General features: G+C 55.9%; 3 protein-coding genes across 17 annotated transcripts; all 3 read left to right on the top strand.

The window, feature by feature from the left end:
- The first annotated feature begins 22,948 nt into the window (after nt 1-22,948).
- TCF3 (transcription factor 3) lies at nt 22,949-96,749 on the top strand. 14 transcript variants are annotated; one of them, XM_035569672.2, is made up of 20 exons: nt 22,949-23,211; nt 25,734-25,838; nt 32,546-32,618; nt 61,178-61,251; nt 62,357-62,453; nt 69,572-69,639; nt 72,801-72,930; nt 74,357-74,406; nt 79,321-79,423; nt 79,679-79,818; nt 79,927-80,053; nt 80,872-80,930; nt 81,619-81,697; nt 82,817-82,890; nt 83,358-83,561; nt 84,404-84,527; nt 84,875-85,022; nt 88,994-89,220; nt 89,755-89,899; nt 90,635-96,749. In XM_035569672.2, the coding sequence occupies exons 2-19, from the start codon at nt 25,761-25,763 to the stop codon at nt 89,895-89,897; spliced, it is 1,998 nt and encodes a 665-aa protein (XP_035425565.1). In that variant the 5' UTR covers nt 22,949-23,211; nt 25,734-25,760; the 3' UTR covers nt 89,898-89,899; nt 90,635-96,749. The 14 variants fall into 14 exon arrangements, with proteins under 14 accessions (XP_035425565.1, XP_035425562.1, XP_035425567.1 ...); XM_035569669.2 differs by lacking the exon at nt 88,994-89,220 and adding an exon at nt 85,965-86,203 and having other exon boundaries at nt 22,956-23,211; nt 62,360-62,453; XM_035569674.2 differs by having other exon boundaries at nt 22,963-23,211; nt 62,360-62,453.
- A 3,856-nt stretch (nt 96,750-100,605) lies between these two features.
- On the top strand, nt 100,606-103,916 carry LOC118259846 (cytochrome b-c1 complex subunit 10). 2 transcript variants are annotated; one of them, XR_004782123.2, is made up of 4 exons: nt 100,648-100,725; nt 102,085-102,219; nt 103,161-103,293; nt 103,652-103,916. XR_004782123.2 is itself a non-coding variant. In XM_035569676.2 (3 exons), the coding sequence occupies exons 1-2, from the start codon at nt 100,676-100,678 to the stop codon at nt 102,203-102,205; spliced, it is 171 nt and encodes a 56-aa protein (XP_035425569.1). In that variant the 5' UTR covers nt 100,606-100,675; the 3' UTR covers nt 102,206-102,219; nt 103,652-103,916. The 2 variants fall into 2 exon arrangements, 1 of the variants encoding a protein (XP_035425569.1); XM_035569676.2 differs by lacking the exon at nt 103,161-103,293 and having other exon boundaries at nt 100,606-100,725.
- Nucleotides 103,917-111,237: 7,321 nt separating this feature from the next.
- MBD3 (methyl-CpG binding domain protein 3) lies at nt 111,238-128,264 on the top strand. Its single transcript, XM_035569677.2, has 8 exons — nt 111,238-111,412; nt 112,641-112,763; nt 117,921-118,080; nt 119,706-119,843; nt 122,183-122,273; nt 122,748-122,925; nt 124,139-124,336; nt 125,957-128,264. The coding sequence occupies exons 1-7, from the start codon at nt 111,399-111,401 to the stop codon at nt 124,329-124,331; spliced, it is 897 nt and encodes a 298-aa protein (XP_035425570.1). The 5' UTR covers nt 111,238-111,398; the 3' UTR covers nt 124,332-124,336; nt 125,957-128,264.
- Nucleotides 128,265-137,413: the final 9,149 nt, after the last annotated feature.

Here is a 137,413-nt window from a genome sequence, read left to right as displayed (position 1 = left end):
GTGTGTGGGAGGGCAGGGAGGCACGTCCTCGGCTTGCTGTGATGCTCTGAGCATCACCGCTTGTGGCTGGGATGTGCACCCAGGTGCCCACACCTTCTCCTCCCTGCTTGAGGCATGGAGAGATGCTTCAGAGAGGGGAAAAGTGCACAGCCCTGCCCAAAACGGGGCCCTGGGCTTGATGGGTCCCACACAAGCCCAAGTCGGTGTTCCTGCCTCCTTCCCCCAGCAGGGGCTCGGGGACACCAGCGCGGTGCAGAGAGCTGGGAGATGGCACCGGCCACCAGGGACAGGGGTGCTGCGGGCACTGCGGCTGCTGGAATTTCGGGCAGCCCTGATGGCCCCAGCCTTCTGCCTCCCATCGCACGCATGCTCGGAGCGCCTGGCTGAGCGATCAATATGTTTTTATGTTACACTGGGAGACCAAAAAAAAAAAAAAAAGATGGGAAGGAAAGGGAGGAGAAGACGACGTATTTAGCACCGGAACAGTCGCTGATAATTGCCTCCAAGAGATATGTCTCAATACCTGGTGGCTGCTGGACCCAGAGATCTTTGCTGTAGCACTGAATTGCCAGCTGCAAACACCAGTGCCAGACAAAAGCAGCCATGCAAAATACAAGAGATATCCTTGTTTTTCCCAAATAAAATCCCTTGTCACACTTCCAGCAAGCCTCCTGCAGCCCCAGCAACATGCGTGCCCACAGACATCACCTCCTCCCAAGGTCCTGTCCCCTTCCCTCCATCCCTGCCCCTCTGCATCCCAGGACCTGACTGGGTTTGCAGGAGCAGTCGGCGTCCCCACACCGCCGGGGTCCCCCACGGGACAGCTGCTCCCTGCTCTCAGCCGGCAGCACGGGGAGCCCAGGGCCCTTCCCCTCCCTCCTTGCTTTTAAAGGATTTCAAAGCCTCTCATTTTCCAAGCCCAATTACTCCAGCACAATACCCCCAACCGGGCTCGGTGCACGCTCCGCTGCCTCCCCACTGCCCCGTGCCCAGCACCAAAAGGTGACGGTGCGAGGCCAGCGCCGGCGGGATCGATACGGCGCCTTCAGCCCCTGCACTGCCCTGCAAACCTCAGGCTCCTTTTGGAAAGTCCTTTCCAGCAGAAGCAGGATGAGTCGGGAACTGGTACTCAGTGGTTTGGGGCATTTGGAGGTGCTTTGTGTGCTGTGGAGTTCCAGCAGCATTGGTGAGGTGGGGCCGGCATGGTGACAGCCGGCACACGTGCACAGAGGGAGGCTTCGCTGAGCTCCCAGGCACTCCAACTCTCTGCTGCAGGATTTCCAGGCACCATCGCACAGCTGCAGCCCGAGCAGATTTCCCTGAGCAGCCCAAAACCTGCCTGCTGCCATGGAAGAAGCCCTCCCTGCCCCGTCAAGCCAAAAGCGCATCCGAGACGTGGAGCTGGGGGGGTTTGGGCTCAACACGGAGCCCACGCTGTGGGAAGCCACCAGCAGGTGAAGTTCTTACACCTGCCTGGTCAACCCGCCTCCCTTGCAGCCTGCTTGCCCTGCTTCTGCCAGGGCAATTAAACCAAAATTGGGCTTTGCCAGCTCTCTCAACTACAGCCAAGCCAAAGCCCTGGCAGGATGTCCGGAGAGGCTGGGACTTGCCTTTATCCAGGTGTTGTGAATGCTGAAAGGCCCTTCCTGAGTCTGGGATGCTGCTGGGCACTCCCATCCACCTGGTAATGCCCTTTTGAACAAAAATCTCCTCTGCCTCCACCACTCTGCCCCAGGGATGCCCCCAGCCACACGTGCCTCGAGGTGTGCCTGGTCTCAGCCCCGCAGAGCCGGCACGCCGCAGACCCTTCGCACCCCAGCCCCTCAGCGGGGAGCTGGTTTACAAGAAGAAGAGTGCTGGCTTCCCAAACAAGCCTCCCAGTCCACAACACATTTCCAGCCATACATAATCTAATATACGTTACCATAGCGCCAATCAATAACTCAGTAGGCCAGCTCCGAAATTATTCTCTTAAAGGGCCAGCACACCTCGCGCTCCCCCCACCCTGGTCCCTCTGCCTCGCGGTGCCCGGAGGTCTCACGTGCTGGGCAGGCGGAGGGGTGGCACCTTCTGCACCCATCGTGTGCCCGACACGTGGGTGCCCGCCTGCCTTCACCACTCGGCAGCATCTTCCTGCTCTGCATCCCCCGATTTCCTCTCCGACACCACCGCAGCACCCCAGGAGCAGCACCCTCGCGTGCACGCACATGGCAGCCACAGGCGAAGCGCGTGCAAAAATCAGACCTTGCTCTGCCAACCCGCCTGCTAAGTGCGACTTCCCCTTGCTCCGATTCCCAGTAGCTCACATCAAAGCTCTGATGTGAGCAGAGGACCAGGCAGCATCTGGATCTCCTGCTCCATGGCCCCCGGCTCCTTGCACCCATCACCGGGGGTTTTAGGATGGGCACGTGTCCCCTCGGGGACCCCAACACCCTGCCAGCCCTTTCCTTTCAGCACAGCCTCGTGGTGCTGCCCCTGCTGCCTCCCCTGGCACGTTGTCAGAGCTTTCATGTCCCCAGGCGTCAGGGGCTCTGCAGCCTCCGAGAGAGGAGGGTGTTTGGGAGCAATTCTAGCATTTTGGGTTTTCCAGGAGCTACCTGCCCCTGCGTGCTTCCAGCCTTGCTCACGGAGCAAGAAGGAGCACGTGCACGGTGGCACTGCCCAACAAACCCCCACGCATCCCAAATGTCCAGACTTGATGCTGCCTTCAAGGCACCATCCTCTTCCTCAAGTGCCTGCAATCCTCTACAGACTGAGGTTGGCAAACGGGCCTTGCTGATACTTCACCGATCCCAACTGAGCTGCTTCCCCCCGTTATATAGGGGAAAATGGAAAATAGAAATCACAAACCAGAACCCACCAGCAAAGAGCCAAACAACAGCTACCTCTCAGTGACCACAGTAGCTCCCCAAGCCCCTCTCTCTACATTACAAGCAAGCTCATCAAGATGATTCCTTTCTCTAGTCATGTTAACTCTGAAACCTACCAATGCAAGCTATGCTTGCCTTCTTTATCTCTCATTCTCAGCAAAGATATGAGAGGAAGAGTAATTATGTGAGACCATAACGAGCCTCAGCAACCAGCGATGGTCGTAAATTGTCTCATCTCGGGTGGAGTTCGGGAGGTTTCTGCACGGACCACGTGCTTGGCAGGTGGTTCTGTTTAACTTGCATTAGCAGTAATGGGAATCGCCCACCTGCGCCGAGGGCAGGGTGGCAAGCGGCCAAGAGACTTGAAAGGGAAATGCCTCTGCTCCTGGCCCCTCGGTGCTGTGGGGAGCAGGCAGCAGCGCAGTGCTTTTAGCGTGCGTTTTTGAGGCTTTTCTGTTTTTATTTTTATTTTATTTTTTTTATTTTATTCCGAGCTTGCCACCCAATGCTCTGCAAAGGCAAACGAGATGTCGGGAATGTTTGTACTTGCTCAAAGCTGGTTGTAGGCAGGGTCCTGTTTACATCCAGCTTCCCCGGGCATGGAAAGAGAACACAACAGAATGGAAGAAAAGATGACAAAGGAGGGATTTTTCTCTCCATCTTTTATCTTCACCTCCCCCCTGAAAAAAAAAACGTTTTAATGAAAATCCTGATCAGAAACCATCTATGAGAGTTTTTTGTTTGCTGCAAGGAAAAAAAATATATATATATATTTTAGACCCAAGGTGCCTGGCTTTTGGGAAAGTGGCTGCAGCTGCTCCTGCGGAGCCAGGCATCCTCTGGGCTTGGAGGACGCTGTCCCAGTGGCCTCCGACCGGGAGCCTCTGTCCGAGCCAGCGCCAACTCAGAGACCCGAGGTCCCCGATCTCTCCCGGGGGGGCTCAGCAGCCACCGTGCGCCCGTGCCTGACCGTGCCGGCGTCCCCCAGCCCCGCTCCCCCCCATTGTAGGCACGGAGCCATCGCCGGGCCCCCGGCAGCATCACCAGCTGCCTCCCCGCGGTCCCCGAAGGGCAGCCCGGCCTCGGCAGCGCTGTCAGCCAGCCTCTACGTCTTCCATTAATTCACTTCACACTGTCCATATTGATCGGCTCTGCTCTCTCCCGGCTCCCCCCTTCCTCGGCCGCCCTCCCCCCCGCCGGCTGCTGCACCGATGGGCAGCCCGGGCTGCATGCTGCATGATCCATACAAACTCACTTACTCAGGGAAATCAATGGGCTCGAAAGAGCACACGCAGCAAGGCGAGGAGCCTGTCTGGGGATCGACCGCCCAGCAAGGAGACACAGAGAGCAGCATCCTGCAGCCCGCCTGCGCCCGGCAGCCCCCACTGCCACCCTTGCGGTCCCCCCGTGGTGGCACCCTCTGGGTGATGGTGATCAGGGAGTGAAGGGGTGCAAAGGACAGGGGCTGGTATCAGGGATTTTTCCCCCTTTCCCAATAAAATGGGGGGTCTGAGAGGTGGTGGGGGATGCTTGTCGCCAGGACACCTGCATCCCACTCCCAAATGTAAGAGGGCGCACGTCCCCTCCTGCCCTTTGCTGCTGTGCCCTCTCTTCGGCTCTCTCTGCCTTCAGGCAAAGTCGCGCTACACCCGTGCCTCAGTTTCCCCGTGTTTAACCCAGCAAATTGCAGGGCAAGGGTGAGGATTAGGGTTAAGGACAGGTTGCTCTGGTTTTCAGCACCACAGCAAGAATAAATGTTACTGGGCTGAAATCGAAGCTTTCAGCTTGCAGAAGCCTCCAAGCAGCCGACATCGCAGCTCATGGAGGAGTGAGCTCTGCCTTGCCATGGCTCCAGCCTTTTCGGGGGGGGACCACAGCTTGGGGGGGCCTGTGCCCTTCCCCCCCCCCCCCCCCGAGTCCCTCCAGAACCCCCCAGGAAATCGTTGCTGCTGCACAAGCAGCACACCAGCGTGATTAATAAATCCTGCCAGAGGAGCTGCTGCTGCTCTGAGTTCCCCCATCAAGGAAGGAAATCTTTATTTCTATATATTCTATAAACTAATTTTTGCATCGTTGCAATAAATCCATCTCCCAGCCGTCAGCTGTGATCTGCCTTCATTCCCAATCTCAGGATAGCTGGGGGGCAGGCTCAGGAGCACCCCCAGAACACCAGTACGGGGACGGGTCAGAGTGGTGTCCCTAGGTTGGAGCCCAAAATGGGAACCTGGGATGATGTTATAGGGACAGAAGCTGATGCTGGCACCCAGCTCCCATCCTGCGTGGTGCCTGGTGCCTTGGGATGGAGCCGGGAGCCTCGAATCCCTGCTGTGACCGAGATGTCACCGCACTGAAGTGACAAAAAGGGCCCAAACCCGGTGCCCCCTGAGCACCTCCAGCACGGGGGGGGGGGGGACCCGAAGGAAGCAGGAAGGCCCTGAAATGGCGCTGGTGGTGCACGGCCCCAGCCTTACCAGTAAATCCTGGAAATGCCCCCGTCTGCGGGCGACCCGGCGGAGGGGGGGGGGAGCCTTTTCCCAGCAGACCCCATCTCCGAGATGAGTGTGGTTGTGCGCTGGAGACAACGTGTCTGTGCGCCGCAGGCTCCAGCCCCCGGCCGGAGCAATGGGGAGTGGGGGTGGGGGGGTCTGTGGGCAGCGATAGCACGGTGGGGGGGCTGGTGCCCCCCTGCTGCCCTGTCCCCAGAGCCACCCCCCATGGCTCCAGGATGTCCCTTTGGGGGTCAGTTTGTGGAATTAGAGTGGGCCCTCGGGACCCGTCCACGCTGAGCATCCTCTGCTGGGACTTTTGGCTGGGAGCTCATCCCGCTGCGGGGCTGCGTCTCTGCAACCCGAGCATCGGGGCTTGCACAAGAAGTTGGGTTCCTACCCCATCTGCCTCCTGGACACCTTCTGGGGACGTCCCCATCTGCCCTGACCAGTTGGGCTGCTCCTGAGGTCCTGCACCCCAGTTTGGGGGGGATTTCAGTGCCCCATCATCCCACCCCATCCCATCCCGCCCCATTGTAACCCATCCCATCCCACCCCATCCCACCCCACCCTACCTCACCCCACCCCATCCCCCTGCCCACAATGGGGTTCTGCCACCCAGACCCATCTCAGCACAGCCCGGAGACAGCGGCCGATCGAAGCCCGCCGGGCAGGGCAGGCGGGCGTCCCACCGGGGAGATGAGTCTGCTGGGTCTCAGCCAGCCCAGGAGGGCCCCGAGCCGCAGCTCCAGCGCTCACCGAGCCCAGCTCTGCACCTCCATCACCGGGCGGCGAGGAAGACGCAGAGCACCAGGGATGGAGGAAGGCTGCTGTCACCTCTCCTCTCCACCCCGAGCCCTCCCCAGGGTGACTTCCCCCATTACTGGGGCGAAGCCCCCCTGCCCTTTCCCGCAACTGGCGGAGAGTCTCTTGAAACAAAATTCTCCAAGCAGCACTTTTTTCCCCCCATTTTTGTCCTTTTTTCTCTCCCTTCCCCGCGCTTTGCCAGCCCTGGCACTCGTTACCGGCGCTGGCAGCTAACGAAGGGCGCTGTGCATAGCAATGAGATTGATTGACCCCGCTGACCCCGGCCAGGGCCAGGGCTCCCTCCAGGGCTCCCAGGTCACCGGCTGCTGACCATCACCGGTTGCCACGGTGACACCAGCGGTCCCCCGGGACGGGGGGGCTCCGGGATGCAGGGGGGGGGGGCGCCAGGGCAGGTCAGCGTGTCAAGGCTAGTGCATTAGTGGGATGCAAGTGGATTTGGGAGGGCGAGGGTTAAACTCCGGGGGCGGCTGGCACTCCGAGGGGCAGGTCCCGGTCTGGGGGTGCCCCGGGGGTGGCACAAGTCACCGGGGAGGGGCGGTGGGGGGGAAACTGAGGCACGGGGGGGGTGCAGTGGAGAGGCAGGAGAGCTTGGGGCTGGACGGGAGCAGGAAGGAGGCCAGAGGGGGAGGCCGGGGGGGGGGGGGGGGGGGGAGGAAGGGGTGGAGGTCGGAAGGGGGGTGCAGGATGGGGGGGGGTCAGGGTGCGGGATGGAGGATGGAGGGGTGCAGGGTGCGGGTCCCTCCCGGGGACCCCATTCCTGGGCTCCCGCTGCCCTCTAGCGGGCAGCGCTGTCCCCTCCTTGTCCCCTCTTCTCCGGGTCCCGCTGCCACCACCGCCACTGGGGGGGTCCCGCTGCCACCACCAGCACGGGGGGGGGGTCCCGCTGCCACCCCCGCCCCGACCCCCGCGTGCCCGCAGCGTCCCCCGACGGTGACACGGGGGGGGCACAGCCGGGCTGCGTGGGGCCGGTGGCGGGACACGGGGTGCCGGGGGTCGCGGCCGCAGCCACCCGGGGGGGTCGGCAGAGGGGGGGGGGAACTAATTAGAGGCGGGGGAGATGCTGGCGCTGCCCCCCCCCGTTTTGGGGTTAAACACACCCATCAGGAAGGAGCCCGCGGGGGTCCCAGGAGGGTGCTGAGGGCACCCACGGTGCCTTGCCCCAGGGGGGGCACCCACGGGGGTCCCCGACCCCCTCTCCCCACCCCGACCCCTCCCCGCATCCAGGGGTCCCGCGGCGCCCCCGGCCCCGCAGCGCCGCCCCCGGCCGCCAGGTGGCGCCCCCGCCCCCCGCCCGGCCGCGCTGACGGCCACGCCCTCGGCCACGCCCCTGTCCCAGGTCACGCCCGTCGACACCGGCCACGCCCCTGTCCCTGAGCCAGCTCCGTCCCCAGCCCGGTCCCTGGTCCCGGTCCCAGCCCCTCCCCTGTCCCTGTCCCCCAGCACAGCCCTGTCCCTGTCCCCAACCTTGTCCCCACCCCTGGTCCTCTCCCGGTCCCCAACCCTTGGCCCGGTCCCCAACCCTTGGCCCTGTCCCCAACCCCAGTCCTGGCCCTGTCCCCAACCCCGGCCCTGTCCCCAACCCCAGTCCTCTCCCTGTCCCTGTCCTCAGCCCTGTCACTGTCCCTGTCCCCAACACTCTCCCTGTCCCCGACACTCTCCCTGTCTCCAACCCTTGTCCTCTCCCTGTCCCCATTCCCAACCCTGTCCCTGTCCCCATCCCTGTCCCCACGCTCTCCCTGCACTGCCCACCCCCCAGCACCCCCGGGCTCCACCTTTCTGCCAGCTGGCGACAGGGACCCCGTCCTCCCCGGTCAGGTCCCACCCGACAGAGGGGCAGCTGCCAGGCACTGGGGACACACACCCGGGGGGTTCCTCCCTGCCCGGCCCCAGAGGCTGCCCTTGCCCGGTGCCAACGCTCAGCATCCCACGCCGTGTGACATCCCACGCACTGTGACACCCGAGGCTGCGCCCAGCCCTTGGTGGCACCCGGCGGGCTGAGTCACCATGGGCAGCCGCGGGGTGGTGGCACCTGGGCCAGCCCGTCACTGGGGATATATCACTGGGGACATGTCATTGGGGATATATCATCGGGGACATGTCATTGGGGACATGTCATCAGGCTCTGGGCTTCAGACAGGAAACCCTCGGTTCTGTTTCTGCCACTCCACCACGGGACGGTATTGTCACCGAGCATCCCTCCTGCTGCTGTCCCTTATTTCGGTAGGGTGACACCTCCGTGCCCAACGCTGTCTCCCAGTGCCTGGGGACACCGACAGCAGCGGGAGGAGGGACGCGTGGTGCTGGTGGTTATCGGGGGCAGGCGAGGCCCCCTCCTCCTCCCCAGCCTGTTGCGGTTGGAGCCGCGGAGTGGAAGTAACGCGTGGTGACACCGCGACCCAAAAAGCTGCCACCAGAACAATGGCCGGGCACGCGGGCGGCCGCGCTCGCCCCAACGCTCGCCCCGCAGCCGGGAGCATCCCCGGGACAGCCAGCGTGGGCACCGTCCCGCGGCGTGGGGCGGCCCGGACAGCTAACGAGGGCACCGCGCTAATGAGGAAGGCCTGACATTTCCAACGGTGGCATCGGGAGTGCAGAGCCACCCGCTGCGCCCGGGGCTGGGTCACCTGCGGCTGTGACAGGGGAGAAAGCGAGGGATGGAGCGAGAAAATGGCAGGCCAGGCAGCGGCGGAGCGGTGTGGCTTCGCCTTTAAAATAATGCAGCAAAATTAGCAGCTCTGCAGTCATTAATATGCAAAAATGCAAATGAGGAGGTAATTAAGCTGCAGTCCTCCGGAGGATATTTCCATCATAATGAATTCTATTGTCAGGGAAAGAGCAGCCAGGCGGATTTATGTTGCTTACATGAATATAAAATATGAGTATCCAAAGGTTGTCCTTGCCGCCTGCTGCAGTCCCCTTCCCCGGACAGAGGAGGGCAGAGGGCACAACGTCCCTGTCCCTTGTGCCGTCCCAACTGGCACTGCCCTTCGCCAAGCAGGGTGACAGCCTGGGGACGTGGGTACCTGCGGGAGGGGAGGGAGAAACCAGCCTTTCTGTGCTCCTCGTGCCATGTACCTGCTGGCAAACCCCAATGAACCCAGCGCCATCGGTGATGTCCCCCACGGTGACACCGAGCCCCCTGCTGGGGCCACCCCAGGTCTCCATCTCCCCAGGGGCTCGAGGCCGAAGTGGGGACAGGGACACCCCACTGGGGTCGGGCTCCCTGATGGGTGCCCCCATGTGGGGCAGGACCCCCAGCCCGTGGCCACGTCCCTGTGGGGACACATTGCCTGAGCCTGCCACGATCCACCCTCCCGCTCCTGGCCAAGCTCTACTGAGCAGTACTTTGTCTGTCTGTCTGTCCGTCTGTCCCTTGCCAGGGGTGACCCCAGGGCCAGGAGCACAACGGGACACTCGGACACCACGGGGAGAAGCCGAGCCCCATGGCTGGGGTCCCCAAACCGCTGGCGGAGCCGACACACGGACACCACTGGGACCAAAAACTGCTCAGCCCCCATTTACCGGCACCGTCCCACAGGCACGTGGGTGCCGCGACCCCCCGCAGCCCCCGCTCCCCCCCTACCCTACAGCATTGGGGGGGTGGGGGCAGGGGGAATGGGGGCGGCACGCAGCCTTCCCCTTTCATTCATGCGAGCGGCCGCCGTGGAAAACAAACTGAAACCCACCCAAAATGAAATAGTTGGCCGGGTGCCACCCTGCAGCTGCCGTCTCCCGTCTCAGCCTGGCATTTTTCAAATGTCAGCCCAAGCGCGGCGGGGCTGCCGGCAGCCCGGCTCGGGGGGCTGCGGGGGGCTGCGGGGGGCGAGGAGGGGGACGGGGACGGTGGGGAGGGGGTGGAAGGGGTGCGGAAGAAGGGGGAAGGGACGCCCGCAGCCCCTGCAGCTGTCATTGTCATCGTTGTGGTGGAGGTGGCAGGTTGGGGGAGGCGCGGGGAGCTGGGTAGGGGTTAGCTGGGAGGGAAGCAGCTCCATCTTAGCGCCGCTGTGGTCGAGGCAAGAGAAGATTTTAAAAAAAAAAAAAAAAGCAGGAAAGAAGAAGGGCAAACAGGAGCAGCTGCTCCCCGGAGATGCAGCTCTTTCCTTTTTTCTTGCTCTCTTTCAAAGCCACAGAAGTTCTTGCAGAGCCCCAGCCCCTTCCCACAGCCACCTCCTGCCCCGGGCCACAATCACGCGGGTGACAAAGGGGCTGGTGGCCAGAGACCAGAACCATCCAAGGGCTTGGGGACCTGGACCTGAGCTCGTCCCCATTCCGGGACACCCCCTCAGCTCTTCCCAAGGGAAGGGTCCTCCCAGCCCCACGCTGCTGGGGACGGGGAGTGAAGGCAGAGCTGGCAGGGGACGCGGGGCGGGTGGCAGACACAACCCGGCAGCCCCCACCTGCCGCGGTCCCCGGTCCCCCACCGCCGCTCTGAGCCCCCCCGTGCACCTGCAGGGCCGGAAACCTGCACCTCGCCGCGGGAGCCCCACGCTGCGGCGGGGAGGGGGCGCCGGGAGGAGCGCCTCGGCTGTCCCCTTCCTGGGGAGAGGGGCACCCTGGGGTGTGTGCACCCATGGGTGCTTTGGGTGCTTCGTGGGTGTGTGTGCACACGCAGGTTCTTTGGGTTCTTTGAGGGTATGGGCACCCATGGGTGCTTCATGGGTGCACGCACACGCGGGTGCAGTCCCCATGTGGCACCACCGCCGCCAAGCAGTGTCGGCACCATGGGGCGCTGCTGTACCCAGCTGTCCCCCCCCCGCCACCACCACCCTCCCAAGCCCTGTTTGGGCCAGGGGCACCGGCAGGGCTCTGGGGACAGTGGGGTGTTTCCTACAGCACCCCCAGCCCCGTGCTCTGCCCCAGCCCCGTGCCAGGGGTGCAGACCCCCAGTGCGCTCAGGGCCCTGGTTCTATGGGGGGGGGGGGGGGGGGGCTCAGGAAGTTGCTCAGGGGATGGATGAGCAAAAGTGTTTGGCGAACAGGCATCAGGTGAGTTCTTGCACGGACCTGGCTGAGGGCAGTCCCAAATTTATGCCCCCCCCTAAGCACAGACCCCCCCCCTCCTCACCCACATGCTGTGGGGGTCACAGAGTCCCCAGCCATTGCCGGAGCGGGGAGAGCTACCAAACCCATCTCACAGCGGCTGCGGGGGGGCAGTTGGGGTGCCATGCAGACCCCGAGGGAAGGGGACACTCTTGTGCCACCGCCCTGTCCCTGTCCCCATGGGGACACGAGAGCCACACAGCCCCTGGCAGGGCTGCGGAAGAGGACGGTTGGGAAGGAGCGCCCGTGTTTACATAGGGTGACTTGCAAATCCCCCCCCCCCGGCACCCCCGCCGCCCTCCCCCTCTGCGGCAGCTCCTCTTGAGGTTTGAGGTGACATCCTGCCTGCTGCGCCTCGCTGTCACCCCGGCCCGGGGGCCTCCTGGAGCAGGTAGGGAAACCGCAGAGGCAGCAGCAGCTGGGCTGGGGGTGCACAGCTCCTTGTCCAGCGCCGAAAATGAGAAGAGACAAGTCCAGCAACACACCCTACTTGCACGGTTTGGGGGGAGCATATCACAGGGCAGGGCTCACGGCAGGGAGCCCGGACTCCCGGCTCCTTTCTTCAGCTCCCCATCCCCATCTCCTTCCCCCATTGCAGGAAAAAAAAAAAAAAAGTCAATATTCACATTTAAAACCCACCAGGAGAAGGAAAGCAGCAGAAAGAAATCAGGGTAACATCCTCCCCGGTGAGCAGCAGGTTGGAGCAGGTGAATCCTTTAGCATCAGTGCTTTATTTTGGGAGCACACGTGCGGAGGCAGGATTAGACACAAGCCCCAGAGCCTGTCCCAACCATGCCAGCCCCGGTTGTGGCACCCACAGCATGGGCACCGCCAGCAGCTCTAGCACGGGTGGCTTTAGCTTCTCTGCTCATGAAAATAGAGGCAGGATGATGCCCAGCATCCCTGCCTCCCCTTCCCTGGGGGATGGAGAAGGGATGTGGGGACAGGAGCCCTCCCCAGCCCCCCGAATTAACCCAGGGAAAGCCGTGCCACCGGCCGGGAGTGCAGTGCCCCAGCAGACAGGGGCAGGAGAAGCGCTTGGCACTTGTTTGGCTCAGCACAGAGCGCGATGCAGAGATAAGATAAGCTGTCTGACGGCTGCCAAGTTAAACCGAGGTCACTGCAAGCCCCACGGTGAGCGTGCCCCCGCTGTGCACGGCTACACGCACACGTAGAGGTGTATTTTCGTTTCAGGCAAATCTGCATCCTGCAGCTCGGCACTCCCATAAAATGGCACCATTCTCCTCGAGCAGAGCTGTGGCAGGTCTGGGCTCTCCGGACCCCGCGTTGCCTAAAATCCCGCTGTGCTCAGCGCTCTGCAGGAGAGGGGCAGCTCGGGGGCCAGCAGCCCCTTCCTATTGCACGGGCAGAGCACGGGGTCGGTGCTTCCCCTCAGGCTGGCGTGTGTTTGGGTGCCAGGGCATGGTCCTGGTGCTCTGGCATCACTGAGCCCATCCCTGCTGGTGGTGGGGACCCCCCTGCGCACCACAGGGACCCCCAGAACCATCAGGGCATGGCGAGGGGACTCTGAGTCACCACAAGCTTTGAAAGCAGCTTTGAAAGCCGAGCCGTGCGGGGAATAAATGCAGATCCAGAGCCCCATCGCCGCATTTCAGAGCCTTTGGGACAGCCAGCATCACCTTGCTGCCTGTTTGCTCCATCTCCAAACGCACTTTCCTCCCCCCAAACTTTGGATTCTGAACAAAACCATTGTGCCCCCCTCCCCAGCTCCCTGACCGGGAGCTTTCCCAAAACCTCAGGAGACATCCCCCGAGTGCCCAAAAACTGGGGCAAGCACAGAGGAGATCCTGGGACAGGGCTGTCCATGGAACAACGGGCACCGGGGTTTAATAAGGGTAACCCCCCCCCCCCCCCCGGCGGCTCCCCCCGCGGCTGCTTTGCAGGGAGCGGGATGGGGAGGGGACGCAGGGGCTGGGGGGCGAGGGGGGAGGCACCGCAGCCGGATTCGAGCGGGAGACGCCTGACAGATGGGGCTGCCCTAGATTTCATGACTGGCTGCCGTTAAGCTGGCTTCCTGCGCCCTCCCCCTGGCCCACCCCGCTGCTGCCGAGCGGGGGGGGCCCTGTGGGGACGCGGGGAGGGGGCCCCAGCGTAACGGGGGTGTCCCCAGCCCACGGAGGGGTTGTGGGAACCCCCAGCCCAGTGCTAGAGCCCCAGCATCCAGCTGTGTCCTAAATGCCCCCAGCACCCCAGCACGACCCGAAATGTCCCCTCTTGTCAGCCGCGCTGGCACAGCCCTCTGCCAGGGTGGAGGTGGGTTTGCTGCCACGTCCTTCTGCATGCCCAGGGCTCAGCATCTTCCTCCTCCTCCTCTCCGGCTGGTCTCCCTTAACCCACCCCCATATTTCTTCCCGTCTCCCTTCTGCTCCCCCAAAAAGCCGTGGGGTGGCTTTGGGGTGCAGCCACAGCAGGGACCGGGCCGATCCATGGGGCTCTTGGGGACATCCCCTGGGGACACAGCCGGGGTCACCGCTCAGCGCGCCCCCCCCTGCTCACCCCCCTGCATCCTGCAGGCTGTCCCCCCGGGACCCCCCCGCCAGCATCTCAGCCCTCCCATGAGTTTCTGCTTCTCCTTCCTCTCACCCGAAGTGACGTGAGCCCCGGGGTTGCCAGTGCCTAATTTTACCGGTGCGGTTGGGTCCCCCCCGCCCACGCGTGCACCGGCCCCGGGGAAGCGAAAGAGAAGCGGAGCCACGGGCTGGGCCGGGGGGGGGACGCGGTGCAGATGCAGCTGCAGCCCGGCACGGGCACAGGGTGAGGGTGGGATGGAGCCAGCGGGACCACCACATCCCTGCACCCCAGCAGAAAGGGGGGATTTTGGGTGCTGCTGTCCACCCCCGGCCCCCAGCATCCCCCGATCCAAGGAGGTTTGGGCTCGTGTTGTGCCGGGAGAGGCACATCCAAAGCTCAGCCCCATCGCTGGGGATTTAATCTGTAAATTCGGGTTGCTCGAGGGCTGTCTCTCCGAGGCACCAGATTTAGTGGCGTTTTTTGTTTTGTTTTGTTTTGTTTTGATTTTTTTTTTCAGTGCCCTGAGGGTTTTGGGGAGAGCTGTCAGCATCTTCTACCCACACAGGGGGTGGGATGAGGATGTGGTGCAGACCCAAGCACTGCACAGGAGGACGGTGACTGCTGCAGGTCCCCGCTCCGCTGGGCAGGAGGCTGGGCCCTGCTCTGGCTGCAGGAGGTTGCCAGGATGCGGCCGCCCCCACTCCGCGGCCGTGCCCAGCGGGGGGACAGAGCCCGCAATTCACTGGGGTGGTTTCTATTACTCCTCAAACGATGCTGAAACTTGACACGCTATCACGAAACCCACTAAGGGAAGAAATCTGGGTGAGGCAGGGAAATCCCCAGGTGGGTCCCAAAGAAGCCACCAGCCTTGTCCTCTCCTTGACCTGCACCGAAGGCAGAAGGGGCTACCAATGTCCCTGGTGTCCCCACGGGGGGCCCTGGCTCTTCTCAGCTCACCCGGAGCAGCTCCGCTTTCACGGACATTTGCAAATAAAAATTTGCTGAGCCTCACTTTTGTATCATGCAGCCAGCTGCATTTCTTCCAGTCTGGTGTTGTGCTGCCTGCAGGGCCCCCTGGATGGGTGGTGTCCCCCCATGCCTCAGTTTCCCCAGTCCTCAGCATCCCTCCAAGTGCACCGCAGAGCGGCTGTGGTCTCGGACCCCCACCCCGAGCCAGGAGGAGGAGAGAGCTGGGAGCAGCAAAGGAAGGAGGTTTCCCATCCATCGATGTCTCCCCAAGCCCCCCACCCAAGCTGATGCTCCAGGGCAGCAAGGACACATGCAGAGCTGGTCCAGCCTTGTCCCAGTGGTCTCATGCTCCCCAGGGACGCACCCAGCTCCAGCTGGCACCCACGGACACAGCTCCTGACCCCGTCCCTTCTGTCCCGTGATGGCTGCACTATGGCCATCCGTCCCTCCGTCCCCCTTCCTCTCCCTCCTCCCTGCTCCATCCCCATTCCTCCGGTCCCTCTGACATCCCCAGAGCAGGATCTTGCCAGGAAGAGCTCCCTTTCCCCTTCTCCTACCCCAAAGCGATGCCAGTCGGCTGCACCCTCCACCCAGGCATCGTGGTGGGGGAACCCCCCCCCCTCAGCCCTTCCGCGCACCCCCGCAGAGCTCCCCGCCCAGGCGGGGGCACCCAGACAGCCCCGGGGCACGGGGGTGCCGTTTCTTTCCATTCAGAGGAGATTCCCCGGGCCCCCACGCAGGCGAAAGTGCAGAGGGTTTCCTGTTCGTAGGCGGCTGCTATCCTGGGCCGCGGGCTGCAGCGTGCGTGGGGGGGCTCCGCCCGGGCTGGGGACGCCGCGTTTCCGTGCCGAGCTGTGCCCAGGGCTCTCTCACAGCACCCAGTTATTTAGGCTTGTATTTCAGGGGGGTATTTGAAGGCAGCTTTTCCATCCCCCCCATGCAGGGTTGCACCCCGAGGTGCTGCGCTCTCTGGGTGCCGCATCCCGCTGTTGGGTGGGGGAAGGTCTTGGAGAGCCGTCACCCACCCAGGGCGCACGGGGAGGGTTTCCTTAGCACCGAGTCACCAAAAAGTCACAATCTGGGGACCGCTTTCTGCTGAGCCCCATCAAAGACCACACAGCTGCGATGGGCTGAAAAACATCATTTTGGGTGTAGTTAGGAGGAGAAGTGGCGTCTTGCAGGGCAGCAATGGGGACGGCAAGCGGCAGGAACCTGCTGTCACCACCTCGGTGGCAGGAGGGCTGCAGCGTTTCTCATCGCCGGCGCGGCAGGTCAGCGTTTTGATGAGGCATTTTTGCATTTTTCACGATTTGCGCGAGGCGAGGGGGTTCGCGCGCACGTAAATTCCCCTCTGAATTTTCCAGCGAGCTGCCCCAAAGCTCGCGACGCGCGGCTGAGAAGTTTCCATCCCGGTTCTGCCCTGGCTGGGAGGCGGGCGCAGGCAGGTGCCGTGTCCGTGCTTGTGTGGGGGGCTGGATCCGTCCAGCCCCACCGAGTCCCTGCTCTCTGGCGGGACCCCCCTCATCCCCCTGGAGGGAAGAGAAGAAGATGAGGGTCGTGATGGGAGGAAGGTGATGCTCTCAGCATCGCTTCGGTCCCCCACAGCTGGAAGAAAAGGAGCAAAAGGGGATGGAGAAGGGGACCCGGTGCTGCCCCACTGCTGTCCCCGAGGTCCATGGGGCTGGGGCTGGTCCCCACGGGGCACGCAGGTGGCCCTGGCAGGCAGGGATGGGCTCGGGTCTATCGCATGACCCAAGGCTGTCCCCGGGGAGATATTTGCTGTCATAATTCAGTTGATAGACTTCCAATAGTCACGCGCCTCGCGAGGGCTGTCGCTAATAATAAACAACACCCAAAGGATGGCGAGCGAAGCTGACGAGGCTTTCGGAGAGCGCTTGAGCAGGGGGTGAAGCTGGTGCTGCGGGGGCGGCCAGGAAGGAGGGGACACCCCTGGGGACAGCATGGCCACAGGGTCTGTACCTGGGCAGAGGGAGCCCAAAGCTCCAGGGCATTCATGCGGGCTGGGCAGGAGCTGGGGACAAAGCTGGGACGTGAGAGAGGGGTGGGTTTGTGTGTGCTAAAAAAAAAAAAAAGAAAAAGAAAAAAAGAAAGAAAAAAGTGTTTTGAGGCTTTTTTTCCCCTCTCTGTTGTTGTTGTCCATAAATAATAATTAAACCACCATTTCCAGCCGAGACCACTTGTTTTAAATTTCCTGGCTAAAGTGATGTAACAGCTGTGCGTGATGCAACCCCATGTGGAATGCATCATTCAGGAAACCAAGCACAGAACTGCCTTTCTCTCCAAATACTCAGCATAGCTCCTTCCCTGGCCCCTGCGCTGGGGGCTCCTGGGGTGGGGGTCCCATCCTGCACCCCCCTTGCCAGCTCCCCTTGCTCCCCGTGCTCAGTCTATTGGAAGCTGCTCCTGGTTTCGGTGTGCACCCCCGTTTGCCCCCCGGTGTTGATGAAGCCCCGTGGCTGAACCCCTCCATGGTGGGGTGGGTTTAACCCCCCCCCGGTCCTGATTGTGATGGGGAGAATCAAGTCCTGGGTGCCCACGTCCGTCCCCTGCAGCTCCCCATGCCCCATGAGCCCTCGAGATGGGGCTGGCCAGAGACAGGGTGAGAAAGGGAAGAAAAAGAGGAGAAAGGGAAAGAGAAGGGGGAAAAAAAGAAAAAAGGTTGCAGTGGGAAATACGGAGTCAGAGCTGAGGTATTTCGGCAGCCGGGGCTGGAATGTCTGACTCACACTGTGACTAAATGCAAATATGAAGCCCAACTCGCTCCTTAAAGTCACCGGGATCCAGCGCGAAGCCCCGGCTGCTCCAAGCCCCCGGCCCCGCACCCCGGGGCTCCCCGGGGCCGTCAGCACCCCTACGAGCACCCCGCGGGGTGGCAGCGCCCAGCAATGCGGGCATCGGGGTCTGGAAGGAGCGGGCGGCCTGGGGGCAGGATGGCACTCCAGGAACTGCTCCCCGCTCGTCCCCTCCGTGCCATTGTCCCCTCCGTGCCATCGTCCCCTCCGTGCCATTGTCCCCTCCGTGCCATCGTCCCCCCCATGCCATCATCCCACCCATGCCACCATACCCTGCCAGTGGCTTTGCCACCTCCACCACCTGAGCGGCATTTCTCCCATCATCTGCCCGCAGGGATGCGCGAGGCGAAAACGTCCCTTTGCAAAGATGCCCCTCGGTAAAAGCACCCCGGCACATCTGTCGGTGCTTGTGGCCGCCACACGGCTCCACCGGTCACTCACGGAGGGGACAGCGGCACGGGGACAGTTCCCAGCCCCCGGCCTCCCTCGGGGACACGGCCCACCCGAGAAACGCAGCCCCGCTTGACGGACATTTCACGGAAACGGGGATTTTTCTGAAGTCGCTGTATTTTTTTTTTCTAAGCCAGTTCCACTGACCTGAAGTCTCGTTTGTTTCCAGTTTGGTCTGCGGAGGCCGGGAGGCTCCGGTGGAGGAGGGGTGAGGCCAGCATCCCACAGATCCCACCGAGGCCAAGGCCTCCCCCAGGCATTGCTGCAATGCCGGGGCCGGGCCAGCATCGCGGCCAAGGACAGCAGCGAGCCTGCCCGGACCCTCCCACTCATGACACGGGGACGGCCACGGGTGGGGGCTCGGAGGCTGAGCAACCTCCCCGAAAGCCACCCCGGAGCCAGCCTCCATCCCCGCCAGGTCGGGTTTGGCCCCTGCCTCAGTGCCAGCGATGCCTTCCCTGCCGATAGCGCCGGGTCCTGCACCATTAAGTGACAAATTTCGTTTTTGGATGATTTTTTTTTTGTTTCCACGGCTGCAGTCTGGGCAGTGAGAGCAGGGCAGGGAGTTTGTCTGGGACAGAGCTCGGAGCTGCGCCGCGGGGCAGGGACTCCTGCAGCCTTGCAGAAAAGCTGGGGCTTCGCAGGCTGGGGAGGGCAGCGCACAGGGACGCTGATGTGATGTGCACAGAAAAGTGTTCCCTCAGCTGCCAAAACCCAAGGGCTCTGCTCGGATCTGCTGCTCCTGGAGGGGCAAGGAGGGTTTTTCCTTCTCCTCCTTTGTTTTCCAGGAAGACCTAAGCGGGTTAAGGACAGTGCAAAGCAGCCCCTGCTCGTCCCGCTGGGAATCCTGCTGCTCTTCTTGCACTGCAGCCACGGGAGCTGTCAGAGGTTGGCTGTCAGGCAGCGGAGACCCGGGGGGGTATTTTAGCTCGTGCTGGAGCCAGAGGCTGTTGGGCTTTCTGCTGGGCACCTTTGGTTTGGAGTGGACTTTTGCTGTATTGGCTTGACACAATTGCATTCCTCCGCCTCCTGCTCTGGCTGCCGGCGGCGCCGTTGTTTGTTGGTATCTCATCGCTTCTGGTTGTGCTGCACACATGGCATCACCTTCCTTCGGTGGGCGAGGAACCCGTGTCTGGCTCCAGCACGACCTGGGCAATTCCTGCAGAAATCTCACCCACCCGTGCGACGGCCGAGCTTTGCGGGGCTGCCTTTGGGCACTGCAGCCACGGGTGCTGGGGACGGGAGGGTGCTGGTGCTGGGGGCAGCAGGACAGAGCTGGGGGACGTGGGCTGCACGCCATGGAGTGACCAAGGGACACAGCCGGGGCTTTGTCTCCATCAGTTGCACACCCAGTGTGGGCAGGAACCTTGCTATGGGTCCGTGGTGCTCCTGTGCTGATGCCTCCAGACCGGCTGGGGTGCTCTGGATCCACAGGAGGCCGGCAGGAGGCCTCCAACACTGCCGCTGCCAGCTGCCAGGGCAGCAAAACCCTTCTCTAAGGTGGCAAATGCTTTTGCAACAGCCTTGGTTCCTCCCCAGAGAGTGGTGCATGGATGGGCTCACCCTGTTCCAGCAAGGCTTGGCCAAGGGCATGTCCCCAGCGTCCTCAAAGCTTTGTGAGGAGTCCCATGGAACAACCTGCCCACGGGGGAACAGCTGCACGCCCTCCTGCAGGTCAGGTTGTGCTCTGGGGTCCCCCTTCTGCAGCGATTTTTTCCCCTGCCATCGCTCGCTCTGAGCATTGCAGGAGTCATTGTGAAACTGCTTTACTGGAGCTCCTGGCGCTGCAGGAGACGATCTCAGCTCTGCTCGCTTGTTTGTAGCCCTAACAGTTGCCGAGATGAGACCTGCTATCCCCATCCCAAAGGTCTGGGCTGTGAAAATAAGGAGAACCTGAGGTGCTGCCCACGCCGTGTCACAGCGCCGTGCAGCTCTGCGTGGGGTCTGCCTGCGGCGCACACCGCGGGGCGCTTGGGGAGGCCGAGGTTGCTCCCGAGCCTGTCGGCTCCTCACATCTCTGCACGGGGAATTGCACGCGAGCCCCTCCGGGGTCATGGGTGGAGAAAGTGGAGGTGGAGAGGATGGAGGCAGAGGAGGTGTCTGCCCCGCACACGTCTGTTCAGCGGGCGACCCGTCTCCCTATCGTATCCCTTTCCGTATTGCCCCCATCCCTGCTGCTTCTGCCCTGAAATAGCCCCCAAATGGGAAACTGCAGGGCTGTGCCACGAGCTGGAAGGGCAAATCATAGAATGATCGAATATCTGAGTTGGAAGGGACCCACGAGGATCATCAAGTCCAGCTCCTGGGTCCCCAGAGGACCACCCAAAATCAGACCGTGCGTCTGAGAGCGGTGTCCAAATGCTTCCTGAACTCCGGGAGGCTCGGGGCTGTGACCACTGCCCTGGGGAGCCTGTCCCCCTGCCCGAGAAACTTTGGGAACTTTGCTTAGAGCAAAACGTGGTGCTGGAGGAGCCCTGAGACTCGTGAGCAGCCCTGGGCACACGCTTCTTGCCATGCCCCTGCCACCAGGAGCCCAGTTCCGCGCTCGCACCCCCCTAAGCTCCCGCTGCTGTTACCAGCCCACCCCCAAATCCACGCAGGGTTCACCCTTTTTCTTTCCCACCTCCAAAGCCAAACTATTTTCAACCTGTGCAAAGACACACAGCAGTGAGCAGGGCTCGGAGCAGGGAAATCTTCAAAGCTGATCATGGTGTGGGGCGTCCCGGAGAAGGGAAATCCCGCGGGATGCCTGTTGCTGCCCGCCGCATCGCGCTGCCGTGGGGCTTTGCACAGCAATCGGTGGCAGGGCACCCAGGCTCTGAGATTTAATTGCAATTGTTGACAGGGAAATTATGGCCACAGACGCAAAATTAGAATATAATTGCATTAGGGAAATGCTTAATCTCCTCCTTGTCATCCCGAAGAGCGGAAAGCGGAGGGGGAGTGGGCAAGGGGCGACGCTTCGCAGCAAGGGGAGAGCGGCTGCGCTGGGGGGGACAAGGAGGTGACAGCACCCTGGGGGGCCACCAGGCAGGGACAAAACACAGGAGGAAAGGCGAGTGGTACCGCACGACGCTGGTCCACTGTTCCTTTAGCACGGGGATCATGAAGCATGGGCCAGGGGGTGACATCTCTGCACCCCAGTCCCCCAGGGCTCAGCCCCGCTCCCAGCAGCGGTTTTACGCCGCCACCAGCCCCTCGGTGCCCTGCATCCCACCCGGCTTTGCCCCCGGGAAGGCTCCTGGCCAGGGCACAGCAGTGCCGAGGCTGCAGGGAACCTGAGCCAGCCATAGCAGGGTGATTGGGGCTTGAAAAGGGAAAGGATGGGGCTGAAGGCAGAGGGGTGAGGATGCTTCCAGGATTGTGTTTGGTCTCCAGGCACGGGAGGCATTCAGGATGTCACAGGTGCTACGTAGAGGGGACGTTTCTGCTGCCACGTGCACCCTGGGGGGGCGACATCCCCCATGGGGACCCTGTGTCTTGGGTCCTGAGTCCTCCCTCCCCATCCCTTGCTCTCTTTGCCCCCAGATGGGCACCGCTCTGCTGCTCAGCACCTGAGCAACCAGCGGGTAAAACCCCAGCGAGGGCATCCGGGGAGGGGAGAGAACCCCAAATCCTTCATGGAATTGGGGCATCTCCCCCTCCAGCCCCGCTCAGCGTCCACTCCCGGGAGCGCAGCGATCCAGCTCCACCTCTTCCCCTCCGTCGGACGGCAGCATAAACTTTATTAGATTAGATAACCCCCTGCCCACACCCACAACAGCCACACGCAAATTCCTGCCCCTGTTCCTGCACCTGCCCCTGGAAATCCAGCGCAGGGCACGGGGCAGGGGCTGCGTGGGTGAGACCCGGTGCGGGGAGACGACGTCTGGGCCCCGAGAGCCGGGAGCCAGCAGCCCCAGCACGGCTCTCCCGGGAGCTTTGGGAAAGCAACGTGAGAAATGATCGCCCCGCGCTGCCAACAAAAGCTGGCCGAAGGCTGGCAAAAGGCACGCGGAGGCACCTGCCCGGAGCCCTGGCTGCAGGTGAGCGGCGCTGGCGCAGAGCCCGAGCTGCTGCCCCCCGGGGGGACGGGGCCGCAGCACCCAGGGGTGTCGGGGGCTTTGCAGCACCCACGCCTGTCGCCCCCCGCTGCCGTGGCGGGCCCTGCACGCAGACGAGCCCCGGGCTTGTCTTGCACCGCCTGGGGCAGCTTCGTGCCCGGGTTTCCACGCCGGGGCTGCCCGTGGGCCCCCCCCGCCCCCGGGGCCTGGGGGAGCGCAACCCCCTCGGGGCCGTCGAGGCGAGGCTTTGGCACGGAGCTGCTGCCGGGCGGCTGCCCGGAGGCCTGGCCCCGCTCCCCTCCAGGCGTCCCCCAAGGCCCGGGCCAGGCCGCGGCACCCCCCGGTCCCCCCCGTGCCCGCGGGCCACCCCCGCCCCCGGCCGGGCTCTTTTCTGCCCGCCCGCCCCGTCGGGGGCCCCCGCGGCCGCCGGGGGAGCTGCGGGCGGCGACGCGAACCAACGCCCGCCCCCTGCCCGCGCAGCGCCCCGCCTCCCCGCTTGGTGGGCGGGCCCCGCGGCAGCGCGCGTTCCGATTGGCCACGCCTCCCGCCACTCGAGCTGCGCGCCCTTTCCATTGGACAGCGCCGCGCGGCCTTATCAGTCCATATGCCGGCGGCGCGCGGCGTAACACAATCCACATCCATATCCCTCCGCCACAAAACATAGTCCCTCCCCTCCTCACGGCGGCCCTCCCTCACCCCGCCCCGCTCCCCCCTTCCCCCCCTTCCCCCCACCGCGCCTTCAGCTCGGCGCTCACCGCGCCGCGGCGGCAGCCAGCTCCTCCCCGCCGAGGCGCGGCGGAGGGATACAGCGAATGGGAGGCGCCTGGCGAAGAGTGGGCGTGGCTCAACGGAGGCGAGGGGGAGGGGGAGGGGGGGGGGAGGCGGCGGCGCTGGGGCCCGGCCAAACCCCGGGGGCGGGGGGCGCGGGGCGCACGCGCCGCCCGGGCCGGAGCCAGGCGCTGCCGCTTCGCTGCGCCGTGCCCGCCGGCGGCGCCAGAACAATAGGGGCCGGGGCCGCCCGCCGGCACAGGGCGCCGCGGCCGCTTCCAGGCCGGGCCGGGGCCGCCGCCTCCGTGCCCGGGGGAGCTTCATGCGCTTCCCTTCTTCCCCCCCCCCCCCACCCCTCCCCGCCCGCCGCCCCTCCGCGCACGCACCGGGGGCGCGGTTGTGCCCCGGAACAGGTAAAAAAAAAAAAAAAAAAAAAAAAAAAAAGATAATAATAATAATAATAGCGAGGCGGGGGTAGCGGGGAGATAAGGGGGGGGGGGGGTTGATAAGGGGGGGTCCCGCCCGTCCTCCCGCGGGAGGTCGCGGGGCAGCCCCCGAGCAGCCGGGGGCGGGGCGGGACCCCCGGGGGGGCCGGGAACTGGGGGGGGGGGGGGCGCTCGGGAGGGGTCCGTGCCCGGCGCCCCCCGGCCCGGCTCTTTTGTCCCCGACGCTCCGCGAACTTTACCGGGGCTGTGGGGGGGGGGAGCGGGGGGGCTGCAGGTACCGGGACCCCCCCCCCCGCCTTCCCGCGGCCCTTCCTCGCTGGGGGGGGGGGGATGTCCCGGCTCTCTGCGGGGGGGCGGCCCCGTTCCCTTGCCCCGCTCCCGGCCGCAGCGGCTGCGAAGTTGAGGCCGGGCCCCTCCGGGGGTTGGGGTGGGGGGGTCGCTGTTCCCCCCCCATCGTTGTGAAAGTTTCGCGGGGGGGGCACGGGGAGGGGGCGGCCCGCTCTGAGCCCCCCCCCCCGTTAGCGGGAGGCCGGTGTGTGTGTGTGGGGGGGGTGTTAAAATGGGGGGGGGCACCTCGGCCTCCACCCCGCCCCGGGGGGGCTCCACGGTTTGGGGGGGGGCACGAAGGGGCTGGGCAGCCCCCCCCCGGGCGGCGTTGGGGCAGCTCGGGGCCGTCCCGGGGCGATGCGAGGGGGTTTTGGGGAGGGGGGGGGCAGAGGCCGCTTCACCCCCCCCCACCTCCCCCACCCCGGCCTCCCTCCGGAGCCCGGCCTCGCCGAGCGGCGGCTGCAGGGGCCCGGTCCGGCCGGGAGGGGGGCACGGAGCCGGGCCGGGCCTTGGCAGCCTTTGTCCAGGCTGGGGGGGGCCCGGGGGGAGCGGGGAAGCGGCCTCGGGGCTCCCCCGGGACCCCCCCCGGGCCCCCCGTCCCGCGGGGTCAGCCTGTCCCCGGCCTTTGTGCTGCCGCCGGGCGGATGGAGCCCGGGGGAGGGCAGGGCCCGGCGGCCCTTTCAACTTTTAAGTTAAAAACAGAGCTCTTTTTTTAAAAAAAAAGAGGCGAAAAGAATATTAATTTAAAAAACAAAAAAAAAAAGGCCCTGGCTGAACCCTGGGCCGCGAGTTGTTAAAGTTGTCCCGGAGCGTCACGAGGGGCGTGGGTTGCCTCAGGGGGCTTCGTGTGGTGGAAATGGGGGGGTCCCGAGGTGCTGCCCCCCCCCCCCCAGCACCCAAAGGACCCCCAGAAGGGGGCTCCCTGCCCGCACCCCCTCCCGTCACAGCCGGGAGCGGGGCTGTGGGTGGGTGAAGGCGCTTTAAAAATAATGTCCAGATGCACTGGTGACACTTAAACTCTTTTTTTTTTTTTTTAAAAACAAAAAATAAAAATCCCCGGGCTGTTCTTTTTTTTTTTATAGCGGTGGAAGGTTTTTACATGCTGGGCAGATTTCGGTATATTTTGTATTTTTAAACTTTATTGAAATGTGGTGGCTGAGCCGGCGCAGCTTACAAACAGTTTGGATCGCATGCAGTTGTCGTCTTTTTTTTTTTTTTTAACCTTATGATTAATGAGTTAAATTTATTGGCCAGCTGCCCTTTATAACCATGAATGAGTTCCTAAAAAAAAAAAAAAAAGAGAGGAAAAAAAAAGGGATCTTTTATCTCCTCCCAGGCCTCTCTTCCTCCCTCCCAAAGAAATGTTTTTCTATCATAGTGAGTTGGCCAAAAAGATCAATCTCCCTTTAAAAAAAAAAAAATCCGTAAAATTAGGAAGAATAATATTTACCTATCTTGCCAGGTTGCCTGAAGAGCTTTATTTTTGCAGTACCCTCCAAAAATAAGGCTTTTTTTTAAATTTTATTTTCTTCAGGCCCTTCTGGGAGAGGAGGGGGGCAGTTCTCACTGCTCCTCTTGCAGGCGCTGGGCATCCCCACGCTCAGCCCCGAAAAAGCAGCTGCAGGTGCTCAGCAACCTCAAGGAAAGAGGCATAAGATCAGACTTTTTTTTTTTTTTCTTCTCTCGTTTTTTAAACAAAACTAGGCAAGGACAAGAGCGAGCCTCCTGCAGGGAGCGAGCGTGGGGGAAGGCGAGGGGGCGAGCCGAGCCAGACAAGCGCCCGAGTGATAACTTGCCTGAACCCTTTGATAAATGAGTTGACTCTTTTTTTTTTTTTTTTTCCCCCCCTTCATTCGCCGCACGCCAGGAACAGAATTGGCCCGAACTAGTGGAATTGGCAGCAAAAAACCAACATCCAAGTGTGTCTGGTCAATAGCGCGCTTGTTCCTGCCCCTGGGTGCGATGTGAGGGCTCTGCCTGTGCTCCCAGCCCGGCCGGGCAGAGCGCTCGGCTGGGTTTTTCTTTTTCTCCTTCCCCCTTTCTCTCTCCTCTCGCTGTGTTTTTTTTTTTTTTTTTTTTAATATTCATCAGTGGGGTGGGTAGTTTGCTCTAGTCATTAAAATATCTCCTTCCCCTCCCCCCCCCCCCCTTGCTTTCTCTAGGACTGCCACTGTTGAGTCTGTGGGAGTATGAATCAGCAGCAGCAGCAGAGAATGGCTGCAGTTGGGACAGACAAAGAGCTCAGTGACCTGCTGGACTTCAGTATGGTGAGCGAGCGGCCGGGGGGCGGTGAAGGGCCCGGGGCTTCGGAGCTGCACGGGGGAGGAAATGGGAGCCTGGAAATTGGCCGTGATGGGTTTCAGATGTGCCGTGTTTGTGTGCATGCACATGTGCTGCAACTTGTTTATTTTCAAGTTAAAGCGAAGCTGCTGCCCCTCCTTCCCCCCCCCCCCCCCCCCCCCCCTTCCCCTCGATGTATATTGTTTCCTCGCAGGGAGTACAGAGAGGTGGGGGGGTTGGTGGGTTTTGCTGGTTTTTTTTTTTTTTGGATGGGAAATTCTGGGGAAACATAACATACTTGTGTGTAGGCTGTTTAAATGCTGGTGGTGAAAGGGCCAGGTAACTGTTTTTGAAGCCATGGATACAAAGCTAACGCAAAGATGTAACTTCAGTAGCTGATTAATCAGGCTTTTTTCCTCTCCCCAGATCCAGACTATTAAACTTTTGCTCCCACAGGTTATTCTATCTCGGTTTGAAATTTGTCCAAGCTCTCCAGCACATTATTTTTGCAGGAGTTAGGCACTCGCGTTCCCCACGCTCTGCTCTACTGGAAACCTTTTAGCTGCCTTTAGGGGCTGTTCGTTTTCAAAGAAACAGAACCTAAGAGTTCCCCCCGAAGGATGTGCGCAGCTCAGAGGGAAGAGAAGTCCCTGGTAGCCGCAGCAGAGCGTGGGTTAGTCCCCAGCACAGCCGCCTGTGCTGCCGTCTGCAGTCAGCGATGTGCCACACCGAGCACGTCAAGCCTCTGCCACGCTGGGGCTGGCAAGCGACTTGCGGAGGGGAGAGCTCGTGTTCAAAAGAAAATAACTTTGTTTGGTTCCTCTGTCGTGTGCTGCACCCTCACGGGGCTTGGAGCGTGCGTCTTGCTTTTAAGATAAGCAAACACACTGCGAAGATAGAGAAAACAGCTCCTCGAGGAGGAATAACCATGGGTGCCGCTGCTGTGGCTGTGGGATGGCCCCCGAGTAGATTTTCTTGCCCCTTAGGGAGGAGGGGAGAAGAGTAAAGCGGGGAAAAAGGTGGCAAAACGGGGGGCGCCTGCTGTCCTTGTAGCTGTTACGCCCGTGGAAAGTGCTGAAGCCTGGCAGCTTTTCTGCAGCCAAGCACTGAGGTTTAGCAGTGGGAAATAAACCTTTTTGTACAGCTGGGGCTTTACCTGTCCCTGCTGGGCTCCGTGCTGGGGAGCTTTGGTGGTGGTGCCTCTGTCCCATGTAAGATCAAGCCTCCTGCAGAAGGACAAGTCCATTTCTCCTAGTTCTGGGCTTCTGTCGGGAGGCTGGCTCTGTTAAATTAACAGCAGGATGTTTTACCGTTGGTCGTGGGACTGGGTTAAAGCATACCTTTAAAAATAGGACGACATCCAGGTTCGCTGGGGAGCGGTGTGCGGTTATTCTGCTCTCATCCTCGAGGTCCTGCTGTTCAGCAGGCGTCCCGGGGCTCGCCAGCCCGTACACCAGGCAGTGCCAGGTTTTGGGCTGAGCCTCAGTCAGCGGTCCGTAGCCTGCTCCCAGGTCGGGGCTGCGCCAGCTCCTGCTTTACTTGGTCTCTGAGGAAGAAAATCAAATCCCACTCACCATTCAGAGCTTTAAAAAAACGCAAGCCCTTATTTTCAAAATTGGCAACCCATCCGCACTCAGTTGCATGCTGAGAGCTGTATTCCCTGGAGGGGTCCTGACCTGTTCCCTCTGTATATGAATATTTCTGTCCTTGGAGATTAATCTGCAGCCAAGGGATGGATTTGGGTTCAGTTCCAGCTCTCCTACGCTGATGTAAACCTGGGGAATGACCAGAATTTGTTCTGCGCTCGTCTGAGGCTTATGCATTCAGCAGCGGCACCGGGGGCGGCTGCTTGCAGGATCAGGGCCTGCAAATGTCATTTGCCAGCAAGTGATTCGAAGACATTCCCTCCGGGATAAGTTGGCCGATGGGCTCCGATGCAGGCTGGGTTTGAGCCAGATCTGTTTCACAAGCCCTCGTCTCTCCACACATGCACACCCTTCTCCTGAGTTTGCATAAAGGGATATTAGCATCTCTCCTGGAGGATGGGAAGTGGAAATGGAAAGCTTCCTCGCTGGGAGCTGGGCACCCTGGCGTCGCAGGCTTGTGCAAAACGTGGGGGTGTCAGGGAGACTGCGCTGTGGGTTTCTGTACTTGTGTCGTTGGGATGCAGGATTTTTGGCCACAAAGCTCACTCTCAAGTGTATTTATATGTTTTTTTTTGGAATAAGCAGGAGTGGAGCCCAATAATCCTCTCTAGAAGAGAGTGGAAGGAGGGAAGACTGGAGAGATTCAGAGAGGCTGGAGGCGTTTGCTTCAGATCAGTGTTTCGGTTCCGTTTTCCTAGGGAATGTTCAGCCCCTGTAGCCCGTGGTCCAGCTTTGTGCTGTCTTTTGGGTGGATTTTAATATCTGGCCCTGGTGAGTTTGCATGGCGAGGCGTGGGTTTGTGGAGTCAGTAAAAGGGTTGTGCGAGAGGCTGTACATGGGTCTTAGAGTCCTGAAAAGAAAGACGTGTGCCTTCTTTAATAAACAAATACGTCGGGTAGCTGCTGAGCTGTGAAGCACTCACCCGAAGCTTTCTGCCAGTGTAATTTGACAGTGAGGGTGAAAACCGAAGCAACGTGCTTCTGAGCGAGCTGGAGCCAAACGCGCGGCTCTGTATTCGGATTGCTGCTCTGGGGTGTGCGCGGCAGAGCGCTTACCTCTACCTCGGAACAAATTGCCTTTTATAATTGCCCCAAAGTGCAGGTAATTTGTAAGCTTTCTTTCACCACGGCTCCCTGGCAATAGTCCAGAACAGGCTTGCAAATCCGGAGGAGAGCTTTCGAGAAAGCATCCTGCCTATTGCTTCGCGTTGCCGGCTTCCACCTCTTTAGCAGCCCTTCGTTTTGGTGCGTGACTTTGTGCCAGGCTGGGGTTTGCGGGCACGTGCGGTGCGAGCTGCGCCCGGGCGTTGCCCACACGTGCATCGCGAGATGCTCGGTGCAGCCACCCTGGACCACATCTGTGCCCTGCTGCTGGTGTTTGCGTGTCCTGGGGAGGCACGGGCATGTCCCAGGTCCCTGGCCGGGCTGTGGGGGCGGGTGCCCAGGCACGGGGCTCTGCCTTGCTCATGGACGGGGCTGGGGGCTCATCCGTGCCGCGGTGCTCGCCTGCCAAGCCGGAGAGAGGCAGGCGGCTGCGTGCCAGCCTGGGTCTCTGGCAGAAGTGAAATACTGTTAACAGCCATGATTATTAGCAGAGTATTAACCATATGCTGCGGGGATGCCGGTTGTCAGGGCGGGTTTCTAACTCGGTGAGAAGTTGCAGGGTGGGCAGAGGCTTGAGCAGTCACCTAGGGCTGCTTCCTCGGCAAGTGATGGCGCTTGCTGCCTGCTGGCCCTCGCCATCCAGCCTCTGAAATAAGGGTGAAAACCGAACTGTTCACAGCCAGCAGGGCTTGAGCAGCTCCTTCTGCCTCTGCTCCTGCGGCTCCTGAAGTGCTGGATGCTGCCGAAGCGGCGCCGAGTGCCCTGCTCTGGCCAAGGCACAGCGCCTGCATTTCCATGATAAAACTCTCGCTTTTGTTTCAAGCGAAGAGGTTGTGAAGTTTGCTTTACGCCGTGGTGGACGTTTGGGGCCGTAGTCAGGAAGGTCTGCCTTAAATGAACACGTATGAAATGTCCTGCTGGCAACGTTTATTGAGTCGAATTCCCTCTTCTCCCCGAATTAACAGCTGGATGCTTTCCACTCTGCAAAATAGATTTCAGGTTTTGAGTTCAGGCCTGAGGTTGGTTCAGCCTGGAGTTCATAAGGTGGAGGAGCGGGGGAAGTGAAAACAGCTCTTTAATTTGAAAACACTGATGCACTGGTGGAAATGCCCAATAAATGAAATGCTGCTTGATGTTGTTACTTGTGTTTGGCAAATTCCCTCTCTTGCTTACAAGTTCGCTGCCGAGAGCGTGGGGTCTCTCAGCTGTAATTCCCCAGCAGCGAACGCGGGTGTTTGGAGCTCGCCGTGCTCTGGGTTTGCATCTTTTAATCCGGGAGAAGTGGAGGGGGAATAAATCCTTTGGTGGGGGGAGTTAGAGCTGCGAGGATACACGGGCATTGTTGTCAGCTGTCAGGGAGGCCGGAGACATGACTTGAGAAACTATATACAGAGACTTAAGATGGGGGATTTTACATAACCACTTAAATCTACGTTATTCAAATCCAACAAAGGACGAGTAATGACCCAATTACAGCTCCTCGGAGGCTGCGCCTGGGTCCCTCTGGTGCGTGCCAGCCCCGGTCCGGTGTCGTCCTTCCTCTCCCCTCGAAGTTTATTTTTAAAGCTGCGTTTCGAAGCAGAAAGGAAATTCGCAGTGGGTGGGTGAACTTTGGCTGTGAGTGACACACGCCAGCGAGTGCCTCGTGTATGCCTTGCACCCAGCTCCTCGATGCGGCCGCGCACCAGCCTGCGCCACGGTGGAAAAACAACTTGGCAGCAAAAAAAAAAATAAAATAAAATAAAAAAAGAAAACCACCAAAAAACTGAAACGCTTCCTGGAGCCGGCGAGCGATAAAGGCGCTCGGAGCCTGCCTCGAGGCACGGGGTGACCTGGGGCACCCCGCTTGGTCGCGGATCCCTCCGGGAGGGAGCGCAGGAAGGGTTGCATCAGTCTGAAACCTCGCGGCGGTGGCGGCGCGGTGGCGAGGGCATCCCCGCGGGGGCGTGCTGGGGATTGCCGTGCCGCGTGGGGGGGACACCTCTGTGCAGGAGGAGAAGGCGCTCGGTGCACAATGGAACAGGGCTGCTCATTTTCTCCGTTGGTGCTTGCCGCTCCGACCTCGGGGTTTTCGGCATCAGCGCGTAGGAAGCAGAAAACCTCACGAAAAGGAGGCAGGGGAGCTTTTGGGGTTTGGTTTTGCTGCTCAGGACCGCGGCGCCCCGTGCTCACGTGGGCAGAACTGCCTCTCGCTGCCTGGAAAAAGGGGTCTCGGACCCCTTGGTCGTCTTCCCTACCTCAACGGGAGGGCATATGAGCGGGGCCGGGCCGGGTCAGCTGTGCAAATTCCATTTTTAGTCATTTCAGGGATCTTTGCAGAAAACAGCGCTGACAAAAACAAACCAGAGCACTGAGAGGAAGGTAGGCTGTAAGCCTTCGGTGTCGTCAGGGTTTGTTTTTGTTTTCTAGCCCGACTTCCTGAGGAAACAAGGCCTGTTCGATGGTGGGGCCGCCAGCCCCCTGGGTGCGGGGCTGAGCCCCCGGGGCTGCAGGGGGGGCCCCCAGCAGGGGCTGAGCCCCCAGGGAGCGGGGTGCTGGCGGCGGGGCAAAGCCACGGGGAGGCAGGTGCCTGCAGGCCTGCCGCCGGTTGTCCACACGCGCACTTAAACGCTGCTTACGCCTTTATTTAAATGGCGTGTGCTTCTGTACCGCTCAAATGTGCGCGTTCATAAATATATATGATCCCAAATTTGAGTTCTTTTTTGAATGGCAGTTGGTTTCTTAACTGCTCTCTTTGCATCTCTACCACATTTAACTGTGTTTTTCTTTTTTTTCTCCCCAGCGTTTGTAAAAACAAAGCTGGGCAGACGGTTCTGTACAAAGGAATGTTTCTGACCACAGCCAGACATCAGCTATGTCAGGGCACGAAACGCTGCGTTTCTGTAGGCTCTTGTGCCATTACATTGTTTAATCTTCAAAGCATTAAACTTTTGAGTTACTCAGACATTGCAAAGCTAAAAATAATAAAAATTCAAATGACTTGGTGGTAAAAGTATCTTGAGTAGTAAAAGGATATTAAAATGTTAATTCACTAAGCGTTTTCCCACCAGTTGTTTTATTGGCTGGAGCTCCATTTGTGTGGAGAAGAATTAGTTTTCTGCTGCACGCAGGTGCATATAAATTTTTAAATAACAGCTTCTGAAGCCCTCCCAACTTACATTAAAAATATTTACCCAGGTTCACTGACGAGGTACGCAGTGTTTTTGAGGAAGCTCCCTGGCGAGCTGTGGTGCTGCGGCCACAGCAGTGTAGCAAACGAGTAGCCAACGTTACTGACTTTGCAAAATACGTGAACGTTGCTCATCGTGAGTTAAATACCTTTGAACTTGGCACGGCTTCTGCCAGCCCATGGGCTGCGTTCACTCGTGGTGCTGCTGGAGCCCCCAGGGACCAGGGTTGGGAGCTGGCATGGGGCTGCTGGGTGGCCGGAGGGCAGCCCGCGTCCGCCTTGGGCACGGGGCGAGACCTGGACCGCGCTAGGGGCCGAGGGATGAAGTGAGCTCTGCCGGGTGCTGTCGCTGGCCTGGGAGCTTTTTGTGAATGGAGTCAGGCGTTCGGCACGGCTCCAGGGGCACCCTCCCGGCTGGGCCTTGGTGATTAGGCTGGGGCAGAAACTGTTGGTTTTGACCGCAGCAGCGATGCGTCTTGGATGGCTTTCAACTGCACCTAAGGAACCAGACACGCTGTGTACACAGGAGAAGTTTATGCACGTAGGAATGCGTGTGTATATTAGTGCACAGCTGCGCTGCTCTCCCGTCCCTCCTGCAGCTGATCTATGTAGCAGGGACGCGAGGAGAGGAAAGTTTTTTGCATCAGTAAAGTGCTTCTCTTCCCCCTTCCTCCCCCTGCCTGCCCAACACGACTCCCCTTTGCAGCAGCACAGCAGAACTAACATACTGAAATCTCTCTTCTCTTCCCTTCCCTCTCATCTCCTTGTTTTTCTAGATGTTTCCCCTGCCAGTGGCTAATGGAAAAAACAGACCCACGACCCTAGCAAGCACTCAGTTTGGAGGATCAGGTATTGTCATCTTAATTTTTTTTGTTATTTAACAACATAAAGTCTCTTGCAATAGATGTGTGTTTGCTACCAGAGACCCAACCGGAGCGGTTTCGGTAGTTTTGTGTGTTGTGTGTTTTTCTGGTGGTTGTCTGCTGCTGGTTTGTCGGATGCTCTCCTTGTTGCTCCGCGTGTCTCTGGGCAGGCAGAGCTGCTCTTTCTGGTCTGTCGCTGGTTGGGAAGCTGCTACCGGAGCTGGAGGTCGTGCACTGTACCCTGGAAGACTTTTTCTGTACGTCACTGAGGAGACGCTTCCTTGGTGGTGAATTCCTGGGGCTCGGCTGCCCGAAGGGAGACTCCGGTGCAATGTGGGTGTCTGCTCCATTCAGCCCCCCAGCAGCTCCCTGCCACGGGTGGGATCTCTCTGTTCCCACAGGTGCCTTCGCAAAGCCCTCCTGGCAGCAGGGAGATGGGCAGCGAGGGCGGCTGGAGCCGTGCACGAGGTTTGGGGCTGCTGGGGGGCAGAGCAGAGCCGTGCGGCCCCGTCCCCGCTGGCGAGGGTACAAGGATGCCTGCATTGAAGGGGTTTTGGAGCAGGGCGTCTGCGGGAGGAGCGGGCTGCTGCTCTGGCTGCAACAGCAGGCTCTGAAGGGCACGTAGCTTTTAGATGTCTGGTTTTGGAAGCACGGTGTGGATTCATCTGAGGCTGAAGCGGAGAATTCCCAGGCCGGGCGGACGGCGCGGTGCCGTGCCAGGCTTTTGATGCCCGGGGAAGCTGTGCTCTGCGCAGGGCTCGCTGCAGCCCCTGGCGTGCAGGAAGTTCGCTTAATTTGCCCTTCTTGCCGAAACATGCTGCTGCTTTGGGGATGGTTAAAACTTGACCTTCCTGCGCCGGCTCGAGTCGAGCTGTCTGGGGAAAGGGCAATGCCTGTGCCCAGCCACAGGGAGCAGGGTGGGATTTCTGGGTGGTGGCGGAGAAGGGGTAGCTCTTGGGAGCTCCTGTGAAAGCAACGTGCAAGAAGAGTGCTCTGCTCTGCTCTGCTCCTGCTCTTTGGGGCCAGGGGAATGTGGAACTGTTTAGCTGCTTGTCAAGATGTTTTTGAGCAAACATTTTTACAGGGAGGTAAGCTGTTGAGTGGGTGCTGGAGAAAAGGGAGGAAATTCAAGGGCAGAAACTCTCGGGTTAACCCAGATGGAAGCTGATCTCCCCAGCGAGCATTCCTGTGTATGAATGTGCCTGCGACTTCTGCTGTTAAAATAATCCACCGAAGACATGCTACACGCTAGTGAGAGAATAGCACTGGAGCAAGCTCCCATTAATTTGTTTCCTGCTTGGAGGCTGGCTTGGCTTGCAGAGCCGGCCAGCGAGGAGAGGCTGCAAGCAAGGCTGTGCTGGTGCAGCCAGCGCGGTGACCGGACCCCCTCTGCCTGGCTGGGCAGCAGCCAAAACGATGCAAAATCTTTTCTTTTTTTTTTTCTTCCCCTCTCTCTTCTTTCGGGTGAGTGAAAGGTAATGTTGACACCACCCTTCCTCTGGGCTGCTGCTTTTTGAGCCTGGCTGTGAGTAGTTCATAAAAACAGAGGACTGATATTATACAACAGCAGTTGCACAATCGCTGCTGTCCTGGTTTTGGGGCTCTGGGGCAGCTCTTTTGTCCTGCAGACGGGCAGCCTGTGTTTCAAATGCAGCTTGAGGCTTGGTTTAGGGGAAACCTTTTGCTCCACCAGCAGCGTTAGCTCCTCAGCCTCACCTTTGGAGAGTGAGAGGGACACATTTCAATTCCTCTTCACATTTGTGACTTCTTCTGGTTCTGGGTGTTTGAAGATGGATTTTTGCTGGGTGAATAACTGCAATAAGATTCCACTAAGGTGTGCAGTGTACAGGGGTGCAGTGCATCTGCTAGAAGGATCCAGGCTGTCTACAGAGGGTCCTGGACAGTGGTCTTCATAGTTTGTGGATGGTGGTTAAGCTAAATCTACTAATCGACAGCAAGGTACCATCAGAGGCTAGTTCATCCTCAAAGGCATAGCCAGGCAGCCAGCTCAGAACTCGACGGCAACTTGTCACCAGCGCTGCTTGGTTGGAGGTGAAGAGCAGATGGCCCTTGGATTCAGGGACCTGGACTTGCTGAGGGAGCAGAGCGCCTTGCAGCCATCGGTAATCTGGACCTGGAGATTAGCTCCTTAAATCTGCTTGCCACACAGCAAGGCCTGGGTTTCATCTTCAGCGTGCCTCGTGGTTTTCAAACGCTTGTGTTCAGCTGGGGTCCCATGCCCCTGGTGAAATAGTGCTGTTTCCTCTCCGCTGCCATCCCTCTCCTTGGAAGGAGGAACCAAGCGCCAGTTCGCTCAAGTCTTGGCTCAGCAGTGCGCACTGCAACATCAATACCTGGTTATTGCAATAACCCCGAGATAATAAACTGACGCCTTCTGCGCCAGAAGCATTTATGTTTTGTGCTTCTGCCCACCCTTGGAAATACGAATTCGTGGCCTCCCACTCTTCATCTCCCTCCTCCTCAGGGAGATCCTGGGGCAAGGCGGAGCTCTTATTTTTTTCCCCTCCAGAGGAGCGTTCGGCTCGAGGCTCTCTGCTGCCCAGGGGAAGCTGGAGGTGGAAGGAGCCGGGCAGGGACCCTGCTGACTCCCAGCCAAAATGCCCCATTTGCCAGGATAAGGTTCTCGCTTCCAAAGTCCGGCTGGTAAATAAGGTAGTGCGGTAATTCGAAACAGTGCTACTAGAAAACTGCGGTGATAAAACTGCCCCAAATTGAAATCCTCTTCAAATCCCCATTAATGACTGCCTTGGCCGCCCCTGGCTGGGATGCTGGCGTGTGCGTGGGTGGCCTCCTCGCGAGGGGGGACCCAGTTCGCTCTCCGAAGCCAGGAAAATTCAAAGTGTTAATGCAAGCCCTCCAGCTTTGAGATCTCTTTGCTTTTATATTTGTCTCCTGGTTTTATTTTAAGCTCTGCCACTGTTTCCCTCATTTCTGTCCTTAAATGCACCAGGGAGGAACTGGTTTAGCTATCCCGCCGCATGGACAATTCAGCACCTCCGCTTTGCGTTTTTTTGGCAAGGCAAAACCCAACAATTGCCACTAGGACGGAGCTTACGTCATGCGGACCGTGTCTGCAGCATTTATAGCACATATAGGTCACCGCGGGGAAGTTGGTCTTCCTGGGGCTTGGAGCTGCGACCAGCGCTTCCAGCGTGAGCCCCGCTGTTTGCTGCCGGGGCACTCAGCACATGCCTATTGTCCTGCTCCTAGAGGGCTGTGGTTTCGTCATCCCCGTGCCAAACTGTTTGTTATTTGCAGTAGCAAAACATTTCAAGCCGGGTCCTCTGTCCCCCCTCCGGCCCCCATGTCATAGTTTGTAGATGACTAATCTGATCAGAAATGAGCGCTCTCCCAGCGTGCTTAATTAAACTGAGCCTCTAGCAGGAAACCGCGCGTACTGGATTTCACATGGAAATGACCAGTTTTAATTGACGCTGAGACAGTAGGAGTGGCGGGAGGCGAAGAAGTTTCATTGTCTCTTCCTGGGCCGTGGCATCGCCGCGGGGCCGCGCCGGGGCTGTCACCTCTTGGCTGCTGAGTTTTTGGGGTCAGCGCGTGCCAGCTGTGCCGCTGCCGCAGCAAACACGTCAGGGCTCTGCCGAGCAGGGAAGGGAAACTGAGGCAAATGGTTGCACGAGGTAATACATCTCCTGGAGCAGAATACATCTCCTGGAGCTGCTCACCAGCAGTGCTTTGCATCCACAACGAATATACAGCGCCTGTAGCCCTCTCCCCAAAGCATCAGCAAAATGTGCGATGCCAGGGTTGTGTCCTATCGGAACAGGAGCCCAGGCTGCCTTCTGCCGACACGATTCCTGCTCACAATAAATAAAATCTTTGCTAAAAAAAATAGCCTTAATTGTTTTCCTTTTGAGTAACCGAATTCACCGTTAAATGTCTTCTCCTTCTCGCTTTGTGCTGAAGGGAGCTCCCGTGCTTGAGCTCCCCTGGGTGGGTTTGGAGGGGAGAGTTCCCCCCCCGCTCCGCGCTGTGATTTCCAGCCCCAAAATTTGTTCAGTGCTTTTTTGCCAGTGAGATTGTGAGATGAGGCTCATTGTTGAGGGAATTGCTTTGATCGGGGCAAGTTCATAAAATACATTTGAAGCCGGCTAACCAGGGAGTTTTTCAAAGAGTTACAAGCTGGTGCATGTAACAAATTTTAAGTTATAGTCTAGTGAACAAAGCAAATGCATTCTCCCCGGAGGTAGGTGAGTCTCTATCCCCTTTGAAAGCCTGCTTTAAACAACGTTCAAACTTGGATACCTGTGGCAACAGCACTGAGAGTAATAAATTCTGTGAAAGATGAGGTTGTCTCATTAATTGGGGCTGTGGGTTAGCTGTTTGAAGATTTAATTATTCTGCGTGTGCACGCAGCCGCGTGTCAGGAGGATCCCGGCGTGGAAGGGCGGGTCTGGGGGGCTGGATGCTGGTGGTAAAAGCGGCGAATTCGGGGGGTTGTGGGGAGCTGAGCACCACGTTTTGGGCGCAGTGCTGTCAGCGATTGAGTTTCAGGCTGCAGAATGGCGTTTTCAGCTATTTGCCATAGTGAGGAAAAGAGGAGCTTTTATTAGTAAGGATGTATCACGTTTTCCTACTAACTGCCTCGAGTTCCCACATGTTTTGCTTATGCTGGAGTGGGAGTGATGGGCTTTGCTTGCTATTTTGATATGTGATGGAAGGCAGACATGAGGTACGCAATATGGGACTTGATATTTAAAACTGGCACTTTCCATTAAAGCGTGCACTGCAGGCTGCTTGTTTATGTTGCGGTCGTGTGCGTGCCCGTGCAACAGGCTTGCGAAACTGTCACTAAACGGAGAGCCACCACAACAAAAAGTCAGAGCAGCAAGCTTGCTTGCCTGCCTGCTGCCACGGCTTTGTCTTTCGAAGTTAAAATGACTTTTTGGCCGTTTTTGAAGGAAGAAAAAAAAAAAAAAAAACCTCTTGCTGTGGACAAGTCAAGCTTGCAAAGCCTGGAAGGAGGCGGCCGGCTTCGCTTCTCTGCGAGCCCTGGGGCTGCGTTCTTGCGGAGGAGGGTGCTGAGGGTGCTGGGGGGACCCCCCCCGGGCTCTCCGTGCCACAGCCTGGAGGGTTTTCAGGGCTTTCAGCGGAGTTCAGCTCCCACGTGCTGCAGCCGGGTGCTTTGAAGGGCTCTCGGCTCTATTCTCTTTCGCTGCTTTGGGGAAGCTCCCGGTCTACTCCCTGCTTTCTCCTCGGTGTTTTGTCCGTGGGGTGGGTCACGTTGAGGATATGGAAAATAGGATTTGAGAAACGAGAACAGAAAGAAAGGTTTGGAGGGCCCGAAAGTGGGGCGTTTCTGTAGCTGGGTGAGCAGGAAATAATAGCAAGTGTGGGGGAACAAAATGCAGGGGCATATCTTCACGCCTGTCTCCCTCAACCCTGCGTAACGCCCCAGTTCCATCTCCAGTCGTGTCCCTGTGTCCTGGAGCGCGCGTCCCTGCTCCTGGGGCTGCCCTGCCATGGCAGCTGCTTCTCCTGCACCATTGCGGCAAGGATGACATGCAGCTGTTTGTTGTTGCTTTTCTTCAAATATGTTTTTTTTCGCCTTGAATTTTCTGTACAGTGGGCAAGGCTGGGAGCGAGGGCATCCCGCTGGAGCAGGTTTCCAGCGGGTGCGTAAGGAGTGAACCTGGGGAGAGCACCGAGGGCGAGCGTTGTGCTGGGGCAGCAGCGATGCTCTAGGGGCAGCTCAGCGCTCAGGAGTCCTGCCGGTGGCTGCGGGTACGGCAGAGAAATCTCCCTTCTTTGTGTGCCTGCAACTTCAGGGGCTGGAAGGGTGCGTGTTTTCAGGGGAGGGGTATTTCTGCCCATCTCCCACCCCAAGGAAGGGTCCTCCTGGCTGGATTTGAGACTTTGAACAAGGAAAGAGCACGGGGAATGTCGGAGGTGCTAGAGAGCCAAAGCTGTACTGAGATAAGCGACAGCTTTTGTTTAGAAACTGCAAATTTGACACAGACCTTGTTTAAGCACACAGCTTTAACTTTGCCAGCAGAGTTAGAGCGGTGCAGCCATCTCCTGCCGGCAGAGCTTTTTCCTTCCCGAGATGAGGCAACGCAGCCCTGGTGTAACTGTGCCTGCTCGAGGGGTTGTGGCGAGAGGAGTGCATCTTATGTGAAGTATCACGTGCCTTACCTGGCGTGAAGCTGGGGTAGGAGGGAGCCTTCTGCCTTCGAGCTCAAGCACCTGCTTTCCTTTTATTAAAAGGAGGTGGTGCCCGGCGCTGTTGCACTGCTTAGGCTGCTGGTGTCTTGATGGCGAGGGCCAGGACCTCATTAAAAATGATCTCGTGGAGGGCAGCACGCTTGGGCTTTGGTGCTGGGACGCAGCAGCTCTGCCCCAGCCCACCTCCAATCCTGCTCACGCAGCACAGCTTGAGCATTGTGCGTTGTTGCAGGGCTGAGACTTGGACTTCTGCATTTGAGGAGGGAAAAAGCACGTGCCTAACCTGGCCGTGCCTGGCTGTTACATCCCCTGGGTGCTTCTCCATCCTCTGCTCCTGTTGCGTTCTGCCGGTGGGAGTAGGCAGAAAGCTCGCTTTTGGCTCAGCATCCCAGCTCGAAGCCTTCCACGCTTGTTGTGCCCTTTCCAAAGGGGAGAGATGGCTTTGGAAGGGGCCCAGCAGGTCTGGCAGGCGTTTCTGCTGGACCTCGCTGCTGCTAATTTCAAATTCTGCATGCTCGGTAGGGTGCCTGCTGCAGCACGTGTCCCGCGTGTGACCAGCCGCTGCTATTGCATCCCCATTGTTAATGTTACGTGCGCTTACACTTGGATTGGAGTTAACCTTTTTTTTAGTTTGAGGTAGCAAGTGGGTGTCTTAAGGGGACAGATGTAATGCGTGGTGCCATTTTGTTACTCTGGAGGGCCTCATACCTAGTCAGGCACTGCGGTAACTCGGCTGAAGGATGCTGTAAACGCATCTTCTCTGCTCACTGGCATCCAAAATCACTGTTAAAGGTGACATCTTTGTTCTAATAGAAGAGCAGACTCTGATGATGCTGTTTACGACATCTTCACAAGTGGGAAGGTGATGAAGATCTTACCACTTCAGCTGGAAGTAGGCAGTGTTTGCCTCCAGGGCCAGGGCAATGAGGTTGTGCACGTGTTTCCTGCATGCTTTGGGCTGTGTGCATGGGACAGGACCATGGGCTGAACTCCCCAGGCCGGCGAAGCCCTCCTGGGATGCACGGTGACCCCTGATAGATGGGGTTGATGCGGGATGATCCTCTAACCGCGGGCTGGAAACCTGCCCTAGGAGCCGTGCCGTGCCTGAAAAGCGCGCTGCGCTCTCGGGGCGGGCTCGGTGCCTCTGCCCTGTGCTGCAGGCGTCGCGACGCAGGTAAGCCCCGGGTCGCAGGCTGCTGGCAGCTGTTCCTCTTCTGCCTTGGCGCTCGTTCCTCGCCGCTCGGCTCGGCCCGTTCTGCTGGCTCCGGGTGCCGTAGCGGAGGCGTTCGCCTGCCCGCCCGCGCCCTGCCTGCCTGCCACCCCGTCCCGGGGCGTGCAGCAGGGCGGTGGGCTGGTGCCGGCCGATGCAGCTGTCTCAGTTATGCCAAAAAGTTTGCCCACATCTGCCTCTCGGATTCCCAGCCGCGTGGGTTGGGATTAGCCTGCCCTCTCGCAGCGCCTCCAAATAGCTGAGACATCCCCGGAGCACGGCGAGGGGGTGGCAGCCTGCAGGCTCCCAGCTGCCTCCGAGGAGGACCGCTGGCTGTCCCACGTGTCCCCAGGCAGCGAGGAGGAGGGACGTGGGCAGCATCCGAGGGCTGCAGCTTCCCTGGTGCATCCCCAGGCCACCGACCCCACTGGGTGCGTGCAGATGCCCGGAGTAGATGGGTTTGGGGCGTGAGGATGGCACCGACCCTCCGGCATCGCATTGCACGAGCAGAAGGCCAGAACGCAGGCGTATGTTTGTGAGCAGTGTTTCTGGGGAGAAGGGTTAAATTTTAGGGAAATGGGGCTTGTTGAATGATGGTTGTGCCCTGCCAGACCTCCAAGCAGAGCCAGCATGGAGAGCATCTCGCTGCGGGTTTCGGAGGCCCTTCTGCCAGAAGGTTCCCAAGTATTTTGCAAGTCTTGATTAGCGCATTAGCTTAAACAAATTGAGTTATATATGCCACGGAGGGAAGAAAGGTACTGCACTCCTTCAGTGTTGACTTAAAGTTTAATTAATTTTGTTGCCAAATGAGGCATGAAATACGGTGTGAAATACATTGTGGTGCTGAATGCGTAATTGTACAGGGGACCGGGAGCACGGCGGGCGCTGAGGGTTGGAGATCACTGGAGGCGAGCTGGGGCATGGCGCTCTCGTGGCACCGAAACGTGCAGCTGGCAGCTGCGGCACCGCCGGGCTTCCCACGGTGCCCTTTGTGGGGGAACGTGCCCTGGGGACCCCCCCAGGGGTGTGGGACCGGGCCCCTGCAGCCTTCCGCACAGCCCCGCGGCGCCCTTGGGCTCTCTGCGGCTTTAAACCCAGCGCAGCCTGGGTTTGGGGTAGGATGGGGAGGTTTTTTGTACAGGTTCTGGGTTTGTCTGACCTGGGTGACCTCACAGGGTGGAAGCACGTGAAAAAACATCAGAAGGGGAAAAGGACAAAGGTTTCATGAATCAGCTTTTGAGGATTTTCCTAATGGTTTTGTTGATGCCTCTCTTGCTGCCGTGACTAGTGTTTCTGGAGGGAGGATGTCTTCACAGGAATCACATCACCTTGCCTCACCCCTAAGGGAGGTGAATACCCAGACATCTGCCTTTTTTCCCTTGAATTTTTATATTATCTCTCCAGGTAGCTCAGCTCCAAGGCGAGTGGGGCAAAAAAAAACCTAAAAACCTGCTGTCCATCTGCCTGTTAACCCAGAGCAGCACACCCCCGCCTCGAAGTGTCCGAAGGCACCAGCTCTCTCTAAATTTAGCCAGAGATTGCGTCAGGAGCAAGAGGGAGGTGAAGTTAATGTGGCACAAGCTTTTTCTAGCAGGGGAGCCTTCCTGGTTAGACAGGGACCAAAAATAAATGAATGGCCCCGTTCCAGAGCGGCTGGGGATGGCAGGAAGGGCAGCCTCCACCAACCCCCGGCATGTTTGGGGGTGGGATTTTATACGAAGCAGGGCAAAGGGCTGTTGTACAAAACCCTGACCAGTCCTAAGCAGGAGGAAGCCTCTTGGAAGGCACGTGCCATGCCCTGTGTCCTCTCTGCGGGCACAGACCATTGCCAGCCAGCGGTGGCCTCTCCTTCAGTGGTGGCACTTGGCTCTGGTGGCCCCAGGCTTGGCTGGCACCGCTGGGCACGGAGCCGTTCCTCTCCTCAAAGAGCATCTTCTGCCCGTCCTCCATCCCTTGGGAATAGGACTTTGGTGCAGTTTTCCCCCTCCAGGAGCTGTCATGGGCTCTGTCACGGTGCTGCATGCCACCCGGACCTGGTGGCATCCAGCAGGGTCGCAGGGGATGACCCATCACGTCCCTGGCCCGGAGCAGGACCCAGCCACGCTCCAGCAGGACCCGCGAGGACAGGACAAGGCTCGGAGGACGCTGGCGGTGCCCATCACCTCCTTTCCTTCCCCAGGTGGCACAGGGGGACAGTTGGCTCGTGGCACGTGACAAAAGCTGTCCTTGCCGTGGTGAACGTGTGACCGCTCCTCGGAGAGCGGGGAGGTCCTGGGCCCCTTCTGCTTTCTAAGGCATTTTTTTTGAAAGTGAGGTGGTCTCTCCTCCAAAGGCTTGTTAATGCCCCGTTAACATTGTTATACAAAACAGCAGTATGCCATTTAATTAGGAAAAATACGTACTAACCTCTACCATATGTTGCTCTTCTCCTCGTATTTGCATTTGAAAGTCCAGCTGAATTTCAATGTGAAACTGGATTTTATCCAAATGATGAATGGCCTGAGAAGCTGTGGGAAGATGGATGTGCCTCCCTATCAAATGTCTTTGGGTTTTTTTCTTTTTTAAAGAAAAAAAAATTGAAAGCGAGATGCCTTTATTCCTCCATGTGCTGTGGTTCAAACTGTTCGCACCTTTCCTCTAAAACCTTAAGCAAAAGTGTCTGGCCGGGCGCTCGCTCCTGCATCTTCTGAGAGCAGAGGCTGCAGCTGAGCGAAGGAGAGGGATGGGTGTTGTCCCGAGCAGTGACCTCTCGGTGGCAGGTCTGGAGAGGAGCCTGCACCGAAGCTGCCAGTGCTTCTGGCACGGCTGCTTCAGCCTCGTAGGTTTTGCAATCTCCTTGCTTGACCTAAAGAAGACATCAGCACCGACAGGCACCTTTTATTTAAAAATAAGCATAAGTAAAGGGCTCGGCTGCGTGGGCTCCGAGGCGTCTTGGTCTCTGCAGCAGGAGCGTGGTGCACGGAGCTGCCGAGTGTTCCCTCACTTCGTTTTCCCAAGCTGGGTGAATTTTCGTTTTCCCAGCCTGGGCCACCGTTTCCCTGTGGCCGCCATCTCTCCGGCAGCTTTGGGCAGCACATGCTGCCACCTCGCTGCTGTGGGAAGAGCTGAGGGCGCCCAGGCCCCCGGCAGCGGGTCCACAGACCCTCCGAGCTCGCACGCTTCGTGCTGGGCCAAGGGCTGATTTTTCTGCTCCTCCGAGGTATGTGTGAACCGAGCTCAGCTCCGCAGCCAGCTCAGCGCTACATCGCTGAGCTGCGTGTGCTCACACGGCTCTCGGTGACCTTTACCTCGCCTACCTGGCAAAAAAAAAACCTTAAAAATCATTTCATATCCTGATTATTTCACATCCTCTGTGGATCTGCCTTCGGAGGCCTGCAGGAGTGATGGGCCGGCTGCAGGAGTGGGTGCCACAGGTCTCTGACTTTTGTTCTCCTTTCCCTTGGCCCCTCAGATCAGTTCAATCTTTAAGACGGTTTTTGTTGTGTTTTTTTTTTTTTTAGTTGTGTTAATGCAGCTGAACTAATATGATTACATTTCCAGATTTGGGTAATGGAATAACAAGTCAGGAAGCTCTTTTTGAACAGTTGCTTTTTTTTTTTTTTTTTTTTTTTTTTTCCTAAGTGAGAATCTGTGTCACTTCCAAATTATCCAAGTCTCTTCGTTGGGAAGATCTTTCTGTTTCTCAGTTACTCTTGGCACCAGAGCTCCCTGCTACCGTGGCCGTGCCTGCAGCGCCCTGGTCCTGGTACAAGGCTGCAGGCGCCGCGTGCTCCCTCCCGGGGTTACCAATGGACCCGGAGCAGCTGCAGGGTTGTCGCTGGCTCCCCAAAAAGTTGGGTCTTCCCTAGTAGAAGCAAGAGATGGCAGGGGCTGTGTGTGTCCCCCAGGGGTGTGTTCAGGGCAGGGAGCCTCGCGTGCCTCCCCCTCCCCAGGGTTTGTCCAGGCACGAGCCTCTCCCTGTGCCGCAGGAGCCGGCGCGCGTTGGCTCCGCTCGCCTGCATGTTCGCTCCCAGCTGGTGGAGGAGAGGTTTGGGAAGCGGGCACCAGCGGCCCAGCGAAGTCATCTCGCAGTGGCAACTTCCTTTCTAAAAAAGAGAAGGATGTTGCGGAGTTGGTGGCTTCCCATTATTTTCCCCAATTTGAGCCCTTTCTTGCCCTCGGCACCAGCCCGCGCGCTGCGCTTCAGCTCGCTGAGAGCCTCGCCGCGACGAAGGGCGCCCGCGGCTCAGGGCCACGTGGGTTTGGGCTCCCAAAGCGCCGGGGTCCCAGCGGCAGAGCCTGCCCCGGGGCCGCGGTGTTTGCCCTTCTTTGGGTCTGCGGCACGAAGGTGGTGAGTCACTTTCCATGGAGCGATAGTTACCCCGCTCCCATCTTGTATTTGTGTTGTGTAGCCAGCAGGATTATTTATAACTCAGCCAGCATCCCGAGTCTATTGTTTCAGCAAAGAGCAGGAATGACTAGATGACTTCCTGAGATATTTTTTTTACCACCCCCTCATTTTTTATTTTTTTAAAAATCTGCTTTTCCTTCCAAGTATTATATTCGCCAGTTGGATGCTTTCCCCCCACATCTTCCCCTCCTGATTGTGCATTTGTGCCGCTGACAATCCCACTACCGGTGTTGCTTTAACCCTAAAAGCAGGGTTTTCCTAGGAAAAGCGGAGGAATGTGCTCTAGCAGGTCTGCAGCACATCTGGGGAGCTCGCTGGGTCTGGAGCCAGCATCCCCGGTGCTGGCACCGAGGCAGGAGTCCCCAGATGCGAGGCTCTGGCTGTGCTGTTAACAGGAGCGCGAGCTGCTGTCTGCGTGCAGGATAAAAGGCAGGCTGTGACCTTGTGCTGCGGTTGTCCTCGGGACACCGTGCCACTCGGGTGCGGAGCTGCTCCGGTCCAGGCCACCAGTGCGGGGTGGCAGGGGAACGCTTCAGCTCAGCTGCTTTGTCCCAGTCCCACCTGCCCCAGGTGTTCGCTGGGGCAGTGCAGGGATCTTCCCTGAGCCCGCTGCGTGGGGCAAAAGCCACTTCCCTGCACTCAGCCCCAGGGACGTGGGAGAAGCGGGCCGTACGCTCCTGTCCTCGCACCTGCCCGGTGGCAGTGGCACGATTTGCGCAGCGCAATTTGTGGCAGACGCTGGGGCTGCCCCTTGTGCCGCGTCGCACCGCTGTTTCTTCTGGCTCTGAGTAACCCAGTCCTTGGCCGTTGGGTGTTTATGCAGAGAGAAAGGAAAAAGTGGGGGTGTGCATGTTGGTTTTTGCCCCAAATCTGGGAGCTCTCCTACTTCCTTTCCTCCTCCTTTTTGTTGCTCTGCCTGCAGTTTATTCACTGCCTATATTGCAAGGCTCAGCAGTCATCGCGGCCTTAATTAAGCCCTTCCGTGGCGATCTGCGGGTGAAGGTGTGTGAAATAGATAGCAAGGGCAGGGTAGGTGGTTCGGTGAACTCTGCTCGTCCGACCCTTTCGGAAGGAGCTGCAGGTCGAGCTTCCCTGGGGAGCAGCGCCCAGTGTCCCCTCCGTGGGTGCATGAAACCACAGGGGCCCAACGGCAGCGGATCCTCACCCAAGCAGCCAGGGGCTCTTTGGGTCTTCTTCCTTGAAGCCAGGGTGGAAGGGGATTCATTCTAGTCCAATTCTCCTCCTGGCTGGGCAAGATGCCCTGAGGAGCCCTGGCAGTGCTGTGCCCGGCGCCTTTCCTTCGTCGCCTCCTGGGCTGTGACGCACGGGGCAGCCCCGAGGCAGGAGCGGCTGCAACCCTGACCTGCAGAAGTAGTCTGGGGGCGAAACAGCTGAAGAAGAAGTCCTGGCTGCCTTGTGGTCAGCAGAGATCCTGCAGAAGTCCTCTCGGTTTCTGTTAGCTCAGAACTCAAAACTGAGCCCTCGTTTATTTTTAAGCTGCTGTTTCTAGCCGAGGTGCCTGCGAGCACCGTGCTTGTCCTCTCCCCGCCGGCAGGAGCTGCCTCGCAGCCCTCGGGGCCTTCCTGGGCAGGGCCCCAGGGGAGCAGTGGAAGGGGCTGGCCATGGACCTGTCTCCGAATTTGGGGGTGGATGGTACAGAGGTGTTGCTCTGGCTTTGGCTCTCCAGGAGCTGCCTAGAAGCACGAAGCTTGTCCAAATGGTCACGGTGCTCGGATGTGAGCAGCTTGGATTGGCAAATGGGTCTTGAATTCTGTCCTGTAGGGTTTTTGTGTGCTCTTCGTAGCTCCTTCAGCTTTTCCAGGTTTCTTTTTGTGCAGAGCACTAGGTATGGGTCAGACCCAGGAGCGTTGCATACGGTCCTGGGCTCAGGGCTGGGATGATGCTCTATGAAGGGCTGGGAATTGAGGCACCTTGGAGAATCGCTGTCAGAGCCATGCGTTCACAGCAAACTTCTGGGGTCCTCTCCAGAGCTACATTTCTTGTAGCAGCTGAAATCAGAGGTCCTCTGGGCCAGGCGCTGAACTTGCTATTTGTAGGAGCTCATCCCAAAGCCTTTACAGCCCAGGCAGGGCGGTTTGGGGTTGCACTGGAGCTGGAGGAGAATCCAGGAGGAGGCTGCTGCGAGACTGCCTCGCGCTTCTGCTCGTCCTCGGTAGGCTGAGGTTTCTGAACCCTTGTTCCCCAAACCTGGGCACCCCTGCACTGGCTCCTGCCTGTCCCACGTGCCCGGCTGTTTCGGTTTTGTCCCGTAGCTGGATGCTCCGGGCAGTGATCCCTTGAGTATAGCACTGGTGCGATTCCCATCCTGTCACCGCAGCATTTCCCTGGAGCACTGGGAGAGCTGAGCCTGGATGGCACAGAATTTGTGCTTCCTGCTGCTCCTCGGGTTCCTTTCCACTGAACCGCACGGAAAAGAAAGGGAGTGAGAAGACGGGGAGCTGGGCCTGACGCTCCCCGCTGTGAAACGGCTGCAGTTGGGCCCTGTGACAGCAGGACGTGTGCCACATGGCAGGAGAAGCCCAGCACGAGCATCTCGCGCAACGTGCTGCCTCTGCCAGCCCTTCTGGGTCAGCTCAAAAATAGAGAACAGCGCTTCTCCCCCAGCACGCTCCGTATTTTTAAAAGCATTGTGGTTTTTTGTTCTGTTTTCTTTAAATAATTTTCTAAAAAGTTGAAACCGTACGACTGGTGCTTTTTGACCCAAACAAGAAAACTGAAAGCTCAGTGAGACGTTGTGGTTTGGATTGCCAGTTGTAAAGATTTTTGTGTTCCAGCGCGCGAGGCTTTCAGGCCAAGGGCTCGTTCCAAGCGGTGGCTCGACAACATGTGGGTTAATAGCTGGAGATGTGTCTGTCCACACAGGTATTTAAGGGATAATCTGTGTTGCTTTATATTGTGCCAAGAGAGGCTGTGTCAGCTCTGGTCTCCGCTGCTGCATTTCCAGCTCTGCCCTAATTTTTGGGCAAGTCTCTCCATATGTACAATAGCTAGAAACAGTTTTGTTCCCTGAAGAGGCTTTGAGGTTTAACATTTATAAAACGCTTTGAGATCTGAAGATAAAGGAAAGCAAGACAATAAACAGTGACCAAGGCTGTGCCAGACAAATACCCTGTATCACCACAACAGAGCCACGCAGGATTGGGTGGAGATGGCTTTTGTTCGAGGGCAAACAACTGCTCCAGAGCTGCTCTGCGGGCTTGGACGGAGCCCTGCAAGCAGGGGTGCAGCTAAACCCAACCCTGGCCTTTAGAAGGGCTTGTGTTAAGGAGGTAACGTCTGTGGGTAAGAGCACAGGGCACTTAGGTGAGTTTTTCCCTGCCCTTCCCATTGCCCTGGGTGCTCTCAGGCTGTGCCCAGGCTCCCTGGGAGCCTGCTCCAGAGGAGATGCCGCCGAGCTGCTCCGCGCTCCCCGTGCAGCGCACCGTAAAATCCCCTGGTAAACTTAATCCACTCCGTAAACCCCGCTAACTTTCTTTTAACTGCTTTTGCCTGTCCTTAGAGTGAACTCCTCCGCAGTCCCCCGAACAAAGGCAGGCAGGAGTGGGCAGGGACCGGGGCCGGTGGGAGGAGCGCGGGGCTGGGGCGCCCGGCACAGGGTGCTGGGCTCTGCCTGCGGCGGCTCCGCGGACATGGCAGCCCCGCGCCGGCTCTTTCGGGGTAAGTCTTCCCAACAGACGTCTGGCAGCGCTGGGGCTTTTTTTGGCAGGGGTTTGGAGGGCGGAGTGGGAAGGAGTGATTTCCAGCAGTTGCAATTCTGCTCTCGAGGGATTTGGAGGCAGGTGGGCTCGAGCGTCGGGCCGGAGATCCGCAGGGGTCTCCTTTGGGTGCCGTGCTGCGTTGGGGCAGGAGCAGAGGGCGTTAACGGTGCTTGAGGACACAGGATCCCGTTTTGGGAGCAGAACGCGTGGCACATGAGAATCGCTCATCTTTTCCTGCTGCTTCCCTGCCTTCCCCCATAATGTGAGACCCTTAAAACCTGTTGCAGCGAGGTGCTGCCGGAGGCACGGAGAGGAGGAGGGCTTGTAGCTGGGGCTGGCTCGAGCACAACGGCCGTTGTGAGCCGGGGGTTTCTCAGCCCCACACCAGGAGCAGGGGGCTGGCGTGGTTCGGGGCTGTGACGCAGCCTGGTTGCGGGCTTTCCTTCCTCTGCAAGGGGCTTGTGGGATGGTTTCATTTCAGCTGGTTTTAGGAACAGATCCAACCAGTGCCCAGCTGCCTGGAGATGGTTTTGCTTTAGTTTGAGTGGTTTGTGCGTATCTGGGCTTAACAGGAGAGAAACCAGTTTATCTGAAGAGTGCCTGCTCAGAAGCGAGCTGGGCTGTGCCCGGGCTCTTGCTCTGGTTTGGAGACCCTGACCTCTGAGTTTTAAATAAGCTTGGGTTTGTGTTTGAGCGAGACCGCACGCTGCATGCTTCAGGGCAGTCAGGATGCTGGGGAGCACCCGAGGTTTTGGGGATGCTGCTGGAGCAAGAAGGAGCAGAACTAGGCTTGACTTGCCTGAGGCCAGTCCCCAGAGAGGCAGATGCGCTCCTTGCTCCCGACAGAGCAGCAAACCCCGGGGCACGTGCTGTGCCGCAATGGCCCGTGGGCAGCGGGGAGGCTCGCAGGGGGCTGCCCCCTCATTTCGGCTTGGGGCCAAGGGGTCCCAGCCCTGCTGGGGCAGCTCCTGCAGCCGGCTGTCCCCTCCAGGCGGCAGCCTGGTGAAGCGGACGGGGCTCTCGGGAGGTGTGGAGCTGTGGTTTTGCAAACAGCTGAGCCGGTGAGGTCTTCATCTTCCTCTTCCCCTCCCTGCTGGCCTGGCCCTGTCATGGGGGCTTCTGGGGCACGTCGTGCTCTGAATGGGGAACTGGTTTTCACTGGGTTTCCTGCTATTTTACGCGTTCAGCAACTCCTGGAAAGTCCAGTGAGCCCCAGAACTTGCTCAAGACAAATGTGGGGCAAAGCATCCTTTCCTTTCCAAAGCAGCGAGTGCCTCGTGTGCCCCAAACCATCTCTCGAGCCTGGTGCAGTGAGGAACCGAAGGTGGCTTGGTTCTGCGTGCCGGAGACAGCATGTGATCCTTCAGTGGTCACTCACATTTGCAGGGTTTTCCGTGCTGAGGTTAGGAGTGGCTTGTTTTCTCCCTATTTTTATATGTATATATTATTTCCAAAGTTGCATTTGCAAGTGCAGCAGTGGGGCAGTGGCTCCTGTGCAGCCAGTGGTGTCCCAGCCCACCGGGAGCCCCCGGTGTCACCCCCCTTGGACCCCAGAACTTCTGCACCGGGGCAGCTCTTGCTGTTCATGGAGGAAATAATTCCCTTGAGCTTCTTGCAGTTAAAAGGCAGCTTTAGGAAAACCACCAGAGAAATGTCTAATGGTGAATTTTGCTAGACAGTTGTATCGGCGTTCCTGATAAGAAGTGTTACCGCTCGTCTAGACAAAAGCACCAGAACACAGAACATGATGTAGAGGAGAGGGAGACGAGATAATCTAATGGGTCCCTTTTTGTCTCCAGCCCATGGTTCCTCTAACAGTGGGATGTTTGTGGGCAGCACCAAAGGGCTCGGGGGGCCATGCAAAGCCAGGCTGGTGCTTTTGGGGCTGGGGGAGACAGCGTGCGACCCAAGCAATGGGTTGGTGCCTGTCCGGGGCAGGGCGAGAGAAAGGCGCAGCTGGATGAGATGTCGCTCCGTGGCGGTGTCAGAATAAACCCTGCGGAATAAAACCTGTCAGAATAAACCATGAGGGCCTCACGGGGCTTCCGAGGAGCTGCAGGGGGGGTATTTTCAGGGTATTGCTGTTAGCGTGAGAGATCACACCGGCTCCTAGGGGCCATCACTAAGTGATGCTTGCATTGCACCCAGGAAATGGTGTGAAATGCACATGCAGGAGGGGGGAGCGTTGGTCGGTCCCAGGAGCGCGAGGAGCCGTGCCACACGAGGAGTGCCACCTGCTGGCACCTCGCCCCGGCCCGGCACCGTCTGCCCAGCAAGAGGAGAGCTCGGTGGGAGCAGCGGCAGTGTGGGGCCGCAACAGGGCCCTGCAGAGGGGAGGCGCAGTGGGGACGGCTTCCCTGGCTCCTTTGGTGACGTCCTTGTGGCACGGGCACGTCCTCCACCCGCCGGGTGCAGGAGGAGCCCAGACACACGCGGGTGCCACGGTGGGCTCGTCCGTACCCCCACGGCTGGTTTAAGTGGGATGCAGCTGGTGGGAGCAGTGCCACCGTCCTGTCCCATCCCTTGAGCTGGTCCCCATGCGCGTGGCCACGTGACAGATGTAGGTTTAAAACAAGCCGCCATCGCAGTGCCTCAATCTGTCCTCGAGGGTCTGGGATAACACGCTGCTTGGACGTGGGTGTCATGGATGGAGGGAACCAGGGCACGAGGTGCTGGAGCAACTTTTCCGTGTCCCCTGGCCGAGGTGACTTTAGAAAGTCTCTTGAGGCTGATGGGCAGCCAAAACCAATGGCCCAACATTGGTTTCCCCTGAGGACAGGAGGCTGGATGAGACCTCGCCTGATGGGCTCTGCTCCATAAGCCGGTGTCGCCCTGAAAACAAAGCTGATTTTTTTTTCAGGTAAGCTCTTCCTGTGACGTGTCCTCTTGGCTTTAGGGGCAGAAGTGGAATTTGGGGCATGGAGCATGGTTATGCAAAGATGTGGATTCTTAGCAAGGGAAGGGACAAGTGAACATCTTGAAGTATTTATAGTTAAAGAGGGAAAAAAAAAAAGTCGTGCTTCTTGGAAACGGTGTTTCTTAGTAGCAAGTAGATCAAATACAGCCCTTTTTAATGCAATTTAAATAATCGATGGTATATTCAATTACAGAAATATTTGGCAGAGCTCTAAATAGGTCACATCTGTCCTTAAACCGTTCTTAAGGTAAATATCTCACCATGCTGTGCCATGTTGACTGAATTCTGCAAGAACCGGTGCCTGGGAGGGACCCCTCGTGGGCTCCACGTGCGGTTAATCCCCCAGACCCCGTGCCATGTACGCTGCTGGGGTGTGAGTGTGCTCTGGGGATCCTGCTGTGGGTGTTTGGGCACAGAGGGTCACAGTCCTGCACTTACAGCCCTCCAACCTGAACTTTTTTGGGTTTTGGCATCGGACGAATGCAGTGGGTGCGCGACTGCTGCGCTGCCCAGCGCCGTGCTTTGGGGGCGGTCTGGGGGGTGAGCCCCACACTGAGCCATGTACCCTCGGAAAAGGAGAAGGGGAAAACAGACAAACCTCTGTTGTGGCAACCGCGGTCTTGAAGTTATTTGCAAACAAAAGCTGGAGCTCGGGGCTTGCCTCGGCCCGGCGGTGGAGGCAGGTGGTGTTGAGAACACTTTGTTTGGGAAAGTTTTTCTCATTGTGTCGAACAATTCTTCTTAGATGATCCTTCCTGTGGGCTGAATCATCGGCTCGGCTAACACGTTAGCTCTCCTCGCCAGCCCCACGCCAGTATCCTGTGCGGTCCAGGGCATCCTGTGCCGGGGAGCGGGGCTGCCCAGCGCCCCGCGGGATTGCAGCCCCGGCCTCTAGGGCAGAGCAAATGGCCTCGGCCGTGCCTCCCCTTTGCCTTCCTCCCGCCCACACGTGCTCGTGCTCTCTGGGCAGACGTGATCTGTTTTTTTCTCTTGCTCCAGGGGATTTCGCAGGGCACGCCGCTGGGCTGTTAGCCACATGGTGTTAACCGCCGGCCCTCTTCCCTCGAAGAGAAGGCTCCCAGATAAACTACCGAGGCCACCGAGATTGTGGGTGTTTGGCTGTTTCCCCGCATCATTTCCCCATTATTTGGAAACGGCCTGAAATTTGTCTAATTTTTAACCACCTCTGGCCTCCCTGCCTGTTTATGGCAGCGATGGTAGGCTGGGAGCGCTCACGTACGCGGTGCTGTTGCCACTCTCGGGACGTGTCCCAGGGAAATCGCTGAGGAAAGCCTTCTCCTTTGATCTGAAACATCTCTCTTGCGACATTTTTGACGGTCAGGTGGAAGTAAATGGGCTTCTGGCTCCTATTTTCCTGCTCTGGGAGCAATGGAGACCCAGCGGGAAAAGATTTATATTCCCCTGCAAAAGGACAGCGCCCCCATTGCATTTCTTACGCCCTCATTTTATTTTACGTTGCAAATTAAACAATACTTGGAAAGATGCAAATTGGACGGAAATAGAGGTAAATGCTTCTAACCAAAATAGTCTGGGTGTGCAAGCATCTGTATGTATATGCAAAGCACACGATTGTCTGCAAAATCCGAAAGGTCAGTGCATGTCGTCCCGGGGGACACGCAGCCATCGTATTTCATTCCCTGCTGGCATCGGGCTGCTGTGCGCGCTCAGCAAAATGAATTCTTTCTTCGGACAACAATGCGTGCGTTAGTGTTGAGTGTCTGCATCTTTCATGAGTGTGCAACTTTGTGGTAAAACAAATGAGCTGGAAAAAACAGGATGTGGATTTACGCTCGCTCCTCTCTCCCCAAAGCTTTCTGTTTAATGGGATATAACCCCTTGCTTCACGGATAAGCCTCTATCTGCTGGATTTAAGTTGTTTTGTGGTAGCAGACATGTTGATGTTGTCGGACATATGTGATGCAGGACATGAAGAGAAGTTCTCTGCGGGGCTGTCCTCGTGTTTAAGTTGCTTTGTGGGCTCGCTGCTCCCAAGAAGCCCTCGGAGGTCTCAGATGGGCTTTGAGATGGGAATTTGGAGTGGCACGAGTCCAGTGTGTAGGCCAAGGACTCCTCGTACTTCCTTGGGTTTCTGTATTTAATACTATTAAGCTTTTTCAAGTTTGCATGCCTGGGAGCAGACTGCGGGGAAGGCGAAGGGGCAGCGAGGCCAATGGCCAGCGCCGTGCTCCCTCCCGCTGGTTTTCCAAAGCCCTGCTGGGAGCACGGCTTTGGGGCATGTTCCCAGGGGTCCTCAACAAAAATGTGTGGGGAGGACAGGAGGGGGGGACCTGCACTGTGCCCCTCGGGGGCTAATGCTGGAAGCAGGGCCTGCGGGGTCGGCCCTGCGCTGCCCCCGGCCTCTGGTGCCCTCGGAGCTGCCAGCAGCTGCCTGGAAGCTGTCGCCTCGCTTTTTGGGCCTCTCCATCCACGGGTAGCAGAGCTGTTCCTCTGAATTACGCCGTAATCCAAGGTGCTGACAAAGCCAGGCTAATTCTGACGTTTGTTATCAGCCCGCCTTAAACCAACATTGTTCTTGGACGTGTCCCCGCTTGGCATCCTGCTCCTTGCAAAGCGAGAATGGGGCGGTGGGCACAGGGGGAGGCTGGGGGCGAGGGGCATAGGTAGGGCCTCCCGGGGAGGCTGGGGACGAGGGACACGAGTGGGACCGGCCCATGTGCTGCCGACCTGCTGAAGGCACTGCCTGGCCCAGCCCCGTTATCATCTGTCCCATTTTCATGCTGCTCCTTTGTGCTCTTGTTTGGTCATTGCTGTGCCTTTGTTTTCACAGCTGGTGGAAGTGTTTTGAGCTTTAAAGTTTATTTTCTTCCCTCTGGTTGTCGTCACAGGTTTGTTTTCTTTTTCCCCGTGGCATCTTGCTGGCCTTACTCGGGGCTGGGAGGTAGGCCTTCGTGCCTTCGTGCCTTTCTGCTGGAGGAGCGGGCTGCTTGGCTGTGCTCGGGAGGCCCGCTGGCCTTGCTACCTTGGCCTCGCCTCGTTGGCTGTCATTAACTTAACGAACCCATCCAGCTTGGCCTCTCCCCTGAGGAGAAGGGCCACAGTGCAGCGTTTTCCCACCACCTGCACATCGCGCCGTTGTTTTGCACGGCCTTGATGGGGCTGGTCCAGGTGATTTATTTTGTTAATTATGACTTGGAGGGGGCAAGCTCTCGCCTTGATCCCCATTACCAGTGGGGACGGGGGCCCTGTCCCTGCTCTCGGCACCAGGTACCCCTTACCCCTGTGCTGGGTGCCGTGCCTGCTGGTTTTCTCTGCTCCTTCCTGGGACATCGCCCTGGCCCCTGATGCTGGCCTGGGGGCTGCCATGGAGCCTGCCCTGTCCTGCAAGAGCTCTTGCAGCCACCCCTGGGCTCAGAAATCCAGGCTAAGCACTTCCCTAACCCACAGCAGGGGCTGCAAATGCAGCTCTGTTTGGAAATGCCACGTGCATCATCTCCCAGACCATCTTCCGAAAGCCTGTGAGTACAAAATACCTCCTTGGCTTTTTTCCCCCTTTCTGGCTTTGTTTTATCTGTAGATTTAATTTCTCTTTCCTGCTTTGTCTCCATACTCATCCCTTGCCCGAAGCCAATGGGGAATGGATCATTTTTCCTTGCTCTCTTTGGGGTACCTCTACCATTTTTTCCCAGCCCCAAATATTTCCTAAAATCCCACTCTGAGTATGGACCATGCAGCAATTGCTGAACCAGAACACGACACAGGACATGCCAGAGCAGATGCAAAGCGGAGGAATTAATGATCACGGAAGTGGTGGAATCAGCTTTTTTTTTTTTTTAAGTCAAAATTATCCCCGTTTGGGGAGGGGGAGCCAGCAGCAGGCGTCCCCCTCAGGGTCGGGGTGCGGGCACTTGTGCAGCATGGCTGCGTGTGCCTAGGTTTCGAGTTCCTCGTGCTTTCATCAGCACAAAGATAAATGGGAAAGGGTCTGCCCCATAAACCTGTAGGGTTCTGCTATGGCAGGCTCCGAGGTGACCTCGTTCAGTGCGCCGGCAGGGTCCATCCCTCCTTGGGGGGCCTGATCCGGAGGGCCCACCAAAGTACTCGCTTCCTTCCCTGGCAGCAGCAGCACGGAGCCCTCCCTGCCCTTCGGCTGGCAGTGCTGAGCATCCCGAGCTACCCTCCAGGTGTTCAGCCCTGCTTGCTCTTGCTTTTTTTTTCCTTTTTTTGCGTGGGGGTTGGGGGGGGTGGAATTGTTTTGTCCTGCGCCGGGAAAAGGAAGTGAACAAATTGTATAGTCCCGTCCACAATCAACGTCCTGTAAACAGCCGGCGACTGCCTCCCATTCAAATCTGTTTTTTCCTATTCGGGGGCGGACAGGGCTGGTAAATAAACAGGCAGCCGCTCCGAAACACCCCGGTTTTCCCCTTGGTGAGGCCATGCCGGTGGCCGGGGGGGCTTTCCCTGAGGATGCCTCGGTGTTGGGATGCGTTGGTGCCATTGTTTCTTGCCGGACAGCAGCGCGTGGGCCCAGGGAGCGAACCCTCGCCAGGAAAAACAAGTTTGCTGGTTTGACTGGGACTAAAGCTAATTACTAGTCGACTAATTTTATTGATTTCAAATCCCTTTTAGCGGAGATTTTGCTGTGAGGCTGATCGCCAGAGCGATTAGGACACAAAGCCGCTTAATTTGGAAGTGTTTATCAAGCAGCCTTCTGTCACCTCTCTTTCAAATCAAATTACGGTGGCACCGGTGGCTGTCACCGCAGCATCCCACCTCCAGCGGAGGCAGGCACTGGGCGTCGTGTGGGCACCCTCTGTGCTGCCCGGTGTATTCACGGGCATGGCCCTGGTGGGCTTTTTGCTTGTGGGGTTTTTATTCCCAGCTCTGTATTCCCGTCCTGCTGCAACGAGGGCCACCAGAGCCACCTCGCTCGTGCTTGGACATTGCTGTCCGCCAGCAAAGCCAGGGCTGCGACTGCTCCCAGAGCAGGGGCTTGGCCTTAATATTTCTAATAGATTTATTAAAAATAATAATAATAATAAAGGGTATTTTGATGGGAATCAGATTAAGGAGGGCGCTTTGATGCTGACAGATTGTGCCGGGCAGGGTGGAGGCATCAGGGGGAGGGAAGCGCTCAGCCCGGCTCAGCTGCAGCCTGAGCCGTGCAGCGTCCCCCGGTGATGTCTCCACCAATGTCCCCCAGCGCGGGGCTACCACTGCCTTCTTCTGAGGCCAAAAGCGAGGCATCTACAAGGCATTTGAACGTACTGGACCACAGCTTTGCAGCTTTACGTCTGCTCCTCCAGGTGTCCTTTGGTGCAGGGTTTAAGAGCAAGCCCTTGGTCTTGGTGCACAAATGGTGACTGAGCAGTCTTGGGGGCAAGATGTCCCACTCCGTGTGTCCCTGCGTGTCCCCTGGGTCCAGAGGAGCACTGCCTGCCCCGTGGGTTTTGCTTGCAAAGGGATTACTGGGGATTGAGCTCCTGTTGAAGGACCTGCAGTGGCTGGATGGTGGAGACATCCAACACCCAACCCCGCTCCCTGCCAGCTGCATCCCGGAGCTGTGCTGGGATCGAGGAGTTGAAAGCTCCGAGAAGCGCCCCTCCTGAAGCCGTGGGGCTCTCTGATGGCTCAAGGGACCAGACACCTTCCCAGGTAGCATCCAGGGCTTTGGTTATTGACTGAAGCCAGAGCCAGCATCTCTGTATGGCATTTTCAGCTCCAGGCATCCCGGGCACGGGGGCTGGAGCAGCCTGCAGAGAACAGGGTGGGAAGGAGCGCATGTGGCTGCTGCTGGGATGTGGGAACGGGGCACAAAACCACATGCCCTCCTTAACCAGTTTGCTGGTTTCAGAGCTGCAGGTTCTCTCCTGCGTGGGGAGCTGCTCCCGGGGCCCGGAGAGCTCGTGTGGGGTGGGACAGGCGTCTCGGAGCAAACACACCAGCACCCTGCTCGCCTTCGGAAAGGGATGCAGAAGGCAGGGGGATGCTTTGTAGCATGCAAAGTTGGGGTAGTAAATGCACTGCTAAATTCACCATTCCTCTCACTCATAACTGAAAGCCTCCGTGGTTTGAATGTGTCCTTGGAGGGTGTGCTAGGGTGGCGAGGGCATGCAGGGCCTCGTGGCGCACGGAGGGCTTTTACTCGGGCTGTTTGGGCAAGTTATTTTTATCCGTGCTGAGAGCTTAGAGCAGTTCTTGTCTATCAGCTCTTCTTAGCTGCGGCACAGAAATCGTAAGGAAAAAAAAATGACTGTCTGACAGCTACATCTTATTCTATTAGTACATTTTAATTAGAACATGAGCAAGGAATGCATTATGAATATTCATGATCAGGGTTATTAAAATGCACAATTAATCTGTACGTTTTTTAATAACTGTATTAATGGAGAGAGGAGGTAGCTCCTATTTTTGTCTTTTCTGAATTGGAAAGTGTGCCTTAACTTGGTTAGTTGGAAAAGGGTTTTATTTTAAAATAAAGTTGGCCCCAGCCAGCTGCGTGCACATGTGGGTGTCTGCAGGAACTGCGCGCGTGCCCTGCGCTGGGAGAGCGTTTTCAGCGCTGCAAAGCTCAAAAGCTGGGATATGCCAGGATTACACTTGCTGGTGCAAAAGCAGTGCTGTTCCCTGCCACGCGAGCTTGATACGATCTCAGCTGGGGCCTTGGCTTTATTTCTTGCCCAGGACCTTGTGCACGTTCGTGTGCAGGAAACCTGCTCTGGGGACGAGGCAGGGCTGGGGAGGGAGGGAGGTGCCCACAGGTCCCCGTCCCGTTGCGGGGATGCTCAGGTAGGGAGCGCAGGAGGTGACAGCCTTGTCCTGCAGGCAGGTCCCTGAGCCAGGGGGGATTTTTTGGAGTCCCCCTCGAGGGGTTCGGGTGTGACTTTTGGAGGCTTGGTGTGCTCACAGAGCTGGGGGAGCCCGACAGCTCTCCCTGCAGCACGTGAGCAGTGTCCGCAGGCAGGAAACTCATCGGCAGTGCCCAAAGCACTCCCGATCTCCATCAGGATGGGGACAAGGTGTGTGGCCTCTCCCCCTGGGCCGCTGTGACCAAGGGGTCCTGGTGAGAGGCTTGCACACCCTTGGGCGAGCACCTGGGGATGTGCTGGAGCTGCTGCAGCCTGTCCCAAACGCCGCCCTGGGCCCTTCTCAGCCCAGACGTCTCCATTTCCTGCTCCTTCCCCTTCCTCCTCCTCTTCTTTGGGTCCAGCCCAGCTGCTTGGTGCTGTGGGGAGGGCTCCGGAGCACCGGGAGCGATGGGTGAGCGTCACAGGCTGGGGGAAGCGTGGCCGTGGGTGGTGGTGGCAGCAGCTTCGCAGCCTTGCAGGGTGTGGGCTGAGCCTCGGGTGGGTGGTTTTCCAGAAGCACCTGCTTTTGGCCAGCCTTTGGGTTTTCACGGGTTTGGCAGAGGGCATTTGCTGCCGAGTTGTAGGTCTGATACAAAGGGTGGGGAGAGCAGGTCGGCACTACATTGGGACGGTTGCCAGAAACGTAAGGTGGGCAGGGTGGTTTTTTTGTCCTGGCTTCATCCCAGAAACGCCTGAATTCTTAGAACAGCTCCAGGCTGAAAATGGGACATTGTGCAGGCACCTTTCGCCCCGGTTGCTATAGCTTGGGAAGATGTGAGACTCTTTTTTCGAGCTGTTTGGAAAGGCTTCGGTCCTCAGGCTGGCCCCGCCGCACGGTGTGCCGGCACGGGCACGTTTGGAGGCTCCCGAGCCTGTTTTGTCTCTGCGCCTACTGCTGGGCTGCGTGCCGCTGGCTTTGCTGGCCGGCTGGGAGAGCGATAGCCTCAGCTCACCGCAGCCCTGTGGGTGCCTGGAGGCACAAGGGCCCTTTCGGCTCCCCCTGGGCTTTGTCTGGGGCTGGCGGCCAGCTCACGGCACCGGAGCCTCTTGGAGCCTTCAGGCACCGAGCGGGCCCTTTGGTGCTCCCCTCTATACTGAGCCTCTGCCTCCTCCCTCCTTCCCTGGGCAAGCCTGGCAGTGAATTTTGATTTTTTTTTATTTTATTTTTTCATTATGATTATTATTAGGGATTTTGGCAAAAATTCATTGCGGGCTTCCAGGCACCAGAGCCCCCCCCAGGAGGCTGCCCCATTGAGCATCCCCCCCTGGGGCAGCTCCTCTTGGTTCAGGGGGGCTGGAGAAGGGCCGGGGGGGTCTTGCTGGCTGCAGCCACTGGGGCATGCCACCGTCCTCGTCCTTCCAGCACGAGGGGCTGAGTTTTTGCCAAGGGTGGCTGAGGCTGCGGCTACTGCTTGCGTCGTCACCCCGACTGCCGGGACGCTCAAAAAGTACTGGGGAAAGCAAAGTGAATGGAAGGAGCCTTTCTGCCTCCCGATCTCCACTGGTGTTTGCGGGGTATGCAGATGAATTGCTTTAGAAAAACACATTAGCAAAGCAAAAGTTTATTCTAGGAAGTAGGAGGTGGGAGAATTGGCAGTAATTCTCCCTAGTATCCAAGGTATTATTAGAGGCTTATCCCTGCTCTGCACAGTAATCACATTGGAAATTTTTGATTAGAAAACAAAATCTAAATGAGAATTATGAATATTCATTAGGTGTAGAGATTAATATGCATAATTATGCAAATTAGACAGCAATTAAACACCAATTCTCTGGGGAAATGATTAACACAAAGGCACAGAAATAGAAGGATGTAATTTGAAAGAAGTTTCTGGTTAAATGAACAGTAAGGGGAGCGGAGGAGACAAATACGTGGCGTGTTTGCCATAATAATCAGCTTTGCTAAAATGCGGGCAGAGCGCGCCCTGAAACTGCCCAGCCCTCGCTGCTCCCCCAATTCCTCCTGTCGGGGCCGCTCTGTTTGGAGCCCAACATCCCATAAATCCTGCTGGCACCCGGGCTGCTGGCACCCTGACGGAGCTGGCCGGGGCAGGGGGAGCCCACGGAGCCCCCGCCTTCGGGGATGGGGACGGGGTCCATGCACAGTTTCAAGGCAGAGGCGGCTCCAACCCTCTTGTGGGCTCGGGGGCTCTCCCCAGCAGCCCCGCAGCCGACCCAGCTCTGGCCCACCAGGGTGAAAGCAGGTGGAGGACGCACGGCCTGTGCCTCGTGCCGGTCTCTCGTGGCACCCGTGGGTGCAGGATCCTGTCCGCTCTGGCTTTGTGATGCCTCAGCCGCGAGCCCTGGGTGCTAGCTCACATCCACCGCACGCCGAGTTGGACATCCCACTGCTCGGCCGGGCCAGGGCTCCAGCCTCGCCTGCCAGGAGAAGTTTCCTCCGTGCAGTCGCGGTGCCCGATTTAACCACGGAGCTCGGCTGCTGTGGCTCCCCGGGCGATTCTGTCCCGGTGGACGCCGGCCACCTCCCTCGGGCACCTCGTGTGCTGGTCGCCCAAGAGGCACAGCCTGGGCGGACCTGGCAGACGATGAAAGGAGACGGTTTCCTACCGCAGCCTGCGAGCAGGCACGTTGCAAAACCCCTCCCGTTGGGTCGCTGCCATCCTGGGCTGAGTCACCTTTGCGCGGGACACGCTTCGGAGGGCTAAAAATTACCCGGGTGGGAGCAGGCTCTGATCAGAGCCGCAGCATCCGTGCACCTTCCTCTGCAGGAGCACGGGGCTTACATCAAAAATAGCCTTGAACAAGCGTGAGCCCCAGGTAGTGGTGTGCCCCAGCACGTTACATCCGAGGCTCTTTCAGGCTTGTGTGCTCTTTTGATGGAGAACAGAGTTTTTTAGCCCATGATCCAGCAGTGGGCAAGTCTGTTTGCACGCTGCTCACAAGCAAAAATCGGGTCCCACTGGAGCACCGGGATGGGCGCGATCGGTTCTTAATTTGCAGCCCTCTTAAACATCAGGCTTCGGGGAGAGCAGGCTGCTCGGCACCGCGGGGTAACGCGGAGGTAAAATACTCGTTTCTCTTCTTCCCACTGCCCCGTGTTTTGAAGCCTTTCCAGGCTGCGGTGGGATCGGCTTTGAACTCCCAGCTGAAGTGGGAAGGTGGGGATGGAGAGGGGAGGATCGGTCACGCCAAGTGGAAGTGGTTTATTAATGAAAATATTGTTTTGTTTGTAGAAGGAAGAGTTAATTTTGCGAGAACACCTTTGAGGCTTTGCTGATAAAGCAAGAGTAACCTTTGTTCTTCCTGTTTTTCGGTAGGTTTGGATGAAAGACCGGGATCAGGTTCCTGGGGAACGGGAGATCAAAACAGCTCCACATTTGACCAAGGAAGGGTAAGGATAAAGCACAAACACCGAGCTCAAATGAAAATAAACGGGGGCTTTGCGATGGCCTCTCAGTGCGCACATTGTGCCCAGGTTGGCTCTAACCCTGGAACAGCTTTTTTTGCCTTGTTTTCAGTGTTGTTTCTGTTACCAGAGGGGGCACCGCGGGCAGAGGGGCCCCGACCTCATCCCCGCAGGCTTTGCTGCTTTGAGGTGCCCCTGGAGAAGGCAAAAACCTCGCCCAGACCCAGAGCCTGCGGTCTTCCCTCTCCCCATGCTCGGGTTTGGGCATGGGGAGAAGAGGGCTCAGTGCAGGGGGGTTGGGGAGGGCCCCGAACGGGGCTGAGGATGGGGAGAACTGGGAGGATTTTGTCGGGAAGCAGCCGAGGCTGCAACAGCACAGAACTGGGGCCTGAGGAGGGGAAGAGAGAAAAGACATTAACTTAATTGAAATGGTGTTTTTTTGACAGATGCTCATGTTTTAATGGGTTTGTGTGATTCGTTTTCGCAATGACACCGTTCCCTTCCCTTAGGTCAGTGGCGGAGCAGGCGCTGTATCATTTCTCATTTTTATAGACCTCCTCCTCTCCCCCTCAGCCCCCCCGGCTCGGGGGGGTTCTGGGGATCTCTGCCTCTCACCTGGTGGGTGCTGAGCTGCTGAGCAAAGGCAGAAACTGTTCAGGAGCCACCAGCATGGGGCAAAGCCTCCCTGTGTCCCTGCCTTGGTGCCACGTCCCCTCCAAACGCTGCAGCTGCGCTGCCTGCTCCCCGCCGCGAGGGTGGGATCATTTCTGTGCCCTGCTCGCGAGCTGCCTTTGACTTTGACCCTTCTCGCTGCGAGAGGCACTGCGCCCCGACAGCCCGGCCTCTCCAGTTTGTGCGGTGCACCGATGCGACTTGAGGGCTGATTGGGGTTTTTGGTCTCTCCAGAGACTGCCCATACAGTAGCAGCTTGGGTCTTTTTCCTTCCTCCCCCCTGGCATCAGGTCGTGCAGCACCAGGCAGCGTCACGCCGCGTTAGGTTGGGCACGCGTGTAGGTCGATACCCACGCACGCCTTGCGTGTTCGGCTCAGCATCCCCAGGCACCCGCTGATCATGTCCGTGTTGCTTCAGCAGAGCTATGGTGAAGGCCCCCACTACGGCGAGCACAGGGACCTGCCGTCGCACAACAGCATATCTTCATCACCATTCCTGGGACCTGGACTAGTGGGTAAGTGCCTTCCGCTGCCCCATAGGTGCGGGATTAAACCGGGGCGATCTAACGGGGAGCGGTACGTGCTTACCGGGAGCGTTTGCGCTGCCCAGCGCTCCTGCTTCCCCCATCAGACCCGCTCCAGAAGGGGCTATCGGAGCTGTGGTTAAAGGGGCTGCTGGCCAGAGGGTCTCATCAGTGCCTGATGTGCGCGGCAGCCTCTGGATTTTATGTGCGTGATTATTTTTCCCTGTTCTGCTGTAGCACCCGAGGGCGATAACAGAGATTGATGCCTGCTGCGCTGGCACGGGAAGGGCTGAGTTTGCTCTCAAGGAGCTGGTAATCAGGGGTGGAAAGGCATGCGGGGGGGGAAATAGACGCAGCCCATGCTTAAGGTCTTGCAACAGGCTCGTGGTGGCGGGATGCTCTGCCTTCCAGCCTTGCTGCCGTGGGCAGAGAGCCAGGGTGCTCCTTCCTTGAGGCATTGGGGTTCGGGGGGCGCTCTTTTTGTGTCCTGCTCGGGCAGAGCCCTCTGCAGGGCTCCTCCATCCCTCATCCAGCTCCTCAGCTCCTTGTGCCGGGCAAAACAAGGGACAGCACGCCTCGCTGTGCCAGGGACCGTGATCCTGCGGGACTGGGATGCGTGCCACAATGTAGCCGGTTCCCTCTCCCAGCTTGGGGGTGGAAGGAGAGAGATTAAGAGCAGAAAATAGCCATCTTGAAGGTCTTAGAGAGCTCTAATGACATTAGGCCAGGATTTGGGGTTAGTCCTCCCCACCTTTGCCCACGCAGTGGTGGCTCGAGCACTCCAGCAAGCGCTCGTGGTTGCAAGGGTGGGGTTAGCACAGGGAATTGTGTTTGAAGCAGAAAATCCCCACCACGCTCTGAGGTTCCTCCTCCAGAGCTGGTCAGAAAGGGGAAGAGAAGAGCGGGGCAGCACTGGGAAGTGGCTGTCAGCGCGCTTCCTCCTCCTGGCCCGTGTCTGGGGCACAGGGCTCATCCTTAGCCCCGCTCCCCCGTTAAACTCCTCGCTGCTGGGGCGGGACATTCGATTGTCCTTAGCCTTCCAAAGGTGGAAGAGCGTTTCCGAGTGGCTCCCTCTGCGAGGGCGGTTGTTCCTTCTCATTTTCTGCCCCAGGAGGATGTAAGCAAAGTAGGAGAGACGTTCCTTAATAAGGCAGGGGAGCCTTGATGTAATGCAGCAGGGTTTCGTGGGGTGTGCGCGGGGGGAGGGCCCCTCCCAGCCCATCCCATGCCAGGGGCAGAGGCAGCCTTGAGAGCTTCCAGCCGAGAAGGAGCTGCCCGGGGAGGAACACGGAGGTTTCCCCTTTGATGTGTGCAGGGAAGACGCGTTTGGCTTCCTCTCAAAGCCAGGGCTCCCGGTGCTTGGCAAGCACCGCGGCACTCCCCGACGGGGCTGCGAACCCAGCCGGTCCCCAGCACGTGGAGCCGGAGCCGCCTCCGCCCCGGCGGTGACTTCCAGCAGCTGCCACCAAAGCGGTGGCACCCAGCGCCCTGCGCTGCCCCCGGCCCTCCTGCTGCCCGTGCGAGGTCTCGGACGCAGCACCCAGAGCCCCACCACCAGGACGGGAGCTGGGGTGGGGGGGCCGGGAAAGTGCAGACAGGAGGGGCAGGGACCTCCGGACGTTTCAAAGTCTCTCTTGTGCCTAAAATTGAATGCGGTTAAAGGAGAAAACACCGGCTCCTGGAGCAGGTTCCAAAATAAATAAATCGGTTTTGCTTAGCCTCCGTGCTCTTGTGCTGAGAATGACAGGCTGGAGGAAGACCACAGGTGGAGTTTTCTCTTCCTCTTTGCCAAACTGAAAACTTTTCAAGTGGCAAAATCATAAATGGAAGATGAGAGAAAGGAGAGCAGGAAAAAAATCCTTTTGCATATGATAGCAGTAGCGAAGTGGGCGGGAAGTGTGAGCTTTGGAGATGTCACTTCAGTGTGTCACTCCCTGGTTTCCCAAAAGGTTCCCCCCAGGGGGCACAAGCTGGGAAAGGTGATGCCAACGGGGCAGTCAAGTGGGACTGATGAATTTTAAAGCATAAGGAGATGGAAGGGGCAGATTAGCATGGACAGACACCTCAGGTGGTACCGGATGGGCAAAAGGTGCATGAAATGCGCTCACGTAAACCCTTCTCCAAAATAAGAGTTTGTATCCATTTCCCACTCAACCTCTATTTCTTCAGGGAGGATCAGAAACCGCTAGCAGAAATATTTCCGGAGGAACATTGTCCTTGTTGGAAACCACGGCCTTTTGGCCCAGGGCTCCCCTCCACGTGCAGCGTGGCTGAGCAGCCGTGGGGAAAAAAATGCTTCAACAGCCCCCACTGGGGAGGGGGCACAAAGCTCCGGCGCAAAGTGCTGGGGAGATTTGATCCCAGAAGGACGGAGCACGTGTGGTTCTCTGCAGTGGGCGATGGATCCAGGGGGCGGGAGGCACGGGCGCTGCTGGCTGCGGTACGGGCGCTGCAGGCACCCGGGTGTGCTGGGCTCGCAGGGAGGCTCTGCAGATGGCAGAGATGCCCCACGCAGTGCACGCCTCCCCCAGGACTGGTTTTGAGTTCGCAGAGCACCCTTTGAAAGGAGAAGTGCTGCTTTCCTTTCCGTTCAGCTGGGACACCAAATGTGACGTTTGGGGCTCACCGGCGGTCTTTAGGTGAGCGCACGGCACCCGGCACGGTGGGAGCTGGGCTCTGGGAGGCACTGAGCACAGACTGGGGGGGCTGCTCCCCCAGCAGGACCCAGGAGCTGGCTCCCGCTGCTCTCAGGGCTCCGAGGGCTGCCCGGGCCCCTGCTTGTGCGCGTTGGGAAGGGGATGGCACGAGGGCAGTCTCCAGTCAGATGCTTTCCAAAGCGCAGGGTCCCCCTCTGGCACAGCTTCCAATCAGCAAAGCACTGGGAAAAAAGCGAGAGGGATGTCTGCAAGGCTGGCCGGGTGGGAAACTGGCCTGCGTTGCAGTGGACTGGATGAGCTAAGTTTATAAAAAGCCCTGGAACGGAGCTGCTGTTAGTGCCATGAACAAGAACCTGCCCTGGCGCCAGGCAGGGGACGGTGACCGCGATGAGCAGGGAGCAGTAACAACACCTGCGTGCTCCATCGCCCCCTCCAACAAGTTCCCAACCCGTGCCCCCTCGGTGCCGCTCCCCAAGGCTGGGTGACGATGTCCTGGCGAGGTCCAAGCACTGGGGGTGCGCAGTGGCACGGGGACCCCCGTGGCCCTGGGTGGCATGAGGGGATGGGGGCCATCCCTGTCTGCCCCGAGGTGGGGTGCCGGGACGCGGCACGGTGACGAACTGGCTTGTCACAGAGAGCGAGGAGCGTTTTCTGTTTTAATTCACCAATCTTCCAAGTCAGTCACTCTTTTACCATTCATCTTCAGCAGGGGGAGATGGGGGGGGGGATTGCTTAAACAGCAGGGAAACTGATAAGCCATAACAGATTTCTTTCTAGTAATTATTTCTAGTAATTAGCTTCTTTTCAGAGGAGTGTTTCTAATCTTGTGTGCATTGTGAGCTGTTGTGGATTGTGTTCTTCCTGGACAATGGTTTTAATCTGCCTGCGGACAGGGGGCTTGTTGCCGCTCCTGTTCTTTTTGTTTTTTGTTTTTCCCAACCTATTTCCCCCCTCCCTCTTAATGGCTGGCTGTGCTTTTCCTCCCCTTTCTCCCCAGGACGTAATCCTGATGGAATTAGCGGGGCTGGGAGAGGCGCGCTGTGGGTGGGAGCCGGGGCTGGGGTGATGCGAGGGCGCCCGTGTGAACTCCCCGCGGGCTGGAAGGGGCCGCGCGGCGGCGAGGCACCTGCGTCCTCCTGGCAGGCGCTGGCAGAACCTGTAGGCGACGTGGATCGCCTTTTCTTGTGCGCATCTGCCAGCGGGGCTTGTCTCGGGGAGAGAAACGGCAAAACCGCAGGTTTGCTTGAAAGCACTGCCCGGCTTGTGTTGGAGGGGAGATGCCTGCGCTCAGCCCCGGGGGCGGAAAGGGCTGCGGGACGCGGGGCAGCGAGGCCAGACCCTGCTCCTCCCGGAGCTCGCGGCTCGCCTCGAGAAAGAGGAATTTTTATCCTGTTGTTTCGCCTCGCTCCGGGAGCAAGTCTGCGTTTGGGAGGGGAGAACAGGAGTCCTGGGTGCAGCCCTGGGGAGGGCTTTGGCTGAGCGCCGGCGCTGCGGGATCCTGCAAGAGAGGACACGCCGGGGAGAGGGGAGGGATTGGGAAAGCACTTGCTGAGCAGGGTTGAAGGCAAGGGAAGGGCTTGGCAAAGGGGGGTGGATGGCAGGGCTCGCAGCGAAGCAAACCAGTGAACGCCATAAATATGAAATGTTCCCAGCCAGTTTCTGGGTGCACCTCGTTTTTAAGGTGCTCTCCGCAGTGCTTCTCCTTTGCGTGCTAAAAGCTGCAGGGGCAAATCCAAAGGACGTGATTCCCTTGGAATCCAATTCCTCATTCAAAGGCTTTTATTCTTGGTATCCTGATTTTTTTCCAAAGTTCGCTTGATGTCTGCCTGCCTTCTCATCCTGTAGGATTTCAGTAATTTGGAGGTGGTGTTTGGGGAGATTCCTGGCATTTGCTCTACCGAGAGCTGCTTCCATCGTGGTCCATGCTGCTCTGCTGGGGTTTGGCTCTGTTTTTTGGGCTGTGCCAAGTCCTGGAGCAGCCTGGTGTGCTGCTTGTGCTGCCGGGCATCTCCCCGGCACCAGAAACAGCACCTCCTCCTGCCAACTTCAGCTTTGCCTGCTCTTTTTTTCAATAAGCTCGGTATTTGTTATGATCCAGAAAAGTTTGCCATCCTTCCAGCCTTCCTCCTCCCGCCTTGTTTTCCTAGACAACTGAATTTAAAACTTCTGCTGCTGAGATTTTTGCTGCTTTTTTCCTTTTTCTATGTCATTACGGAACAGAGCGCGCACAGGCACCGGGGCCGCGCTCCCTGCTCGCTCTGAGGCTGCTCCCGTCCCGCAGAGCGCTGCCGATCAAAGGGTGCCGCGGATCGCTGGGACCAGGCACGCTTTGTTCCTGCCATGAATCACGTCAGATGAAAGTAGCAGGTTTTTGAGAAAGATCGGGCAGACTTTACGCCGGGCTGCAGTCGTCGTATTTCTGTTCGCGTGCCTTTCAGCGCGGCATTGGAGACCATCAGGGCGGCTGGTGGCGGACGAGGTGCTCTGCCCCTGGCTTACAGCGCGTGGAAGCAGCGATGTGTTTGCAGAAGAGAGGGCTCGCGGTTGCTTAACAGCTAAACCATTGTGGAATTACCCTGGTTTGCCTCTGGTTTAGGAGTGATCGCCGTCTCCCTGATGACACAACTTGTTGAGTTATTTGTGTAACGCCGCTGGCGCTGCGGCAAATATAGCTGCTAAGCGCTTTTAAAAATTAGGTCATTTAAGAGATCTGTCCTCTGACATTTTGACCTTAGTTTACTTAATGTTTAAGCCTCTGAAACGAAACAGCGGCGGGGCCTGGCCGTCAGGATGCCAGCACGGGGAGGAGCGATGCCGAACGGCGGGGCCGGAGCCGCCCGGTCCCTCCTGGGGCTCTCGGGTTCGGCTGCCTCAGAGGAGGGACCCGCTCAGAAATTTGGGGTTGAGTTCAAGGCCCCAAACTAAGTCAGTGCCAGGGGCTGCAAAACCAAGCAGCCTCCTCTCCGGTCCCACCTCTCTGCCTGTTTCACTGGGGCTGGTTTGGGGAAGTTTTCTCCCCCCACATCTTTCAGCCGTTCCCCCAAACCTCTTCGTGGCGCTTGTAGCTGCCTGCCGGCCCCTCTGCAGCCCCAGTGCATTACCCTGCATCTTAGCAGGCTTTAGGGTAAGCAGATTGGCAAAATCCTCCCCCTGCCATTTTTGCTTGCTAAGCCAGCCCAGGGGCAGGATGCAATCACCCCAGTCGGGGAAGGGGTTTCGCAGGGGGCTCATGGAGCCCGTCACCACCTGGCTTCATCCCTGCACATTCCCCTGCACTGGGACAGGGATGTCCTGCCCCTGGCCAAAGCCTTTCTGAAGGTCATCTCCTGTCCCTCGCCCTGTTCCCCAGCACCGTTAAGAGGCTATAATTAACAGCAGGGGAAAACTCCTTGTGTATCTTAAGTATTTTAAGTCCAGTTTTCTTTTTTTTTTTTTAGTGAAAAAGTGCCTGCTCCCCACTACAAAAACGTCTTGTTTTGCTTCACATGGGGGAAAACCCCAAAGCTGGCTGTCAGGATGCAGTACAAAGGCATTGCCTCTTCTCCCAGCCAGGGGTGCCCCCTCGCCCCCATCCCACCCGCCCCGGGCTGCAGCACTGCCCCGGCACCCCTGGGTGCTGCCTGCCGGGGCCGCGGCGTGCTCCAGGGAGGTGGCTGCGAGGGAAGGGGCTGCAAGGACGTTTCAGAATGGAAACATTTCACCATGCCTCTTGGGTTTCTTTTTATTTTTTTATTTTTATTTTTTTTCCCCCTCGAAAGCACTATTCTCAGCAGCGCGTGGGCAGGGTGAGGTTGAGCGCTGGCAGGAGCCGCCGCGGGGTGCTCAGGGTGCTGGGGCACGTGGGCCTGGCTGGCAGCAGGGCTGATCCTGCTCGCAGGACTGAACCCAGGGGCTTGAGGAGGAAGGGGACGCTTTTCTGTTCAATGCCTGCTCTGTAGAGCCACGTGGTTTTTGGGAAAGTTGAATATCCACCAAGAAAGGGGAAGGAGATAATCCGTGAGGAGCAGGAGCTCAGTTCTGCTGAGATAGTGCTTCCTATTGTATGGGAAGTGCACGCAGTCTGGTCGGTCGTGCCTGGCTTCGGGTTTGCTTGCCCCTGCCTCTGCCAAATTCGGATGGCTTTTTTTAATGTGTCTGGAGGGTTTTTTTTGTTTTTTGTTCTTTGTTTTGCTCTGGTCTGAAACTGCCAGTTTCCATGGCCACAAGCACTTCCCTGCATTGCAGCCGGTTTGGGGTTTTGCTGTTTAGGGACCGAGCGAGCCCCACCGCTCATGAACTTGGAAGAGCTCCTGTGCCAGCAGCAAGCTGCTGCCTGCTGCAGGTGCCCCTGCAGGCGGGGGCAGGAAGCTGCCTTACGGGAACGGGCTTCGCGCCTCGGCAGGAGGGCATGTGTGCGGAACCCCCGCTTCCCTTAGACACCAAACATTTCTTGTGTTTTTTCTTCCCCTGTAGGGAAGAGCAGCGAAAGAGCCTCGTACTCCACGTTTGGAAGAGACACAGGGATGCCAGGACTAAACCAGGTAACGATAAAACGCGTCGGGATTTTTGCTTGGTTCTGTGGCTGCGCTGCGAGGCGTGAGAGCCCAGGGAAGGGGAACACGAAGCACCCTGGCAGCTTGCATCTCACCTCTGGGCACGGGGTCCTGAAAAGCCTCTGGTCTGCTCAGGAGGGGCCGTCGGGTGCCTGCAGTTCGCACGTGTGCGGTTTGTACGTGTGCTGTCAGAGCCAGCAGCGTGATGGAGGTGCTGCCCCCTCCGGCTGCCTGCCTGGGGGCTGAGCACCGCTGGTGCTGCTCGCCCTCCTCTCCGTGCTCCCCTCCCGCCCCCGGCATCTCCCATGGGGCAGCTCCGGCTCCGACACCTCCATCACACCACGCCGCAGCTCCCGGGCGTGCTGGAAGCAGCTCAGGCTGCGAGAAGCCCGTGCTTGAAACAAAAAGGGAGCAAAAGCCCTCTCTGGCTAACATCACCCCATGTGCCAGAGGGAGTCTGCAGGGTGGTCTCTGCCTTGCCTGGGGGGGCATCGGGCGGTGGCTGGGGTCCTGCTGGTTCTGCTGATGCTCATCTCCTTGGTCGGGGAGGGACACGGCTCGGGAGAGCTGCCCCTCGCAGCAGCAGCCGTGCCCCGCTGAGCTGCCCCGTGGGAAGCCCAGGGGCAGGACCAGGGCTGTGCAGTGGGGGGGAAATTTGCTTCCTGTGGGGAATCCCGCGGGTGTAAATCAGAGCCCGGGAGCGCAGTCAACCAGCACTGAGATAATCTCGCCTGCTGCCACGGGCAGCCAGAAATAGCTTTTTGGGAAGGAGCGAGCACCTCCGCTTCAATGTGCTGCTGCAAGAGCCCCCGGAGCCCTGCGCTGGTGCCCGAGCGCTGCCCCAGGAAGCCGTCTGACCATTTCATCCAGCTTTTGGAGCAGCTTTTGGCTGGGCAGCTTTTTATTTTATAGATGTACACACACACACATATTACGTGTTTTAATTTTACACAAATTTGTCATAATTTCCTCTTCTCTGAACTGAGGATGTTTCCTTTGCTGAAACAGCTGTGCTGGCTGTCTGTGCCAGAGTGGATTTAATTTACCACTGAAGCTGCTAAAATAAAAACGGGACAGATGCCAAGCCGTGCTTTTTAATGTTATGGTTTTGCTGGGGTTTCGTGGAGGAGGGGGAGATATAAGGTAACAGACATGGGGTGGGCAAATGGTGCCGCGGGCTGGGAGAGGCCCTGGCGCGGGCGCGCAGGGCTGGATCGGGTGGCAGCGGGCGAGACGGAGCCTGTTTGATGTGGAGGGGAGACAAAACCCCTCTTGTCACGGGCAGCGAGCGGGGCTGTCTGCCTGCTCGCCGTGGCCCCCAGAACAGTTGTTGCTTCTGGCTCTGCTTCTGGTGGAGGGTTCGAACCTGGTTTGCTGGAGAAGTGACAGAAAATTGTCCGATGGCAGATGTCTGGGAGCACGGTCCTCCCCAAAATGCCCTCTCCAAAATGCCCTCCCCAAAATGCCCTCTCCAAAACGCCCTCCCCAAAATGCCATCATTCCTTCCCAAAACACCTCCACTGAGGCAGATTTGCAGCTCCCCATTCACTTAACCCGTAGCTGCCTCCAGAAGCATTACCAGCGTGAGGAAGGGGAAGAAAATGCCCTTTTCTCTGGGAAGTTGCCTTAAAACCTCAGTGGCTCTCCTGGAGGTACCTGCAGATGGAGCAGGGCAGCAGTGACCGACCACCAGCACCTCCTCCAGCCCCTTGCTTTTCTTGGCCATGCTGCTCCATGGCGCATAGCGTTTTGAGCGCAAAGGTAATATGACCGGTGGAACAGATTGCAGGAATTCTACCAGCTGTGAATACATGAATACTCTTTCCCTCCCCGACCCCTTTTTTGAGGAGGCTGAGCTTTACAGCAGTCCATTTTTCTTTCCGGTTTCTCAAAAGCTCGAAGTCTTCCTTTATTTCAACTTGTCCTCCGAAGATGGCTTGAAACTAAGCTTGTGACTCAAAGGCCCTTTGCCAGCCCTGTTAAATTCCACGTAAATACACGTAATTTTCTCCCGAGGTGCAAGGGGCAGTGCCGACGGCCGTGCTGCTCCCCTGGGGTCGGGCTCCCCCCAAGGTCAGCTCAGATAAACACGAGGGAAGAGTTTCCTCTTTTTAGAAAGAGAGATTTGACTTTTCCCTGATAAAAACACAAGAGAAAACCACCAAGAGAAAAGGCATTGCAGCTCCATTGCTTTGCCTGCGATGGGTCTGGCTGCCTGCCACCATGGACGGGAGAGGAACTGGGATCGTGGGCTTGGTTTTACAGGCAGGGAGGGACTTGGAGATGTGCGGTCAGATGGGCCACAGACAGTGTAACCTCTCCCATGTCTTGCAACCGAGATAAAACGTGTGTTTAGGGCAATGTTCAGGCACGGCTGAGAGTTGAGACAGCACAGGGGCTCCTCCAGGAACGCATCCTCTAACTCATGGGTTTGCTGGTGGGTGAGCGCTGTATCTTTGTTCCTGTCCTGGTGCATCCCCCCCAGCTCCCAGCTGTTCCTGAAAAGGGGGAGAGAGAAAAGGGAGAGAGCTCTTACCCCAGAGTAAATGGGGTGCATTACTCAGCAGAATAAGCCAGTGAAACCACATCGAGCAGAATGAGACCTCACAGCCAGGTCCCCAGCAGAACATCACCACCCACGGGCCCCTCGTGGGTGCCACATGAGCAGAGCTCGTGGTCTCAAGCAGATGCTTCCCACCTGCTTGGGTTTGCCAGCAGGATGGCGAGGGAGACACAGAGCCCGTCAGCCTGACAGTAGCCTCCTCTTGGCCATCATAGCAGATTGTGATGCTAAAACTTTCGGCAGGGTGTCATCCTGCCCCAGTGGGCAACGAGGTGGCACGGTGAGCGTGGGATCGTGATGCTCCCTGCTACGGCACCTGCTGGAGTGCACCCCTGGCTTGTAGAGAGGTTCCTCGCTGGGGTCCAGTGAGAAAACACAGCTTGAAAAACCCTTTTCTTGCTGCACACGTATTCCTCCCCACCCCTGTATTTACATTATTTCCTTCTGGCCATTTGGCTCGTTGTTTTTTTTTCTCTTGGCTGAATTTGTGCAAGGGTGGCTCAAGGCAGCTCTGTTCTCTCTGAGGGAGCGCGGTGGTTTTCCAGCGTAATCACATGGAAGGGCTTCTCTGTCTCCTTGTTTGCAGACTGGTTTCCTGCCCAGCGAAATGGGAATCGCGAGTCCAAGCACGCTTTCCCCCACCGGGGTGAAAGGGGGGTCTCAGTATTTTTCTTACCCCAACAATCCTCGCAGGAGAGGTGCTGAGAGCAACATAGGTAAGTCGCTTCTGGCACCCCCAGATGCCACCGCTTCGGTCTGTGCTGAGCCTGGGTCAGGTCTGCCTTCAGAAATCAAAATGCTGAGGCTGCCATGTGTTCACATAGGTGCAAATCTGGCATTTGCTTTTTTTTTTTTTTTAAAGTATATATACAAAAACCACCTGGGAATTTGGACTCTCAGTCCTGTGGAATTTCCTTCTTTCCAGCAAATGTCAGATTGGGTGAAAGATGCAAATGGCTTGAGGTTGTTGTAAAAACACCTCCAGCCACATTGCACATCAGTAGTCGTTCCTGGAAGACCTTGGGCTGTCTTTGAGGTGTTTTTGTGGCTGATGGCCCTCGGCAGAGCCCTGGTCCCCCTGCAAGCAAGCTGCAGCAGCGTGAGGTTGGGGAGCTGCGCACCCCACAGTGGTGAGGTTGGCTCTGAGAGCTCTCCCTGCCCAGCTGCCCACGTCTGGATCCACCTGAAAATTGGGCATTTTGCTTCCAGTGGAGGTTAAGGTTGGGTGTGAATTTAATTTTCGAGTGAAGACGAGGCCCAGTTCACCAGAACTTGTGTTTCTTGTCATGGTTCCACCCGTCACCCCCACCAAAAGTCTCTTTGTTGCTATTTTGGGCTTTCCCCAGCAAACGAAACCAGAAGTGACCTAGTGTAACATGTATTTTTTCCAGTACTTTTCAGAAAAAGGCATTCGCTTTGATATTGCCACTTGAAAATGGTGCTGCTTTATGTTGTCAGCCTGGGAAATGACTTTTTGCACCGTTTCATTCTGTGTGATGAATTTCTCCTCCTGAGCTCTACCCAGCAGAGTCCTTGGCTCCACAAACTTTTAACCGGTGCTTCCTCTTGAGCCATTCCTCAGGATGTTTCCTCACTGCCTCCCCCCAAAATTTGTCTCCCACCCTGCCAGCTGTTTGGGGCTGGACCTGGGAGGGACCGGCCCAGATGAGCACCAGGGCTGCTGTCCTGCAGCAGGGAAGCTTTCCGAAATATTTATCTTCTAAGGAGCAAATGAAAATACAAATCTATTGCTGCATTTGTTTTCTTTCCACATCCTCTCTTCATAAACCAACTTAGAGTTAAACTGTGTCCAAAAAAGCTAGCGAGGGATTATTTATGGGCTCTGTCTCATCCAAGGAGCAAGCGCAGCCTTTCTGTGCCTGCTGAGCATCCCTTACTGCAGCTGTCCTGCGGCTCGGTTTGCAGGTGAAACCCACCCTGAGGGTGCAGATGTGACGAGGAGTCAGGGACAGGAGGAGAGGCTCATCCTCAGTCGCTCTTGCTACTGACCCTTTGGCTATGGGACATCTGAGGTCTGACCTCTATCTGCGGCTGCATTTTCTGTCCCTGGCTTAGCTGTAGCTTGTTTTCCCTCCTGCTAACCCCCTTCGAAAGTTTGATCCTCTCTTCTCTTTCACCCAGATGGACAGCCCAAAAAGGTTCGGAAGGTGCCTCCTGGACTCCCCTCCTCGGTGAGTCCAATAAACCAAAGATCCCGGCGGATCTCCCATCCCCTGCTCCCTCTGCAGCCCATGCTGCCGTCCCCGTGGCTCCAGCCACCCAGCCAGCAAAAGCATCCTCATTCCTGTGGGGGGGGCTGGCATTTTAGCAGGACGAAGAAGGGTTTTACTGCCCATGCCTTCCTTCATGGGAGGAAAACGGGGAATCGCAGCGGGGCTGGGGTGCTATCAAGGCAAAGGGGTGACGCTGCTCCCCGAGCGGAGCAGCCTGCGGCGTCTGCGCCCGGCCCCCTGCCCTCGCCGCTCTCCTTGGCCTGACGTTATGTCGCGAGTGCCCCAGTGAAATGCAATATTCGGGGCGATCAGATTTCACTCCAGAAGGGAAACCAAACCAGTTGTAACACAGGCAGGCAGCTGGGGCTGCTCCAGGTGTGTGCGCTGCCTGCGCTGTTTTATAAGAAAACCGAGCAGCCTGTAGGAATATGTTAGCCATGCTCCTGCGGCTGTTAGAGGGGAATAAACTGAACAATGTCTTTGTGGCTAGAAGTAATGGGATCTACAGGAAAGCTAATTGGGGTGGGCTGGAGGGTTCTTGCAGGAATATGGGAGCTGTCTGGCCATGCAGCGGCCGAGGCTGCATTCCTCGCCGGAGCGTTTGCATGCTCGCAGGGGCTCGGGCGGGCTGCGTCCTGTGGGAGGGCTGGAGCTGGGGCTTGGGCTGGAGCTGGCGTTTGGGCTGGAGCTGGGGTTTGGGGTGGCTGCAGACGTGGCTCTTGCCGGAACACATCGTACCCCTACCCAGCTGGTGCTGGCACAGCATGGAGTGAGGGGACGTTTACGGGTGTCCAGCCTTGAGGAGCTTTTGTGCTGTCGCTGCTAATGTAAACCATGGTCTGAAACCTCCGCTGTGGGTTCTGCCTGTGGAAACGAGACCCCAGCTGCCAGTTTGGGGAGGACGGAGGAAGGGAAGGGCATTGAGGGCTTGCTGGCATCACCTCTCAGAGTGGAGGGTGGCAGAGGGCAGCGAGCAGAAGCCCGGCTCCAACCGGCAGCGCTGGGTTGCTCTGAGAGCCGTGTGTTTTAACAGAAAACCTGCTTGAAGCAGAATTCGTGTCTCTGCGTCGTGCTTGTGTGAAATTCGGAGCTTCTAAACCGCAGCTGACATGTGGGGAAAACATTGCTCCCGACAAATGGCCGTTTATTGGCCTCAGATATCAAAGGCGGCGGGGCCCTCCGCCTGTCGCGCTGGCTGTGCCCGGAGGAGGGCCCCGGCCATCCCGGAGGAGCTGTTGGTGTTTGCTGAAGCTCGGTCCCGTGCGTGTGTCAGCGCCGACACCTGCACCCTGCTCTTCCACCCCAGGAAGCGCTGCCTCCTGACCCGGCGGGCCCTCGCCTGAGGAGCCCGGGCCTGGCTGCATGGGCCGGGGCTGTGCATGCGGCTGCCTGCGCCCAGCTTTCGCCCCCCACCAAAAAAAAGCCCACCTCATTCAGGCTTGTCCCCACCGAGCCCCTTTCCCCGGCAGAGGCTGCCCTTCTGCCGTGACCTCTGGCTTTTTGTTTTGTTTTTGAACTTCCATGCCAGGAGAAAGAAATCCACACCTACATGGTGAGGAAGGCAAAAGGCCCTCGCCTGCCTCAAAGGCAGCAGATCAAAGGCTCTTTCGTGTCTGGCTTGCCTGTGAAGGAGCCCGCTCTGTGTTATCGCTGGACCCCGTGCAAAATAAATAGGTTAATAAGCCTCTTATTAAAATAAAGTGCTTTAATCTGTAATTCTGTAGCTGCTTTGGAAACTGGGAGTGGTCAGCGGCTGAAATAGTTGGTGGCTGAGGTGGGAGCGATGGTGCCGAAGGCACTGGCGGTGTGAGATTGTTGAAGAGGGATGTGAGGGGCAGCTGCTGGCTGCAGACAGGCCCATGGTGCCCCCTGGCTCATGGGAACCGACCCCGTTTGGGGTCAGTTCCTGCGAAATAGGTCGTTGTGTGCTGGGCTCGCACGGCAGAGTGCACCGCATCTCGTGTGCCTTGGAGGGCACAGAGAGCCTCCAGGCCTCCATCGCTGCATCCATCCGATGCGGGGCTGTTACGGAGCTGTATGGCAGGGTCAGGGCTCCTAGCCGCACTCTCCCACGCGCAGGCGTCCCCAGGCACAGCACCTGGGGCTGGATGAGGCCCCTGCACCTCAGCTGGCCTTGCTGGAGGAAGCTGGGGGGGATTTTGTGCGAGTTGGTTCCTGCAGGGTTTTGTTGCTGCAGTGAGCATGGTGGCTGGGAGCTGCTTCAGCCTGTGAATTTGCAGTCTGGTCACTGCTCTGTTTGATTTTAGTCTGCCTGGAGTCCCACCCCAGTTTATGCATTTAAGCAAGAAAAACAGGGAAGGGGAAAAATAATAATAATAAAAAAAAATCCCTGCGACTCCCAGTGCTGGGGCTTTTCACGCAGCTCCCTCGCCAGCTCTCGCCGCGCTGGCAGTTCTAACTGGAGGAAATGACCTCACCTAGAGGTCCTCGAAGCCGACGCCGGAGCTGCCGGCGAGGGCTGGGGCCGCGGGGGGGAGCAGGGACCTGGCGCTGATTTACCGCTTCCTGCGGCGCTTGGCCGGCAGCCGCGGCTCAGCCGGCTCCCCCGTGCACAGTGGGGCTGGGATGCGCCTTGCACCCTCTCTGCTGCTCTGGGGAAAAGCTCAGACGGCTTTTTCAAAGCCTCCCCTTGGCTCCCCAAAAGTGAAATTAAAGATCTGGAGGGGCTGGGGGCACCGCTGGGGCTGGGATAGGGAAATGGGACCCTCGGGATCTGATGGGAGGCAGAGGGTTGGGGATGTCGGAACAGGGCAGGTTCACAGCGAGGCGAAACCCCCTTGCTTTGCAACCCTGTTCCCTTCTTCCCCACTATTTTATTCTTCTTATTTTCGCTCTGGATTTATTAAATGGATGCTGAGGCTCACCACAGCCCCCCCGCTCCGCTGCCGCACAGCTGCCTCGCGTGCTGGCCAGGTGCCAGCCCCTGGCAGATGGCGCAGGGCTATTAGACGTGCTTCATTCGATTCCCTGTCCCAGCTCCCGCTATTTAATCAAATTATAGGAAAAGTCAATTTACTGGATTCTCATTCTTCGCAGCCTCCGCCATTCCCCCGCTCTCCCCGGCCGCCGTGCGCACGCGCTGCCCACGCGTGGGGCTCCTCCAAAGACACGCTCGATGCGGCACAAAGGCAAAGCCCCCCCCAAATCTTCATTTGTTGAGCGAGGGATGGAGGGCGGTTTCTGTCTGTCGGATTTTACCCTTCCCCTCTCTTTATTTTCGTTTTTCACTGGCTCCCTGGTGGCGCTGATGCCCACAAGTTGCTTTTAGCTCCCTGGTGCCCCATGGGGTCCAGCCGCCCACCAGGGAAGCCCCGCGCTGGCCCTGGGGAGGTTTCTTCAGATCTGGTTTAGGGCAAAGCCTCCCCATGGAGGTCAGCACCCAAAGGGGAGCAGGCAGGGGGCCACGGGGGGAGTGCTGGCCTCGGATGGAGCCGCCTGCTCCCAGGGACAGAGACTGGCACGGATGAGAACTGTGTGCAGGGTGAGCGCTGCCCACGGGGCTCAAGGGAAGTTGGTCCAAGAAGCAGGAACCTGGGGCCCAAGGGGAAAAAGAAGTAATGCATTTAAATATAATCAGTGGTGCATTTCAGAGATTTTTTTTTAATCTATTCCTCCCCCTAAAAAGAAGAAATTCTCAGTGTTTTGGGCAATTGCAGAAATAGAGAACAATTATGCTCCCCCTCCCGTACTGGGTGAGGAGAAGGGGTCAGAGGGGCTGGCTGGGTGTGGGGAAAGAAAAACTTGAGGCCAGTTTCCTTTCCAAAGAGAGCTGCATCTTCCAGGCAGAGCTGGTTGAGCATGCCCAGCCAGCCCCTGCACCCGCCTCTGCTTTCGTGGGTATTAGAAAAAAAAATCAAATAGCAGTTTCAGAATGAATCAAGGGGTGATGAAAATAGGCCGAAACAAAGGTTCTCACGTAATTTCGAGTGGCATTTCGGTTTCTTTGCGTGTTGAATTCCTGCTTTAAAAATGTATGGTTTTGCACAAAGCGCATGATGGTTTTCTGCGAGGGCTTTCTAGGATGCGGTTGGTTAATTTAGGGAAAAAAAATCTTTTTTTGTTTAATGTACTGGCAAGTACCACATACCGAACGGAGCTGCAAAAATCTGGCCGAAAGCCCTCCAAAAGCTGTTCTTTCCCATGTGCCATTCCGCACGAGGGACTGCTCAGGTCACAGCTTTGTCATCTCCCCGTTTTTGGTGCTTTGCAGCCTGACCCCGGGCACAAGTGCAAGGAGCAGGGCTGGGGCCAGGCACTCCCCCTGTGGGGTCTGGGAGGCTGCGTGTGTCCCTACAGCCCTGGGATGCTCACAGGCTGGGGTTTTGGGGGCTGTCCTGCTGCTGGAATGAAGAAGGATTGTTAAAATAAATAAAACAAAGCTGTGGCACCTTGCAGCCCACGGGTTCACAAGTGAACGCAGCGTGGGGATGAGCTGGTCCCGAGGGCTCGCTGGTCCCCATCCCCACCACCCAGCGCCATCTCCTCCCGGCCCGGCCCATGCCCTTGGGTGCGGGTTAGCGCGCAGAAATGATCATGTTTGTGGTTACCCATAAAAAGCTATAACCGCAGAAAAGGGAACTAGAGCAGCGAGTCGAAACTTGTGCTGGTGCCGGCCTCCTGGGTGCTGTTACGGGAAGGCGCAAGCTGGTCGGCTCGACCCCACGCCACTCCCTGGCTGTTTGGTACCATCCCCGTCACTTTGACCCCCACCTCTTTTGCCAAATTTTGCCTCTTTTGTTGCCTGCTGGGATGAGGGGAAGCGAAGCTGTGCTGGGGGGGTGACCCCCAGGGAGCAAGCGGGGCCGGCGGGTGGCTGAGCACTGCTCCTCACCCCTTCTTCCCCCTCTGCAGGTGTATCCATCCAACTCAGGTGATGACTACAGCAGGGATCCAGCTGGATATACCCCCTCGAAACCTCCCAGCACTGTGTATCCCGGAGCCTTTTATATGGCAGGTGAGTTATTAACCACCCCAGCGCCGCAGGGGCTGCCCAGCACGTTGCGGCCGATGGAGGAATTGCACGGGGAGGAATTGCACGGCGTGTGGTTGGGGCTGGAGCACAAGATGCAGCCCCAAAACAGCTCCATGTGCCAAAACAGGGCAATGCTCAGCGTGGGCAATGGCTGAAGGGGACGGATGCAGCCCCCAGCCCAGGCTGCAGGACACGTGCCGGCATCTCTGCCCAGCTCACTTCTGCCTTCCCTTGCAGACGGGCTCCATAACTCGCCAGACCTGTGGAGTTCACCCGGTGCCATGAGCCAGTCAAGTTACGGGGCCATGCTGGGCAGCTCCTCCTCCCCGCTCCCGCAGCCCGCCGGCTTCAACAGTTTACATCAGCACGAACGCATGGTAACGTCCCCGTCATCCCCCGGGAGCCGTGGCACAGCCCTGCGGGCAGAGCTCCGGTGGCTGCAGCCTTTCGGGGGCCTCCCTCACCCCTTTCCCCCCTCTTGCCAGAATTACCAGCTGCATTCAGGAGAGGTCAACGGCGGGCTCCCCTCCGTGTCGGGCTTTTCCTCAGCCTCCACCCCGTATGGCGTCTCCAGCCACACGCCCCCAATCAGCGGGACGGACACCATGATGGGTACGTAGGGCCCCGGGCACCCCGCGGAGCCTCGTGCCGACACGCAGTGACGGGCTGTGACACCTGTGTCCTCTTTGTCCCTTGTGTGCCCTCTTTGTCCCTCGTGTGCCACGCAACGCGCAGCTCACCCCTGTGGGATGCCTGGGCCAGCTCTAACAGGGGTCGGGTGCGGGGTTTTGGCCTCCCGAGGCAGCAGGGGCTGGCACCCCCCTGAGTGAGTCCGGGAGGAGACCAGGGTCTGCAAAATCGCCCCGTGGGGATGCCACGGCTCAAGTGAGCTGCGGGGGGAGTTGGAACCAAGTTGTAGGAAGGCGCAGGGGCTTCGCGTGAAGCCATTCATCTAAATCCGGGGCGCTGCGTTCAAATTACAGCCCTGAGTGCTTGAATCTCTGGCCCTGCTGAACCTGTTACAAAGGCTGTTACTGAAAAGGACTCGTGTTCCCTGGCAAGTGAGGTCCCTGACCTTGATTCCTAGGGAAACCCTTCTTTCCCCTTCTCTGAACAAGCTGGGGATTGTAGGGGCCTAAAGTGCCCTGCTAAAGTGGCTCCTGCTGTGGTGGGGACGCTTGGCTGCTGTCAGGGCACGACGCCTTCAGCCTCGTCTCATCGAGACGTTTCTGCGGCCGCAGAGAAGCCAGTGGGGCACACATGCCCTCGTCCGGGCTGCTCTGAGCTGTGCAGCCATTTATTTTTCAAGAAAAGCAGTAAGAATGAGGGATTTCAATCTGAGAGCAGGTAAAGAGGAGGTCAGGTACGAGGTGTCTCATCCCAGCGGGTTTCTGGTGCCCTGCAGTGATGTCTTTGTCCTCTCCTGACAGGTAACAGAGGAACCACGGCCGGGAGCTCAGGAGACGCGCTTGGGAAGGCACTAGCTTCAGTAAGAGCTGCGGCAGATCCCCAACCCACTCCCTGTCCCTATAGGCCTCCCCTCTGTAACAGGGACCCTCTTGGCAGTGGGGAAGATAGACACAAGAAGTTTGGGTGAGCCTGTGCACCCCAGGAACACAGCTTCCCCTTAGCAGATGGGGAAACTGAGGCACTGGGCGTTACAACAGCCCCATGGGCAGACCCGTGCCCACAAGCTGCCACTGCACCGCACAGCCATGTGCCCCGCACTGTCCTTGTGGTAGGACCTGAGGGTCCTGGTGCCCTGTCCCTGTGTGCTGCTTCAAAGTGGAGGGCACTGGTTCCCCTGGGGAGCAGCATCCTTTGCTGCTGGGCTCTCAGAGCTTGAGGCTGCCCCTGTCCCTTTCAGCACAGGGACCTTTGCTTTTGCAAAAGGTGCTGCACCCCACGATAATTTCTTGGGTCTCTTGCTTCCTTCCACAGTGGGACCCCAAGAAGGGAGGCTGCAGCTGCAGGGGCAGCGGCAGTGGGGGGACAAAGGGAGACCCCAGTGTTAAAGGGAGACCTGCAGGGCAAAGGCTCCCAGGGTGCTGGGGGTAGCTCTGGGGTTGGCGCTGGGACGGGAGGGACGTGCTGGTCCTCGCTGCGGTGGTGCTTGGGAAGGGGAGAGCGAGCACGGGGTGAGCGCTGCTGACTGTGCCCTGCTTCTCTTGCTCCAGATTTATTCCCCAGATCACTCTAGCAATAACTTCTCATCAAACCCCTCTACACCGGTCGGCTCCCCTCAGGGCCTTGCAGGTAGGTGAAAGCGTTGCTCTTCGTGTAAAGGTATGCGTGAGGTTTGCAGTGTGCTTCACAGATCAGCTCCAAACCCTCATTAAAGACCCTCTGCTTTTGGCAATCTGACCAAATCCCCCTTATTTTTGAAAGCAGGGGAGTGAAGAGGGAGGAAAAGAAAGCTGGAAGGTGTATGTCCCCCTCTGTTCCGAGTGGAGCAGTGCACAATGCAGCTCCCATCCTATGGCACAGCACTGGGAACGTGGCACGCGGGGCGATGGCCCTGCATGCCCCTGGGTTTGCCCCTGCGGAGGTATTTCGGGAGGTGGCTCTGCTGGAGGAGCAAGCCTGGAGCATCTCTGCCCCCCCTCGAACTCCTCACGCCGTTCAGAGAGCTCCGTCCCCGAGCATCCTGTCTCAGTGGGGCCTGGGCAGCTTTTCCCTGGTTTTGTCTCCCATGAGAGGAGCCCAGGTTGAACTGGGACGCAGCCAACTAGTAAAAAGCATTTTCAGCATCTGCTGAAGGTCCACCTCCCAGGTGCCTGGGTGCAGAGCGATGTAACCCCCCCGGCCTGCTGCTCCACCGAAATGGGAGCAGACGTGGAGGCTCTGGGAGGGGTGCTCAGAGCTGCGCATTCCTGGTCCCTGGCCCAGCAGCGTGGGCACACCGCCTGCCTCTTCCCTGAGATAATACGGATTTTAAAACCTCTCAAGCTCTGAAGACCTGAGCTCAGGTTCCTGACAAGGCAGAGCAGCAGGGGCCATACAGAAATTCCCCCGGGTGGCCGTGGGACCAGACCACAACCCTTGGCAGCATCTCTGTGAGATAAGGTGGGCACCTGCCCAGAGCCAAAGCTCCTCGGCAGGCACCCCGCTGCCTTGGGAGCGGTGATGGGGAGCAGAGGCAAAACCTGTGCCTGCGCGTGGCGTGGCCAGACCTATGTGTACCAGCCCCTGTGCGTGGCGTGACCAGTGCCACGGTGGCCTTGCATGGTGTGACCAGCGCCTTGGTGGCCCTGTGCATCGCAGTGCATGCCATGGTTGCCTGCGCAGCGCTCTGGTGGCCCCGTGCTGGCCCAGCTTCCAGCCCCACCTAGCGGCTGCTGTGCCCGGTCCCAAGCTGTCACCGTTTGTTTGCAGGCACATCCCAGTGGTCGCGAGCGAGCGGACAGGGTGCCTTATCTCCCAGCTACGAAGGGAGCCTCCACACCTTAGTAAGTGTTGCCCAAGGTTCTCCTTTCTCCTTTCCTTCTCTGTTCCACCAGGCACCTGGTGGGAGCGGGCTGGGTAAACGCCTCTCCCCCAGACGTCTGGGACCTGAAAGGGGGTGGTTGGTACACGGTTGGGTGCAGCTGAGCAGATTTGGGCACCTGATTCCCCGAGCCCACAGCCTTGCTGACGTAGCCCAGCACCCTTAGCCCCTTACAGCCCACCCACATCACTGCGGGGCTGGCCCAGCCTTACAGATTTGTGCTGGTTTCTGCCCGCCTTGTCAGAGCAGACCTGCTGGTGTGACACCTCGTGTCCTTGGGGGTGGCAGTGCCGGGGTCAGGGTGTTGTTTCTCCCCACGTCCGCCTCGCAGCAGCGGAGGTGTGGTTGCAGCCTTAGCAAGAGGGCTGCAAGGGGCTGCTGGCTTTGCGGGCGTTAACGCAGGTTTGTTTCTCCACCCGCTCCCTGAAGCAAAACAAAATGGAAGACAGGTTGGACGAAGCCATCCACGTGCTGAGGAATCACGCCGTGGGCCAGACAGCTGCCATGCCGAGCAGCCACGGGGACATGCACGGGCTCCTGGGCTCAGCACCAGCCCACAGCGCCGCTGTGGGCAGCCTGGGCCAGGCCTTCCCTGCCTCGGTCATGTCCCTGGGGAGCAGGCACCCGAGTCTGGTGAGTGGGGGAGCACACGGTGGTGGCTGGTGGGGCTGTGTCAGGAACCCATGTCCCGATGTCCCCCAACAGCTGGAGGGACGTCGCTTTTGGTGTGAGAGCAGCTCGATTTGTCCAGCTTGGGTGGCAGCTTTGAACTGCCACCGCTGATCCCAGGTGCTCTGAGCACCCACGGGGTCTTGTGCTGGTTCCCCAGGGTCCCCCCTTGTCCACAGCAGCATGTTTTTGGCAGGTCTGGTTCCCTGCTGAAGTGAACATTAATGCATTTCCACTCTCTGGAGAACCAGACGTGCTTTGCACCCGAGCACCCCCATCTCTACGGCTAAGCCATGGACAACCTGTGTGTCCCGTGCCACAAACCAGTGCCAGCTGCGGAAATGAGCGCTTGCAGCAGGGCTGGCTCTGCCCTGCCAATGCAGTGCGGCCCTGGGGGGGTTCAGGCTCAGGAAGGCTGCCCAACCCTTGCCCTGTGCATCCAAGCCCTTCAGAGTGACGTCTGTGCTGCCGGGATGTCCCCTGCTCCAGGGGCTTTTGGGCGGCTTGCAGAAATATTGGTGCTTGGCGGAGGCAGGATGCGTGCAACCACGCAGGGTGTCTCTGCAGCGTGCGAGCCGTGCATCCCAGCAGAGAGAGGCTTTCCCGTGGGGCACAGAGCTGCTTTCTGCAGTGTCCTCACCACAGTCCCTGGAGTGGAGCCGGTGTAGGTTGGCTCTCCTCTCCTGCATGCAAGCCCTCCCGGTGGGAGCGTGCAGGGAGGTCACGCGGCTCTGCTCGGGGTGACCTGCGCCCGCTGGCCGTGACACTGCCACCCCTCAAGGCTTGCTCTGCTTGTTCTGCTGTAGGTGGGAGGAGGTCACCCAGAAGACGGGCTGTCCAGCACCCCCAGCATGCTCCACAACCATGTCACACTTCCGTCACAGCCCAGCTCGCTCCCTGACCTCAGCAGGCCGCAGGACACGTACAGCGGTAAGGCAGCTCTGCACGCGCGCACGCTCCAGTCCCACGGCAGCTCGGGGTGGGGGCTCTCACAAGGCTGGTGCTCCCTGGTGGTTCCGGTGCTGACCCTTTTCCAGAGGTCCTTGACGTGGCTTCTGGTTTGTCCTGTGTGTTCCTGTCCCTTCGGCTGTGGGTGCAAAGAGCCCCCGGGCCCTGTGCTGCTGGGGGAAGGCTGGGCTCTGACCCTGGAAGGGGTGGGGGGTGGGATGGGGGGTGAAGGGGATGGGATGCAGCCATGGGGCAGAGCCAGTGACCCTCCAGCTTTGCTGGCTGTGGACCCCCCCAGCCTGCTCCAACCCCCTCTGCTTCCTCGGCAGGCTTGTCAGGGGGGCTGGGGCGAAGCAGCGTCTCCTCAGGAACCAGCGAAATAAAGCGGGAGGAGAAGGAGGACGAGGAGAACACATCAGTGGCGGATAACTCAGAAGAGGAGAAGAAGGAGCTGAAACCCTCCCGGAACAGAACAAGGTGCTCTTTGAACAGGTCTCTCCCTTCACTTACTCTGTTACCTGTCTGAAGGCATTCGGGCTGGGGCACGGCCACGGTGACCCCCGGGCGCTGGGCTCGGCCCGGTGAGGCCAGGGGTCGTCCCGTGGTGTGGACCCGCCAGCCCCTGCCCACCACAGGAGCCCTGCCCATCCTCGCAGATGCGTGGTGTGGGCCGTGCCGTGCTGGGGAAGGCTCCCGGCCTCCCTGCCCTGCTGCCCCCGTCCCCGCGGCCGGAGGCTTTGTGCCTTGTCCGTGCAAGCTGCGCCCGCCTGTGTGGTCGCTGGGGGCATCGTGGCTGTGCTCAGGCAGGAAGGGGCGCCCAGCGTCCCTGGCCGGAGGTTGGGGGAGTTTTCAGCCTCCTCCCTGCTTCAGCTCGGCTCTGCTGTCTGCCTCGGGGCTCCTGAATCCCCGTCGCATCCAGCCAGACACGTGGCAGCGGATCAGGTAGAGTCCTTCCAGCGTGCTGGCTTGTCCGCAGCTTCGCCATCGGCTCGGGGACCTCGCCAGGGCGATGCTGCCCAGAGGGGCAGTGCCGGCCCCGCTCCTGCCGGGCAGCAGCCACCTCCTGCCCCAGAAGCAGGTGCTGCCTGTCCCCGAAATTGTAGCTGGGGACACCAGTGGTCAGCCCTGAATGCCTTCTCCAGGCCACCGCACGACCTCCCAGCGACAAACTCAGGCCTTAATCGCATTGTTGTGGTTTCTTTATTTGTTTCGTATTTTAAAAAAAAGGGGGGGGTGGAGGGGATGGAAGAAGAGTTTTAATTGCTTCTCTCCAAAGTCACTGCATGTCCCCGTGTCCCAGCGGGGGCACGCGGGGCGCAGCGTCTCGGTGCCCGATGTGTGTTTCTTTTCTGTGAGTTGACCAGTGCTGAGAGTGCACGCGAGGAATGTCCCTGTCTCGTTCTTATTTTAAACCATTAGTCAAGATGAGGATGAGGAGGACGATCTTCTTCCCCCAGAGCAAAAAGCCGAGAGAGAGAGAGAAAGGAGGGTCGCCAATAATGCCCGTGAGCGCCTGCGGGTCCGTGACATCAACGAGGCCTTTAAAGAGCTCGGACGCATGTGCCAACTCCACCTAAACAGCGAAAAACCGCAGACCAAACTGCTAATCCTACACCAGGCCGTATCAGTCATACTGAACCTGGAGCAACAAGTTAGAGGTCAGTGAGGGTCCCGGAGTGGTGATATTTTACGTATCTGATCGGCACGGGGCTGTCTGTCTGTCTGTCTCCTGTGACATGTGCTATGGTGCCTTGCACTTTCTCTCTGCCCTGTGGCCTTGGATTCCCAAGGCTGTTGATGTCCTTTTTTTTTTTTCTTTTTTTGTCCTTTTTTTTTATTTTTTTAATTTTTTTTGCAACCCTGCTGTTCTCTCTTTTGTTCCCCCCTGCCATCACGTGTGCTGCATGCTGGTCCCCAAGGGGGAACCTGCGCCCGCCAGCCCCAGCGGCTGTCCCCGCTTTCCTGCAGCCAGCCGCTTTGCTCAGCTGCTTGGCCAGCAAAAAAACCACCCAAACAAACAAACAAACAGCAAATCTTGAGAGGACCTGAAACCGCTCCGAGGGCAGCTCCAAGCCCAGTGCCCATCCCTCCCTGTGGCTGCTCGGGAGGTGCGTCCTTCCTCCCTGGCACAGCGCTGGGGAGCGCAGGCACCGTGCGATGGGACGGCACCGCTGAGCCCAGGACCGGGCAGCCCTCGCCGCCTCTCAGAACCGCTCTCCCGCACGAGCCGGGAGCTCTGCGTGTCCGTAGCAGGGCCCGGAGCCAGCAGCGGCCACGTGTGGGCTCTCCCCCTCGCCGGGGCAGGCTCGCTCCTTCCCCACGCGTGTGCGCCCGGAGGGGAGGCGCAGGGCTCACAGGGCTCAGCTTCCTGCTCCGGAGGACTTTGCTGCTTTGTTCCCGCAACCCGCAGTGCATGCTCCTGCCTCCCGGAGCCGGGCAGGTTAACCCCCTTTCTCTCTGCAGAGGCTGTTGTAACACGAATCCGTGGTTTGTGCCTGGCTGTGCTCCTCTCTGCTGGCCTCTGCTGTTGCATTGATGTTGGAGTCCTTTGTGCCTCTCTTCAGTTTGTAATTTTTTGCCTTTCATAACGTATATTTTTTCCTGTCTCTTTTTTAATTTCCCCTTCCTTTTTTTTATTTCGAGTTTTTATTTTTTGGTTCTGTTCTTTCTGATCTCCTACAGACAGTCCCCAGCCGTGACCTCTCGGTGGTCCCACTCTCTACCTTGTACTTGCTGCTTGCGGATGGAGACAGGAGCCGAGGGGCGGCGGGGGGCTGGGTTAGACAGAGTTGGCACCGTGGTCACTTTGGTCTCCCACGCTTGTCCCTTTTTAAACCCTTCTTGGACGCAGCTGGGGAGGCAAGCCGAGCCCCGTGTGCTGCCGTTGGCAGACTTTAGCGCAGGCAGCTAGGGTGTCACTTCTCCAGCGGTTTTGGTCTCCAGGCTGCTCTGCAGGAGAGAAGCCGACCCCACATCCCCTCCTGCGGGGCTGCAGTGGGGCCATCGGGCCCCCGTGTGCCCAGCCAGGGCTGCTGGGGTCCTTCTGCCGCGATCAGTGGCTAACAGGGCAGGAAGAGGAAGGAGATCAGGGAGGTGTTACAGGAGCCAGGCAGGCAGGTGCCACAAAGTGGCCAAGGTGCCGCACATCCTTACAGCCCCGAGGATGCGGCACGGCCCCACAAACCTCCAGTAGCGCTTGCTGGCGGCGGGGAAAGGGCTCCATCCTGCTCGGCTGCGGCGTGCAAGGCGCTGCCGGAGCTGCAGCACTGCCAGGAGCCGCAGTGCTGCCGGGAGCCGCAGCCACCAGCGTTAGCTGGGAGGAACGAGCCCCGTCACTGCCAGGCTCCACTCCCCGGCCGCGGCGTCCCCAGGCGCTGGGGAGAGGCAGGGACAGCGGCAGGGACAGCGGCAGCCCCCAGCCCTACGCAGGCAAAAGCTCATCCGGGGAGCCCTCGCTTCCCCTCCGCGCGGTCAGACGCAGCCCGGGGGCTCTCCAGACCCCTGAGCGGACCCAGGAAGGCTCTGCCTCTGCCGCCCACCTTCAGGGGGAACTTGTCGCCGCGTGGCTCCCCTGGAGCCGAAGGCCATGGTCTGCCCTGGTGTGAGGTCTCACCCGAGGAAGGTGTCTTTCCTGCAAGAATTTTTGCTCTGGGGGAGAAGGTCGTCTGTACAGCAAATTGGGGGCTCGGAGGGGGCGGGCTGCAGGCGAGGCCACGGTTGAAGATGCTGCCAGCACGGTGCTGCCTTCCCCACCCACCAGCCTGTTTGGGGCACCCCCAGGATGCCGCCAGCGGTGGAAGCTCTCCTGAGCTCCCAACCCTGCCTGGAAAAGAAAATTCCCCCCTTCCAAGCTGACTTTGGGGTTGGATTTTGGCCCCATGGAAAGACCTGGATTCAGTGTCTGCATCCGAGACTGACTTCCAGCAGCAGCCGAGCGCACTCGGCTCCCACCCCGGTGCTGCCCCCACCCGTAAGAGGGTGCTGGGCCCCGCTGCCCTGCGCTGCTGGGGCACAAACACCTTCACTGGGATGGCTGCAGCTCTGGGTTCTGAAGGAAACTGCAAAGAAGAATTTGGTTTCTGCCAACAAGTCTTTGTCTTGGGGGATAAACCTAACATTTTTGGCTGAGACACCCCCCGCGCCTCCCAAACTTTTGAAAACAAACAGAATGGTGAAATTTTGTGGGGTGGGGGGGAAGCTGTCGGTGCTGCTGCTGCATCCGCAGCCCCCCAGCCCCGCGCTGGCAGCACCTTCCTGCGGCTCGCAGGGGTGGCCGATGGCCCGAGTGGCCTGGGCCGCCCCGGAACGCACCCGAGGCGAATTGGCACCCAGAGTGAGGCCGTTTGGGCCGTTCGCAGCGGACACCAGAAGCACTACCAGCACGGCAACGTCTAGCCCCCCTCCTGGTACCACCCCCCTGACTAACCCCTGTGGTGCTATGAACCCAGCAGTACAGACGAGGCCTTGTCACTGGAGGACAAAGATCTGAGGGACCGGGAGAGGAGAATGGCCAATAACGCCAGGGAGAGGGTGCGCGTGCGGGACATTAACGAGGCCTTTAAGGAACTGGGACGCATGTGTCAGATGCACTTAAAAACGGACAAAGCACAGACCAAACTGATCATCCTACAGCAAGCGGTGCAGGTCATTCTGGGCCTGGAGCAGCAAGTACGAGGTATGGTAACAGCTGGCAGGTGCATTTCGGGGCCTCTCCCCCCACGGCTCTGCGTGCGTGTGCGGCTCTGTGCGGCTCCTGCTTCGTTGTGTGTCTGCCTCGGGTGCGCCGCGCCGCCGGCTGACCTCTCCAAAGCCACGGCCCCGGGGTGGATTCGGAGCCTCTCTGTCCCTTTCCTGTCGTGCTTAATGGGAATTTGGCACCTGGATCCCATTAAGCAGCTTTGGAAAACTCAGTCCTCGGCTCCGTTAGCTGGCTGGGGCACGTGGGGGTTTCTGAAAGCAAGCACACGTTTCGGTTGGCACGGAGGCTCGGCCGGGCACGGGGTTTTGCTCTGGCAGGGTCCGGCCACGTTACTGCAGCCACTGCCGGGAGCAGCAGGCAGAGAGCAGCTCTCACCGAGCTCGTTTCCTCGCATGTCCCGTGTGTCTGTCCTGGGACCCTGTCCTCTCGCTTTCGGATGCTGCTGCTGTGCACGATGCTGTTGCCCAGACTGAGGTTGCTTCCTTTCCTCCCTTGCTGTTTTTGGCATAGAGCGCAATCTGAACCCTAAGGCAGCCTGCTTGAAGCGTCGGGAAGAGGAGAAAGTGTCCGGAGTGGTAGGAGATCCCCAGATGACACTTTCAGCTTCACATCCTGGTCTAGGAGATGGTCACAACCCTGTCGGACACATGTAAAGGTATTGTTCCCTGCCCCGTGATCCCAGCCAGGCCCAGACGTGCGCTGCTCCTTTTCAGCAGCTCAGCACCCATCGTTGGGCTGCAGCCGGCGTCCTCCTTCATTTACCTTTGGGGGCTGAGCCACACGTGTGCCATTTGCTCGTCCATGCACACCCAAAGCCTCTGCCCCGAGCAGAGGCACCATCCCGTAGCTGGCACAGGGGGTTTGGGCGCTCTCACCACCCTGAGCAAGCTCAGCTCTGCGCTGCGCTTCCCAGCCCTGCCCCAGTCGGCTACTGGAAACCAGTGACTGCTGGTGGTCCCACGGGAGGGAAAGGGCAGGTCCCAGAAATGCTGGGGAAGGCACAGAAAGTGAAAAACCCAAGCGAGGCCGTGGCAGGCGCAGGTTCTGCTGGGCTGTCCCTGGTTTTAGTCTGAGCAGTACAGGGGTGCTGACGTGGGGTTGAACACATCCAGGAGAGATGGGGCAGGGCTCACCCAGCAGCCTGCAGTCCCCCCATAGTGGCCCCACATCCCCTGGGTGCGTGGTGCTGCTGTGGAAAACCAAAAATAATTTTTAAAAAGTCAAAAGCTGGCAACCCAGCAAAACAGCAAGCTCACGTCTCTGCTCTCCTCAGCCACATCAGGCCCTCAGGGCTGACTTCTCCTGCAGAGATGAGGCTGCGGTACAGTGGCCCTGTTTTATTCTCACTTGGGTTTTTCTCATTTGTGGCTTTTACTTGTTTTGTTTGTAGATCTTTTTGTTCCTCTGGATACAGAGATCTGTAGGAAGAAAACCCTCGGTGTGACCTGCAACCTTCTCGAACCATAAACTTTAGTACTGCTAATACTGACACACGTGGACGGATCCTGGCATGACGTAAGGGGTGGAAAAACACTTTTGTCAAAAACAAAACAAAAACAAAAAAATTGCCTTAAGTATAAAGTGCGGAACAGTCAATACATATCACTCAGTTAGGAGGGGGTGGCGTGTTCTCTTGGCTTGTTCACAAGCAGCCAGCAGCAAAATTGTGCCTAAGCTTAATATTTCTTTTTTAAAAAAAAAGAACATTAGTTATGAGATTTTTTATGTAGAACAAATAGCAATGCCTTTTGTTTTTTTTAGCTTCTTTTGCATATGTTTTGTAAGCGACGAAAAGGATTTTTTTTTGTATAAAAAAATGTCTTGTACCCCATGCTTTTCTGCTGCTGTTTCTATAGTTAACGTTGCATCTTTAGGATCAACCAGAATATTAAAATTGTATTAAGAGAGACTGGATATAAAGAGGAATTCTCAGATTCGGCTCTGAAAGCCACTAAAAACGAATGTAGCCACAGCAAGGAGATGTTCTTCCTTGCCTGGCTTGTACCTTCCATTATAAAAAAAAAAAAAAAAAAAAAAAAAAAAACTCGTGCTGAATTCACCATCTCTTTGCTTTGGCCACTTCTGATTTGGGAAAAGGAAGTTAAACAGCAAAGCAAGTTGCAGCAGCATCCTCTGCAGTGCTCCAGCTCCTCCCGGGAGGAGACCGAGGTCCGAGATCCATCAAAGCTCCCTGCAGGGTTCGCGTTCCTCCTGGAGGCTGCTGGCGGCTGCATCCCGCCTCCGGAGCACCGTGGCAGGGAGGACGAGCTGCCGGGAGAGAGCAGGCACTGGGGGGTGGAAGAGAACCGAGGGACTGGTGCGCTTCCAAGGTAAGCCAAGAAGCAACGCGGGTGCGAGAGGAAGACCCGGGGCGGAGGAGAACGCCCTGCGCCCGCGCATCCGAGCGAACTCCTGCTGTCAGAGGCGCTTCCAGGGGCTGTGCTGAACAAAGACGACCGAACAAAGCTGGAGGGACTGGGAAGAGGCAGAGGGAGGTGGAGCAAAGGCAGCAGTGGGGACCTTGCTCCGTCAGCGTCGGAGCGGATGGACGCACGGACACAGGAGCTGGAGGTGGTGGGAAGGGGAGCAGCCACTCCAGCCCTCGGCAAGCCGTGGCTGCGGCAGGATCCCCGCCTCTGCAGCGTCTCCGCGCTCTGGAGCTGTGACCACTGGAAGTGCAAATGCTGCAGGCTCAGGAAGAGGGGTGGTTTTGCATCCCGCCTTCACCCGCTGTCGTGTCTCCAAAGCATCCACAGAGGTGAGCTCAGCTCAGCACGCCACCCTTCTTGCCACCGGGGACGCATGGTGGCCGCTGTCGAGTGCTCCCGGCCTCCTCTCTCCGTCTGGGAAGGACGGGGAGCAGCAAGCACCCGTCCCACGCGACATGCTCCGGTAGCCGAGCTGTGCCAACGACCCCTTCACTCCAAGGCTCACCAGGACTGCTGCAGATGCCTCCAGTGTACCCAGCAGGAGGAAGCCCCAGCACGCGGCAGGGGCCCTGCCGGCACAGGAGCCAGCACAGGGAGCTCAGCAGGGCCATAATGGTGCTGAGCTGCAGCGGCTCATCAGCAGCTGGCAACAGAAGAGCATCCACCTGGATTTTTTTTTGTTTCTTCCCTCTACTTCCCCTTCTCCAGAATCACTTCCGAAGTGTTTTGTGCCCGGATCTTCCCAGCAGACGGGGTCAGCACCCCAGGGCGAGGCGAAGCCCCAGCTCGGCAGCGCCTCCGATGCCCAGGGCCGGCTGCTGCCTGGCTCTGCCTGGCGGGGCCGGGCTGAGCAGGACAGCCTGCGGGTGCGGGGCTGGCCGGGGGGCACGTGGGGACAGCGAGTACAGCTGGAGCTCCAGCAGCAGGGTCCATCTCTCTCCTCTTTGCTTCTCTGGCCTGTGTTTCTCGGGGAGCTGCATTGCTTCAGCATAGAGAAGGGGAAGGGCTGGTGAACAGGATTAGGTCCCACAGCACTTCCTTGGCGTAACCTGGTGCTCTTTTTTTTTGTAGCCATGCTTTGTGCTCTAGCAAAACGTGTTGGAAACACTCAGGACATCGCTCGTCTCCCTGTAGGCATCCCAGACAGGAGCCGGGTGCGGTTGCTGGAGCAGGATGGGCCCCTCTCTCCCTGCTGGTCCAGCCGGAGCTCTTTTGGGTGCTCTTTTGGGGTAGGAAGTGGGGAGTCAGCTGCACTCATGTGGGGCTTTCCGCGGGCTCAGCGCGGCTGCCCCAGTACCGGGGGGATGCAGCAATGTCCTAGCCTGGCAAGCTTGAAACCATACAAAAAGACTTTCAAGTGCTTCCCCAACACTTTGATTTAGCAACAAGAACTTGAGAAGGTGGTCGTGTACAGGTGGATTGAAAGAAAAGGCCCTGTAAAAAAAAAAAATGCAGAAACTGTCAGCAAAGAACATGTGAAAATTTATGACTGGGTCAAAATTTCACTGAAAGCTTCATCCCCTCTGAGTGCTGCCTGACACTCCGCAGGCCAAGGGGGCTCTGGCTGACACAGCGCCTTTCCCAGCACCCCCAAACCGGCGGGCATTCCCACGGAGAGGGGGCTTTCCATCTGCGTTTAGGTGGTTTAGATCTTTTGTTTGTAGCAAAACCGGCTAGCTTCCTTGGCAGGGCTTGGACAAAGGTGTGGCATGAGTCCTCGAGCATAAAGCCCACTGTGCCAGGGCCTGGGGAGGGTTTGGTTCCTCCGTTCTCCAGCAGGGAAGCACGATGTGGGGGCCTGGCGCTGCTGCGCCCAGGAGCTGCCTCTTTTATAGGAGTGTAGCGAGGAAAAATGACTTTGGCTTGCCTGCTGTGCTTGGCTTGGGGTGAACGTGGTGCCTGTAACCTGCAGGGAAAGTGGCTTTTCTAAAAACAATCATCAGCCAGGTGCTGTCCCCGAAGCACCAGCCTGTTGCAATGAAACTCTTCAGGTGGAGTGGCCAGAGAGCTCTGCTGGTGAACTCAGAGATCTCTTTTCTGCCCCCTTTCTCTTCCCTGCCTGAGTGTCCCTCGCCCAGGGTGGTCCTGCCCAGGGAGGTGCCGTGGGCGGGTGATGTGCTGCGAGGTGGACTCGGTGCTGTGCTTCCTCCCTCAGCCCCACTTGCAGAGCCGAGCGTGCCGCCAGGTGCTGGGGAGTGGCTGGAATCTGGTTTGTTAACAGCAAAACTCGCAGATTTTTGTTCTTTCTCCCTCTCTTCGCCTTCACCTGCTTTTGCCCCAGAGCAAAACAGCTGCAGCCTCTCCGAGACTGCACCTCGATGGTCTCGCACTGACGGCACCGGCGGGAGGTGGTGGCAGCCCCCGCCTGCGCCTGCTGCCAGCGCTCCCTGGGGAGCTGAATTCCAGCTCCCCCCTCCTTTGGCAGCCGCTCCCCTGCCTGTGACCCACCACCAGACCCATTCGCAGCCGAGCCAACTTGCCTGGCTGCCGTTCAGCTCCTGCTCAACATCTCCTCGGGCTCTCTGCCCCCTGCTTTTACATCTCGCTCTGGTTTCCTAAGGTGCTGTGCCGGCGGGAGGGGACAGGACCCGCGACATCTGGGTCGCAGCCCGTGCCACCTCCTGCACCCAGCTCCAGCCTGGGAGCGAGGGATTCGGCTGCGCACGGTGCGGGGATGTGCTCTGCCTGCCCACTGCTCGGGGCCCTGGTCTGTGCTCGGCAGTTGGGGTTTTTGCCCTCTCCAGCTGAGAAATGCAGAAGCGTGATGTGAGAGCTCCCCAGCCGTGACCTCGGTGGGCAGTCGGTGCGTTGGCGATGCGCCGGTTTCCTAGAGGTTTTGCACTTGCCGCCCGGTGGTGATCGAACAGGAAGGGCAGAGGCAGGCTGGGATTTCCCCAGGAGTCTGCAATTTCAGGTTCAGTGCAGAAGCTTCTCTCAAAGGTCCTTTGTGTCTCACGCACGCTGAAGCCAGCAGAGCCTTTGGGGCCTGGGCCCTGGCTGGGTGATTCACTGCTCCCTCCCCTCAGCCCGCAGAGGAGAGGGGGCCCTCGAGAAACAGGAGGCTTCCGACCCCCCATTCCCCTTCCTCTCCATCCCTGAGCTTTGCTTTCATGGGATGGCCGCCAACTTATGTCCCAGCAGAGCCCGTGGTCCTGCAGGCCCTGCTGTGTGCCGTGCTGGTGAATCGGGGCCAGCTCCAGGTGCAGCCAGCCCCCAGGCTGGGGCTTTAGCAAAGAGCTGGGGACGGGGAGGTGACGCAGAGCTGGCGCTGGAGCTGGGCTGGGACAGGCAGTGAGCCCCAGACACGGGGCTGGCTGACCTGGAGCAAGCCGTGGCTGCTGGATTCCCCCCTTCCTGCTTAACACCAGCAATAGCAAGACCTGTTCTCTGCACCACAAGCTTGCACGAGGTCTTTGCCCTGTGAAATCCTATGCAACTCCCTCTCCTCTCCCCCGGGGCTCTGCAGGTCCCAGCCCAGCCCCTTCTCTCCGCTCTTGTCCATGACTGCTGAGCCCCTGCTCCCTGCTGCTCTCAGGGTCCAGCTTCATTTCTAGCAGCTCCAAAACCATTTTCAGGCCGACGCCCCGGAACCAGGGGGGTGGACGAGTGATGAGAGCACAGGAACACCCCCTCCAACTCGTGCTGCGGGAGCTGAGCACTGAATTGGAGGGGCAGGGCCTGTCCTGGGGCTCTTCCGTGCACGCTTCACCCTCCCGTGCCTTCTGCTCGATGCTCAGCAGCTCGCTGCCAGCATCCTTCATCTCGCCCCCTCTTCCCCAGCACCTCCGCGTGGAGCAGCTGCGTCCCACCTCCTTGCTGGGCTGGGCTTCCTTCATCCACCTCCAGCCCCGAGGTGGCTCAAGCCCTTCCGCTGGGCTAGGAGGATTTGGAAGATGGGTGCTGCAGCGGGTCTGGGGTCCGCAGCCCCTGCGGCGGGTGTGGGGACCTGCTGCTCCCTGCGGAGGTTTCATCTTCAGGGCCTTCACCCACAGGGCTCCCTCGGGAGCCGAGCGTGGAGGTGGCATCCTTTCTGCTAAAACTTGTGTTCCCGTCCTGCGTGCCCCCCTCGGGGGGCGAGAGGCAGCCCCGCCGTGGGGCTCCACACCAGTATTGCTGTTCCTCTGCTGTTGTACGCCTCCTGCTCCTCGGGCCTTGCGATCCCCGCTGTGGGCACAGCGCGGCTGCAGGCAGTGGCACTGGGGGGGAGCAGAGGGGTTGTGCTGTAAAACGGGGGGACCCGGGTGCCGAGGCCGCCTGCTGACGAGCAGCAAGCTGGGGACGCCGCGGTTCCCCCTTCCCACGTCTCCCAAATCACTTGAAACCCACCAGCGCTTGAGCAAACCTTGTAACGCGGGGGCTCGGGGAGGGACGGGGCCGCGGGAGGCCGAGCGCTCCCCTGCCAGAGGTGTTGGAGCTGTGAGAGGGGAAGGAGGCACCCGGGGAGGCCGAGCAGGGACGGCCTCGCGGTCTGCAGGAAAGGAGCCATTTTCTAAGGAGCTCCCTGAGAAAACAAAGCATTACTTGGTTGCTCTTCATATATATTTTTGTAGGAGGGGGGGGGTGGGAGAGCAGATGGGAGATGCCTGCGGACGTTGTTTATTTTTAACCCCGTAGAAAGTTTTGGGTTGTTTTTGGTTTTTGGCCTTTACAAAAAAAAAAATTGGTCCTTGCTTTTGATGTTTATGCTGCCTACCTGTAAATCCAGATGTACTTAAGTGGCTGAAATCCTTGTTCTTAAATCAGATACACATTATAGTTTTGAACTATATATATAGTAAATATATATATATATATGCCTAACCCAGCAAAAATAAAAAAATAGAAAAATAAAGTATTTGGGGGTGGGGAAATGAGTTGTTCTTTGAAATGAATCACAATTGGGGGATTAAATTGTGTTTCTGAGTGCCTCAAGATAAGAATTGTTTTCATTTTTTTAAATAATTTTATACAAGTGTCAAAACAGCTGGCTGGATTATTTGGAATTTTTAAATAATCCTAACTTTTTTAAAGTAGATTTTGAGAACTGTCCTGTATATAACAGTAATGTAGCAATAAATGTGACATTTTATAACAATATTACCTTTTTTCCCCATATCTGTCTTTCAGATGTTGTATACCTATGAATGAAAAGTTGTAATAAAGGTTTTACCTTGTACAAAAAAAAAAAAGAAAGAAGGAAAAGACTAGCCACAGCAGGTTTCCAGGTGCTGTCCCCTCGCTCTCTGTTCCTCCTGCCCACCGAATGGGCACCGTGGGGCAGCCTGAGCTGCTGCTGCCCCCGGGGAAGGCTTCCAGCTCTGCCCGTCACCGCGGGATCGGGGCAGCTTCCAGGAGGCTTTGGCAGACCTGGGGGTGCTGGGGTCTCTGGCACAGCTTCTCCTTCGGCCGTGCCATGGTCAAAGAGGTTCTGGGCCTCCTCCCCGGGGCATTGCTGCTTCCCCGCCTCTGCCCTGCCTGGGGAGCACCCAGCGAGGTCGGGGCCAGTCAGTGCAAGCAGGCACTTGGGATAAATGTGGCCAGCCCCTGCCAGGAGCCCGGCACAGCCTGGGGAGGGGGGAGACGACCTTGCAGAGTGGTCGGGAGGGCTTAAAGCCAGCAGGAACGGATTGGAGCCGGTAGCAGCAGGTCACCCAGCCTCACGAGCGCATCGTAGGGGTGAGGCAGTGCCCTGGCCAAGCTGCCACAGGCGTGATGGTTCGTCTCACTCCGTCACCTTCTGCATCTGCAGCCCACCGCTGCGCTGCCTGGCTGGGTTCTCCCTTCCCTGGTCCCCCAGCCTTCACTGGGCAGCTCCCCTGTGCGTTGGCATTGTCCCTCTGATCAACAGGCATTTCCCCCAGCTTGTCATCACATTAACCCTTGTGGTTTCAGTGGTTGGGTTAGCCCCCTGCTGCCAGCTTGCTGATCACATCAGGCTGCTTCGGGGGGAAACGAAGCCATGGCAGCTGCAACCAGGAGCACCGAGCCCCAGCGGACCCTCTCTGAGGCTGCCTGACAGCAGCTCCTTCCTCAGGCTTGCTGCTGGCATTTCTGCTGCACTGCTCCTGCCCAGGGCTTGTCCACACAGTGCCATGAAGGAGAAACCGACCAAATTAACTAAGCAGTGACTCTTGCAGTAATTAGTTAAATGTCATTAAGCCCTGACTCCCTTCTCTCGGCTGTAAGCAAGCTCTCTTTGAGGTAGTGCACTGCTCTTCCCGAGATGCAGTGAGTGAATCAAATGACTGTCCTTTTAATTCAGTGTCTCCTTGTCCCAGCTGATACACTTCGCCTTGTCCTCTTTGCCTTCACTGCCTCCTCACAGGGCTTGGTTTTTCCCTGCGTTGTTCCTCGCCTGCTTGGCCCTGGGAGTTGCATGGCCATGTGCCCAGCCTACTTGCTTTCCTCCCTAGAGCTGGCTAAGTGCTAGGACAGGTCCAGAGAAGCCAAACTGCTTCAGGACACCAAATACTTGGGTTATCGAGAAATTTGAGATGCGATCTGCCAGGCCTGGGAGTGAAGAGCGCTCTCAGGGTGAGGATGGAGCCATCTACCCCTATCAGGACAAGGAAGGGTGAGGACTGAGAAACCAAGGTTGTACCAAATCTAGACGTGAGAGAAAAGCGTGCCTGGGAGCAAGGCTGCAGCTTGGAAGACAGATGCTCAGAGATGCACCAGGCGGAACGTAACGCAGGCAAGCACCTGGGCTTGGAGCTGCGGGCAGGAGCAATGCAGGAGGTGCTGCAGAGTGGCCGAGAGCAAATAGTTCGCTCCAGGCTTCCCTGTGGTGCCCCTAAGGCAGCTCTGGGCAACCAGGCTCGCTGCCCTCTCTCCTGCTTCCAAACCTAAAGGGACAGCTGTGCCACAGAAGCCAGCCAGGGAAGAAAGTGTCCCTCACCTTGGTGGCCTCTTACTGTTAGGAGATGGGCTTCAGCTCCCTGCTGCGGTCTGAGCCATGTTCTCCTCCCAGCAGCCGAAACGAGTTTCTGCAAGGAAAGAGCAAGCGTGGTGTCACAGTGTGGTGTCCAGAGCAGCCAGCAGATCCCTTTGTGCAGCACTTGAACTGTAGATGACAGTAAAATACATTGGAAGAAGATAATATTGCTGTTGGTTTAACCAGGAAATTGGTAGTATTATTGTGTCTTTCGGTGTCTGCCTGGACTGTGGAAAAGCAGGAGGAAATGCCCTCAGAATTGCCTTGAAAGCCCCAGGGCTTTTCTGAAGATACACATTGAGATGTTTTTCATTGCCTCTAAAGTTTGGAGTTATTTTGCCTTTTTTTTTTTTTTTTTTTGGTCATCTAGGAAACTAATTGCAAATTGAAAGCTGAGACTGTCCTGCATTTGCATGACTTCAAGACATAGAGCTGAAATGTCATTAAAAAAGCAAAACCTGTGCAGAGCCTGCCCACCAGGCTCACTCCACCTCCATACCCACAGTGGTGGTGGCAAAGGCACCGGTTTCCTGCAGGATCGCACGCCGTGCAGCGCCGTCTGACTTCCTCATGCACCAGCTGGTGCGTGGGCAACGGAGAAAAAACTCACAGAAATGAACCCAAAAGCCTGCATGGTTCAGTAACCTGCATCGCCCCGCTGGTATCTAGGCAGAGAAAAACTCAAACCGTCAAAATGTGGTGGTGAAGTTGATCATGCAAAGAGCTGATAAAATAGCTGTTCTGTGTCCCTGTGAGAAGGAAAAAAAAAAAAAAAATACAGGCTGGATTTTTTCAAGAGATTCAGCTCTGTGGATCTGGGCTCTGTGAAACATGCACACGCAGCACAGGGTGTGAAGGAAGACGCTGGCTGCTGGCATCACTCCTGGACACCGGCTCTGACGGGGTTTGCAGCCCCAAGGCTGAGGCAGCCCAGCCACGGAGCTCAGGCAGATGAGAGCATCAGGCTCCAGCGTCCCCCTGGACTTCCTGGGACCTGCAGATTAACAAGAAGCTGAGCTGGCTTTGGGGGGTCTGAGGAACTTTATGGAACCATTGGTGGATTTAGGGATGTTTTATGAAAAAATCTGGCTGAAAACTCCCTCTCCTGTTGGAAGAGGCTGAGTGACAGCAGCAAGGAGGGTTTGCAGAGGCACGGACAGGCGCTGGAGAAACTCCGCTGGACAGATGCCAGCCTCCTCCAGCACGGAGTGCCAGAAGCTGAGCTGGTGCCAGCGTGGGGACAGCACCAGACCCTCAGGAGTCATGTTCCTGCTCCAGCATGAGGACAGGGGGCGCACCCCACATCTCTGCCCTTGTATAGGGGCAGAACCAGCCCCTCAGGGCTTGTGACCCCTCTTCCTTGTGGTGACAGGGCCAGCCCCTTCGGGGCTCTCCGTTGTAGGCACGGGGGCATGCCCTGAGGGCTTGTGTCCCTTGCCCTGTGTGGGGACAGGGCCAGATCCTCAGGGCTCACCTCTCTCTCCTGGTGTGGGGACAGGGCCAACCATCCTGTGCCCCTGTCATGCTGTGGGGACAGGGCCAGTCCATCCCGTGTCACTGCTCTGGTGTGGGAACAGGGCCAACCATCCTGTGTCCCTGACCTGGTGTGGGGACAATGCCTAACCATCTGCTGTGTCCCTGTCCTGGTGTGGGGACAGGGCCAGTCCCTCCCAGCGGGTTGCCCAGCGAGGTGGTGGCGTCACCGTCCCTGGGGGTGTTCAAGGAGAGGCTGGACGTGGTGCTTGGGGACATGGTTCGGTGGGTGACAGTGGTGGGAGGGGGACGGTTGGACCAGGTGATCTTGGAGGCCTTTTCCAGCCGTAATGATTCAATGATTTATGGTTCTATCCCCTGTGACCCTGTCATGCTGTGGGGACAGGGCAATCCCCGCCGTGTCCCTGCGGAGCCAGGCCCTGTCCCCTCAGAGCTCCCGCCCCCTCCCCATGGGCATGGAGACCCGTTGCCATGACAACACCGCCGCGCTCAGGCAGCGCCGCGGGCAGCCCCTGGCGGCGGGCTGGGGGCCTTCCTCTGCGCGGCGCGGGGCGGCGGCGCATGCGCGGGGCGGGGGTGACTTTGAGGCGGCGCCATGTTGAGCAGGGTGCTGGGGCCGCGCTACGCCCAGCTGCTGCAGAACTGGTGAGGGGCGGGGGGGTCCTGAGGGGGTCCTGGGGGGGGGGGGTTACGGGGTCCTGGGAGGGGTTACGGGGTCCTGGGGGGGGGGTTACGGGGTCCTGGGGGGGGTTACGGGGTCCTGGGGGGGGTTTACGGGGTCCTGGGGGGGGGGGTTACGGGGTCCTGGGGGGGGGGGTTACGGGGTCCTGGGGGGGGTTTACGGGGTCCTGGGGGGGGGGTTACGGGGTCCTGGGGGGGGTTACGGGGTCCTGAGGGGGGTTTACGGGGTCCTGGGGGGGGGGGTTACGGGGTCCTGAGGGGGGTTTACGGGGTCCTGGGGGGGGGGTTACGGGGTCCTGAGGGGGGTTACGGGGTCCTGAGGGGGGTTACGGGGTCCTGAAGGGGTTACGGGGTCCTGGGGGGCCGCAGCCGGCCCTCAGCTCCCCCTCTGGGCCCTGTTCTGCTCCCCTCAGGGAGCTTTGGGGCGCCCCAGCCCTGCTGGGGGCTGCTGCAGGAGCCGGGGGAGCCCTGAGGGAGGCTGGGGGTGTTCAGGGAGACAGAAGGCTCCGGGGAGACCTGACAGCGGGCTGTGGTGCCTGGAGGGGCTGCAGGAAAGCTGGGAGGGACCAGTGACAGAACAAGGAGTAATGGCTTTAAACTAAAAGAGGGTAGGTTTAGGTGAGCTGTCAGGGAGAAATTCTTTCCCCTGAGGGCGGTGAGGCCCTGGCTGAGGCTGCCCCGAGGAGCTGTGGGTGCCCCATCCCTGGCAGTGCCCAAGGCCAGGCTGGATGGGGCTGGGGGCAGCCTGGGCTGCTGGAGGGTCGTGCCCATGGCAGGGGTGGGACGGGGTGGGCTTCAAGGTCCCTTCCAACCCAAACCTCTCCATGGTTCTCTGTTGGTGCGGTGGGAGTCCACAGCTGGGTTTGCAGCACTGAGAGGTGGCTGTTGGGGTTAGATTTTATCCCACCATGGTTTGACAGCCGTGCGTTTGGCCTCCGTGTTGTCCTGGCTGTCCTCAGAGCATTTCAGAGGTGCCTGCTGCAACACCTGAGGTTGCCAGTTTATGGTGAGGAAGGATGAGGTAGCCACAGGCAAGAATAAAGGGGACACGAGCTGCAGAGTTGGAATAATAAACCAAGCTGTATGTCTTTTCTAAGCTTAGTAGCACCCCTCTTAAATAAAAGCTTATCAACCCTTTCCTGTAAAAACATTTTGGTTATCTTGGAAACCAGCTCCTTTGTGCATGGGGTTCTCTCCAAGTTTCTGCCAAGCTGCTTTCTTGATTGAAATGAATTTCCCAGGTACTTCGGGGTGAGCGTCTGCCAGCCCTCTGACAGTGGAGGATTGGTTGTTTACCCGTGTGCGTCTGCCTCTCTTCTTTAGGACTCCCACCCTTGTCACGTGGGGTGGTGTAGCTGGTGCTGGCGTAATATGGATCACAGACTGGAAGCTCGTCCTTCAGTATGTGCCCTACATCGGTGGCAAGTATAAAAATGAAGACTAAGCGTCCCTCTAACGGTGAGTTTGCTTTGTGCACCTGGCAGCTTAAGTGGCAGAGGTGTGTGGATGTGACAGTTGGCGTGCCTCGTTTCTCCGGGGCACAGCCAAATTGTCGGTCCAAAACAGTGCTGCTTAATCTGGTGTTATTCAGTGCTTATTGCTTTGTCTTGTCTTGTTCTATGGGCAGGGCTTCTCAGAGTGCCAAAGGATGAAATATTAATAAGAGTCTTATTCTCAAGTGATTATTTGGTAAGCAGTGGATTTTTCACAGTTTACCGAGATTCTTGAGAAGCCAAATAAAGCCTTTTGTGGTAATTTGGAACTTCTGAGGGAGCCACTTGCTTCTAATCTTAGCTAGAATGGCTTCAAGCTCAAGACTGGTTTTGTTGTCAGGCAAATTCGGATGCCTTTCTGTTCCATGGAGTTACTAAAACTAAGCTAGGCGTTCTGTGCTGGTTACTATATACAAAAAATTCATTTGAAAGTGGGCTTTCTCGAGGTGTTTTTTCCTCTCCCTTTCTAACTGCATATGAAATACACTGTTTTTTTGTAAGTTCTTGTAAGTTTTGAGGCTTTTGGAAGACTGACCATCCATAAAGCTAGAGCAGCAATTACAGTACCTGCTGTTGGGCCTCTGAATACACACACGTGTAGTAAGCAGGCTTAGAACTAGTTCATTCCTTGCTGCAGATATAAGAATTATGAAGACTTTGCCTTACATTAAAGGATGCTGACAGGAAGAGGCCGACAAGAAGCTGTATGCCCCTCCATATTTGCTGCTGCTTCTCAGAATAACTTACGTATAAACGTTGGTAGATGAAAGTAAGGGGCTTGCCTTCAAGCTACACAACTTCATAGAGAAACCAGTCACAGGAAAGAACATTAGTACTTCTGTAAGGCTTTTTGCAGAGGTACCTGTTGGATTTTAAATGCTTTACTGTGTCTTCCCTTTTTCAAAGTGTGCATCAAACAGGTTATTTGTTCCTCAGCGTAACCAAAGGATGAAAGAAATTTTTCATGAAACTCAGCTGTGCTCGTAGTATCTCAGGTGACTGTGGAAGTTTGTGGAGAAGTCAGCGGAAAAGCTCTCAGGTGATGTAGGAACGGTTAAATTAAGCAGAAGGGGCTTTCTTTATGTAAAAACTGTCCTGGTCAGTAGTAGGTACATGGATGCCTTCCTGAGCTTACGTTCTCTGTCTTCACATAAGAGCACTGTTGTGTCAGTGTGCACAAATCATCTGGAAAACGCTCAGTGCTGTAGAGAAGGAGGATGTTTCTGTGGTGGCCTACGGTTCCTTCCAAAGAGACTTAAAAGCCTTCTGGTGTTTGTGTATCTGTAACAGAAATGTCTTGTGTGAATACCGGAGGGTTTTGAAATCTCTCCGTAGTGCTGACTGCTGCAGCACGTTCCAGGAAGCGCTGCTCAATGACTGCTTTGTGTTTATTGTAGGAAATTTATTGCTGGATCGAGTGTTTCGGAGCCATCCGTCCGCTGAGACCTGCTTTGAGGTGAACTTGAAATGCCTGGTACAGATTCTGCAACGGGCTGTCACGTCCCGCTCTCTGCCGTGAGCAGTTGTGGCCGCTTGGTTGTGAGCGGATTTTACTTCACGTACCAGCCTGCCCAGTGCTCTTCTCATCACTTCCACAGCTGGTCTTGGCGTAATGCAAGTAATTTGTAAAGCTGATGTACAAAATAAACCAAGTGAATGATGTTTTGGTGGTGCTGTTACCTTCTTTGCCTGTGTTCGTTAAACTGGATCCCTGTTCTGGTTCTGTGTTGTGTCTTCAGCCTGTCTGAATGCGCGTCCTAAGGAGGGTGTGCCACGTGTTCGCCTCGTTTCCTGCGCAGTTTCCTCAGGCATCAACAAGTGCCTGCTGGTAGGGCTGGGCTTACTGAGCCTTTGGTTTGTCCCGGGGTAGTTGTTGCTCATCACTTTTAATGCTGCTGTGGTCTTTGAACTATTCTTCGTGATGTGTTGATTGTAAGCTGGTCCTTCCTAGCTCAGCCGCATCCGTGGGCTCTTGCCTCCAGTTAACTTTTCATAGCCAGTGCTGCAGAGTTCCGCGGTAACGCAGATTGCTGGCATTTAGTGTAAGGCTTTGTTTGTTTTTAACATCAACTTCTGCATCCAAACAGATAGGTTAAGAGGTCAACGCCTATTTAAAGCTGTATGCCTGTCTAAAAATAGGCTAGCTTTTTCTGCTAGCTAAAAATAGGCTAGCTTTTCTTGTCTAGGGGCTCAAGGAAGGTAGTCTGCAAACCCTGGGAGGTTTTCGGTACGCAAGGATGAAACCCAGTGGCTTAGAGAGCTTCAGGGTTACTTTTTTAATGTGGGTGTTGAGTAGGGAAATAATATACATCTGTATTTCTTAGGTGTATCTATCAAAATACAAATTAGGGACGTAACAGCCCACTGCAGAGCGCTTTACATGAAAAAGTCTTCAGCTGTTAGATGAAGCATGGGGATTGGTCTCGACATAGTCTCAGCCACGAAGCCACAGCAGACAACTCAGACCTGGGGGGAAGTTCAGCCCTTTTCCCCAAAGGCCAAAATTTGCAAGCAAATGTATCAGTGTGATAACAGGATCGCTGTTTTCTCTCTGTTCAGTGCCAAATTCCATCTAGTTAGAATTTTTGGCATTTCATTAATGCTTGAATCTCTTTAGGGAAAACTTTATCTCAGTTGCAGTAGCTGTGCTGCTTGGGTGTTACAGTCAGGGTTGAAGGCTCCTCAGTGATGTTTCTGCGGAAAACTTGTACAATCTGGCAGGACGCTTGAACTACTTAACAATAACTGCTTCAGCATTAATGCAGCATCATCGATAATTAGTTGTGTGGGGAAAACAAATGATTTCCCTATGCAAAACTCACTCCAGTCGGGCAGTACAGAAGCGTAATGGGCTAATCGTGTTATTTCTGCAGTCTGTCCCCTCGCCAGCTGCAGCAGTGCTGAACTCTGGGCTAGCTCCTGGAGGGCTAAAGCCCCTGTGCCTGGAAATGCTGACGACAACAGCCCTGAGGATGTACGCGGCCATCGACCCATCTTCATCTGAGGCATGCCTTGAAAGTGGGTATTGTGCTAGCCTACATTCGCATGCCATCAAGATCGTAAGATCAGATTTGAACAGTTAGTCTGTGCTCTCCCTTACCTGTTCAACATGTCTAGACAGGACAGGCATAACGCGCTGCTGCTAACTTCAGAAATGACCTAGTTTTGGCGTGCTCCTGCGGGTGGCTGAGCCTCTGCTCCCACTGCTCAGAGAAGTCTCCAGGAGGCCTCAGACCCAGGACCTGCCTCTGTTGCCCGCTCCTTGGAGGACCGTGGTCTTCCCGCGTTCGCAGCCTGCAGCTTGCTAACAACCGTCACAGAGTGAGGGTTGTTAGCAAGGACCCAGTGATAGCGTTGTGCACAGCAGATTGGATCAGAAAATACTTCAAAAACGTATTCCAAACACCAGCTGCCTGTGCAGGCAGGCACTGTCAGGAATATATGGACTTTGGATTTGTTTACCCTTTGGCGATTGTTCAGCTGCTTGTGTTTTCTGCTGCATTTCAAATGATGTTTTTGTCTCTAATTAACCCTAGGATTAGCCTATAACTAATTTAATTTCTAGTATTTCTTCCACAAGAGCAAGCATTCTTCAGAAATACGCCATTAGAAATGGCTTTGCATTCTTGGGCAAATTTCTGTTAAAATCTGAGTAATTGCTCTCCAGGTGCCAGGGGTGATCTTTCTAGTTTTTACTATCCTAGCGTTACCTCTTTTCTAGTAGTTAATTATTTTTTTCAGAATGAGCTAACAAAACCTCACATGCGTTATACGAACAAATTAGTTGAAGACAGGGAGCTGACGGAGGAGGAAAAGCTTCCCTTTTGCAGCCGGAGAGATCCACTAGAGGGCACAGCAGTGGCTCAGCCACGGGGCTGAGCGTTTACAGAAATCAAAAAACGCCTTCAGCTCGGTGTCAGCTACACAACTTAAAAACAAGCTCTAAAAACAGCAAGACTTGTGTTCCAGTATGCCTTTTTTTTTTTTTTTGAATGGTTGTTCTTTTGAATGTTTGGTCCGGACACTTCGCTTTCCTCGTGAAGGGTGGCGGTAGGTGGAGCAGGAACACGGAGCTGTTATCACGACCACCCCAGCCCCAGCCAGTCTGTTGTACTCAGCTCTAGAGACCTTGCCGCTCTCCTGGCTGCTGCAGCCTCTGGATCAACCTCAGCTCCAGCCCCTCTGGTGGGCTGGCTGCTCCCTGGCGAATCCTGCTCTGAAATAAGCTCCTCTGTTGGGGCTGGGATGCTCCGCTGCAGAGCAGAAGGGAGAGCTACCCGCGGAGCTCAATGGAAGAGGTTTTTCTGTCTGGACATCCTGTGCTAGCTTCTATGTCTGGCAGCAGCTGATTTTGGTGATTTTGGATTATCTGCTAGTCCTGGAGCAACGCAGGCTGCCTGGCACCCAAGTACACCCGGCTGGTATCAGTGTCTGCAAGTACCTTATCCTCTGTACCTCAGCAGCGTTCCCAAAGGAACACAGGAACATTTTCCCTTGGGCTCAAGAGCTCCTACCCAAATTTCCATGTACTCTTACAGTAAACATCTTCTTTTTTTGCAGCCTGTTGCCTGCACCCGCTGTCAGTGAAAACCAGTTTCCTAACTACTGTTACCCTCTGCTTGAGGTTCAGTGGACACTTAACAGGTCAGCTTCTCCATCCCCACCCCACAGCAGGATCCACTCCCAAGCTTTTCCAGTTTGTCCAGTTTGTTCTTAAAAAGTGCCACTGAGGGAGAGCTTCTGGTCCCTGTACGTGGTCCGTTTCCGTGCTTAGCTTCTTAGCTTACATGCTTGGAAAAAAAGAAATTCTCTTCCCTTCTGCAATGCTCAAGTGCAGTAATCCTTTCACTTTTACGTATTTGAAGGCTGTTATCAGATCTCAGATGTTTTCTTGAGACTAAACAAATCCAGTTCTTCCCTGGTCCCTGGTAGGTCAGTTTGTAGACAGCCGATGATTTTCATTGCTCTCCTCTTGGCTTTCTCCCAGAGCGTCTTCCTCAAAATGCGGTGTTCCAAGGTGGACACTGTGTCTTGTATGATCTCGTTCAGTGAAATGTTGTCTCCTTTTCATGGCTTGGATTTTAATCGGTGAAAGAGGAATGGTTGGTGTGAAAGAGAAGGCTACCAAGTTTCCAGCCCAGGCGCTGAGGAGCGTTTTGGAGCAGAGGGACAAGGAAGGGGCAGGATTCTGTGCCTGCAGCTGGATAACTCTGCCTCAGTTCCCCTTTGCCTGCTTGCTCCATGGACCTTTCTTATTCATCAAGAAGCTGTATTTCAGTACGAGGGTTCGATTGGAATGGTATGACTTTAGCAGGTCTATTTTTTATCCCCCAAAATCAGCAACACAGAAAAAGGGAAAGCATGTTTGTGAAAAATAATGTGGTTTTGATCAATACTGGCAATTAGAGCTTTTCTGGTCTGCGTGTTCAAGATTGCAGGAAATAATAGCGATAGCAAAGCGAGACATTTCATAAGCGTTAGTCCAGAAGGAGAGGATGTTAAACACAAACCAACAAAACCAAAAACAACTCTAGAGAGATGGAATGCCTTTAGGGCAACAGAAGGCTCTGTATTGATTGTGTCTTTACTTTAATCTCCTCTGTCAGGTATCTGAAATACAAAATCCTTCCTGTACAAGCAAATGCAACCCTGCATCTAGGGGTGCACCCACCTCTTTGAAGTTGTTTTGAACTTTTACCCATGCCTGGACAACTCGTGCCCCGTGTGTGCGAGACTGGGTTTCCTCTCGTCCCCGACACACGTCTCACATCCTTCCTCGCGCTCCCTGCTGCTTTCCAAATAAGGGAATTTGAAACAAGTGAGTGAGACTTGTTTTTAAAAAAAATAAGTAAAACTACAACAGCTTTTTGCACAGATGCGAGCTGGAGGAAGTACTGGAAGTTCAAGCAGACTGAAGAAGTTCAGCATCGGGAGAACTGAGCGGCGGCAGGGCCGTGCTCATCTCCAGGAGGGCGCTGAGCCCTGCTGACGCCAGCAGGACCCGGGCACACGCCGGGAGGCGTTGTTATTTTGCACCTCCAATCGCGGTTGCTTCAGGACTGCCGGTCCGTGCAGGGTTCTTAACGAAAGCCTAGTGTGTCACTTGTTCATTAAAGAAAAATTAATTGCTCCGAGATGTTTTCGACAGCAGGCTGCCTTGCGGAGCTTGCTGCTGCGCGGTGCTTCCAAGACAAATGGCTCGGTGCTTTTCGGGAGGTGGATGTTGCTGTGATACACCCGGCTGCCAAAGCGCAGCTGCTCGGTCGTGGTTATCAAACCACGGGGTTCCAGGTAGACGGTGTTCACCAGCAGCCGGAGGCAGAGACCTCTCTCCTGGGGTACTGCACTGGGTGGCTTGGAGGCACGTAGTGGCTTGTGGCGTGCTTGGTTCCTTGGGGCACGTGCCCGTGGCCAGCGTCGTGGCGATGGCCCACTGGGCTGGGCTTTCCCCGGTGCGTGGACACGGTCTCGCTATGCACCTAGTAGGCAGTCGGTTACTGTTTTGTTTCCTAAAAAGCTTCTCATTGCTTTGTCTTCTCACCGTCTCCTCCACAGCGGATTTTCTTCCCTCTTGTATTTTTTATATGGATCTCTTTTTGGACTTTATCCCAGGAGAATGGATGTTGGTGCTACTGACCGTGCTGAACGAACCCAGCAAAACCACAGAATCATAGAATCATTTAGGTTGGAAAAGACCCGTAAGTTGTCCAAATCCAACCATCCCCGAAAAAGCCTCCAGGAGGGCCATGTAGCAGGCCAGCCCTCTTCTTCCGATGCCCAGGCGCTGCAGGAGGCAGCGGGCGTTGGGTCAGGGCAGTTTTGGGTGCAGCAGGCTGGGCACAGTGAGCTGTGTGGGTCCCGGCGTTGGGCACGTGGCCGAGGAGAAGCCCCCCGTGCTAGGGCCATGCCACTGCAGCCTGCAGAAGCAGAGACTGGGGGTTCTTGCGCCCCACAGCCTTGCTGAGCACCCACCTCCCGTGGGGCTGGCACGGCCCTGCCTGCCTGTGGGAGACGGGGGGCCATGGGGCTGCACACGTGCCCAGGACACCGGGCCGTGGGGCTGCCAGTGACATGGCCCCAGGTGTCTGTCTGTGGGGCTGGGGGCTTGGAAGCTCTGGGTGGCCCGTCCATGGGGCCATGTCCTGGTTGGCTCGTCTATGTCCTATGTTCTGCATGGCCCGTCCATAGGGCCATCTCTGTGGCGGCCAGTCCAAGGGGCCACATCCTGGGTGGCTCGTCCATGCCCTATGAACGGGGTGGTCCATTCATAGGGCCATGTCTTGGGTGGCTCATCTGTGGGCGTTGTCCTGGGTGGCCCATCCACGCCCCGTGTCCTGGATGGTCTGCCCATGGGGCCGTATCCTTGGTGACCCATCCATGGGACATGTCCTGCATGGCCCGATGTCCTTGGTGGGCTGGCAATGTCCTGGTGGGCCCATACATGCCCCATGTCCTTGGTGGGCCATCCATGGGGCCATGTCCTGCCTGCATGGCCCATCCATGCTCTATATCCTGGGTGGCCCATCCATGCCCCACGTCCTGCATGCCCTATGTCCTGGGTGGTCTGTCCATGGCCCTGTGTCCTTGGTGGGCCATCCACGGGCCGTGTCCTGCATGGCTTGTTCATGGCCCTATGTCCTTTGTGGTCTGTCCATGGCCCCATGTCCTCGGTGGCCCATCCTCGCCCTATGTCCTTGGTGGGCCATCCATGGGCTGTGCCCTGCACGGCTTGTTCACGGCCCTGTGTCCTTTGTGGCCCGTCCGTGCCCCATGTCCCGGGTGGTCTGTCCATGGCCCCGCGTTCTTGGTGCCCCCTCCCTCTCCCCCCGCCCGGTGCCCGCGGTGTGCGGGCAGCCCCCGGGGCTGCGGCGCGGGGCCGGGGCTGCAGGGGGCGCGAGCGGGAGGGGCGGGGGGCGCGGGGCCGGGCCGGGGCCGCGGAGCGGGGCGCGGGGGAAGGAGGATGCCCAAGGCGGCGCCGCCGGGACAGCGCGGGGGGGCGCGGCGGCGGGCGCCGGGGTGAGCCCGGGGCCGGGGTCTCGGTGGGAGCGGGGTGGGCAGGGGCGGGGGTCTCCGTGGAGCTCGGGGGGGGGGGGGGGTCCATGTGGAGGTGGAGTGCTAGGTATGGGCGGCTGGGGGGGGTCTCCGGGGAGCCCGGGGGGGGGGTCTTCGTGGAGGTCGGGGGAGGCCATGTGGAGCTCGGGGGGGGGGGGTCGGTGTGGAGCTGGGGGGTCGCTGCGGAACTCGGGGGGGTCGGGGTGGAGGTGGAGGGGTGGGCATGGGTGGCCGGGGGGGTCTCCGTGGAGCCTTGGGGGGGGTCTCCGTGGAGGTGGCGGTCTCTGGGAGGCTCGGGGAAGGTCTCCGTGGAGGTGGGGGTCTCTGGGAAGCTCGGGGGGGGGGGGCATGTGGAGCTTGGGGGGGTCTCCGTGGAGCCTGGGGGGGTCGCTGTGGAGCTCGTGGGGGGTCCATAGGGAGGTGGAGGGGTGGGCATGGACGGCCGGGGGGGTCTCTGTGAAGCTAAGGGGGGGCCCATGGGGAGCCGGGGGGGGGTCTTTGTGGAGGTGGGGGGGCGTCCATGTGGAGCCAGGGGCGTCTCTATGGAGCCGGGGGGGTCCATGTGGAGGCGGAGGGCTGGGTACGGGCGGCCGGGGGGGTCTCCGGGGAGCCTGGGAGGGGGGTTCTCGTGGGGGGGGTGTCTCTGTGGCGTCGCTGCGGGGCTCCGGAGCGGCTCCACGCGGAAGCTGAGGCGGGGGGTCGCTGGGCGGACCCCGGGGGGGGCTCTGAGGGGACGGGGGGGGCTCCGTGAGGGCCATCCCTCCCGCCCCCCGGTTGGGACTATATCCAGCGGCGTGCCCGGGCGGAGGGATCCGGCCGCCCCCGGCCCTGGCGGGAGGCGGAGCGCGGGGAGCGGTGGCGGCGGCGGCGGCGGCGGCGGCGGCGGGGGAAGGGGCGGGAGCGGAACCGCGGGGGCGGGCGGAGCGGCGCGGAGCGGAGCGGCCGGGCCCGGAGCGGAGCCGAGCGGAGCCGCGGCGTGGCCGAGGGGAGGCCGCGCTCGGTGGCCCGGCGGGGGGCGGCAGCGGGAGGCAGGAGCCGGGGGAGGCCCCGCTGGGGCCCGGGAGGCGGCGACCGGAGGCCGCGGCGGCAGAGATGGAGCGGAAGAGGTGGGAGCGGGGGGCGGCCGGCGGCGATACCGGGGCCGGGGGGGCGCTGCCGGGACCCGGGGGTGAAGGGCCCCGGGGTTACGGGCCCCGCTCCCGGGAGGACCCGGGGTGGTGGTGGCGGGGCTGGGCTGGGCTCGGCCACCGGGGGCCCCCCGAAGGGGCTGCAGGCCCCCCCCGGCTGGGAGCCGAGCCCCCCGGGGTCCCCCCGGCTTTCTGTGCCTGCCCAGTGCTGCTCGGCTCCCCCAGGCGGGTGTCAGCGGGACCGGGGGTGTCGGCAGGATTAGGGGTGTCAGTGGGATTGGGGGTGTCAGTGGGGTTGGCAGCCCCGCTCGGAGCCCTTCCCGCTTCGTTTTCCCTATGAGGAATTTGGGGCAGGGGGCAGAAGGCAGCGTTGGGCTGCCTGCGGCGATGGCTGCGGGTGGGCGTCGGGGCAGGGGGCTCGGTGCGGGGCGTGCCAACCCGAGCACGTCGCTCCCGGGGCGGCGTATGGCCGGGAGCCGCTCGCTCTGCCCGAGGGACGTGGAGTCGTGCGTGCCGTGGGGCTGCGGGTGGCTGCATGGATCCCTCCCGCATCCCTGCGAGGCGGCTGCAGCGCACCCGGGAGCTGCCCGCTGCCTGGAGGCGGTGTGCGAAGCTTGGGTCCGTGGGGAGCTGTGGGAGCGTAGCCCAAGCTCACCTGGCGTCCTTACCTGGCCTTTCTAATCGGTGAAACGCGTGCTGTCAGCTTCTGCACATGTGGAGTTTCATCTTGGAAATCAAATTGCGATTGCGAGGGTAGCATGCGGCGCTGAGCTGTAAGCAAACAGGCAAACAGCCGCTGCCGAGAGCCTGAAGCTGAAGTGCCAGCCTCTGAGCCGCAGCTCCCAGCCTGCGGGGAGACGAAAGGGCCACCTGTAGCAGCTGGAGGAGCGCAGCTGACAGCCCGAAAGATCCCTGGTTTTCCAAGGACTTTATTTGTAAAGTTGCGGTCTCAGAGCCACATTTAAAAAAAGAGGGGGGGGGGGAGAAGATAAGTAGCATATTTTTATTTCCAAGGTATAATGGATTTTCCCTTTATATCAATTTGGACAGAGATCAAAGGTATAACACGGCCCTGCTGCACTAATTTTTGGTTACTGTTGCATTTTGCATTACCTCAGAGTGGAAAATATGTGAGTGGCAATTTATTAATACCTCTGCTATTTCTGCCTGTTGTTTACCTGGCTGATTTTTTTTTTTTTTTGCCCAGCTGCTCTGAGCATACAGATGCAGTAAGCGTGGATAACTGCGTGCACGGTTTCACGTCAGATTTAACTGGAAACAAGCGCTCTCGTGTGCGATCGCCAGCCTTGGGAATTAACACCAGTCCGAGGTGAGCAGCGGCGGGGCGGCAGTTACTGCTTTCCTGAAGCCTCCTTTAGGGCTGCTGTGCTGTATGTTTGGAGATTTCCTTCTGTAGCCCTAAATGCTAGCAGCAAATGCTTTCCACATGAAAGTTTGCCTTCTGTCGAATGTGAAGTCTGCTTTGGGAGGTGAATGCATCTCGCGGGCTGAGCGTGCTCCGTGCAATGTGAGTGACCAGCAGTGTCCTGCTGGCAGTGCCCTCCTCGAGGTGTAGTCCACGAGCAGGCTGTTAGGAACAGTCCTCCAACCTCGTACTTACCAGCTGCTGACGGTGCAGAAGTGTTTTACCTTTTTAGTTTTTTGTGTTCCTTCGTCTGTGATGTGAGAGCTGGGAGAGCCCAGGGGGCGTCTGGCCGATGCTGTGGGGCTCGTGGGTCACGTTTGGAGTGAGCAGGAGAGGTGCAGGGACGGAGGGTTTGCTCTGGCGTCGGGAAGGGGAGCACGTCAGGAGCTGTGTGAGGCAGCCAAGGTTCTCAAAGAGGGTTTGCTGCAAGGGCTCTCTTCAGGCTCCGTGTCCCCACCTGGGGAAAGGAGGGTTGCTGGCTGCTTTGTGTGGCTTCTCTTTGCGCTGTTTTCTGTTGCAGGTTTGATGGCAAAGTGTCTTGAGAAGTTTGGGCTTGTTGTTTGTCTCTGCTTCAGGAAGCTGTTGGCATGTCTGCTCTGGAAAAAACTTAAGTCTCTTAGGTGAAGCTTATATTGTTGTGAATTTGTTACCTTCGCAGCACCTCAGTAAAAAGTTCAAGAAAATGTTCGTAATGTCCCCCTGCAAAGAATTACCCCCCCAAAGCTGCGGAGGAGGATGCTTCTCCTGAGAGCACGCTTTGCTCATTCTCAGTTCCTCAGCTTTATCCCAAGCTCCCCCAGCAAAGCTGCCCCGGTGTGGGAGGTGAGGTGAGCCTTAGGGAGACGGCTCTCTGCGTCGGGGCCGTTCCTCCGCCACGGGACGGTGGTGGGGTGCCGAAGGACAGCGCGGGGCAGGCAGAGCGGAGGTTACGGGGAGATGCCGATGAGGTGCGAGGACGAGAGATGGGTTACGGTGGTGGCAGGCTGCAGCACTTGCCTGCCCTTGCACCGATGCTGTGTTGGTGCTGTCCTGCTCCAGGACCTGCTTTGTTGAGGTCAGCACCGAGGCAGATTGAGGGCTCGGTACAGATCCCACTGCCACGAATAACATGCAGGTGCTGGGGGAGTGGGGGGCAGCGCGCAGGAGGTGCCCCCACGGGGAGCCGCGCGCCCTCGGGTGCGTGCCGAGGTCCCCGGGGTGGGCTGGGAGGAGCCATGCGGGCGGCGCAGGAGGCAGCAGGGTTTGAGCAGGGGAGGAAACACATTGTGCGCTACACCCTTCGCCCCGTGCCGGGAACGAGGCTCTAAGCACACGCTTCTCATCGTTCGTTTCCCCTCGGTTCCGGCCGTCTCCATTTCGCTAAAAGGCAGACAACATCTGGGGTGGGTTGGTGGTGGTTTTTTTTGTTGTTGTTGTTGTTGTTTTTTGTCTTTTGTCCCTTGCTCTCCAAGTTGTGCGGATCTGGCGTGCGCTAAATGGGGAGAGCGGAGGGGAGGAGACTTCTTGAGCGCGGCAGGAGGAGGGGAGCAGCCGGGGCTGGCGGCCGCTGCCTGGGCGCGGGAGGCGAGGAGACAAAGGCAGAGCCGCGCGGGGAGAGCGGGCACCTGGCGGCGGCTCGCCCTGAATAGGCTGCCTGCGTTCGGCCCCGTCAGCGCCCCAAAAGCCCCTGCGTGATGAAAGAGGGCTTCTTGGGCTCGCCAACACCGCCCCACGTTTCTGTCCGGCTCTTTTTGTTGGTGCTGGGCAGATAATGGGCTGTGACGGGCAGGCAGGGGAATCCCTCACAGCTTTGCAGCTGCCCTGCTTGTGGCGGGGTGAAGCGTGGCAGGCGGTAGGTAATTCAGTACCAGCGCCTGCAGTACCATCTGGAAGAGGTCGATTTCTGCGATTTTTGTGTCGCAGTTTCCTTCTGGGCCTCTTCAGACTCTCTGTATCAAAAAAAAAATAAAAAATGAATGTAGAGCAAAGCTCTGGAGCAGAAAGAGAAATTCCCTATTCTGTGGTTCAAGAGGCACACCAGCTTTCCAGTTATGCTCGGGTTCCCCAACCGCTGCTCCACCGCAAAGCAAAACTTGCTCGTGCTTTGTAGGGGGGCTCTGGGGGGCTGCTGCTCGGATTTGGGCTTGCTGGGAGCCTGTAGCTCACCAGCAGCCGTGCCCCACCGAGCATGGTCTGGCTGCAGCTGCCCACTCGCGCTGCGTTTACCCCGTGAGTTCGCTGCTGGCTTTCTGCAGGAGCTTTGTTCCCTCTCTGCCATTGCTCCAGGACGGCTCAGGACTGAGCTGCCTTTCTCAGTTTGTAATCAGAATAAAAGTTTGCTGCCTTTGCACTTCAGTGCTTTTGTTTTGGGCTGAGCATCCCGAGGAAGGGACAGGACTCTGAGCCATTTCAGATTTTTTTTAGTTGTAAGTTGACTTCGAGCAGCTTTTCAGATCCCTTGCAGAGCTACCAGGACGCGTACCGAACAAAAAGCTGAGGGGCTGCAGCACGCTGCCTCTGAGTGTACCTGGCTCTGCTGTTGTGGAAGTCCCCGCACTGTAAGTGACAGAACAAGGCACTTGCCACCTCAGCACCATCCAGCGTAGCATATTATTTTCAAAATTCCCTCTGGTGGGTTTCTGTTAAGATGCTAAGCCATAAATTGGAGCTGCAGATCTTGGAAGAGGCAGTGTCAAGTTTTCCCTTTTGACTTCACCAACAGTAGCAATGGCCCTGTCCTAACAGAGTTAGGGTACTGGAGTTGGGTATTCCTCTTTTGGGGTCAAGGCATGCAACTCCCTCTGTATTTTCAAGCACTGTTTTCGGATTTGGTGTCTGGTCCCAGTCTGTTCCTGTCAGCTTACGCCTGCCCTTATACCATCTTCAGGCCTGAGTCTTTGGGCAGCTCCGTAGTGTGCTGGTCCTGCTGAAGAACGGCCGGTGATAAAGTGCTTCCTCGTCTTCTCCCTGCTCTCTACAGATGACGATTCTCCCTGTCTGGATACCTGTGCATGTGTGCGAGCAGCACGTGGGGCAGGATAAGTGGCATGGGGCAGCCAGGGCCAGGAGCTTCCCAGGCAGGTGCTGCCATGTGCATCGTCTGTCCTTTGAGACTTCTCCAGATAACATTTTTAGTATAATTCATACTGTCTTTGTCTCACCGTTGTTTTTTTTTTTTTTTTTGAGAGAATTTTTAATGCTTTGGTTCCTTTTGGCTTTCTGCTTTTCTCTTTCTCTTTTTTTTAATCTCATTTTTTTCCAGTAGAGAGTCTAAGACTTGGACTAATTGACTTGCCACTGCTAGTCACCGCCACGGGACTAGAAATTCCATGCTCGCACTGTTTTTTTCAGACTTTACTCCTATAAAGGTTTCAAAGAAGCAGATAATGTGGTGAAAAAAGGCTTTTTCCTTTGAGCTACCCTGAAAGAAGACCCTAGAGAGGTTGTTAGTATCTTCCCTCAGCAACACTGGTAGAGTGGGGTCTGCGTTGCTGGACTAGTTAGTAATGCTGCTTTCCTCAGCCTCTGACAGCTTTATTATTTCAAGTTATTCTTAGCCTTCCAGTAGAAGTCTCGAAACAAGGAGCTTGTGGTTCTGGCTTCAGGAGTATCAGCAGGTGGCTTGATCACAGGTCTGTCTCCAGGAGGCATTGGAACCTCGTCGGCATTAATTCATCTCCAGCAGGTTTGAGTCATGCTGGTTTCATGTCCCTCCTCCATAGAAAATCGGGGTCTCTAACACGTAGGTGCTGCTTCGAGCCACCTGAAGTTCAGTGCTTGGATATTTGGAAGTCGCTCTGAATTTCCAAACTCATGGATGCCACCACGTTGTGTGGGGGCAGGCTGCGCCTGACATCTGCCTGGATGTGACCTCGCGTTTCCTAAAGAGATCGCCGGTAGATCGAGAGCAGAGTGTGTTTGTAAGGTGGTGAGGAGATAATCCTGCTTCCCTGTGACGTGGCTGAAAACACGTTCTAACGCTAACTGCCTTGTAGTGGAAGAAAATAGATAAATGGGGAGGGGGAGGATGCGGCTGGCATCTCTTGGTCTTAAAATGTCTTTCACCTAGCTAACCTGTGCTTAGCGCAATGCGAAGTGGGCTTTTACCAGACTGGCACTGAGGCTGAATGTGCAGGTTGCCTGCTTGATAGGTAGTGGTGTCCTCTGCTTGCCAAAAAATGGAGTACTTGACGTGTTAAAGATGCAAAATAACAGAAATGAGAGAAATTAAGAGCATAAAGTGGCATTGTGATGCTAAACGAGAACGCAAAGAATTATTTTGTGCTCAGTGTCTGTGTAGGTCTGACACTGCAGTCGCAGTGCATTGACTTATTTTTGCTTTGTGCATGAAATACAAAAGGGTTCAATTAGTGCTATTTGTAGTAATGCAAAAGGCTGAGTTTTTATTAAAATAAAACAGGAGTTGGAGTAATTTGCGTGTGCTTGCCAGATTGTAGTCTTTCATGGAAAATAAGGTGTTTAAAAAGAATCTCTTCTGCTTTGCCATTAATTGAAACTTTTGTAAGGTTTTGGCCTTTATTCTTGCATTAATTAAGCTTTGTAATTCTTTACTTTGCACCTTGTCAGCAGTTAATTTCTGTCCTCCCTGAGTACTTGATACTGCGCAATCCTGAAGTAGCGTGCTCCAAATGCTACCAAAGACTTGTAATCCAACCCAAACGTGCAGCTCGAGGGGGAGGCAGGAGCCCGAGCAGAGTTTATGGTGCCGGTCAGACACTGCTCCTGTGAGAAGAAATTATCCTTGAAGACTTATTATTTGAGACAATTGAGCACTAAGTACTTCTGCGTCATTGTCTTCCATTTCAGTTATGGTGTGAACTACACCCTGTTAATTTATACCTGGTCTGAGTTTTGCTCTTTACGTACAAAAACACTCCAAGTCCTGCAGTTAGTCTGTCTCTTGCACGGGGAGCTGACGTGAACGCAGCAATATCCATCTTGTGTTGAGTGTGAGCTTCTCTTCTGGAAGTTCGTGAAGGAAATAAAACTTGTCACAAACACTGGTATTGAAGTCCAGAGGGTTTTAATTCCCCTCCTTGTTTCTTTTCTACGGTTTTTCAGCCCAAGCGGTAAAAAGTTCCGAAGCAAGCCCCAGCTGGCTCGCTACCTGGGGAGCTCCATGGACCTCAGCACTTTCGACTTCCGCACAGGAAAGATGTTGATGAGTAAAATGAACAAGAACAGACAGAGGATGCGCTACGACTGTTCTAACCAAGCCAAAGTAAGAGTAAGATGCAGTGGAAGCTATCTGCCTGTCCACCTGCTGTGCTGGCCAGGCTGCTTCTCAGAACAGTATGTGGGATAACACGAATAGCAAGCGTTTTGTAATGAATGGGGGAAGCTGGAGACGTATGGGATATTATCTCTGTTGTAGGGTGTTGGACAGATAACTGCAGTTCGCTGATTCTTCCACAGTCCTGATACATGGAGAAACTTGCAGCCAGAAGGGCTGGAGGCAGGGCTGGCCTCCTCCTCTCTTCTACTTCCAGGGCTGGTGGTGGCCGCATCTGGCACCGTCTCCTCCAGAGCCCTGAGCCTGCAGCGTGCTGCTGGCACGGCGAGGTGGTGCAGCTGGCCATGGTGCCTCTGCTTCAGAACTGATCCGAGGACATGGCTTGGGCGAAAAGATGAAGGGATAAGAGGACAGCAAGGCCTGTCTGCAGAGCAAAATAGGGAGTCTGTGTTTGGCACCCAGTAGCTTTGATTATTATCGTTAAGTAAAAATGGTGGTTACAGTGGTATACTGTCAGTCTGGATAAATTGGCTCATGTCCTCTTCATCAGATGCCAAAATGCTTTTCAGAAGCCAAAAGCTGTGTCTCTGCACCTAAATATTAAATACGGAAAATAGCATAATGCTTATTTTCTAATTATGTCAACTGGTAAAGAATCAAGAACAGTACTCTGGTCTAAGTGAGAGGAAGATTTATGTGCAGCACTAGGTGCTGTAGTGATGCTTTAAAAGAAAAATGCCTTGCCTCAGTGAGACCAGTAGCTAACACCCCTCTTAGGCTAAAAATTCTGCCCAAACCTTTCAAGAAATGTATAAATAGTTATCATTATCTTACGAATGGATTAGCGCACAAGATGATTCAGGGTGGTATTTGTCTTGAATAGTTTTCTACATCTCATGAATAAATATGTTAAGCAGATACTGTGTCTGCATCCTTGAGAACAAAGTATGTCCTACAGCCATTTCAAGATTAGCACAGTAGATCTCAGGAATGAGGAACGTGCATCCTGTTTTCCAAGCAGTGTAAGATATAGTCATGTTGTGAACGCTTGGTAGTTATCAGGCCCGTTAAAAACTGAATTTTATGAAGAACTGAAGGTAAAAAAGTGATCAAGATTCCAGCTGCACTGTTTTATTTGTTGGCATCCACAACTGAATTTCAGCAGAAAGTGTTAGAATGGCTTCTGGATTCGCAAACTGGTCTCTAAATCCTGCACAATAAACTTTTTATTTATTACAAACACTGTGTCAAAACCTTCGGGGTTAGTGGTTCAAAGGTGGCTTGTCATCTTAAAATGTAAATTCACTGTTCTGACTCCTGACTTCTGTCAAAATTGGAATAAAACCAACGTGTATAAACTAGAATGAGAGGTGGCTAGTATCTAAAGTAGAAAGTGAGAGTGAAAAACTTGGTTACATTTTGAAGTTCTTCAGCAAGATTTGAAGATGGTTTTGCATTTTTAACAGTCCCACTGATACAGCTTAAGATCAGGCAAGTTTTCAAGTCCATAACGTCTCTCTTGCCCACAGCGCATCTTTATAGCTGTAGTAGCATTTTGGTAAATTGAAAATGTTTTATGGGATTTTCCCTTCCTTTTGTTTTGAAATTTGTAGGGCAAGCCTGATTTGAATACAGCGTTGCCTGTCAGACAGACAGCCTCCATATTCAAACAGCCTGTCACAAAGATCACAAACCATCCCAGCAATAAGGTGAAGAGCGATCCTCAGAAAGCTGTGGACCAACCCCGGCAGGTAAGGCTTGGAGCTTAGAAACTACTTTTCCAGAGCTAGGAAACTTTTGGTTCTGCTGCTGAGAAGGTCCCAAAATAAAACACTTTCATTTTTTAACACTGAAAAAATGTCCATGGCAATTTGAGATTTCAGAAACAATAGCTTATAGTGCTTCCAGCTTTTAAAATCAGAGCAAAAAACATTTCTACTGTACAGCTAATATGCTGTCTGCAGTGTTTTATAACTAGACTCCAACCTTTGTGAAGGTCACAATTCTATTTTAGTTAAAAACTTCTTTAAGACCTATCTACAAATGTAGACAGAAGTCATAAACAATTTAGAGGAAATTTACATTGTAATCATTATAAAATGTTCCAAGTGTGTTAGAACTCTGTTTTTCAAGAAATCCCTGTTTCGTGTGCAGACTACAGCGTGGTGCTTGTGATGTGCTGCAAGGGCTTGTACCCCCTGCATGGGCCTTTTTTTAGATGGATATATCATTAGTAGTTAACTCTGCCTGTATGAGTATGGTTAGAAATTCCCTTGGAACGTCATTAATGTAAAGTTGTTGTTTTTCTTCTCACACTGTATATTTTCAAACGAGAGAACACACCAGAAGTAAACCTTTCAGCTTAATTTCATCTCGTGAAAGATGCAAAAAGTGTGCTTAGGGCAAATCTAACTTTGAGGCTGGGCATTGGTTCAAATGAGGCTTACGTGTTCAAAGCAGCCTTTGGAAGGCGTTCTCCTTTCATTAGTGTTAGGTAGAGCTGACAGCCTGTTGCCTCCACAGAGCTCACACCAGGGATTCTGTGAATCCTTTCCTGTGGCGCATCTGTCTTTATACCTTTTGGAAACTAGATGTTCAGCTTCATTAGTCTGTTCAGGCACTGTCAATGGTGTCAATTACTGGTATACCTTAAACTCTGGCAGGTCTGGTGGAATTAAAATGCATCATTTGAAGAGGAAAGTGATTTACCTTATAAAATAACCTCTTGTGCTGAAAGCTTTTTATGCAAACTTAAGAACTTACCTTTCTGAAGTGTGATTTGGAATCTATTTGAAATGGAGTGGCTTTTCATTTATTCATTTATTTATTTTAAACAAGGCTCGTGGGCTTTTAGCATCGTTTCCTAAAGAGGTAGGGCACGTGTGTTTGTAGTGTTGTTGCTCCTCCTATAAACTCCTTGGCTAGGTAGGACAATAAGACACTAAAAGTAAGAAGTTGATGTGCAAAAAAACCTGAGCTGAATAGAGATTTGTGTCCTCTTGAGGGAGAGATTGTTATGTGAATGCAGTCATTAGACAGCAGAGATCAGCCCCAGTGCAGAGACATAAGCCAGCCTCTGTAGTTTCCTACTCACATTACTACTTGTTGCAGTGCAGCTTTGTAGACTCAGCCTGGGTTTTCCTTACTTATTTTACCAGAATATAGTATAGTGAAACCTCTGGTCAATTGACTCCAGATGTTTCCTCAAAATTCTGAAGCACTACGAAGTCCCTTCATGTGCTGGCTTAATATGTACCTATTTGAAAGTCATAGGCTAACGAACATCCAGCCTATGTGTTTTGGCTTTGACTGTCCTCCTTCCTCTTTGTAGGAGCTCGTAATTGGAAAAGTAGTGTGGGTTCAGTTACACTCAGATTTTGACAGGTGTGAAAAGGGGATATGTCTGGACTGTATAGGGTAAAATCTTCTATTTTTCAAAGCCTCAATAAAATCGCTTTGTTGTAAGAAAAAATATACTCCAGCTATGCATTGATCATCCCTATACATGTAGATTGAGCATTGAAAGTTTATCTAGTTGTAGTATCTGACTTCCCACCAAACCATGGGTTCACTTGTGTGAAGGAGGAGAACCCGTAATTCAAAATTCTTCGAAGGTCTAGAGGTGCTCCTTCCCATGAGAAACTCCTAGAGAGGAATAAAACAATGCCTGACCTCGTAAAGAGCTTGGACGAGTTCTGCATTCCTTAACTTCAGTTCTGTGGCATATGGGAGGCAGCAAAAGAGGAACAGTAGTGTAAAAAAAAACAAAAACAAAAACAAAAAAAACAGCTGTCCCATACTGTGTGCACTCGGATGAAAGCAAGCAAGCATTGCCTTGCCGTTCCAGTTCAGAAGCAGTGAGTACCAGTCCCTGGAGGAAAGGAAAGTCTTTTTCCAGATAGTAAATCAGGACAGAGATGTGAGCTTGGTAATGAGGATTGCTCCCCGCCTTCAGAGCTCTTCTGCAGTAAATCCAATATAGAACTGTCTGCAGCAGCGTCCTTCGCTTTCTGCTTGTAAGCAGGTGTTTTGTGCGGTTGTCGATTCCATTTCCCTGCTTTGTACCAATAAACACTTTCTTTGATGTCAGCTCTTCTGGGAGAAGAAATTAAGTGGACTGAATGCTTTTGACATTGCGGAGGAGCTGGTGAAAACAATGGACCTTCCAAAAGGTTTACAAGGTAATCAGAGTCTGCCCTCAACTCCAGGGGTGGCGTTTTGATCCCAGTCAGTGGTGATCTGAAGGTATTGTGTCAACCTCCTTGTGCTCCTCGGTGCTGTGGACCGCTCCCGCTTCAGCAGGAGCCCTTAGTACTCCTCAGGCGCCCTCCGTCCTCAGGGGATGCTGAAACATAATGGGAGGAAGTGGCAAAGGTTCTTGGCTTTGTTGGTTTGTTTTCCAGAAGCAGTGCCTGTTTAAAGAGCTTCCATTCCCAGGTTGTTTTTTATGTAACATAATGAGGAATTGATCTAGGTTTAAACAACCTTGGGAGCCCAGGTGCTGTTAGAAGTGTTGAGGTCTGAGATTTATGTTGTGTTGACTTTCTAAATGAGAGCACGTGCTTTGCCATTAAATCTGAAATTATTGCTGTTGTCTTGATGTGCCAGTTGTTGTTGCGTGCCATGCTGATTGTTGCTTTTCCTCTGGCTTGCAGGGGTTGGACCTGGTTGCACTGACGAAACCCTTCTCTCTGCTATCGCTAGTGCTCTGCACACTAGCACTATGCCCATCACCGGCCAGCTGTCTGCAGCGGTTGAGAAGAATCCTGGAGTTTGGCTAAACACTTCACAGCCGCTTTGCAAAGCATTTATGGTGACAGATGAAGATATTAGGTATTACCTAGAAATAGCAGATACTGTCTTGGAACATGTTTTCTTGCGGTAAAACAGCACCACGTTTTTTCACTGGCGAGTTGAAATGTTTGATAGAGCACTAGGGCTTGCTGAGTTAATTTGAATGTGTCTTTATTAGAAGAGTAGAAAGAGTTGTTACACAAAGCAGCTCTCTTAAGTACAGGGATGTGCTTAAAGCACATTATTTTTTATTTTAACCCATGCTCGCTTACTCGGAGGTTTCAGGTTCATATTTGTTCTTCGTGTCAGTATGTCTCCTGTTACTGAAAAGGGGTATCTGAATTTGAGTATCCTTGACTAAGGCAACTCTTAAGCAAAGAAGGGATTGGAGAAATGCTAAATAATGAGACTTACGCCATCTTACTCCTTTGTGACAGCCCAAGATCAAATGAAAGCATTAACCACTGCTGTTGTAGCAAATAAGGATGCAATTTATGTAGGTATAGCTTGCTTTCAGTGAATCAAAATTGGTCAAATTCAGCTTTAAGCACTTGATAATGTCCTTGGTATATTCCATTCTCAACCTGAAATCACGCTACTTCACATTCATTAACAGTGTACAAAGGCAGTAATTGTTTTGACTGTTCAGCTGGTAAATCTTTTTGAACTACAGGATGACTCCTTCCATGTGATTTATACATGAATGACCAGGAAAAAAGGTCTGTTTATAACTTTCTGATTTCCTGTGGTGAGATGAAATAGAAGTCCCATGAGCCACAAATTGTTGACAGCTTCTTTACATCACTGTGACTTTGAGATAAAAGAAGCTGTAAAATTTAAGATTGTTACTCAAAAGGAGAATGAGGAAAAAAATGAAATAGTCAAAAAAACTAATTTTCTCCAGTCTTGTATTTGGAAGTCTGAGCAGGGTAGGCTGACTTTTTCTTGCTTAAATTAATATTTGTGGTTTAAAGAAAGTCTTGAATCAGCTGCAAATTTCAGCCAGAATTAAAAAATTGTACAATCAGTAGTAAGGACTCACAATAAAAAGAATTGAGCAAGTGTTATAAAGTGTTTCTCAGCTTCACTTAAAGTGTAATGCCAGGCAGTTTTTTTACAGTGCAGTTCTTACTGAGGACTCTTTCAAAATTGTGCTTCTCTGCCCAGCCTCATGGATGAGCAATATAAGATTTCTTTCCCTTGAAATAGTTAGCTTTGAGAATTAATTCAAGTGTTCATTGATTTGGGGCAGGAAGCAAGAGGAGCTGGTGCAGCAGGTGCGAAAGAGGCTGGAGGAAGCCCTGATGGCTGACATGCTTGCCCACGTAGAGGAAATTGCAAGAGATGGGGAAGCTCCGTCAGAGAAAGAAGGAGGTGAGGAAGAAGGAGAAGAGGAGGAGGAGGAGGAGGAACAGGATCATGACCAGGAGATGGAGAATGTATAGTCCAGGTAGTATGACAACTTTCTTTTCTCCTTAAATTGTACCGAATAGTTCTGAAGACAGAAATGGTTTCAGAGGGAGTCCTGGCATATATCAACAAATCTTTGCTTCTTAGCACACATTTTCAAAAGCGCTCTTTTCACCAAAAAATCAGATGTTTTGAGGGGTATGATGGCTGGTGAGTTTTTATTGTCATCAAATGTTCTGGGCTTTATGTTTGTGTCGGATGGGCTAATAGCGTAACCAGAACGTGTGTATAATCACTTGAAGGATTCTGCCTTGAAAGTGGATCAGTTCCTAAATGTTCACCTGTTTTGTGATGTCATTTTTTTTCCCAGTTTATTTATTACTACCTGTGACAGGGAAGAGGATACTGTGGACAGGAAGGGCAGCTGCCATCTTACGGATTTAGTTCCCCTCCCTCCATTTTCGTCTAACTTTTGCTTTTTTAGTAAGCATTTTCTTGCAGAGTGTATTAGAGGGCACAGTAGTGGAAATTTTAAGTAACATTTTAGAAGTCAGAAAGGACAACCTGACCATCAAAAGAAGGAAGTTGCTAAAATACTTTGTGGCAGGAATTTGCAAACTGAAAGTAACAGAAGAATGTATGTACTCAAAATTTGGAAATAACTGAAAAAAGTGGTTAACACTGGTACCTGCAGGATTCCCAGAAGTGTGCCTTTACACTGTGTATCCCTTAAAACAATTATAATGGGCTTGCTTCTTGTTTTCAAGTCTCTCTCTGACTTTCACTTGTGCAGTGGACCTCTTCAAAGGTGCAACTGGATTTTTTTTTTGCTGTCTTGTAAACCAAACTAGCTCTGAATAATAAATCCTTACTGTGTAGTAACGGGGGGAGGAGGGGGAGGCAGTTTTATAAGGCCAAGCCAAGGTACACCAACTGAAGTTCCGTTAAGTGTTGCCTGTTGCGCTAGGCAGGGACAGAGCACCATCCTGTGAAGCAAAGTGTTTCCTTGCTGTGTTATTTGATGTAACCTTAGCCTGCGTGTTTCATCAGTGGAGCTCGTGCAATGAGATAAAAACAGAACTCACTGGTTTTAATTTTTGATCATTTTGAGTTTTAGCCTAAGAAAAGCAATTAGTGCTCTGTCACCAATACCCAGAGCGCTTCATTATGCAGACTCCAGTTGTGTGAGCCTGTGAGGCAAGAGTCAAGAATGTGGAGGAAGAAAGGAATCTTTAGGATGAAGAGCAGAAGAAAAGAAAACCCCCTTTGGAGGGAGTGGCAGCTGTATTTCAGTGTCAGGTAGAATGAAGAATGATTTATGTTAAGCGATCTTTCAAGCTGGAAGGTTGATTATACTGTGAAATCTGTTTGGCGTTTGGGCGATACCATCTTATATCTGGGCTCTTTATATTATTTTCCTGTTTTACCACATGACTAACAGTAGCTTTATTTGGACAGTGAATATCTTGCATTCCTTTCTACTACAAAGGTCTGGCAACAGCAAAGAACCATAACAAACTGTCTGCTGAAGGTGAAAAACGGGAGATAAAGAAATTGCTATGTTTTGCCAATGGTGCTTTATTTTTTTAAGAGCTTACTTGCTACAAAGGTGTTTAAAAGTGCCTACTAACTTACGAGGTCTTTTTTCTTTTTCTTCTAGGGAGTTCCATCTAAGAATTCCCAGTATAAACCCTATCAGCAGGGTCAGCACAACTATTTACAAAGCCAAGAGTGTCTGCAGAGTAAATTGCACCAACCATCGAACTGTACCTATGAGCATTTTGATGTACACTTCAGGAAAAGTTGAGAAGCTGATGGTTCATTAATTGCTGGGTAGTTTTGAAGATGGAACTTGACTAAACTCTACTCCCCCTCCTTTTTCTAAAGGGGTAGGGTAATCGGGAAGACAAAAGTGGGAGGGGATAAAGGAATATAAAACAGTGGGAGGGAATATACTAGGAACCAAACTTCCTGTCCTTTTTTTTTTGTGGGTCAGTGATTTTTTCAAGCTTTTCTATCAAAGTATCTTTAACAATGACCCATCAAAACCATTTTCTCTCTAATGCAAGTGAGAGAGATGCTATTTCACTCCTTGGCTACTCTGCTGTAGGCTACCTGTTTGTACCAGACTGTAGGGAGGTCATTTTATGTTGTGGATTGTCATTCCATGTGTCTATTTGGGTCAGTGAATTTCATTTTCCTCGCAAGACCACATTGGTCTTGAAAGTGTAGTCTCAGAGATGAACTACCAGTGCCTCTTCCACCTGAGGTTTTGATGAGTAGGGGAAGTTACACGTGAGGAGCTGGTCAATGGCAATCTGGTTTTTAGTGAGTTCCAACACCACACCGAATGCACTATTGTGCACATTTTAAATACAGAGTTCTGTGTATGTCCAAGCATAGCAGAACAGAGTTTTGAAGATAAATATACCCGCTCTGTGGTATATTTTGTTTTGGCTTAGGTCTGGTCAGAAGGACCTTCTCAACTCAGAATGGAAGGATGACTCATTTCTGACTGACAATGAGGAAGACTTCCTATTTTCTCTTCTGGTGCCAAGAACCCTGACCTCTGTTTCTGTGTGTGTGGAGGGAAGGGAATCCATTCCAATAGGTGTGTCTACACATCTGCTTTCATGTGCAGTAATGTTCTGACCTCTTTTAAAAACAAGAAAGGCAAAAGTTTGATTTTTCTATAATTGATATCTAAATGAATCTAAAGCTTTTTATTAAGTATTAAATCTTTCTTATTTGCATGTGCAGTGAAGTGACCAGCATTTTGTGTCCAAAAAATGAAATGATGTGAAACCTGCCTTAATGTGTTTATAAGTATTTGGCTTCACCATGGGTACCTTGATTGATTCATCAGTCTCTTCTAGTACAACTGTGAGCATATTGGGGTAACTTGTGGCTAAAAAGGGATTTATCTGGGGAGGGAGGATAGAGAGATGGGAGAAAGATGTGTGCGTAGCTTGGAGAATACGTTGACTAGGTTGCAGAAGTTATTTTAGTCTTAGGGTATCCATTGCATAATATGTGCATGGATGTCTCAGCTGAAAGTACAGTATAAAGTGGTGGATGAAATATTGTGCCACTAACCAATTGTACAAGTTGTTGGTATCCCAAAACTTGGGGAAGAAAGTAGCTCCCAGAGCCTTTATCATGTAAGAATAATTAGCAGGAACAGCAAGGGACCAGGGGAATTGCCCGGCGAGTAATAGCCTTTGGGAGTAGTTCAGTGTAGTGATCTGAATAGGTTTAAGCTCCTTGAAAAATATCCCATGCCAAAGTGACTGATGCTATATTAACTCTTTTCTTAAAGTTGTGAGAATACAAAATTCTTTGATACTGCTCATTTGGAGTACTGCAAGAAGACTGAATTGTACTTTGCTGCTGCTTTACCGGGTATTCCTTTGGGTAACTTTACCTGCTACTGCAGCCAGTGAAAATTACTTTCCTTTTTGAACAGTCTGTTACGGTTATTATTCTGTAAATCTGTCCTCTTGTAATTCATTGTGTTGAATTAAATGTTTCTCACAAAGTAGAGATTCTTCTGGTCTGCCTCAAGCCCCTGCTTGAAGTTTTTGTGCTGTGCCCCTTCCAGTTACCTCAGCAGAAAAGCTCTTGTGTTTCTGTGGTGGGCTCTGTTCTGACATTTGGATCTTGACGTTTGAGACCCAGAAGAGGAGAATGGATGAAACTTGTGGAAAGCCAGTCCCTTCTTGCTGCAGAGTCCTCTGTGTCCTCACTGAGGAAGAGGCTACCAGGATGTCCTGTGTAACGGGCGAGTTGCTGATGTGGTCATCTGAATCTCAACTCTAGCAGTTTACAACCCATCCTGGAGGGGGTTTCTTGAACATGGCCATCTTGTTCTGACACTATTTCTTTTGACTTTTTAAAAACTTTTTAAATATCTAGTGATGTCTTTACTTTTATTTTAATCAAAATAAATTTTAAACATATGTAAGTACCAGGACTCAGATGATTAAGAAGTTGATACTAGTCTTTCGATGCATTGAAGATTCATTAAGAAGAATTAATTAAGTTTAAATTGTTGCTAACTTGTGTGCCAGCTCCTTTGTTTTCATACCTCTACTTTCCTTGCTGAGCTCTCTTTTTTTTCCCCATCAGCCCTTTAAAAAGTTTGTTTTCACTCATATGGAGTTGATTGTTCAAAGTACCAAAAAGGGGCCCAGGACTCCTGTCACATCCCAAGGAATAATTTTACCTGCTTAGTGAGACAGGTAAGTGAATGAAACATTCCTTTTAAATGAGCCTGTTGTCTTTCTCATGGTGCTGCACCAACAGCTGGGTTACTTTGTCTTGCCACAGCCTACTGCCATGGACATGACCAAGGGGCACATAGTTGTCTGCCTTCGTTGAATATATCCCCAACATGGAGAAAGTAGTTGCTACTCGAGGTATAGCTTTTGAAGCAGATGATTAGTTAATAAGACATGTAGGAAAAGTAATTGAATGGAATTCAGCAAAATTTATTAACTTTTTATTATACACAGCAGTTGTTACATGTGAATGTAGTTACAGTGGTTCCATCTGAGACCAGGTTCCTCTGCTTAGAGAAGCAGTTGTGAGGATGCTTTCAAAAACGGTAATTCTTTCCATCAGTGGTAACGGCGCCTTTCTGTTGTCCTCAAAGATTACAAATGTATGTAATACGAAGCAGCAGTGGAAAATAGCCTTAGGTTTGTCCTGCGCACTGGTTGCACCAGTAATCTATTCTGGTTGGCTATTTTCTACAAAAATAATTACACCAAGCTCTGCGGGTGGTTAGTTATATTCAGCTAGTTTAATCCTTTTTGGAAATAACATATGAGCAGATTTTAATGGTCTTTGTGCATCTTCACTGGGGAGAGTAGGAACTTGTCCAATATGGTTGAAGTTTTTCATCTTTTTCTGTAGGCAGTGTAACATCGGATACGTACCATCTGCGTTCACAAAAGCTGTACTTATCCTGTGTCATGCTCAGATTTTTCTTGTTTCATCTGGAAACAGCAGCCTGCCCAGTTCTAGAGGGCACTGGCTGGAGGAGATGGGGGAAATTGGTTTGCTTGATGTTGGTAGATAGGGCAAAAACCCTCAAAACACAGTTTCACTCTGCAAAAGTGAAAGAGACTCCTGGTTGTTTAAGACTTCTGATTTTATCTTGCGCAAAGTGTGTTGGAGCTGTTCCGTTAAGATGACTCAGGTTTTTTTCTCTGCTGTGTTTTTTAAAACTAACAAAGTTAAGGGAATTTAATTCTCCCTGCTGGTTTATTACCAGTATTATTTTTACTGAATTCTAGTTGGATAAAATTTTGTGCAATCAATAAACGTAAATGAATTTGCATGGATATTGGTGCAGTTTAGATTTATCCTGCAGACCTTTTGTAGGTGGTTCTGCCCAAGAAAAAGTTAGCTTGATTCGCATCTGAAGTTGAACTTGCTGAACTGCCTGTTGAGCAAGAAAAGGGAGGAGCTGTCTTGCTTGTAACCTGAGCATGTTAGGAAGGGAAAACAGGCATGAGTGACATGGCTGGACTGTTAAAATGTAGGTATGTTAAACCCAACATATGGAGTCTTTTGTTTCAGGGCTGTGAATTATTGGTGATAGTATTAAAGCAAAAATATTTTAAATTAGAATTCACTGATAAATGCACGCTCCTGTTCTACTTCCTATGTGAAAACAGGCTTGCTGAAATGAACTTTGCAAATCAGAAACGTGTTTTCATCAGTAAAATACATCTTGGTTGCAGTGGAAGCTAAAAGTATTCACTTTGTGCAAGACAAACTGTGCTGAATGAAACCTTTTCATCGGTGCTAGTTTATCAGCTACTGGTGGAGGTAATTCAGCTTCTTTATAGCTATAGGAGACTGTCCCGTTGCTCCTTTCTATAAACTAAGAAAACGTTGAATAGGAATGTAAATGAAGGTTAAATGTATTTTGCAGCTGTCTTGTTGAAAACTAATCTTTTACAGGCTGACTGTAGCAATTGGAGGAACAGAGGGAAGAGGCAGCAGGCTGTCCTGTTAAAGTTTCCTTGGTTCAGATTAGTATTTGTGCCAATCCTGTGAAAGGCACCCAGTTGCACAACTGAGGACTGCACTCACAGATTTTTAAAAGAGTTAAAATCCACTGATGCTGCTGTACCTTCTGCAGAGCTGCTGCGTAACTGTGTTTCTCTGTAGTAAGTATTTTGTAGCCATGTAGTTGGTATTGTCCATGGTTTAAGACTTTCTCCTTTGAAACACACAAGCTGGTAATATGAAATTTTCTTTCCAGGCCTGTTTATTTCATTTTTAAGGCCTTGGATATTACCCCTAATCCTTTATCCTTAAATTTTCAGGACTACTGCTTACTCATCTCTGTCTAACTTTGTCTTGGCTGTTTCTCATCAACTTTTAATTGTTCTTTTAATATCATTACCAAACATACTCTTGCTTTTCTTCCCTCCTGTTTGCCATTGAATGTTGCCTCTGTGGCAACTGCCACAGTTCTGTGTGTGGGAGAGCATTTTAGAAAATTAACGGGTTCCCAGCTCTTTCTGTGAAAGTGCACAATGCGCCCAACAGGCGGCTCTCCAGGCTCCCTGCCAGCAGCTAAAATCACAGAACCATGGAGAGGTTTGGGTTGGAAGGGACCTCAAAGCCCACCCTGTCCCACCCCTGCCATGGGCACAACCCCCCACCAGCCCAGGCTGCCCCCAGCCCCATCCAGCCTGGCCTTGGGCACTGCCAGGGATGGGGCAGCCTCAGCCAGGGCCTCACCGCCCTCAGGGGGAAGAATTTCTTCCAAATACTGAATCTAAACCTACCTTCTTTTAGCTTAAAGCCATTGCTCCTTGTTCCGTCACTGCCCCCCCGACAAAGAGCCCCTCCCCAGCTTTCCCAGTTCCAGTTCTGGGCTCCCCAGCACAAAAAAAGACAGGGATCTCCTGGAAAGAGTCCAGCAGAGGGCCACAAAGATGATATGGGCCTGGAGCATCTTCCCTGTGAGGAAAGGCTGAGACCTGGGTCTGTTCAGCCTTGAGAAAAGAAGGCTGAGAGGGGATCTTATCAATGTTTATAAATACCTGAAGTGTGGGAGACAGAGGGATTTGGCCAACCTCTTCAGTGCTCTATGGGGACAGGACAAGGGGCAATGGCCACAAAATGGAGCCCAGGAAGTTCCGCACCAACATGTGAAAGAACTTCTTCACGGTAAGGGTGACGGAGCACTGGGACAGGCTGCCCAGGGAGGTTGTGGAGTCTCCTCTGGAGATATTCAAGGCCTGTCTGGACGCCTACCTGGGCAGCCTGCTCTAAGGAACCTGCTTTGGCAGGGGGGTTGGACCCGATGATCTCTTGAGGGCCCTTCCAACCCCTATAATTCTGTGATTCTCTGATTCCTGCAGCCCCTTTAGGTACTGGCAGGCCGCTGTAAGGTCTCACCAGAGCCTTCTCTTCTCCAGGCTGAGCACACCCAGCTCTCCCAGCCTGTCCTCATAGTAGAGTTGCCCTGGCCCCTGAGCATCCCCGTGTGCCCCAGACCTGCCCCAAGGCCCAGGTTGGGCTGGATGCAGCGCTGCAGGCAGCGAGAGGACCGGGGGCCTCACAGGCCGCGTCCTGCCCTGGGAGGGGGCGAAGCCATCTTGCCTCGGTCCAGATGCCTCGCTACCTTCTGTTCAGGTCTGTTCCTTGGGTCTGATAACCTACCTACAGGCTCAGCTCTTCCTTCTGACTCTGTGTCTAGTTGCTTACTGTATTTTTTTCCCTTCACTCCTACTCCTTACTACTTTGCAGGAGGTAGATACAGCAGAACATACAAAAGGGTAACTAAGTCTTTCAGCACCTCTGAGTCATGTCCTTTTTGTCTTGCTTTAAAGAAAGCCTGTTCAATGTAGACTGATTCTCCCAGTCCTCAAAAAGCAGGTAGGATAACATGTTTAAAGGGCTTGAAACAAATGAAGGGAGGGAATGGGAAGAATGTTTGTGTTTAATGAAGAAAAAGTTTTTCAGCATTAACTATCAAGTCAGTCCTGTTTATTTGGGATTGCTGCGCATGCGAGTCTTTGGATGATACCAGTTATCCCCTATCAAATAGAGTGCATATTCTTAGCTGTAGTCACTGAGCATAAACTCGATGATACCTGCGTTGTGCATCTCAGCTCCTGCTGTAAGTAGACACACAGACCTGAGAAGGTGGCGTACTGCCTCCTGCCTGCCCACGGTCAGAATCCATTCCACAGCATGGAAAACAGTGTCATGTAGAGGATATAGCAAACTTAAAACTTGGATTTATTCTCAGATGAGCAGAGATCGACTGTGTTCATAGAATCATAGAATGATTTGGATTGGAAGGGACCTTAAAAATCATCTAATTCCAACCCCCCACTACCATGGGCAGGAGCACCTCCTGCTAGACCAGGTTGCTCAAAGCCCCGTCCAGCCTGGCCTTGAACACTTCCAGGGGTGGGAATTTCCCTTGAACTAATGAGGGAAAACCATTACCCTTCAGTTTGATCCCAACAGCAGAGGACAGCATTTGCTAAATCCTGTTTTACAGTGATAGGGCACTTGTGAGAATAATGAAGAAAAAGACATTTTGAACTTCAGAATGACCTTCCAAATTGTATTTGAAATGCTTGTCAGGGTTATCAGTTAGCATTCTAATTCAGTATCGATGATACTGATAGTAACTTAATCTTTTTATGTTTAGTGTATTCTTACCTTACAGAGGCACAAACGGAAATATTCTGAGCTCATGCAGAATTGGAATAGTGGGGCACTGAATGACCTCATAAATTCTTTGTCTCCGGTGGCAGAAGTCAGGAACTGCTTAGCTGTAGAAATCTGTGTGTTTGCATGTGTAAAACACAGGTCTTCTGACGAATCGGCTCCCAAGTTTCTGAAGGAGTTGAATAATAAGTTATTACTTGGGTTTGTTTGTAATTTGAGTCCAGTTTTATGTCCTGGGTTAACCTCTAGAGCAGATCTTACTGGGATTCAGTGATCTGAAGGGCTGTAAAACTTGAAAGCTTGGTGCACAGTCTTTTTATTTTTTCATGCTTTTATCTGATGTACAATTAATTCTTAGTTTTGCATCAAGTGGCTGCTCCACAACTTTTCAGAAGTCGTTACCTGAAAGCCAGATTCTTCATTAATCTAATGCATGAAAAAGAGACGTTTGCTAATGGCTTCCCCCAGAGTGCCTTTTTTACGTGCTGCTGTAGTAGACAAGAGTCTGTTGAGATAAAGTCGTGGTGACACGGAAAGGCAACAGAAGAAAAGAGCGCTCAGCCTGTTACGCCGAGAGGAATGCAGTTGTCCATGCTTTGAGTTGCACAATGCTCGGTCAGTCGTAGCATGTGCATCTAATGCAGTTTTTCCCTGCTGTGCTGACATTCAGCCTCGTCACCTTGATCCGTCTCCATATGTTGTTCCCTCAGTCAGCTACTTTTGAGATGATTGATCTCAGACTTAGGTCATTTTTCAAGTTGCAGATCTTGTCAATCTGTCTGGCTCCACCTACATGCAGTGATTCAGCTCCTGATGTGCTGAAATATTCCCCTAAGCCTTCCCACACACAAGTGAGGACTTTTTTATAGTTCTTCTCCAAGCTGCACCACCTCTTCTGCGCTGCTCAAAGCGTGTATTTTTTGCATGATGTTTGCATGTGCTTGAAGAACAGTGCAGAAAGTCAAGTTTGATCTCCTAAAGAGTTAGAGGAACCACTTGCAGTCGTCCTCCAAAATTATTTTCCCCACCTAAACTTTGGGTCCCGTTTACCGCATTTGGCTAACGTGCTGTGATTAAAAGGAAAGGAAACAAGTGTGGGGTTTTTCCTCCCCACCCCTCTATGTTCAGATATCTCCTCTTTAGGGCTTGGTCTTTATAGCACAATAAATATTCTAGCTAGGGCGTTTTAACTTCTGCATTTGCACACTTGACCTGAAACAGACGTGGCTGTCACAGAATCACACTTGAGGGAGTTTTACTTGCATAGCTGTGGTGGTAATAATAACTTTGCTGTAGCTATATTGATCTATTTCCCCATGCAGAAAATGGCTCAGTGTGCTTTTACACCTTTGCTGTGCTTTAGTACAGCATTCTTTAACTCCCTGTACGTACACAGGGGGCTGTACAGGTCACTCTGAGCGACATCCTTGTTCTGTGCTGGTCGGAGACCTGCTTCAGCTGATGACGACGCCTGCACCCCACTTCCAAGCTACACGGAAAGTGTAGTAAGTCTCTCCTCACACGATAGCTGTGGACAAAAAATGCCTGTTCTGTAAGCATGGTGCCACATGGAGAGTGAGCTAAGGAGGTTTGTGACCCAGGGAGCATCTCCGGGTTCGGTTGTGGTAACTGGGACTGCCTGGCAAAGGATTACAGGCAGTGCGAAGCAGCGGAGGAGAGTGTGAATGGGACCTAGTAGGAAATGGGGAAACCTTGTGGCGTGGACTGTAGAGGTGGGCTTGGAAGCAGCAAGTGGGGGCCTTCTCTTTTCTGTTGTGTTCAGGGAAGTTGGATCTTCTGTTTGGTTGCTTTTTTTTGGTAAAGAGCTGGAGTTGTGCTAAAGAATTCATCTAGGTAATCCATTTCTCTGTTAACAAAGGCAAGGCTTTTAAAGACTTGCTCATTACTCAGGTTAAGAAAAAAGGCAACTTAGGGTCACTAATGAAATTAAGAATCTAAGGAAAGAAGAAAGCGTGAGCTCGTTCTGCTGAAAATGGAACAGATCATAGGCAGAGCATCTACGAACCAGGTTTGCCAAAAGCACTTTTGGAAGAAGCACTGGCAGCTTCTCTGAGTGTTGTTGGACTTGACGTAGTGAATTCCCAAGAGGACTGAGAGAGCACAGTGTAGACAAAAATGACAGTGTTGGGAGCTGGTGGTGTAGCTGCTGGGGTGAGAGAGAGCCCACGTACAGCGTTCCTCGTGGAGCTCGCAAGGTGGCGGGCTGGTGGCCCGTGGTGGTCAGAGTGCCGCAGGGTTTGACTTGTGAGGATGGAAGGTTTGGTTCGGGCAGGTTCACACCGCAGGGGGAGGCTCCTGCCTTGGTGCAGGCTGCCCAGAGAAGTTACGAGAGGCATAGGGTTGGTTGGTCGTTAATGAGTTTCCAATTTCTGCGTATCGGAGAAGCTCGGAAGGGGGACGTACCATTTAACCGCAAGTAATGGAAAACCCACTATTTTTAGTAGTTCAGTGGGGTGTTTCAACTTAGTGAATTAAATATTTTGGGAAGTGAGAGGAGGAGATGTCTCACAGCCAGCCTGCGTGGCTCAGATCTGCTGGCTTTGCCACATCTGTCCCTAGAGGAGAAGCCTCAGCCTGCAGCAGGGCGAGCTCTCCCTAACGCGCCGGGAGCTGCCAGCCCGTGGCACGGGGATCGAAAAGGGGAAGAGGAGGCTGAGGTGGGAGGAAGCAAGGAGCCGTGCTCGTGCCGGTGCATCTCTGCAAGTGCTGAGGAGGTTGGGCAGACGTGGCCTGATCCTGGTGAAACGGAGCTGTGAATGCCTGGGGAAGGAGAAGTTGCAGCGGTCTCCTTTGCAGCAGCCACCCAAAACCAGCCGGTCAGCTCAAAACCAAGAAAGAGCTTTAAGGTGAAACGAGGAAACTTTACATGTTTTCCAGCTGCTGAAAATCCTTCATGAAAACACTTTACGTTTAGATGGGTAGGTAAGAGGAATGGAAAGGAGGACGGAGGCAGTTCCCAATGGCTGTTATCTCGCTGAGCAGATGACATACAAGTTGAACCATCCGGAGTGTCAGAAGTACGGGGTGAAAGTCCCTCTCCGCAGCAGAGTCACTAACTGAAGGGCAAAATGTGGAAGCCAAAGGACTGACCGCGTGTTTGGGCTGCTGGCTGGCAGGAGTTAATGTTTACAGGTCTCTGTGAAACGCAAACAGAGCGCGGCTGTTCTGAAGGGGGGGGGTTTCTGGACCGGACGCGGGTGGTGGTGCTCGCAATTAAAAACAACCCCAAGCTGACTGGCTGAATTAGTCCCAAAGACAGCGCTTTGGGAAGACAGTGATGTGAAAATGGAGAAAATGAAGCTTGAGAATTGGACCTGTGGAATCTGAGCAGGGAATCTGGGCATCTGAGGTAGCGGGTGACCTGATAATTGGTATATTAGGGTGAGTTAGCGTGTTGTCACTGCCAGGAAGGGTTTCTTAAAGCTCCATCTGTGGAAATTCCCTATAAAGCCGTGGCCCAGGTGGAGAAAATGATCTGGGGGGAGTTGTTTTGCAGGGAGCTGATCGGTGGGGGGAAGCCCTACAGCGATTGAGATCAGCGTGGTGGGCAGCAGTACTTGTTGGAAAATAACGGGGTTCTAACAAGCTCTTGTTAAGTAACTGGGGAAGAAGGAAATTTCTCTCTCTAACCAAAGCCTGCTGCGGAACAGCTCCTACAGAGGTGGTGGCCAGGGGAGCTCCCAAAACCGGGGGGCACAGCTGGGGAGCCCCCGCACTGCACCCCTCGGGCGGCAGGGAGGAAAGGGGCTGGAAAGGAAAGCCGTGAGTTAGCCTGGGGGGGGCAGGAGGTGTTTTATGCCTGGAGCCAGCCCTTCAGGGACCTGTGTGGGTGTCAGGGGGTGCTCGGCTGGGAGAGCAGCTGGGCCGTGAGCCCAGACCCTCGAGTTTGTGAAAACTTGGGCTTGACCTGGGCTGTCTGCCTGGGTTTGGGGTGGCCGGGCGGTGGCCGACACTTTGCTGCTGTGCCCTCTGTCCTGGGGGCGAGGCGCCCCTTTATTTATTCTGCAAATAAAGGGCTGTGCGGAGCCCTACCTCCTGCATCTCTCGTGTCACTTGTGGGGGCTCCGGGGGGCGTGGAGGGCTGGGACCAGGGGGGTGGGAAGAGTCTGGGGGTCCCAAAGGCAGCCCCAAGCTTGGGGATCCTGGAGCCTGGGGGTCTCGGAGCCTCGGGTCCCTGCCCTGGGGGTCCCGCAGGCCCCCCTCCGCCCCCCTCCGCCCCCCTCCCCCATTCTTACATCATGTTCCGGGCCCTCCCCCCACCCCTCCCAGGCGGGGCCGGGCTCTGGCCGCCCTCCAGCCCCCGGGGGGGGTCCCTGTAGGGCCGGGGCCGTGGCACCGGGGCTCGGCCCCCGTCGCCCGCAGCTCCCGGAGCCGGGGGGGGGGG

The sequence above is a fragment of the Cygnus atratus genome, chromosome 26, assembly GCF_013377495.2.
Source record: "Cygnus atratus isolate AKBS03 ecotype Queensland, Australia chromosome 26, CAtr_DNAZoo_HiC_assembly, whole genome shotgun sequence".
Classification (NCBI taxonomy): Eukaryota; Metazoa; Chordata; class Aves; order Anseriformes; family Anatidae; genus Cygnus; species Cygnus atratus.
The sequence above is the reverse complement of the archived record's forward strand: the minus strand, read 5'-3'. Positions and strand labels throughout refer to the sequence as shown.

Bases quoted from the DNA above. Each gene is read 5' to 3' on its own strand.
- TCF3 (XM_035569661.2), top strand. From the start codon at position 25,761: ATGAATCAGCAGCAGCAGCAGAGAATGGCTGCAGTTGGGACAGACAAA. The intron at 61,252-62,356 runs GTAAGGATAAAG...GTGTTGCTTCAG, and splicing joins CCACATTTGACCAAGGAAGG to CAGAGCTATGGTGAAGGCCC. The intron at 69,640-72,800 runs GTAACGATAAAA...CCTTGTTTGCAG, and splicing joins GGATGCCAGGACTAAACCAG to ACTGGTTTCCTGCCCAGCGA.
- LOC118259846 (XM_035569676.2), top strand. From the start codon at position 100,676: ATGTTGAGCAGGGTGCTGGGGCCGCGCTACGCCCAGCTGCTGCAGAAC. The intron at 100,726-102,084 runs GTGAGGGGCGGG...TCTCTTCTTTAG, and splicing joins GCCCAGCTGCTGCAGAACTG to GACTCCCACCCTTGTCACGT.
- MBD3 (XM_035569677.2), top strand. The intron at 118,081-119,705 runs GTAAGAGTAAGA...TGAAATTTGTAG, and splicing joins ACTGTTCTAACCAAGCCAAA to GGCAAGCCTGATTTGAATAC. The intron at 122,926-124,138 runs GTATTACCTAGA...GATTTGGGGCAG, and splicing joins GTGACAGATGAAGATATTAG to GAAGCAAGAGGAGCTGGTGC.